Genomic DNA, 144,179 nt, shown 5'->3' on the forward strand with positions numbered 1-144,179 from the left:
ACTGGTCAAAAAAGTAAAAGCCAATGGAATCCAAGGGAAAGTGGCTAGTTGGATCCAAAATTGGCTCAGTGGAAGGAAGGAAAGGGTAATGGTCGACAGGTGTTTTTGTGACTGGAAGACTGTTTCCAATGGGGCTCCACAGGGTTCAGTACTAGGTCCCTTGCTTTTTGTGGTATATATTAATGATTTAGACTTAAATGTAGGGGGCATGATTAAGAAGTTTGCAGATGATACAAAAATTGGCTGTGTGGTTGATAGTGAGGAGGAAAGCTGTAGACTGCAGGAAGATATCAATGGATTGGTCAGGTGGGCAAAAAAGTGGCAAATGGAATTCAATCTGGAGAAGTGTGAGGTAATGCGTTTGGGGAGGTCAAACAAGGCAAGGGAATAAACAATAAATGGGAGGATACTGAGAGGTGTAGAGGAAGAAAGGGACCTTGGAGTGCATGTCCACAGATCCCTGAAGGTAGCAGGACAGGTAGACAAGGTGGTTAAGAAGGCATATGGGATACTTTCCTTTATTAGCTGAGGCACAGAATATAAGAGCAGGAAGGTTATGCTAGAACTGTATAAAACACGAGTTAGGCCACAGCTTGAGGACTGCATACAGTTCTGGTCACCACAATACAGGAAGATGTGATTGCACTAGAGAGGGTACAGAGGAGATTTACGAGGATGTTGCCACGTCTGGAGAAATTTAGCTATCATGATAGATCGGATAGGCTGGGGTTGTTTTCTTTGGAACAGAGGAGGCTGAGAGTGATTTAATTGAGGTGTATAAAATTATGAGGGGCCTAGATAGAGTGGATAGGAAGGACCTATTTCCCTTAGCAGGGAGGTCAATAACCAGGGGGCATAGTTTTAAAGTAATTAGTAGAAGGATTAGAAGGGAGCTGAGGAAAATTATTTTCTCCCAGACGGTGGTGGAGGGATCTGGAACTCACTGCCTGAAAGAGTGGTAGAAACCCTCATCGCATTTAAAAGGTACTTGAGGTGCCGCAACCTACAAGGCTACGGACCAAGTGCCGGGAAGTGGGATTAAGTTGGGTAGCTCTATTTTGAACGGCACAGAAAAGATTGGGCCGAATGGCCTCTTTCTGTGCCGTAAATGTTTTATGTTTCTAATATTCCCAATTTGAGCCTTTGAGGTTACTCATTTCACCAAGTAATTGGCCAACCAGCCTTAACCCTTCAATTACTTTAACTGTCTTGTATTTACCAACACTTTAGAAGGAAGGGTGCCTTTGTATGTGGGAGTTTGAAAATAGGCTTTGATTCCTGGAAGAGCTCAAAACGGGGCCAAGGGAAGTCTGCATGGCAGCTGGTACTATAAGTGATCCAAAATAAATCTTTACAATTACAGTTTTGCGATTTTGTTTTGTAAACTGACCTATTAGTTCAAACCATTATTTTTAAATGATGGCGCCAGTTACTGTCACAATATTGTGAGCTCCTCTCCAGACCAACGTGGTCTTACATTTCTTATTCTGGTTCTCTACCACCAAACAGCTCGAGTTCAGGTCCACCTCGAGGCCCGTGGACATGAAAAGGGCCTTGGCTTATTTTCATTTACATACAGCTATGGCAGGTTTAAGCAAGCCATAGAACATATGGTTTGGTAATCCCTAGGGGACATACATTATGCAAATATGGCTGTACTTTAGGAATGTGGACAATGCAAGGCGCTGTTTTAAATCCATTTATTTTTCATGTCCCTTGTTAGTATTGCATGCCATGTTTTGCCTCTCCTTTCTGGAATCCATGATGTGTTTTGTATTTCTCGCGTAGGAATCCAGATCGTGTTTTACATTTGTTGCTTCAGCTTGACTTATCTCAGTTGGGTGCATTTTTTTGTTTTGATCATTTCTAAACACCTGCACAACTTGAATGTTCAACTGCTTCCATAATTCCACATCACAGCCTGCCCAGCTGATGATTTGAGTGTGGCTAAATGTATTAACCGGGCAGAAACATAAAATGTTCTTGGAAAGAAACTAACTCAATTTAGTACTGATCCCTACAGAATTAGCCTTCAGCCTCATGATTTGAAGTGATGTCTTAGATCTCAGAGTTGACCATAATTTCTGCTTTTGTTTGGATTATGGATGGGGAGAAATCATGCTTTCTTTTGACTGTTTGGGAGAGGTCACTGAGGTCAAAGTGCCTTTTCTTCTACCTTGCTAGTGATGACAGGCAATTTGATTTAAAATGTGAAAAGTTCTGCCTGATTATACTTTCAAATGTTCGCTTATTTTTTTCTGAACCTTTAGCTCCTGTTTTCCCCAAAATCTTGAATAAATCTGGTTGAATCTCCTGTTTTTGTCACCGTGCCAGGTGTTTACAGAGACATACACAATGCGTGATAAGCTGGGGAAAGCAGATGTGTCCATTTGTTGATATCGTTATATCATGACACAAAATCCTGTCACATGTGGCATGAATAAAAAGTAAGGAGAGAGAGAGAAATATGCAAAAACAAAGCTCAAGTTCTTAGAATAAATAAATGGAATGCCTAACTGTTAACTAGCTATGTGAAGATACATAAAAATGTACTGACTCAACTTACACATTTCCCCTTGATTTTATTAAAAATGTGCTTGCTCGCCCTGAGACCAAATGAGCTTATTGGCAAATGGTAACAAAATGCTGATGCAAGAGAGGCAGAGAGAGAGAGTTGAGTGCTTCCAATTCAATTAATCTCTTGAACTGTGTCAAAAATTGGTCTCAACGCTTTATTTCTCTCTCTTTTTTCTTCTTCGCTTCACTGACTAATGGCTACATGCCACATTTGTACTAAATGTATGCTTTGTTTACCATCTGCGTTTGGTCTATGCAGCATTTCCACCGATTAGTGTCAGCTTAAAATTGATGCTCTCCCACAGTGAACAATTTGTTAAAAACCCCACTCTGTAGGGGAACTGGTGGTGCTGTGGGTTTGCTGCTTGCTTTTCAGTTTTTGGACTTGGATTCAAATTTAGCACAGACTGATGGCATGAAAGTCTCTTCTGTCTGCTGGCCTTAGGGTTTGTCAGAGTCAATGCAGTTCCTGGTGGCCATGGGCTAATGGCACAAAGCTGGTCCTAATTTAGCAAATTTAAAGGCCGCAGGATGGCTGGCATAGGAAATGGGAAAAATGTAACACAAGTAGGGGATGCTTTTCTGTGGCTGGAGTTGGGGTGCTGTGTTGGAGCAGAGTAAAGGAAGTTTGAATTACAAAGTGTTCCGTTCCCTGCCTCGGACATCCATCACCTTGATGATCACAAAAAAAATCTACTGACCATGTACTGAAACAACAAACATAACATTATCTAAAACTTTTTTTTTTGCCTCAAATTTTCTCCTCACCTCTCACGAAGGTACTCATACATGCTCGGGTAAGGGCTCAAAGGCACTGATACCTCTCCGATCTCTTGCTTAAAGGCTATTCTTTTCATACACGAGCTATTTGATTTTTCAGATCTAGCTGAACCCAATCCTATCTTTAAGGACTTGCACATGGACTTTCCATCAAGGGTCAATGGATAATAATGGGGAGTGGGAACCCTGGCTAATTTTTTGCTTCTGAATTTTTCCCTTCAGATTCCAAGGACACTGAAATCAATCACACTGCACCTCAACTACAAACTACAATCTGAGATCAGCTGGTCAACACAGACCATGGATGGAATGTGGGACTGTCCTGATTTGTATGCCTCATCTGTAGATTTACCCACTGAGCTAAGCGGGGAAGCCAGCTCACACTTCAAGTATGCAAGGTCTTCCTGCAGGCAGGATTAACACTACCATTAAATATTACAGGATAACAGGTGGCAAGCTAGTTAATCATAAGTAAGAACGACCACTGGCACTCCAGACTACTGAGAGTTCTAAAAGCTTTATCTTGCAAGTGAATCCCATTTCTCATTGTGTCAATTTGTGCGTGACTGATGTAAGAGATGAGAGAGTAAGACATTTTAATTACAGCGGACAAAGAATAGCTAGGTGAAGACTGTCTCTACTTGATCACAATGCTGCATGAACTGTACCAACTGCTGCTTTGACATTCCACCTGTGCATTCAGAAAGACTGAACTGATGCTTGAGTTTCACTCGGGTGACCATATTGATAATATTACACTCGTTCAAACACTTTATACTGTCTACACATATTGATATGGCACAAGACGGGTTCTTTGTGCATTGAGAAATAACCATCATCTCCAAGTTCTTCCTGCCCTCAGTATGGTTCTTTGTAATTATGTTTGGAATTCAGTTCGGAGCCCTAATATTTCCACATAATGTGAGGTTCCTTCTGAAAATTCTGGAAGGTCAGTATTTGGGTAGTCTGGGGATGCAATGCTTTTTTGACCCCATGGTGGCCAGTTGTCAGTGGAAAAAGCTCATTATGTACTATGGTTTTGATGCCTGCAGGTCTGGGTTATTTCCAGCAGTTGTTAAGTTCATTAGATCGACACTGAAAACAGAAGAACTCCTCAGATTATAGCATACATTACATAGCGTGCCAAACGCTCTAGGACAGGGCCATATTTGCAAAATCAAAGGGAGCCTGATAGATAATTGCTGTGCAACCATATGCAGGAGTTCTCATGCTTGTGCAAGTAAAATTGACTTCTCCCCAAATCATAGCTGAAAAAGCTGCTAAACACACGTTTATTCCTTGCAAGCATTCCCAATACTTGTCCTACTTTTGCCAATAGAAACCAACTAAGGAGCATTGAGAACCAAGTTTAGCTCACTTCAAAAATGTAAATGGGGCCTTAAATGATTACATTTAGACTCTTTGAAGGTGTTTGCAGTATTATAGATGCCGAAACTGGGGTCTGGAGACATCGTTGGGTTTGTGAGGGGATCAATGGAGTAGATGAGGTCATCAGATTTCAGTCTATCTGGAAATGGGCCTATTTCATGCCCCAAGCAGTGTCTCAACAATCCTGTACTCTTAATTTTTTCTCTACCTGCTGACTTACTGTTATTTCTGTTGCTATATACTAATAAACATTTTCTGTCATTATAAGCATTGTTTTCCTTGGGGTTATAACAGAGTTCGCGGGGTGAGGGCGAGGGGAGGGGTCAGTACTTGTAGTGGGTCCTCCATACATTTAAAGTTTGAAAACCACAGTTATAGTAAATGCATAAAAAAAACACTGTTGCAGTAAACTGTCTAAAATATTCCTGCTCATGAATTATTGGAACTTGCTCAGCCAAAGCATTTTATCAAATGGTTTTGCACACTAATATCCCCCCAATTGTTTGTGAGCACACCAGCTACCTTTAACATCTTGCAATAAGACTACCAATTTAGTGCCAATCTCAGTTAAATCCTGCACAGGTTTGCATGGTCTGCCCATGTCCACTACGTCCTGGATTGAGGCCAAATTCACTTGTCTTGGAGGCCACCTTTCTATTACTCTAAATGGAATTGATTCAGGAAGTGCTTCAGAAAAGCTGAGGTTCTTGTGGTAAAACCAGCGGTCATAAAGTGACTTCACCATGTAGCCAATCACATGTCACAATTAGTCTCCCCCTGCCTTTTAAGATACAATAAGAAAGCATTGTTTTGCTGCACATGTTGTAGCTGCACCAGCACGAATAAAGCCAAGAATAGGGCGCAGTAGCACAGTTCTCCAAATCTACCTCGTTCCAGCCACTGCTGGGGTGACAATGCAACTTTTAAGGAAATTCAGAACAAACAAGAGCTGTATATTTGATTTCATTATCACATTTTCTAGTAAAGAGATGATCCATAATTAGTACCATCATTCAATGCTGAGCCACCCCCTGGCTTAAGGACCTGTATCTACATCCTGGCCCATCAATTGGAGCACCCGCCTGATTGAAAGTCAATGCAGCACTGCAAAGTACAAAGAGTAACCCCTTCACTGCAGTAGTCAATACGACTTTGTGGAACTGATTCAGTTCATTTTCAAATTTGGAAAATTAAATGTTCACTAAAATCTTAATTGTTTTTTGCTCTCCTGATGACTGAGTTCATTCAGTGAGTAGCTGAGTCACACAGACCATGAGGGTTGCAGGTCCAATCCCTGGTCTGTATTGTGTTTGTTGATCGCAGCAGTTGGATGCTACAATTGGTTTAAGTACCCAGAATTAGAAAGGGGAAAATTGGTCTTGCCATCTTCTCCTAATGGTTATCCAGTGAATGTCAGAAGGCTATTTTGCTGTGGTATTACAGCTGAGCCTGATCCTTTTCTCATCTAACCCGCACACATGCACTTTCCAGCAGAAGTCACTGGATAGCGGCAATGAGCAGGAATCTCATTTATATTTCCCCTTTCGTTTCCATGGATCTTATAGTGTCCCAGCTGCCACTCTGGTGGAAATCGGCTAATTCAGCACAGACTGGGGAGTGAAGCCGGGGCCTTCCCGCTTTGTGAGGCTCAGCACCACATTAGTCAGCGAACTTAGCAACCGAGACGCTCCTTAAAGAATGTGGTTAAAGAAAATTTTCATCAAGCTCAGTTATTACACAAAATTGGAATGAGCTCAGCGAAGGGTTGGGACACAATCAAATCGGCTATCAACTCTACATTACACTGTATCTGATTGTCCCATAATATCCTGTTTCTCAAGAACTTGCTAATTGAGGATTGTTACAGTAAAACAAGACAAAAATGATGCCGACACACCTCTAGCGTGTGGTACATGTGTGAAATAGTTATTGATGGAACTGTAATGAGAAGAGCCGTGTCCTCCTCAATCTGACCCACTAAAAAAGGATCTCTTGTTAAACTGGGAGGCACTGTCTCTTGCCTACAGATTCAAAGGGTCGCCATTCCATTCTGCATTTCAGGGCTTCTAAATCAAAAAAAAAAGAGGGGGCCAGATTAGCCCAACTCAGTAATAATGGGATTTATGAAATAGGAGTCTTCCATTTTGAAATGGCTGCTCTGTGGCCTTCATGAGCTGGGATTGCATCCTGAGACCATGAAGTTGTCTCTTCAAGGCTGTGGTCCAAATATATAAAGGTGCTTCTATATAACTGCAATGCCATGGACTTCTGACACAGGACTCGTGCAGTCGATGTAATCCTAAGTGTAAATTACCCAACCTATCTTGTTACAGCAGCAGCAGAGACCCACTTTTTCATCGGTGTCCTGATCTGTTGGAATTCTGTTCTCTGTGCTTGGGGCACAAACACAATGATGCAGGAAAATAATTTTAGCCAGCTTCTATTTCTCTTTCTCTATCTGTCTCGTTTTCTTTCTCTCTCACTCTCTGTCGCTCCCAGAAGCTGATTACTACAATGTTAAAAGCGCCTTTTTGAACTTTCTTTACCCAATCACCTTTCCAACTTTGATCTATCAAATCAAATCATAAATGTGGTGCAGTGATCATCTTCTCTTCCTCTGAGCCTACCTGGCCCACACTTCTGTGCTCTTTGGCTTTGTGACCCCTCCTTGAGTCAATATTAAGTGCTTTGAAATTTTTCTTTTAAATTGAAACAAAACAGAAAAATTTTGAAAAGGAAAAACATCAAAAGTTCTGGTCTGTTACTAACAGGGGCTTCGGTACAGTAAATTGAAGTGTCAATTGACCCACATTCATGTATCTTGACCAGCACACTGGCACAGAAGTCATCTGTCCTCAAGGCAGGTCCATAGAGCAAGTTCTTTGACTCAGGACATGGATGACCCTTTTGACAAACTCTACAATTCTGTCAAGATATCTTTCAGCTTTCTCAAACAGGGGGAAAAAAAAACATTTTGTAGTTTTGTCTATTCTCAATAACTGGACATGACCATCACAAGTTGGCCTATTTCATTGTTAAAGAGCAAGCCTTATCATCAGTGATGATGTTATGTCATTCGGATATGGCTAAAACATGCTTTCTTCAGATGTTTGTGGATATTTTTCACAAGTGTTATTGAATCTGAACTAATGTACCTGCAGCTGAACTTACAGGAATGCTGGAACTCTTCCAGCTTAATGACCGTATCTCTGTTGATGATAATTTGGGTCCCTCACAGTTTGTTGGATTCAATAATTTCTCTCAGCCAGAACTCACAATAATGTCATCTGCATCTGTTTAAACAGATATATATATATATTATATTTAAAATTAATAAATAGAAAAAAAGGAGAATGCTCATAATTATACTTTTTTTTTCAAAAAGGTGTACTGGAGGAAGGTATTGCCTTGGTATTCTCGTCTCTTTGTCAGGAGGTTGTGGGCTCAAGGCTTACTCCTTGATTTGAGCACATAATTTAGATTGACACTCTAGTGCAGTACTGAGGGAGTGCTGCATTGTTAGAGGTACGTCCTTTGGATGAGACATTAAACTAAGGTCCTTTCTGTCTGTTCCAGTAGTTCAGTTGGATGAAGAAGAGCAGGGAGTCCTCCTGACAAATATTCCTCCCTCAACCAACATCATCAAAAAAACAGATTAACTAGTCATTCATCTTATTGATGTTTGTGGGATCTTGCTGTGTGAAAAACAGCTGCCTACATAAATATTTTTAAATTACTTAATTGCATCATGCGTATTAAGACATTTAGTGATCACGATAAGGCATTAAATAAATGCAAGTTTTTTTTAAACTGATAGTAAGGCTCCCTCTTTATCTGTAAACACAATTGGGGGAAAAAATTCAGGATACCTAATAATTGTGAGGGGGATGAGTGCTTTAAACACTTAGAATGTAAAACATATACAGACTTTTTTCGAAGCTCGTCTTTTTCTTCATTTTCAAAAGATGAAACAACTGCCTGGTCATCAAATGACGATGAATCAACTGTCCCTTCATCACCTGAAGATGAATCAACTGTCCCTTCATCATCTGAAGATGAATCAACTGTCCCTTCATCATCTGAAGATGAATCAACTGTCCCTTCATCATCTGAAGATGAATCAACTGTCCCTTCATCATCTGAAGATGAATCAACTGTCCCTTCATCATCTGAAGATGAATCAACTGTCCCTTCATCATCTGAAGATGAATCAACTGTCCCTTCATCATCTGAAGATGAATCAACTGTCCCTTCATCATCTGAAGATGAATCAACTGTCTCTTCATCATCTGAAGATGAATCAACTGTCCCGTCATCATCTGAAGATGAATCAACTGTCCCGTCATCATCTGAAGATGAATCAACTGTCCCTTCATCATCTGAAGATGAATCAACTGTTCCTTCATCATCTGAAGATGAATCAACTGTCCCTTCATCATCTGAAGATGAATCAACTGTCCCGTCATCATCTGAAGATGAATCAAATGTCCCTTCATCATCTGAAGATGAATCAACTGTTCCGTCATCATCTGAAGATGAATCAACTGTTCCGTCATCATCTGAAGATGAATCAACTGTTCCTTCATCATCTGAAGATGAATCAACTGTCCCTTTATCATCTGAAGATGAATCAACTGTTCCTTCATTAAATGAAGATGAATCAACTGTCCCTTCATCATCTGAAGATGAATCAACTGTCCCTTCATCATCTGAAGATGAATCAACTGTCCCTTCATCATCTGAAGATGAATCAACTGTCCCTTCATCATCTGAAGATGAATCAACTGTTCCGTCATCATCTGAAGATGAATCAACTGTCCCTTCATCATCTGAAGATGAATCAACTGTTCCTTCATCATCTGAAGATGAATCAACTGTCCCTTCATCATCTGAAGATGAATCAACTGTCCCTTCATCATCTGAAGATGAATCAACTGTTCCGTCATCATCTGAAGATGAATCAACTGTTCCGTCATCATCTGAAGATGAATCAACTGTTCCGTCATCATCTGAAGATGAACCAACTGTTCCTTCATCATCTGAAGATGAATCAACTGTCCCTTCATCATCTGAAGATGAATCAACTGTCCCTTCATCATCTGAAGATGAATCAACTGTTCCTTCATCATCTGAAGATGAATCAACTGTTCCTTCATTAAATGAAGATGAATCAACTGTTCCTTCATCATCTGAAGATGAATCAACTGTTCCTTCATCATCTGAAGATGAATCAACTGTTCCTTCATCATCTGAAGATGAATCAACTGTTCCTTCATCATCTGAAGATGAATCAACTGTCCCTTCATCATCTGAAGATGAATCAACTGTTCCTACATCATCTGAAGATGAATCAACTGTTCCTTCATCATCTGAAGATGAATCAACTGTTCCTTCATCAGCTGAAGATGAATCAACTGTTCCTTCATCATCTGAAGATGAATCAACTGTTCCTTCATCATCTGAAGATGAATCAACTGTTCCTTCATCATCTGAAGATGAATCAACTGTTCCTTCATCATCTGAAGATGAATCAACTGTTCCTTCATCATCTGAAGATGAATCAACTGTTCCTACATCATCTGAAGATGAATCAACTGTTCCTTCATCATCTGAAGATGAATCAACTGTTCCTTCATCATCTGAAGATGAATTAACTGTTCCTTCATCATCTGAAGATGAATCAACTGTTCCTTCATCATCTGAAGATGAATCAACTGTCCCTTCATCATCTGAAGATGAATCAACTGTTCCTTCATCATCTGAAGATGAATCAACTGTCCCTTCATCATCTGAAGATGAATCAACTGTCCCGTCATCATCTGAAGATGAATCAACTGTTCCTTCATCATCTGAAGATGAATCAACTGTTCCGTCATCATCTGAAGATGAATCAACTGTTCCTTCATCATCTGAAGATGAATCAACTGTCCCTTTATCATCTGAAGATGAATCAACTGTTCCTTCATTAAATGAAGATGAATCAACTGTCCCTTCATCATCTGAAGATGAATCAACTGTCCCTTCATCATCTGAAGATGAATCAACTGTCCCTTCATCATCTGAAGATGAATCAACTGTCCCTTCATCATCTGAAGATGAATCAACTGTTCCTTCATCATCTGAAGATGAATCAACTGTTCCTTCATCATCTGAAGATGAATCAACTGTTCCTTCATGATCTGAAGATGAATCAACTGTCCCTTCATCATCTGAAGATGAATCAACTGTCCCTTCATCATCTGAAGATGAATCAACTGTCCCTTCATCATCTGAAGATGAATCAACTGTTCCTTCATCATCTGAAGATGAATCAAATGTCCCTTCATCATCTGAAGATGATCAACTGTTCCTTCATCATCTGAAGATGAATCAACTGTTCCTTCATCATCTGAAGATGAATCAACTGTTCCTTCATTAAATGAAGATGAATCAACTGTCCCTTCATCATCTGAAGATGAAACAACTGTTCCTTCATCATCTGAAGATGAATCAACTGTCCCTTCATCATCTGAAGATGAATCAACTGTTCCTTCATTAAATGAAGATGAATCAACTGTTCCTTCATTAAATGAAGATGAATCAACTGTCCCTTCATCATCTGAAGATGAATCAATTGTTCCTTCATTAAATGAAGATGAATCAACTGTTCCTTCATTAAATGAAGATGAATCAACTGTTCCTTCATCATCTGAAGATGAATCAACTGTTCCTTCATCATCTGAAGATGAATCAACTGTTCCGTCATCATCTGAAGATGAAACAACTGTTCCTTCATCATCTGAAGATGAATCAACTGTTCCTTCATCATCTGAAGATGAATCAACTGTCCCTTCATCATCTGAAGATGAATCAACTGTCCCTTCATCATCTGAAGATGAATCAACTGTCCCTTCATCATCTGAAGATGAATCAACTGTCCCGTCATCATCTGAAGATGAATCAACTGTCCCGTCATCATCTGAAGATGAATCAACTGTTCCTTCATCATCTGAAGATGAATCAACTGTCCCTTCATCATCTGAAGATGAATCAACTGTCCTATCATCATCTGAAGATGAATCAACTGTCCCTTCATCATCTGAAGATGAATCAACTGTTCCTTCATTAAATGAAGATGAATCAACTGTTCCTTCATCATCTGAAGATGAATCAACTGTTCCTTCATTAAATGAAGATGAATCAACTGTCCCTTCATTAAATGAAGATGAATCAACTGTTCCTTCATCATCTGAAGATGAATCAACTGTCCCTTCATCATCTGAAGATGAATCAACTGTCCCGTCATCATCTGAAGATGAATCAACTGTTCCTTCATCATCTGAAGATGAATCAACTGTCCCGTCATCATCTGAAGATGAATCAACTGTTCCTTCATCATCTGAAGATGAATCAACTGTCCCGTCATCATCTGAAGATGAATCAACTGTTCCTTCATCACCTGAAGATGAATCAACTGTTCCTTCATCATCTGAAGATGAATCAACTGTTCCTTCATCATCTGAAGATGAATCAACTGTTCCTTCATCATCTGAAGATGAATCAACTGTTCCTTCATCATCTGAAGATGAATCAACTGTCCCGTCATCATCTGAAGATGAATCAACTGTTCCTTCATCATCTGAAGATGAATCAACTGTCCCGTCATCATCTGAAGATGAATCAACTGTTCCTTCATCACCTGAAGATGAATCAACTGTTCCTTCATCATCTGAAGATGAATCAACTGTTCCTTCATCATCTGAAGATGAATCAACTGTTCCTTCATCATCTGAAGATGAATCAACTGTTCCTTCATCATCTGAAGATGAATCAACTGTTCCTTCATCATCTGAAGATGAATCAACTGTTCCTTCATTAAATGAAGATGAATCAACTGTTCCTTCATCATCTGAAGATGAATCAACTGTCCCTTCATCATCTGAAGATGAATCAACTGTCCCGTCATCATCTGAAGATGAATCAACTGTTCCTTCATCATCTGAAGATGAATCAACTGTCCCGTCATCATCTGAAGATGAATCAACTGTTCCTTCATCATCTGAAGATGAATCAACTGTTCCTTCATCACCTGAAGATGAATCAACTGTTCCTTCATTAAATGAAGATGAATCAACTGTTCCTTCATTAAATGAACATGAATCAACTGTTCCTTCATCATCTGAAGATGAATCAACTGTTCCTTCATTAAATGAAGATGAACCAACTGTTCCTTCATCATCTGAAGATGAACCAACTGTTCCTTCATCATCTGAAGATGAACCAACTGTTCCTTCATCATCTGAAGATGAATCAACTGTCCCTTCATCATCTGAAGATGAATCAACTGTCCCTTCATCATCTGAAGATGAATCAACTGTTCCTTCATTAAATGAAGATGAATCAACTGTTCCTTCATCATCTGAAGATGAATCAACTGTTCCTTCATCATCTGAAGATGAATCAACTGTTCCTTCATCATCTGAAGATGAATCAACTGTCCCTTCATCATCTGAAGATGAATCAACTGTCCCTTCATCATCTGAAGATGAATCAACTGTCCCTTCATCATCTGAAGATGAATCAACTGTCCCTTCATCATCTGAAGATGAATCAACTGTCCCTTCATCATCTGAAGATGAATCAACTGTTCCTTCATCACCTGAAGATGAATCAACTGTCCCTTCATCATCTGAAGATGAATCAACTGTCCCTTCATCATCTGAAGATGAATCAACTGTTCCTTCATCATCTGAAGATGAATCAACTGTTCCTTCATCATCTGAAGATGAATCAACTGTCCCTTCATCATCTGAAGATGAATCAACTGTCCCTTCATCATCTGAAGATGAATCAACTGTCCCTTCATCATCTGAAGATGAATCAACTGTCCCTTCATCATCTGAAGATGAATCAACTGTCCCTTCATCATCTGAAGATGAATCAACTGTTCCTTCATCACCTGAAGATGAATCAACTGTCCCTTCATCATCTGAAGATGAATCAACTGTCCCTTCATCATCTGAAGATGAATCAACTGTTCCTTCATCACCTGAAGATGAATGAAATGCCCCTTTGTCATTTGAAGATCATCTCAGAATATTGGCCTGTTCACCGGTGTATATTTTGTTTGAAACATACCTATTTTCCCCCCTCGTAATTACTCCACAGTTAACCCTCAAAATGACTAACACTGGGATTACCAAGCTACTGGTCAACCAAATGCACCATCTACATTAACAGAGCAATGTATTGTATGAAGTATAAATGCTGCAATTCTCTTTTTTTTTGCTTTGGTATTTCCCTTTAAAAACGTATAGTCATTAAACTGATAAAAAGAAAATTTGCAAATGCTGGAAATTTGAAATTAGCAGAGAAAATGCTGGAAGTACCCAGCACGTGTGGTCAAGGGGCCCAACTAGGACGTTACCGTTTATCTTTCAGTTGTTCACTGTGTATTACCAGCATTTTCTGTTCTTATACCACATTCTTTTCACTGTTGCATGCAGTATATTGAAATAATGTTTGCACTGTTCACAACATAAACTTTTAAGAGCTGAATCCATTGTCCAATTGTTGGAAAATTGCAAAGTGCAGCATTACCAACACTAGCAATTTCAATAATGAGTTGTTCATTTTGCACTCTCACTTCCAATGTGCCTGTTAGAAGAGCTGGTAAATCACAGGCATTAAAACCACAGTTCATAGTCAATAACTTATTAATGAAGTTGTGAATGTTGGTTAACACTCAAAGTCTCACAGTCAGTGGGTATGTTAACATCCTACGGTCCCAAGATGTTCAAGGTCTGCTGTGTTAGAATGCATATCTATGTTTTCTGTGCTGCTGCTAATGGGCTCTATCGCTATGGAAACTAACGTTTATCGGTAAGATCTAAAAGTACCCATCTTTTTGTGGCAGCTTCTTCTATGCCAAAATATAGTACTTCCTTTCTCTCTCATTTCTCCAGCTTCCAAAAGCACATGTTTTTTTCTAATTGGTTAATGTCTCTACTAAAATAGCTGACAGAGGAAGTTAAGACAAGCGCATTAATTGTTTGTACACTATGGTGCAATCTCAGGCTTTTCAGTTTTGCAAACAATTTTTGTGCTCTTCTTCCACTTTGCTTTTGCCATTGCACTTAGTACACTCAATGCTTGTTTCACATCACATCTAATTCCACTTCAGTAAAAGTTATACAGTATTTTTTAATTTAAAGCACATTTATCAAAATTGACAATAATAGTAGATACTTATTTTCTCTCAATGTCTGTACAAGGTTTCTTTTTAAAATCTTAATATAATTCATGTGTATTATTTTAAACAAGACCTAGTTTAATGAGCAGCAACTCTCAACCTTCCCCTCCATCCCTAAAACCTTTAACGTGTAAAGGTTAAATGACAGTGCAAATATACAAGACTGCTCAAGTGTTTTGGATTCTGCCTACCAAACCAATTGTTTTAAGATAATCTCCCTCACCCAGTTTTCAATCAGGATATTTGGAGTTGACCATTTTGTGGGATTGTTGTGATGTCATTGCAAAAGCACCTTTCTCCCCATTCCTGAAGAGTGGTACACTCCACTTTAGTGCTTTTTCAGCAATTTTTTGTCAACAGTCATTAAAAATGAGACTTTTTAAATGTTTTACCTTCCTTAACAAGTGGCACAATTAAAAATGTCCTAACAAAGCTTGCTGGAAGTCTTGTAATGACATCACAGCCTGGGGCTTACTTCCAATCCATTTCCGGTTCCACAAAATGCTAAACTTCAAACGGTGTGCGGCACTGCGGTTCCTCAGCTGAGGAACCAGAGCTAGTGTTGTGCAGGCAAGCATCCAATCCAGGCAATAAGGTCGGTGGCGAAACAAATCCCACCAGTCAGCATTCCAACTGTCCCCTCACGATCCTGGAGTATCAGATCCCTTTACAGTGCTTCTTTCTCCTTCTGCGAGCATCTGCTGAGCTTCATCTCTGCCAGTTGGATGTACCTGATCACGTTTGTATCTGTATTTAAACAAGAGCAAAACAAGAGTAAAGGTGACCATTCTGCACTGCTCGCATGTATATCTAGACGCTGTTCCTAAGGTTCCCCCTCCTCTCCTGAAGGTGCTGACTATGCTGGGTTTGGATTCATGGGCACCAGCTGCCCCTGGGTATCACCCAAATGTCCAGTCTTCATGTGTGAACTTTGACAGGACATGCTAGCAAGCTAATCCACCACCTTGGCTTTGATAACACAGCATGGTGCTGCCCTCATCCAACCTCCACCCAAATGCAAATTCCAGTAGGGGGTTAATGGATAGAGATTTGCAGCGGGCATCCTGGCTGAATTTCCCTCCTCCCCTCTCAATTTCTGGGAGCGATTAGAGCACCCCAGTTGTCACCCTGACTGGGATCACCTACCACATTCACAGATCAGGGCTCAAACCTGAAGCCTTCCGAGTCTTAGACTTCGTATCACATGGGGTAATGCATTACACATAAGGTCATCACCGTGTCACCAGAATGACCTTTCACGACGTTGCTGGGGTGGGGATTCTACACATGCTGTCCCCTCCCAGTCTTCCTTTTAATCAGTGGTTTCAAAGCATTAAAACACAGGAACGAGGGAGGGTTAAAAGGCATAAATAAATCTAAAGAGCAATCTTCTTTAATAACGTTAGTGATTCTCCAGTGATGTTACAGACAATGAATTGCAGGTAAGATCAGCCTGCATTATACCTAGAAACAAAGAGAGATCAGAGGTAGCAAGCAGACCTCGGACTTGGAAAGAATTGAGGTGCCCAGAAACAGTGAAGTGTCAGCATTTTTGATTGGTCAATTTTTTTTGGATTTTTTTTTGTGCCCTGAGCATATTTAAAATGCAATGAATGCCATCAGCAAGATTGTATTGAACTGTGTACCCATGCAGGTAGATACTTCCCCCTTTAACAGCAGCTTTTTTAAAAAAAAAGATTAACCATCAGCTCACTTTGTTATACATGAGTTTCTCGAATGATAGATACCGTGGAATCAGGATAAAACATTCAGCCTGATCCCAACTGTAGTGAACCAAACAACTGCCGAAACACTGATAACCTATAAAGATATAACTTGCTCCCCCAATTATCCATTATGTAATGTTCAACGTGCCAAAAGTGGACACTACGCTGGTAGATTCCATTCAAATGCTGCAGTGTATTTTAGAAATCGAATCATCGCTTTGTTTTAAAATTGAAGCCCCAATGTCCTGAGACTCGTTGATAGCAGGCGGAGATCGGGGAGTTGACTGGCGACTTTCTGTTCAAACGAGGCAATGCTACCAGCATTCGCAAGCTTCATTTGCACTGAATTTTTATTTATATCAGTCCCTTCACCAGAATTCCCCACTGTGGGCAAGGGATCACCCACAGCGTGGAGCGTGCCGCTTGCCAGTTGAAATGGTCGCATCAGGAAATCCTGGGGTCTGACCTGCTCACATTGGCCTCTTAAAGGTAGGAATACATCAGGCCAGAAATTACTCCCGTCAGGCGCCCCATAATGGCGTCCTCTCTCTCCACCGGCGAATCGATGGAGTAAGTTCACGAATGCGCACTGAAACCCGGAAATCATGAACTTGCTCCCATTTGTTCGCCGGCAATTTCACAGCCGTGAATTAAAGGGGCATGCTACACTACAATCACTCAAATCAATGAACATTCATAAATTTACCCATCCGCCCAGCTGGAACGAAAATACTTACACCACCAAAAGGTACACCGAAAAATACCAGCTCTACACTACTTTTTAAAAGCGCGATGACTCCTAATGACTGCGAAAAATCTAAAAATTACATTTTAAAAATGTGGAATGTCATATTACTCTTATTTTAATATTTTTTGGTCATTAAAAAAAATGTAATTTTTTTTTACTTTTAACTTCTGTCTGTTTCATTAAATGAAATCATTCGCGTGGCTTTTTATAAGAAGATATGTTAAATTTTTACTTACGCTGACATTCAGAAGTTTACTTTAAATGAATGATTTCTACTTGCCTGTTTGTGGGCGTGACTTGTCTTCCTGACAGATTCTGTGGGCGGGGCTTCCATTCCCACAGTCTGTCCGACGCGAATGAGAACCTACGCTGATTTTAGAGCGCACAAGTTGAAAAGAATTCAAAATGGAGCAAGTGGACGTCGCGGGCCACGAAGTAAGTATTTTCGTACTTTTATCCGCAGGATGTGCGGAGAGCCTTGCCACGCCAGTCGGAGCGAGTTCTGGCCCATCGTGTTTGTCGGAAACCTTTTCTTTTTCGGTTGCGTTGTTTGCTGCCAGTGCTTTCTTTCAGTATTTTTAAACGGCACCGTTCAAAGTGGTGAGCATGGGTATTCCTGACCAGAAGCTCATGGTGCTAGGTGTTTCAATGAGGAAAAGGTGTCCATGAGGAGCCAACAAATGCAGGTACAACAATACCTGAGGTGTTGTCTCAATTGGCCAATATCCCGGGGACCCACATTTACAGACCCCCTCCACCTGCACCGCTTCAAAACAAAAACAAACACAAAAGCTAACATGCTGCGTATCCAGGCTGCCTGCAGGATCCAAAGATGAACCAGTTGAAGAGAGGGTGATGGGCAGGGCACAGATGGAATACTATGGAATACACATTCCTGTTTGCCAGTTTTAAGCTTCTCTTTAGATTGATGTGAAAAAGAATAGGATCCAAAGATGAACCAGTTGAAGAGAGGGTGATGGGTAGGACACAGATGGGCTGGCAGCTGGCAGCTCCTGCAGTACTGGTTTCACCAACAACAAGCCGTGTCTCTGGATTTGACTCTGAGCATAAATAGTGTATCAGATCTAGAGTTGCCAACTCTGGTTAGACCATATTCCGGGAGGTTTCATCACATGACACCCCTATTCTAACCACCCCACCCCCTCCCAAGTTTCTGCCATTGGTAGCCGATACATTAATCAGTCAATAATAGCAGCTACAGTACCCACAATCGTCTGTTCTCCGGAAACTGCTCTATCCATCACGTGGCTTTACTGGAACACGCATGTGCCAGGACCGCATTGCATTCTGGGTGCGCTGCGGCCCTGCTGTTTGTGGCGAGTCTGGAGGACCTAAGCAGGAGAAGAAAGTATCCCTATGATTTTTCTCCCGGATTGCTTGCAGGAGTGTCTGGGAGATTAATCTTTAATTCCGGGAGACTCCAGGGTAATTGGGGAGGGTTGGCAACCCTAACTCAGACCCTCAGCCTTCAACGTGCGTAAAGTATATGGGGGCAGGCAGCCTCTTCCCCTAGCCCAAGTTCCCAATACTTTTCAGTTTAATTCCACCCCAGCTCATTATATTTATTCATACAGATTTATAAGCCTTTTCAAGACAAGCGCTATTTGTATTGGATTGCTATGAAGTCACGACTCATGCTAGTGAAGGGATAATTCATGGCATCTGGATCCTCCTTTCTATACTTCTGTCGGACCTGGGAAAATTCTACATACGCGCTGTTATTGTAGCATACTGGTAACGGCCCAGTACTCTACCTACAATATCTTGTGACAGACTCATCTCAGGGGGCATTTCATTCGTCTCTGAAAAGTCTAATTTACCATATGTAAATTCGAGAGCAATGAGCCAGACTCTAGAACTGATCCACCAAGGGCTGATCTGGGTATCCACCAACATTGATTAATGGGCCTTTCTTCATTTTATAATTCATTAGTCTTACTTGGATCACGGTACAAGACAAAGAGAAGCTGGTAGAGTATTTGATATTAAATTGGGGGAAATGAAGGGTAATCACTGGTGCTGAATGCTAGTTCATTCGTTGTTCACACACATCAGTAGCAGTGCGACTACCCATGCCTGTGGGATACTATAGGGAGCCAAAGTGTTCAACCAAAACTTGTTTAAACAAAAACTTAATACTTAGGTGAACAGCTTCCTGCTGAATCTCTCAAATTTCAGACTGCAGCCTGTAAACCTTCACAAATTCAAACATTACAATTGCACATTAAGTCGTGGAAATTTGAGGAATTGTCAAGTTGTGAAAAAATTTATAAGGAGACAAATAGGTAGAAGTCTAATTTTATGCTTTTCCCGCAGATGCTGAGGACAGTAAACTCAAGTTAAAAATAAGATATGAAATGTAAACTTGACATTCTACTGAAAAATATATAGTTACTCAGCTGGTCGAGTGCCGATCAGCAGACTGCTGTTGTTGAATTTACCACAAGCTGATGGAATTGTTGCCTGACACAAGGCGAGCTTAAAATATTTTATTTGTATATCATTTTGCTGCAAAACTAGGTCTGACTACCCCAGATCATAAATACCTTGCAATTCCAATAAGCAGTCAGCACATCTCAACAGACTACCCAACTATATTTATATTGAGGCTGACATCCTAATTGCTACTGCATACTTCAGCAATTCACATCTCGAGTTACTTCAGCAATGATTCATTCTCAGGAGAATAAGCAAAATGGGTAAACCCTATAGAGAGTTTTAAGCAACTAACATCAATACAACGTCAGCTTGGATGAAGAAGACCCTTCTGTCTGTCTGATCTTCTCCTTCTAGAATACCAATCCGACTGTCTTCCGATCATGGCATCTGACTGTTTCTAAAATCAGTCTTGTGTCCTGTCCTCAGCTACTCTTCCTGGAGACCTGCTTCACCTGTTGATGATCATCCTCCTGAACCACGACAAGGCTAAATACCAATACTAATGGGGTACACAGCATGTGAGGGCAATGGTGGCATTAAAATAGAGGTCAATAAGCTCAGGGCAGGTGGCATTGAGTTTGGTTCTTGCTCAAGAATATGCGGATTATTTAAACTTGCTTTACAGAATAAAGAGAACGTGGGCCATAGTGAGGTCATAAAATAACCTGGATGAACATTTAGAACAGTGTTGTAATATCTCGGAATTATAGTATGACAGATACTTGCGGAAAAATTAGTTGGACAAGGAAGATAATGAATGAGAGGGCCCTTGAACTAACAGAATGAAAGAGAAATGATGAGGCTGATTATGATAGAAAAAAATGACATATTGTGTACATTATCCAGAAGATACAAGAGGTTGTTATTGCCTGGGATGGTAATAAATCAAGAGGCAGATGCGTAGGTGATGAGGAATGGATAGTAGATATAAAGAGAGAGAAATACTCCAGAAACTATTTTTAATCTAAAACTAGAAAATGCATGGGCTTATACCTCAGTTTCACCTATAGCCCAATAGAGCCAGTGGATTTGTGAGTCAGATGGCCCTCAGTCTTGAACTTGGTCACCAGGCAGGTGTGATACTAGTATCGCTTTCCCCATACAATCACTTGCACTTTTTCTCCCCTTTTCCACTGAAAGTGTTGACTCTTGCCTAGTACCTTGCCCAGGTGACCATTTTCTATGTGCAAGTCTGGATATTGAATGTTAACAGACGATTTTACCATAGAGACCATCCAACGACATCCAATCCTGTCCTTGCCCTATGACCACATGAATCAGAAGTGAGAACACTGAACAATTCTTTCCCCCCTTTGCTAATGCAGGGACACTAAAGCTAATTTGCAGCCCCTCCATCGCTGTTAAAAACCACTAACATAATGATGATGGCCCTGAAAATCCTCGGGCCACAGTCCTGGTAGCTGCTCTCCAGCACTGACCAGCTGGTATTCGTGGGGTCAGCAGTGAAGTAGTGCATGAATCAGGCGGGTGCAAATGCCACTTCGGGCATATCTCTGCCACCTGCCTGCTTAGAACTCCGGCACCAAAGGGGGAGGGGGTCTGGGGAAGAGTGGGGTTGCCCAAGCATCCCCAACTCCAGCAATATTCCAAGTGGTTCCCTGAACAAGGGGACTTATCTGAACTTTTGTGAAATACATTTCCAGGTTCCCTGGGTGGGGTGGGGGGGTGGGGGGGAGGGCAGGCTGTTTGCATGGGGACCATGCAGACCGTTGTGAGGCCTTGTAAGGGGCAGATGGAGGAGTTGTAACAGGAGACTGGCAGAATTGTAATGGAATTTGGGGGCAAGTGTATTTAAACCACTGAAATTTCCCCAAAACCTTCATAAAGTTGGGTGGGGACTATTGATACTGACCAGGAATTGAGAGAAGAAGGTTCGTGGAGGGGACCAATCAACACAGACAAAGGATTGAACCTGAAACCAAGCAATGCATTTATCTTCTGAGCCATTAGAACAGCACCATACCTGGTATATTAACCACCACATTATTATGACAAACTTACTTAGTCTTCCTCAAAAGCTCTGCCCACACAGAGGAATTGGACAAGGAGTAGAAAACAACTTAGAAAAACATAATGGTCCCTGAGCCAAGTCAAGAAATAATCATTTTACGACCGCTTGATTCATTAGAACCAAGAACACAGCTAAAATATTTGTCAGACTTTCAATGGTTTGACAACAGGCCCAAATTGTTGCCCTGATAGGTCACAATTGAACCAGTAACGTTCATTGTGCTCTTGTGTGGTGTGGATAGAAGTTGAATAATTTGGATGTGTATGGTAGTGAAGTGGTTATGTTACTAGACCTGTTCCTCCACTTGGAGGAAGCACTGAGGGTGGCAAGGGCACAGAATATACTCTGGGTGGGGGACTTCAATGTCCATCACCAAGAGTGGCGCCATAGCACCACTACTGACCGAGCTGGCCGAGTCCTGAAGGACATAGCTGCTAGACTGGGCCTGTGACAGGTGGTGAGCGAACCAACACGAAGGAAAAACCTACTTGACCTTGTCCTCACCAATCTGCCTGACGCAGATGCATCTGTCCATGACAGTATTGGTAGGAGTGACCACCGCACAGTCCTCGTGGAGATGAAATCCCGTCTTCGCACTGAGGACACCATCCAACGTGTTGTGTGGCACTATCACCGTGCTAAATGGGATAGATTCAGAACAGATCTAGCAGCTCAAAACTGGGCATCCATGAGGTGTTGTGGGCCATCAGCAGCAGCAGAATTGTATTCCAGCACAATCTGTAATCTCATGGTCCGGCATATTCCTCACTCTGCCATTACCAACAAGCCGGGGGATCAACCCTGGTTCAATGAGGAGTGCAGAAGAGCATGCCAGGAACAGTACCAGGCGTACCTAAAAATGAGGTGCCAACCTGGTGAAGCTACAACTCAGGACTACATGCATGCTAAACAGCAGAAGCAACATGCTATAGACAGAGCTAAGCAATTCCACAACCAATGGATCAGATCAAAGCTCTGCAGTATTGCCACATCCAGTCGTGAATGGTGGTGGACAATTAAACAACTAACGGGAGGAGGAGGCTCTGTAAACATCCCCATCCTCAATGATGGCGGAGTCCAGCACGTGAGTGCAAAAGACAAGGCAGAGCGTTTGCAACCATCTTCAGCGAGAAATACCAAGTGGATGATCCATCTCGGTCTCCTCCCGATATCCCCACCACCACAGAAGCCAGTCTTCAGCCAATTCGATTCACTCCATGTGATATCAAGAAACAGCTGAGTGTACTGGATACAGCAAAGGCTATGGGCCCTGACAACATCCCGGCTGTAGTGCTTAAGACTTGTGCTCCAGAGCTAGCAGCGCCTCTAGCCAAACTGTTCCAGTACAGCTACAACACTGGCATCTACCCGACAATGTGGAAAATTGCCCCGGTATGTACTGTCCACAAAAAGCTGGACAAATCCAATCCAGCCAATTACTGCCCCATCAGTCTACTCTCAATCAACAGCAAAGTGATGGAAGGTGACGTCGACAGTGCTATCAAGCGGCACTTACTCACCAATAACCGGCTCAATGATGCTCAGTTTGGGTTCCGCCAGGACCACTCTGCTCCAGACCTCATTAAAGCCTTGGTCCAAACATGGACAAAAGAGCTGATTTCCAGAGGTGAGGTGAGAGTGACTGCCCTTGACATCAAGGCAGCATTTGACCGAGTGTGGCACCAAGAAGCCCTAGTAAAATTGAAGTCAATGGGAATCAGGGGGAAAACTCTCCAGTGGCTGGAGTCATACCTAGCACAAAGGAAGATGGTAGTGGTTGTTGGAGGCCAATCATCTCAGCCCCAGGACATTGCTGCAGGAGTTCCTCAGGCAGTGTCCTAGGCCCAACCATCTTCAGCTGCTTCATCAATGACCTTCCCTCCATCATAAGGTCAGAAATGGGGATGTTCGCTGATGATTGCACAGTGTTCAGATCCATTCGCAACCCCTCAGATAATGAAGCAGTCCGTGCCCGCATGCAGCAAGTGGCAAGTAACATTCGCGCCAGACAAGTGCTAGGTAATGACCATCTCCAACAAAAGAGAGTGTCTGATCACCTCCCCTTGACATTCAACTGCATTACCATCGCTGAATCCCCCACCATCAACATCCTGGGGGTCACCATTGACCAGAAACTTAACTGGACCAGCCACATTGACCAGAAACTTAACTGGACCAGCCACATAAATACTGTGGCTACAAGAGCAGGTCAGAGGCTGGGTATTCTGCGGCGAGTGACTCACCTCATGACTCCTCAAAGCCTTTCTACCATCTACTCGGCAAAAGTCAGGAGCATGATGGAATACTCTCCACTTGCCTGCATGAGTGCAGCTCCAACAACACTCAAGAAGCTCGACACCATCCAGGACAATGCGGCTTGCTTGATTGGCACCCCATCCACCACCCTAAACATTCACTCCCTTCACCACCGGAGCACTGTGGCTGCAGTGTGTACCATCCACAGGATGCACTGCAGCAACTCGCCAAGGCTTCTTCAACAGCACCTCCCAAACCCACGACCTCTACCACCTGGAAGGACAAGGGCAGCAGGCGCATGGGAACAACACCACCTGCACGTTCCCCTCCAAGTCACACACCATCCCGACTTGGAAATATATCGCCGTTCCTTCATCGTCGCTGGGTCAAAATCCTGGAACTCCCTTCCTAACAGCACTGTGGGAGAACCTTCACCACAAGGACTGCAGCAGTTCAAGAAGGTGGCTCACCACCACCTTCTCAAGGGCAACTAGGGATGGGCAATAAATGCTGGCCTTGCCAGCGACGCCCACATCCCATGAACGAATAAAAAATAATCCAGAAGATTGCAAGTTCAAATCCCATCATGGCAGTTTGAGAATTTAAATTCAGAAAATAAAAAAGCTGCTATCAGTTAAAGTGACAGTGAAACGGTAGGACTGTTGTAAATACCCAACTGGTTCACTAATGCCTTTCAGGGAAAGAAACCTGCTGTCCCTACCCATTCTAGCCTATATGTGACTCCAGTCCCACACCAATGTGGTTGACTCTGAAGTGGTCTAGTAAGCTAAAATCAGGCCAATTAAGGACGGGCAATAAATGCCCACAGCCCAAGAATTATTATTCACAGTAATCAGCTTGGGCAAACCCTGGGCAGGCAGGTGATTATTCAGATCAAGGCAGATTTGTTCTCATTCAGCCTAAGTATGGAACAAGACCTGAACAGAGGTACAGGCTGCAACCCTCATTATGATCCTGCAGTGTAACAGTATCAAGGACATGGATTCGAGTGAAGACACCTCATTTGGTTTTCCTCAGGTTAATATAAAAAGAAAGTTTTTAGCAAAGGTCAGCCGGTCCTATGAGAGTGGCTGAGTAGTGAAGTCCTTTCCCTGTGTAGCACTGAAGGTCAAACATCACTGTGGTCTCATTATTTAAAGAAGCAGATCTCCTGCGATGGTTCCAGCGCAGCCAGCAAACACGTCAAAATACACTTACAGGATTTTATTTTTAATACCAATGACCAGAAAGACCTATTTTTTTAAGAAAACTGGGTATTTCTAAGTGCTGCAGGTTTAAGTGAACATAGAAACATAGAAAATTGGAGCAACAGTAGGCCATTCGGCCCTTCGGGCTTGTTCCGCCATTCAAAATGATCATGGCTGATCGTCTAACTCACTACCCTGTTCGCGCTTTTGCCCCGTATCCCTTGATCCCTTTAACATTAAGAAATATATCTATCTCCTTCTTGAATACATCTAATGACTTGGCCTCCACTGCCTTCTGTGGTAGAGAATTCCACAGGCTCACCACCCTCTGAGTGAAGAAATTTCTCCTCATCCCGGTTCTAAATGGCATACCCCGTATCCTGAGACTGTGACCCCTGGTTCTGGGCTCCCCATCCATTGGGAACATCCTCCCTGCATCTAGTCTGTCTAGTCCTGTTAGAATTTTATATGTTTCAATGAGATCACCTCTCATTCTTCTAAACTCTAGTGAATATAGGCCTAGTCGGCCCAATAATGTGGGGCCACCAAACACGCTGCTGCAGCTACAGAAAGCTTTGGTGATGATGCCATGGTGCAGTATCACTGAGAGGATAGTGGCTTGTGTGCATGATGATGTCATGATGTGCCATGACATCACCGCCAAAGCACAACACTGCCACCGCAGCAGTCATGATGTCACTACTCTGCACATACACACTGGCCAAAGTGTCACAGCCAGTGTGAGCATGCGTGGAATGACAGGCCCACTCGTACTTTCGCACAAATATTCCCCAACACTCTGTGGACTACAGCTAATGTTTCGCAATGGGGGGGAGCACAAGGATATGAAGCAAAAATGATGCTTCAGCTCTGAATAGCATCAGATCAAACTGTAAAACAGAACAGAGCTGGTGCTTACTGCTTACTACATCAGTACCATACACGTGAAGTCATAGTCCTGCACTAAGAAGCATGGAGAGGCACAGCTCACAATTTATCCTCCCTGCACATCAAGGGATCGCCTTGTGGAAAACACTGCAGAGATGTGCATGGGGGACTGGAGGAAATAATTGAAAAGGCATTCCCCAAACATGACACACTGTCTCCTACAAACTTTAAGCTGGTCTCATTAACATGACTTCACCTTACATTCTCTTTCACCTCTATTCCCTGGAGCTTCACAGCCCTGGGAAACGATATGACTGAAAAAGCTGTATGTTCTTTCTCGGCTACCTGAAATGATTCTGGACTTTTAGACTTTAAGAAGATAAGAAAGGTCATTTGGCCCACTGAAGCTGATCCCTATAGAGTCCAAGATCTTCCAGCCGTAGCATCCAATTACATTTTGAATACCCCTGATGTTTTTGTTACAGTAACTTTGCCTGTCTAGGATATTTCAAACATTTATCAACCTTTGAGTAAATATGTTCTTCCTAATATCTATTTTAAAATCCAACAGTCCATATTCTGGGGTATTCAGTATGGGTGCTACAAAAGCTGTGGAGGTACTCTGCTAAGTAACCTATCTCACCAGGCTGCCTCAGTGCGACCTTCCTAGAAATTTAGTTCCTTCTGCCTCTTCAGAGATCTATTACAGTGACCCATACTTTCCAGGTGAATTGTTAAGCATCCCAATTGGGCATCTAATCTTAATGTCTGGATATTCTTAATATGGATGATGACTTGATTTAGTTCATTTTCTGGTAGAGATGTCTGGTCATGGTAAAAGCTTGATATATAGCTGGATTATTTGGAGTAAAGTGTCCATATGGCCCAGTGGGAGTTCATGGATATTATTGACTGTTTTTGTTGATGGATCAGAATAAAAACCACTGGCTGGACATTCATTTGTTGCTACTTACTGCAGGTGCACCTTGAAGGTTGCAGTTATGATATATCATTTTCTTGTGAAGTTCAGGATGGACTAAGCCTAAAACTTGTGGTCACAGGAAGATTTTTTTTTTATTCGTTCATGGGATGTGGGCGTCGCTGGTGAGGTCAGCATTTATTGCCCATCCCTAATTGCCCTTGAGAAGGTGGTGGTGAGCCGCCTTCTTGAACTGCTGAAGTCCTTGTGGTGAAGGTTCTCCCACAGTGCTGTTAGGAAGGGAGTTCCAGGATTTTGACCCAGCGACGATGAAGGAACGGCGATATATTTCCAAGTCGGGATGGTGTGTGACTTGGAGGGGAATGTGCAGGTGGTGGTGTTCCCATGTGCCTGCTGCTCTTGTCCTTCCAGGTGGTAGAGGTCGCGGGTTTGGGAGGTGCTGTCGAAGAAGCCTTGGCGAGTTGCTGCAGTGCATCCTGTGGATGGTACACACTGCAGCCACTGTGCTCCGGTGGTGAAGGGAGTGAATGTTTAGGGTGGTGGATGGGGTGCCAATCAAGCGGGCTGCTTTATCCTGGATGGTGTCGAGCTTCTTGAGTGTTGTTGGAGCTGCACTCATCCAGGCAAGTGGAGAGTATTCCATCACACTCCTGACTTGTGCCTTGTAGATGGTGGAAAGGCTTTGGGGAATCAGGTGAGTCACTCGCTGCAGAATACCCAGCCTCTGACCTGCTCTTGTAGCCACAGTATTTATATGGCTGGTCCAGTTAAGTCCGCTGGACTTCTCCAACACGGATATCATATGTGTATAGGACTTCTGTACAAGAGACAGGAGATATACGCGTCACTCTTCTCCAAAGTGCTACTGCTCCTCTATCTGTGCAGTCTATCAAATCCAGTAACTACTGTGGTCCTGCCAGGCAAAGAATAGGAAGCTTACTGAGCAGAAGAGTTCTACTCCTGTAAGTTATCAAGGATCTGAGTTGGTTTGTCTGTTACTTTCCTTCTACAAGTTCCTAATATTAAATCAGTAGAATGTGATGATCTTTGCTATAGTTTTCAAGACCTACGCAATTAGACTGTTTGGTCTTTATGAGCTATTGGCCAGATCCTGACTTACCTATGAAGAATTTACCATCACCTCCACAACTGGCAGGGCATTTTAGTTCCATATTAAGACTTGGATTAGATAAGAGATGGCCTGAAAATATCTTTTGCAATCAAATTCATTTAATTCCATTGGCCCCAGAAATTTCTCCTGTAGTAACACAGGTGTGAAGCTTGTAATTAGTGTCAGGCTCAGTGGGTAGCACTCTTACTTCTGAGTCAGAAGGTTGTGGGTTCAAGTCTCACTCCAGTGACTTGAGCACATAATCTCGGCTGGCACTTCACTGCAGTACTGAGGGAGTGCTGCTCTGTCAGAGGTGCCGTCTTTCAGATGAGATGTTAAACCAATGTCCTGTTTGCACTCTCAGATGGACATAAAAGAACCCACATGCTATTCGAAGAAGAGCAGGGAAGTTCTCCCAGTGACCTGGCCAACACTTATCGTATATATAAAATAAGTTCTTTTGTTCTTTTTGGTTAGAAATCCAGGCGGGTGTTTCCTCTGGTACTACAGAATACCCTTCATTCCAAATTATGAGGAGCTTATGTGAGTTCAACAGCTGACTTCAAGTTTGGGACATCCGCACAGTGTTGTCTAAGACCGCTCAATGAGTTTTTAGCCCTTTGATAGTAACATGCTGAGTGACTTAAAGATCATTATCCTTAGGAACTGCCAGGTCAAAGTAAACCAGAATTGATAAATAGCTAAAGAAAGAAAGAAATCCCATTGATAAAGCGTCTTTCATGACCTCAGGATGTCTCAAAGCGCTACACAGCCAATGAAGCACTTTAGAAAAGTAGCCACTGTTGTAATGTAGGAAATGTGGCAGACAATTTGCGCACAGCAAGGTCCCACAAACAGCAATGAGATAATGACCAGATAATCTGATTTTCAGTGATGTTGGATAAATATTGGCCAGGACACCTGGTGAACCCCCCTGCTCTTCTTCAAATAGTGCCATGGAATCTTTTATGTCCACCTGAGATGGCAGATGGGGCCTTGGTTTAATGTCTCATCTAATATATGGCGCTTCCGACAGTGCAGCACTCCCTCTGTACTGCATGGAGGCCTAGATTATGGGCTCAAGTCTCTGAATTTGGATTTGAACCCATAACCTCCTGACATAGAGGTGGCTCCACTGAGCCAAGGCTGTCACCTATCTCTATTTTTCTGTAATGTAATGTCAGGTCAATATATCATCTAAGGTAGAAAGTCTCTTACTTTTTCCCACATTTTTAATCATTGCTGACTGTATCCACAACATTCCCTTCAGTTTTCCTACCTCAGGAAAACAGTTCAATTGTCAAAGGAAGCTTTCTACTGACTCAAAAGCCTTGGACGACAAAGCAAAGAAGTTTTGCCATTCCCAGTGAGACCTACACCTGGTTCCAACTCAATTCCTATGGGATCTCTCCACCCTTCTATAGTTATTAACAGTCCAGGATGCGCTGAGACTATTTTCCTCACATGGACATTTTTCATAGTTTAGTAAATATTGCTTTACATTGCTCTTTTTGTGGTCTTTGCCTCCCCTACACCAGTTATTTTCAAAGCTTATCTGCATGAAGGGATCGCCTGATAATGTTGAAACAGTTCAAGAGAACTCCTCAAACATCTTAAAGCCAATGTCAGCAACCCAAAGGAAAGTAAGACAATGTGGCTGTATTATTATAATATACAGCAACAAAATAACCTCCTAATAGTTCAGCAAATAAAGGAACAGAAATATGATGAGATGGGCAAAAATAAAAAGTCCTCTAGCATCTGGGGACCCCAGAGTGAAAATCCATGTCCTACATCTTTCACACACATTTTCTATCTCCTCTCCGTCAGGATGTCAATGCAGTAAGCAGATGGTGATGCCATCCTTTATTTGCTCCTTCATTTGTGGTTGTATATCTTACGCAGAAGTGCCCAGAGTTATTCTTTTATTTGCTGATGTATCTTTGCATTTCAGGAAAATGTTTTATAGAAGAATAAGATGATAGTAAACTCCCATTTGTTCCAAGAGCGATATAGGGATTTAGTTTCCTCTGGTAGTGCACTGCTTAATATGTGCAGATCAAATTTCTCTGTGTTGTCTAAACTCCATCACTGGTTAAGGGGCTGCATTATCTTATGTGGATACAGTAAACCATGTGCAGATTCTTGTTCATTCAGTACAACAAACATTAAGGGGCATATTTTCCCATCTTTCTGAATAAACGGTGAATTGTTTTCTACAAGTCTTATTTACTCACCTCTAGACTTTGTAAAAGTGAACTCATAGAGCAGCACTAGCCAAACTGTGGCCCTCGAGCCCTGGCATTCTAGCCCTCAAAATCCAGGCAACTCAGCCCTATTTGTGCTAGTGTTTTTCTTATTCCTTTGTGGGCCTGAAGGTTTGGAAAGGATGTTCTTAACACTGTTGCCTTACAGTGGATAAATTACAAATCAGAACACCAAGATCTGTTAATATCGGCAACTTGAGATATATGCAAATTAATGGGAACATGGATTGAAATTTTAATTATATGGCCCCCACAGCTCCCTGATACACCTACACAGCATAAGACAGAAGGCCTAAGCTACTGTTAAAAACTATACTAGGATTTAATATACACAATAATAGCTCAATAAGAATCTACATTATAACTACAGTATTGCAGATATTTTTTTATTTTTAAATTTGATTCCTTATTTTTATTATTCCATGCCAATTTTCTGCAGTCCTTTCCTTTCCACATTACTGGGAGAGGGGGGAAATAATAAATATTTATATAACAATTGTCCCAAATCGCTTCACACAGGTGTAATCAAAAAAAAAGGACGCTGAGCTAAAGAAGGAGATATTAGCAGGAGTCAAATACGTAGGATTTAAGTGGGGTCTTAAAGAAAGAGAGGGAGATGGAGAGGCAGAGAGTTAAGCGAGGGAATTCTAGAGCATAGGGTCTACATGGCTGAAGGACATCAATGGTGAGGTGAAGGGAGGGTGGATGCACAAGAGGTTAGAGTCAGAAGAGCCAAGAGTTTAGGGGGGGGGTAGGGAGGTCGTAGGGCTGGAGGAGGTTACAGAAATAGGGAGAAGTGAGGCCATGAAAGGATTTAAACACGAGGATGAGAATTTTAAATTGGTGGCGTTGGGGTGCTGAGAGCAAACGTAGGTCAGTGAGGACAGGAGTGATGGGTGAGTGGGGCTCGGTGCGGGATAGGAGTCAGGCAGCAAAGTTTTGAATGAGCTAAAGTTTAAGGTGGGTTCAGGATGGAAAGTGAGCCAGGAGAGTATTAGAATAGTTGAATCTAGAGGTGATGGATGTATAGATGAGGGTGTTACCAGAAGATGGCCTGTGGTAAAGGGAGGAGGCAGGCGATGTTACAGAGGTGGAAGTGGAAGTAGGTGAACTTTGTGACAGAGAGGATATGGGGTTGGAAGTTCTGTTTGGGGTCAAATAGGACACGGAGGTTGCAAACAGTTTGTCTGCCTGAGATAGTGGCTAGGAAGGGGGGTGGAGTTGGTGGCAAGGGTAAAGAGTTTGTGGCGGGGCGTTGCCAGATATGATGGTTTTGGACATAACATCGTTTAGCTGGAGGAACTTGCGGTTCATTCATGGATGCCAGCCAAACAGTCTGAGAACACAGAGGCAGTGGAGGGGTCGTGATAGGTGATGAAGAGGTACAGCTGGGTGTCGTCGGCGTACATGTGGAAGCTGACCCCATGTCTGCAGATGATATCGCCAAGGGGTAGCACATAGATGAGGAAGAGGAGGGGGCCCAAAATAAAATCCTTGGGGACTCCGGAGGTAATGGTGCGGTGGGCAGGAAGTGAATCCATTGCTGGAGATATTCTGGATAGATAAGATTCGATCCAAGAAAGGGTTGTTCCACCAAGCTGGTCAACAAAACAGAGGCATTGGAGGAGGATGGTGTGGTCGGCCATGATAAAGGCTGGAGAGAGGTCGAGGAGGTTAATGAGGGATAATGCACAACAGTGAGTCACAGAGATTGTCATGGGTCAAAATCCTGGAACTCCCTACCTAACAGCACTGTGGGAGAACCTTCACCACACGGACTGCAGCGGTTCAAGAAGGTGGCTCACCACCACCTTCTCAAGGGCAATTAGGGATGGGCAATAAATGCTAGCCTCGCCAGCGACGCCCACATCCCATGAACGAATAAAAATAAAATTGTGAATTGGTTTAGGACCGTTTTGGACTGGACTGATAAACTGATTGGAGAGATTCAAACAGAGTTGCGGGAGTGATAGTCTCGAATTTGGGAAACAACACATTCAAAGACCTGAGAGGAAAGTGAGGTTGGAGTTGAGGTTGGTAGTTTGCAAGGACAGAGGAATCAAGGATAGTTTTTTTGAGGAGGGGTGTGTGACGGTAGTTTTGAAAGGGAGGGGGAAAGTGCCTGAGGGGAAGCTACCATTTTCAATGTCAGCTAGCATGGGGGCCAGGAAAGGAATTTGGCTGATTAGCAGTTTAGTGGGAATGGGGTCAAGGGAGCAACACGTGGGTTGCATGGACGTGATGAGCTCAGAGGGGGTTTGGGGGAGATGGGTGAGAAACTAAGAGAGAGATGGGGGAAATCAGTGCTGGAGCGGGAGGAGGCTTGAAGGGAGGTTTGGCTTGGCGGGCAAAGAGAAGGGGGGAAGCAGCAGAGGCAACTGAATGGGCAGTCTCAATCTCGGTGACAAAGAAGCCCATCAACTCTTGGTTTTAGAGGCAAGTGTGGCAGGGGCAGGAGAGAGAGGTTTAAGGAGATAGTCGGTTACCTTTGATCTCCAGGATAGTACCAGAGCAGTGGGTGATTTTGGCAGAGGAGAGTGAGACCTGTTAGAGCTTGATGCGATTTAGCCAGATCTGGTGACAGATGGCTAAACTAGTTGTGCACTAGAGGCACAGGCATCCTTTGGGATCTACTCCAAATGGTTCTTATTCATGTGTGGGACTTAGCAGTACCAGGAAGCTTACCTTGCTCTTCTCTGTACCCCATAACCACATGCTTCTACCAATGTTTGAGTCGCAAGTGTACCCTGGCTGTTTTCTTCCTCCTTCCTTAGTAGGACCAGTTGTACTACCTCCAGTGCCATCTCAGCTGGGATCAGCTAACCGAACACAAGCAAGGTTTTGAACCTGGGATATTCCTGATCAGCATGGCTCTTGATAAACTCACTGAGCCAAGGGGACGAAGCCTTTGATTCCCTATGTGTGAGTAACTAGTTATCAATAGCATGTAAGCAGGGTTGGATCAGAGAGGTGAGTTGAATATATGAGGTACAGTACAGTTTGAGCCCTTCCTGCTGGGTTTGAATTGGCCGAGGGTAACTATCAACAGACATTGAAACGGAAAGGAGATATCGAAAAGCAAGGCTTGATTTTAATTTCATGCACTTATTTATTCTTTGCCATACATAGTGCTGGCCCTATTAAGCAAGATTTAGAATGTTGCTTTTCTGCAGTTAAAGTTATTTATGGCGTGTAGCCTTGGCTTAAACTCCACAGACAATTATATGAGTAACCAGAAGTCCTTAATTTAGCATCTGCAGTGCAAATGTTTAACTTCGAACAATGACTGTATTCCGAAACCCATCGATTATTCAATATTTTCCACTTCGGATTCAGTGCAATGTATGGTGCTGACTCAACCTCAGCAATATATATTTGCTCATGGCAAATTCAGAGATAATCATAGCAGGATGATGGAGTCCAAAATACATAGCAGTTACCTCAATGTTGTGTAAAATTGGTCAAAATGATCAAACATAACATATTTCCTTTGCACTTAAAAGAATTGATTTGAACTATTTCAATCTATTGCTGCTAGGTAAGTTTATTTACCCAGGGAAAGTATAATCTACTGAAGTGTCCCATTATCCTAAAGCTTAGAAAGGAAGATAACTGCACAATCGCTGTCTCAGTTACTCCTTGTTACCCTGCTTTATACCTAGAGGCAGCAAAGGAGCAGACATCTTGTGCAGTACTTGCTTCCCAGTGACATCATGAAGGAATAATGCTGCTGCCAATCTTCTCTCCCTATTCATGATGTCATAATGGTGTCATAACAAGGGGAGTTCTGTACAAATTGTCCCACAGAATCATAGAATCATAGAATGGTTAGAGCACGAAAGAAGACCATTCGGCCCATCGAGTCCGCGCCGGCTCTATGCAAGAGCAATCCAGCTAGTCCCACTCCCCGCCCTTTCCCCGTCACCCTGCAATTTTTTTCCTTTCAAGTATTTATCCAGTTCCCTTTTGAAGGCCATGATTGAATCTGCCTCCACCACTCCCTCAGGCAGTGCATGCCAGATCCTAACCACTCGCTTTTTAAAAAACAATCTTTCCTCATGTCACCTTTGGTTCTTTTGCCAATCACCTTAAATCTATGTCCTCTGGTTCTTGACCTTTCCGCCAATGGGAACAGTTTCTCTCTATCTACTCTGTCTAGACCCTTCATGATTTTGAATACCTCTATCAAATCTCCTCTCAACCGTCTCTGTTCCAAGGAGAATAACCCAGTCTATCCACGTAACTAAAGTCCCTCTTCCCTGGAATCATTCTAGTAAATCTCTTCTGTACCCTCTCTAAGGCCTTCACGTCTTTCCTGAACTGGACATAATACTCCAGTTGTGGCCGAACCAGTGTTTTATAAAGGTTCATCTTGACCTCCATACTTTTGTACTCTATGCCTCTACTTATAAAACCCAGGATCCCATATGCTTTTTTAAACCGCTTTCTCAACCTGCCCTGCCACCTTCAACGATTTGTGCACATATACCTCCAGATCTCTCTGTTCCTGTACCTCTTTTAGAGTTGTGCCCTCTAGTTTATATTGCCTCTCCCCATTCTTCCTACTGAAATGTATCACTTCGCATTTTTCTGCATTAAATTTCATCTGCCACGTGTCCGCCCATGCCACCAGCCTGTCTATATCCTTTTGAAGTCTATCACTACTCTTCCAAGTTTTGTGTCATCTGCAAATTTTGAAAATGTGCCCTGTATACCCAAGTCCAAGTCATTAATATATATCAAGAAAAGCAGTGGTCCCAGTACTGACCCCTGGAGAACACCACTGTACACCTCCCTCCAGTCCGAAAAACAACCGTTCACCACTACTCTCTGTTTCCTGTCACTTAGCCAATTCTGTATCCATATTGCTACTGCCCCCTTTATTCCATAGGCCGCAATCTTGATGATAAGCCTACCGTATGGCACTTTATCAAACGCATTTTGAAAGTCCATATATACTACATCAAATGCATTGCCTTTATCTATCCTCTCTGTTACCTAATCAAAAAACTCTATCAGGTTAGTTAAACACGATTTGCCTTTAACAAATCCGTGCTGGCTTTCCCTAATCAATCCACCCTCGTCCAAGTGACTGTTAATTCTGTCCTGGATTATCGTTTCTAAAAGTTTCCCCACCACTGGGGGTAAACTGACGAGCCAATAGTTGCTGGGTTTATCCTTACACCCTATTTTGAACAAGGGTGTAACATTTGCAATTCTCCAGTCCTCTGGCATCACCCCTGTATCTACGGATGTTTGGAAGATTATGGCCAGTACCTCTGCAATTTCCACCCTTACCTCCCTCAGCAACCTAGGATGCATCCCACCTGGACTGGGTGATTTATCTACTTTAAGTACAGCCAGCCTTTCTAGTACTTCATTCTTTATCAATTTTTAGCCCATCCAGAATTTCAACTATATCTTCATTTACTGAGACTCTGGCAGCATCATCTTCCTTGGTAAAGACAGATGCAAAGTACTCATTTAGTACCTCAGCCATCCCCTCTGCCTCCATGAGTAGATCTCCTTTATGGTCCCTAATCGGCCCCACCCCCTCCTCGTACTACTCGTTTACTGTCTACATGCCTGTAGAAGACTTTTGGATTCCCTTTTATGTTGGCTGCCAGTCTATTCTCATACTCTGACTTTGCCCCTCTTATTTCCTTTTTCACTTCCCCTCTGAACTTTCTATATTCTGCCTGGTTCTCACTTGTGTTATCAACCTGACATCTGTCATAAGCCCCTTTTTTCCGTTTCATCTTACTCACTATTTATTTTGACATCCAGGGAGCTCTGGCTTTAGTTGCCCTACGTTTCTGCTTCGTGGAAATGTGCCCAGACTGTACCCGAACCATCTCCTCCTTAAAGGCCGCCCACTGTTCAATTACAGTTTTGCCTGCCAATCTTTGATTCCAATTTACCCAGGCCAGATCTGTTCTCATCCCATTGAAATTAGCCCTCCTCCAATTGTGTATTTTTACCTTAGAGTGGTCCGTGTCCTTTTCCATAGCTATTCTAAACCTTATGATACTATGATCGCTGCTCCCTGAATGCTCTCCCACTGTCACTTGCTCCACTTGGTCCATCTCATTCCCTAGAACCAAGTCCAGCAATGCCTCCTTCCTCATTGGGCCGGAAATGTACTGGTCAAGAAAGTTATCCTGAACACATTTCAAAAATTCCTCCCCCTCTGTGCCCCTTATCTTATTATTGTTATCTCAGTCTACATTAGTTCCCAATTATCACTACTCTATGGCTTTTGCATCACTCTGTAATTTCCCTGCAAATCTGCTCCTCTATATCCTTCCCAATAGTTGGTGGCCTATTGAATACCCCCAGCAGTGTAATGGCACCACTTTTATTTCTTAACTCTAACCAAATAGATTGTGTCCTTGACCCCCCCAGGACATCCTCTCTCTCCAGTACTGCAATATTCTCCTAAATCAAAATTGACACCCCCCTCCTTTCTTCCCTTCCCTATTTTTCCTGAACACCTTGTATCCAGGAATAGTTAGTACCCAATCCTTCCCTCTTTTGAGCCAGGTCCCCTCCCAGTTTCCCTCTCACCACCTGTTCCAAAACTCAAACCATGTAACACGAAGTGACCGAAAGACACCTAGAAGTGGGGGATAAACCTTGGTATCGATCTAACTTAGCACAAACTGGCGATTGGACCAGGTATTTACCTAACTCAGCACAGACTGGGGATTGGACCAGGTGTCTAACTAACCCAGCACAGACTGGGGATTGGACCAGGTATCTAACTAACCCAGCACAGACTGGGGATTGGACCAGGTATCTAACTAACCCAGCACAGACTAGGGATTGGACCAGGTATCTAACTAACCCAGCACAGACTGGGGATTGGACCAGGTATCGAACTAATCCAGCACAGACTGGGGATTGGACCAGGTATCTAACTAACCCAGCACAGACTGGGGATTGGACCTGGTATCTAACTAACCCAGCACAGACTGGGGATTGGACCAGGTATCTAACTAACCCAGAACAGACTAGGGATTGGACCAGGTATCGAACTAACCCAGCACAGACTGGGGATTGGACCAGGTATCTAACTAACCCAGAACAGACTAGGGATTGGACCAGGTATCTAACTAACCCAGCACAGACTGGGGATTGGACCAGGTATCTAACTAACCCAGCACAGACTGGGGATTGGACCAGGTATCCAACTAACCCAGCACAGACTGGGGATTGGACCAGGTATCTAACTAACCCAGCACAGACTGGGGTTTGGACCAGGTATCTAACTAACTCAGCACAGACTGGGGATTGGACCAGGTATCTAACTAACCCAGCACAGACTGGGGATTGGACCAGGTATCTAACTAACCCAGAACAGACTAGGGATTGGACCAGGTATCTAACTAACCCAGCACAGACTGGGGATTGGACCAGGTGTCTAACTAACCCAGCACAGACTGGGGATTGGACCAGGTATCTAACTAACCCAGCACAGACTGGGGATTGGACCAGGTATCTAACTAACCCAGCACAGACTGGGGATTGGACCAGGTATCTAACTAACCCAGCACAGACTGGGGTTTGGACCAGGTATCTAACTAACTCAGCACAGACTGGGGATTGGACCAGGTATCTAACTAACCCAGCACAGACTGGGGATTGGACCAGGTATCTAACTAACCCAGAACAGACTAGGGATTGGACCAGGTATCTAACTAACCCAGCACAGACTGGGGATTGGACCAGGTGTCTAACTAACCCAGCACAGACTGGGGATTGGACCAGGTATCTAACTAACCCAGCACAGACTGGGGATTGGACCAGGTATCTAACTAACCCAGCACAGACTGGGGATTGGACCAGGTATCTAACTAACTCAGCACAGACTGGGGATTGGACCAGGTATCTAACTAACCCAGCACAGACTGGAGATTGGACCAGGTATCTAGCTAACCCAGCACAGACTGGGGATTGGACCAGGTATCTAACTAACCCAGCACAGACTGGGGATTGGACGAGGTGTCTAACTAACCCAGCACAGACTGGGGATTGGACCAGGAATCTAACTAACCCAGCACAGACTGGGGATTGGACCAGGTATCTAACTAACCCAGCACAGACTGGGGATTGGACCAGGTATCTAACTAACCCAGCACAGACTGGGGATTGGACCTGGTATCTAACTAACCCAGCACAGACTGGGGATTGGACCAGGTATCTAACTAACCCAGAACAGACTAGGGATTGGACCAGGTATCTAACTAACCCAGCACAGACTGGGGATTGGACCAGGTATCTAACTAACCCAGCACAGACTGGGGATTGGACCAGGTATCCAACTAACCCAGCACAGACTGGGGATTGGACCAGGTATCTAACTAACCCAGCACAGACTGGGGTTTGGACCAGGTATCTAACTAACTCAGCACAGACTGGGGATTGGACCAGGTATCTAACTAACCCAGCACAGACTGGGGATTGGACCAGGTATCTAACTAACTCAGCACAGACTGGGGATTGGACCAGGTATCTAACTAACCCAGCACAGACTGGAGATTGGACCAGGTATCTAACTAACTCAGTACAGACTAGGGATTGGACCTGGTCTCTAACTAACCCAGCACAGAGTGGAGATTGGACCAGGTATTTACCTAACTCAGCACAGACTGGGGATTGGACCAGGTGTCTAACTAACTCAGCACAAACTGGGGATTGGACCAGGTGTCTAACTAACCCAGCACAGACTGGGGATTGGACCAGGTATCTAGCTAACCCAGCACAGACTGGGGATTGGACCAGGTGTCTAACTAACCCAGCACAGACTGGGGATTGGACCTGGTATCTAACTAACCCAGCACAGACTGGGGATTGGACCAGGTATCTAGCTAACTCAGTACAGACTAGGGATTGGACCTGGTATCTAACTAACCCAGCACAGACTGGGGATTGGAACTGGTATCTAAGTAACCCAGCACAGACTGGGGATTGGACCAGGTATCTAACTAACCCAGCACAGACTGGGGATTGGACCTGGTATCTAGCTAACTCAGTACAGACTGGGGATTGGACCTGGTATCTAACTAACCCAGCACAGACTGGGGATTGGACCTGGTATCTAACTAACCCAGCACAGACTGGGGATTGGACCAGGTGTCTAACTAACCCAGCACAGACTGGGGATTGGACCAGGTATCTAACTAACCCAGCACAGACTTGGGATTGGACCAGGTAACTAACTAACCCAGCACAGACTGGGGATTGGACCAGGTATCTAACTAACCCAGCACAGACTGGGGATTGAAGCAGGTATCTAACTAACCCAGCACAGACTGGGGATTGGACCAGGTATCTAACTAACCCAGCACAGACTGGGGATTGGACCTGGTATCTAACTAACTCAAACATGGCATCTTCCTGATATACCTCCTTTAAAAACATTATGTCATCAACCTCTATGAAACAAAGTAAAAAATTGTACAAAGTGTGTCTGTAACTAGAACTGGGGGAATACAAGTTTCAGCTAACCTGTTGTACATTTACTCTGGTAAGTTTTTCTGTTATTTATTCCAGTGTGCTATCACTCACGAATAAAATGGAGGAACAAACTGATCTGGCCCGGTATATAGTATAATGTTGGTATTATCCCTCATATTGCTGCACAGTCTGTCATATTGGAAGGCAACATGCTGTGATTGGCAGCAGTGGAATAACAGAGTTAATAGTACAGGACTGAGGTAAAAGGATCCCAGTGGGAGAGGTACGGATGATAATATTGAAACATTGCCCTTGTTACACTGTCAGTGTGGTGGAACAGCGCTAGTGGTAAAAGGGGAGAATGGGTCTATTAGCAAAGATCCCTAAAACAATAATCATCAGTAATATTAATTTCACGAACTCTCTGTTAGATTACGTTGGCTTCGAATTTCCTAACCCTTTGCCCCGGCCCTGGATAAGCTCAGTACTCTCTTCCTGCTCTGGTTAATCTGTGACCCGGGAGCACTCTTGATGCAGGTGATGCATGGTGGGGCCTAGTGCCAGAAAACAGATGGGAAATTGAGTGCAGCTGCAGGCACGAGCGGCCATCAGTCTCAAGCCTTCTGGCTGCTGCTGGAGAGCAACAGCAGGAAGGCCCCAAGATCTGGTTGAAATAGTTGTCGAGCCCTTTCCAACGTACCTGTTTCAATTATCTTCAGCTTGCTGCTGGAACCACCTCCCCAGACCATGTGATCTGAGGAGAGCTCTGATGCAACTCATCACCAGCTTCCTGGAGCATCCCTGAATCTGGGCTGCCCCCCCCTCTCCCTGCCCCCCCCCAACCCCGCTATTAACTATTGCATGATGAAATAAAGTTGCGAACCCCGTCTCCTGCCTCACTACCGTAACAATTCTGGGCCTGCGCCTATTGCGGGCACGGGCCTGACTCCACCCTCTCAGTGACCGCCACGGAAATCCTTGGACAACTTTGGGGGGGGGGGGTGGGGCAGGAAACCAGCCCATTTTCCCTGACCTTTGCCCCTGGGAACAGGTCAGGGAAAACTGGTCCCAATGTGTCCTACAGCACCAAAGGTAATAACCACAACCTTGCTTGATCCATTTGGAAATGAGAATGTTTCAGTTTACTAAGTAATGTACAAGGAGATGTACCATTAGATAATATAACTCCATTCAGAGGCAACCCTCCTCCAGCGACAGGCAAAGTCATGCAGGTAGTGTGTTCAGAGCTTCCTGCCCTTGTGTAATATTACATTTTTAAATTAGAGTTTCATATTAAATGCTAGGGCACATATTTTCCTCTCTTTTTGGAAGAAAAGTGTTAATAACCCTGTGTTTTTTGTAGATTTTATGACTGTCAATCAAAATGGTGGCTATGTTTACCTGTGCATTTGTCTGTATGTACCTTAAATGTGCACCCTCCCCCATCTTTGTACAGAATAAAGTGGAAGATCTCTCACCTGTTGGCTCTCGGTTCCTTGCTTCCTTCAGGTAATGTAAAGCTTTGTCGTAATCCCCAAGGTGGTAGTAAGCCACACCAGAGCGATACAGGGCTTTGAAATTATCTCCTTCCTTTTTCAGGACTTTGAGACAATATTCCTTTACTCGTTCATAATTCACTAGTTCCGCTTGTAGCAAGCAAGCTTTTGAGAAAAATGAAGAAAAAAAAACAAGGGATTAGTTGTTATAGTTTTAAAACATACTGGAGCGCATTGACACAAAAATAAATCTCCAATGAGAAGTTGTGCATAACATGGGTTTTTTTGGCGCACTTGGGATTGTTTGGTCATGGGTTGGGGAGGTACGAAGAGACATTCTACCAATGGCAAAATTGAACAAACAACCGTCTGAGGTCATCCTCGTCATCCTGTGTAATTTATATATTTTTCTCAGAGAGTTTCATTGCAGTCCGCAGTCCTCTCAGCTTATTCACAGATGTCCTGCGCTAAACAAGAGGTTGGTGTGGTATGTGAGACTGCATGTCTGGTGGTGGATTTCTACAATTGTTCTCCCAATCAGTTAGGCTTGCCCAGCCTGATGTCATGTATTAACTGGGTGAATAAAGAAAAAAAATAAGCAGCTTCTATCTCACATTACAATGGTGACGACACTTCAAAAGTACTTCATTGGCTATAAAACAATTTGGGACGTCCTAAGGTTGTGAAAGGTGCTATATAAATGCAAGTCTTTTTTCCTTCTTTATTTCTATCTGTATAACTGGGTGCAGTCTCTCACACTGCTCTAAAAACAGTACTGATGTCAAACTGGCCCAGGTGCCAGTATAACAGCACTATTAATGTCTCTCTAAGAATCAACAACAAAGACAAACTATTTAAAAAAACATTTCTGTCAGAATTTTTTTCTGAGTCCCCGTCCTCTCGGGTGGTTTCTGTGCCGTTAGTCCCATCTTGGGGATTGAGAAAGTGAGTCAACGATTCTTCTGTCATTTCAGACACTAACTTCCTCCAGTTGCTTCTGACAGGGTTGGGAGGTGAGGGGGGAAAAAATCAGCCTTTCCCAGAAGTTAAACATTCTTTTCCTGTTTTGAAGATGCTTTTGTGAAATATTCAGTAAGATTGGCAATTCCTGTCACCCATACCAATTGTTGTAGCGGCCATTTTACTAAATTCCCTTTGTCTGTTATCTCAGAGGACAAGTTACCATGACAACAACACCCTTTTAAGAAAAAGCACTTTGCAGCAGACCCTTCAAAGCTTTCACTGTCAATGTAATATCATCATTGAATGAAGGGAGGGTTTAGGAGATTTTTTAAAAATTCAGAATGTTGTTCGAACATGGAATGCCATACCAGAAATAATGGAAGCAGAATCCATAATGCTAACTAAAAGGGTAGTAGATTAATATTTTAGAAAGAAAAATATAAAAGCATATGGGAAAAGGATAGGGGAGTGGGACTATGGGGTTAGCTCTTTCAGAGAGCTGGCAGATGGGCAGGACACCTCCTGCTATGCTAAATTCTGATTCTAAATGTGAGAGAGGGATGAATGATCTTGGTCTAAGGGACACCTGCACTCACAACCATCGCACCATTCTGCACAGAGTGTGACTATCAGGCCCAGCAGCTAAAACATAGTCATTTTCCTCATCAGAAGACATATTCAGCACAGAGGCTATGGACTTTTCCAGCACTGATCTAATCCATGGATAAATTTAATCCCCAAATTGGATTGTTCACTCACCTGTTACCCCAGGAGCTCCAGACAGCAGCAGCTCAGTCACCCCTTTAAACCCCACACTAGTACTGCCAGCAGTAGAGTATAAGCCCAACCTGTCCCACTTGTTTTATAGAATCATACAGCACAGAAGGAGGCCACACGGCCCATCGTGCCTGTGCTGGCTCTTTGAAAGAGCTCTCCAATTAGTACCACCCTCCCGCTCTTACCCCATAGCCCTGCAAATTTTTCCTATTCAAGTATATATCCAAGTCCCTTTTGAAAGTTGCTATTGAATCTGCTTCCACCACTCTTTCAGGCAGTGCATTCCAGTTCATAACAACTTGCTGAGTAGAATCATAGAAATTTATGGCACAGAAGGAGGTCATTCGGTAAAAAACTTCTTTTCATCTCCCCTCTGGTTCTTTTGACAATTATCTTAAATCTGTGTCCTCTGGTTACCCACTCACCTGCCAATGGAAACAGTTTCTCCTTATTTACACTATCAAAATCCCTCACCTCTATTTAGAACACCTCTATTAAATCTCCTCTTAACCTTCTCTGCTCTAAGGAGAACAATCCCAGCTTCTCTAGTCTCTCCACATAACTGAAGTCCCTCATCACATATTGCCTCTCTTCATTCTTTTTTCCAAAATGCATCACTTCACATTTCTCTGTATCTGTTTCTGTTGCTCTTATCTAATGGTGGATCTGCCCCTAACCTCAGTGCAGAGAATGATGTCTAATGGTATTCTTTAAATAGCTTTGGCAGTTTACTGAGTTTACTGACAGTTTAGGACTGAAGCTAGCAGATTTGACCTGGGCAGACAGCTTGTGAGTCTCAAGCCTGCCAGTATGCCACTGGGTTCTCCTGGCTGAGAGAGGAGAGCTTAATTTAAGGTAATTACATTCTATTTGTCTTACTATTGCTGTCTTTTTTCCGCTGATTCCCTCATTCCTTTTCACGTTACTAGGGATACATTTTATCCATGAACCCGAAGACAGAACTTAACAAGGCTGACCACTGCCAGACAAAACCACCTGGGAAATCAAATAACAGCTGGCCACTCGGACAGCTCACTACCTATTGGACAGTTCACTACCTACAGGACAGCTCACTACCTATCGGACAGCTCACTACCTACAGGACAGCTCACTACCTATCGGACAGCTCACTACCCATCGGACAGCTCACTACCCATCGGACAGCTCACTACCCATCGGACAGCTCACTACCCATCGGACAGTTCACTACCCATCGGACAGCTCACTACCTATCGGACAGCTCACTACCTATCGGACAGCTCACTACCCATCGGACAGCTCACTACCTACAGGACAGCTCACTACCCATCGGACAGCTCACTACCCATCGGACAGCTCACTACCCATCGGACAGCTCACTACCCATCGGACAGCTCACTACCTACAGGACAGCTCACTACCTATCGGACAGCTCACTACCTATAGGACAGCTCACTACCCATCGGACAGCTCACTACCCATCGGACAGCTCACTACCCATCGGACAGCTCACTACCTACAGGACAGCTCACTACCTATCGGACAGCTCACTACCTATAGGACAGCTCACTACCCATCGGACAGCTCACTACCTATAGGACAGCTCACTACCTATAGGACAGCTCACTACCTATAGGACAGCTCACTACCCATCAGACAGCTCACTACCTATCGGACAGCTCACTACCTACAGGACAGCTCACTACCTATCAGACAGCTCATTACCTAACGGTCAGCTCACTACCTATCGGACAGCTCACTACCTATCGGACAGCTCACTACCTATCGGTCAGCTCACTACCTATCGGACAGCTCACTACCTACAGGACAGCTCACTACCTATAGGACAGTTCACTACCAATCAGACAGCTCACTACCTATCGGTCAGCTCACTACCTATTGGACAGTTCACTACCTACAGGACAGCTCACTACCAATAGGACAGCTCACTACCCATCGGACAGCTCACTACCTATAGGACAGCTCACTACCCATCGGACAGCTCACTACCTATAGGACAGCTCACTACCCATCAGACAGCTCACTACCTATCGGACAGCTCACTACCTATCGGTCAGCTCACTACCTATCAGTCAGCTCACTACCTATTGGACAGTTCACTACCAATCAGACAGCTCACTACCTACAGGACAGCTCACTACCTACAGGACAGCTCACTACCTACAGGACAGCTCACTACCCATCGGACAGCTCACTACCTACAGGACAGCTCACTACCTATCGGACAGCTCACTACCTACAGGACAGCTCACTACCTATCGGACAGCTCACTACCCATCGGACAGCTCACTACCTACAGGACAGCTCACTACCTATCGGTCAGCTCACTACCCATCGGACAGCTCACTACCTATCGGACAGCTCACTACCTACAGGACAGCTCACTACCTATCGGACAGCTCACTACCCATCGGACAGCTCACTACCTATCGGACAGCTCACTACCTACAGGACAGCTCACTACCTATCGGACAGCTCACTACCCATCGGACAGCTCACTACCTACAGGACAGCTCACTACCTATCGGTCAGCTCACTACCCATCGGACAGCTCACTACCCATCGGACAGCTCACTACCTACCGGACAGCTCACTACCTACAGGACAGCTCACTACCTATCGGTCAGCTCACTACCTATCGGACAGCTCACTACCTATCGGACAGCTCATTACCTATCGGTCAGCTCACTACTTATCAGGTCAGCTCTCTACCCATCGGTCAGCTCACTACCCATCGGTCAGCTCACTATCTATCGGTCAGCTCATTACCTAACGGTCAGCTCACTACCTATCGGTCAGCTCACTATCTATCGGTCAGCTCACTACCTATCGGTCAGCTCACTATCTATCGGACAGCTCATTACCTAACGGTCAGCTCACTACCTATCGGTCAGCTCACTATCTATCGGACAGCTCATTACCTAACGGTCAGCTCACTACCTATCGGTCAGCTCACTATCTATCGGACAGCTCATTACCTAACGGTCAGCTCACTACCTATCGGACAGCTCACTACCTATCGGACAGCTCACTACCTATCACAGCTATTACAACAGCAAATAAAGTGGGTCCCAGTGATTTGCAGGGGTCAGTCAGCTCCAAAAAGTTCCTTTAATAATAGCGTGGCAGAAACAGTTTTTTTTTAAATGTTAGCTAATGTGGCAGAATGACACTAAATACTGCATTAAAGTGAGCGTACATGCCTCCAAATTTGATCCTGCTGGTTGCCAGAAGCACAGAAACACTTGATAAAATTTTGTACTGAGGTAGCGATGGTCAAAGCACAGATTCTTCATAGTCCAATGCATGCTTCAACAGTCAGGTGTTGATTAACTGTATTTGAACTCTTGTACAGAAGGGACAGAGTTGCAGGCAACAGTTTGGGAAGGAGTTCCACAGAGAGGAGATGTGGTTTGAGCGGCTTCACTGCCACACACTGTGCAGACTTTTTTTGATTGAATGTTGGAGTGCAGCTGTAGCATCTCCTGTACTCCTGGCATGACATTTTAGTGAAGTGTGCTGGTGGGTGTGTGAGGTTTTCATACTGAATCCATTTGAACTGTGGGATTGCCCTCAAAGTACAACCATAGAGTCTAACCGTCCAAACTCGAGTTGTGCATTTTGAACTATATTATCATGAGGGTGAGATGCTGTTGATTACAGGTCTGTCACGAATGGTGTGAGCAATCTGAGTTGATAAATTAAAAATATACTGGCTCATGTGATTTCCCCACCGCCCATAGTGTTTTGGTTTTTATTTATTCGTTCATGGGATGTGGGCGTCGCTGGCGAGGCCGGCATTTATTGCCCATCCCTAATTGCCCTTGAGAAGGTGGTGGTGAGCCGCCTTCTTGAACCGCTGCAGTCCGTGTGGTGACGGTTCTCCCACAGTGCTGTTAGGAAGGGAGTTCCAGGATTTTGACCCAGTGACGATGAAGGAACGGCGATATATTTCCAAGTCGGGATGGTGTGTGACTTGGAGGGGAACGTGCAGGTGGTGTTGTTCCCATGTACCTGCTCCTCTTGTCCTTCTAGGTGGTAGAGGCCGCGGGTTTGGGTACCCATAAATAAGCCTAGTCGCACCACTGCAAGGACACCTAAATTAAGTTGAAGCAACTCCTTGAACAATGTGGACTCTGGCATGATGTGGAGATGCCGGTGATGGACTGGGGTGGACAAATGTAAGGAGTCTTACAACACCAGGTTATAGTCCAACAGCTTTATTTGAAATCACAAGCTTTTGGAGGCTTCCACCTGACGAAATTTGACACCGAGCCACATTAGGACAGGTGGACAAAAACTTGATCAAAGAGGTAAGTTTTAAGGAGCGTCTTTAAAGGAAGAGAGAGAAATAGAGAGGCAGAGGCTTAGGGAGGGAATTCCAGAGCCTAGCGCCTAGGCAGCTGAAGGGACGGCCAATCTACTGATCTGCAAAGCATTGAATTGTACTGGGTTCAGAAGCAAGACATGGGTTTATTCTGTAACTTTCTAAACCAGACTTACTCCAACAATGGGCAGACTGAGGCTTTGAAAAGCACTGAAGTTGATGAGACTTGAGCTTCTTTGAGGAGTGCTACTCTTTCACCAACATTTCAAGCCATCTCTACCACTTGTTTGCTCCAGTGCAGCTTAGATGTGATTACCAAATCAGAGTGCTGTGCATTTGTTATACTATACAGCTTGGTGCCCTTACAAAGCAGAGGTGAATGCACAACATCATGATCAATCCTTCTTGTTGGGGTTATTGGTGAAGATAACAAACAATTTCTCTGCCCACTGTCTATCCCTGTCCATACCTGCCTAGTGATTGTCTATCAAATAGAGAGTTAAACAGTCAGCAGAGAATGGTGTCATTAGCAAAGAGGACAATATTTTTCTGTTTCGGTGACTGATGAGGATGAGAAACAAAATAGGGTCAAGCATGCTTTTCATCCAAAATGGTGCCATTTCCCTCTGAGATAGACACACACACAGGGTCTCAAATTAAACACTACAATAAAATAACTGTGAAGTAGATCAGTTTCCAACTGAACACTGTTCATTTTGAGGGAGCATCAAAAAAGTGGCAAAGAGCAAACTTGTTAAATACTGACAAAAATATTAACAGGCATTAGATTTAACAGCAACACTGGGTTGTGTCATCTCCCTTCCCCAAATGACCCACAGTGTCATCTCTCTTCCCCAAATGACCCACAGTGTCATCTCCCTTCCCCAAATGACCCACGGTGTCATCTCCTTTCCCCAAATGACCCACAGTGTCATCTCCCTTCCCCAAATGACCCCCAGTGTCATCTCCTTTCCCCAAATGACCCACAGTGTCATCTCCCTTCCCCAAATGACCCACAGTGTCATCTCTCTTCCCCAAATGACCCACAGTGTCATCTCCTTTCCCCAAATGACCCACAGTGTCATCTCCTTTCCCCAAATGACCCACAGTGTCATCTCCTTTCCCCAAATGACCCACAGTGTCATCTCCTTTCCCCAAATGACCCACAGTGTCATCTCCTTTCCCCAAATGACCCACGGTGTCATCTCTCTTCCCCAAATGACCCACAGTGTCATCTCCTTTCCCCAAATGACCCACAGTGTCATCTCTCTTCCCCAAATGACCCACAGTGTCATCTCTCTTCCCCAAATGACCCACAGTGTCATCTCTCTTCCCCAAATGACCCACAGTGTCATCTCCTTTCCCCAAATGACCCACAGTGTCATCTCCCTTCCCCAAATGACCCACAGTGTCATCTCTCTTCCCCAAATGACCCACAGTGTCATCTCTCTTCCCCAAATGACCCACAGTGTCATCTCCCTTCCCCAAATGACCCAGTGTCATCTCTCTTCCCCAAATGACCCACAGTGTCATCTCCCTTCCCCAAATGACCCACAGTGTCATCTCCCTTCCCCAAATGACCCACAGTGTCATCTCCTTTCCCCAAATGACCCACAGTGTCATCTCCCTTCCCCAAATGACCCACAGTGTCATCTCTCTTCCCCAAATGACCCACAGTGTCATCTCTCTTCCCCAAATGACCCACGGTGTCATCTCTCTTCCCCAAATGACCCACAGTGTCATCTCCTTTCCCCAAATGACCCACAGTGTCATCTCCTTTCCCCAAATGACCCACGGTGTCATCTCCTTTCCCCAAATGACCCACAGTGTCATCTCTCTTCCCCAAATGACCCACAGTGTCATCTCTCTTCCCCAAATGACCCACAGTGTCATCTCCTTTCCCCGAGATACAAGCCAGGTATTATCTCTACTTCCTCCTACAAAGTGCCACTTCTTCTTCTTCCCCTCCCCCAACTGAGAGATCTTGATAATATCACTTCTGGCCAAGAGACAACCTCAATAGTATTAAGTCATCCCAGGGGTCATTCTATATAGTGTCCATTCACTCCCCTTGCACTCTTATGGAGGTTTCCTATGTACACGACAGAATGGATGAATGAGTATAGGACAGAAAATTGTGTGTGGGTTGAGCGATACTGGCCACAGATTAGTAAAGAGGTTTAAAGTACTCCATATTTTGTATTCTGGCAAGTTAACATTTTAACTGTGATAGAAAGTACGGCAGCAGTGCTTAAAAGGTACAAAACGTTACACACATTTCCCAATCTGTTATGCAAACGAGGTCTTTATATAGCAGCACCAATTAAAGTTGATAACTACATTTTTCTCCCTCATTTCATGCCCTGACACTGTACTTGTTAACTCAGGACTCAGCCCCATGAAGTGCTGCGTTTCTTTTTCTGAACATGTGAATTTTTTAATTTAATTAATTCGTTAGACCTGATGTTAATTGGAGCAAAAGTCTGTGATAACAAAAATGTTGTTGATGTTTTGTACAAAATATAAAAATTGACAATTTACAAGCAAAATTAAAAATAAATGGACATGTATCATTAATGTGGACATTTACTAAAGAGGCTCTTAATTCCTTTATAAAATGTGCAATAGAACTCTTACAAGCCTATTATTCTGTACATTTTACATCAATGCAAAGCAGTTTTGGCAGTTTTGGCTTCATACTGATGCAAATTGCTTAGCGGAATTCGACTGCAAAGTTTCTAGTATTGAAGGATGTATGACCACTTCGGGGAGGTGGGCTCAAACCTCTTCAGCTTTGCAGAGGCTACAGTATGACTGCAACTAGTGCAAATTCCTGTTTAAAAGCTGTCCCGTCAGCCCTTTGTTGAAATTAAAATGTAACTGATATTTGGAGCTCCATTTTCTCTGGCCAGAATGCTGTGCGGAGCCGGCAGTATAAGATGGGTCTGTTAGTCTGCTTTAGGGTGAATTTACACTGCGCACAGTAAAATGAAAGTGAGTCTCCTGGAGGTTTCATTGTTGAGTTCCCAGTGCACTGGGGAGTCAGAGCACAGGTCTAGGTCTGTTCACACACTGACTTTAATGTCACCACAATGCTGCAGCTGGTGTCTAATTGCATCCTTAAAGTGGCACTAAACTTAAACTGCTGCCGAATGTATAATAACAGCCTTATTATAACCCTCTTTATGATTCACGTAATTACAATTCTGTAACCTCTCAAAGCCCTAAATTAATTTACTTCCATAATTACCATGGTTTTCATTTTATGGAGACTGCGGTATAATCTGTAGACGGTGGTTAGTGAGTAACGAGACTGCACTGTAACCTTGGGATTCAAATGGAACTCACAAACCACTCCTGCTTTACTCTTGTGGCTTATGATGTCACCTGAACTCCTGAAACAAGCCATTGGCTTAACATAATTTTCTAGAGCTGTTTCAAACCTACTAGTAGCTGCATCTCATCCTACAATTCTTTTATTTTTCTCCCCGGCTTTCTTGAGTCTTGTCTCTCATGCCCCCATCACAATTTAGAACACCCATTCATCTCTCAGCTGGTATTGTGGGCTGATCGTTGCCATAGACCTGTCTGGGTCTCTGCCAGGGGCTGAGATGGATCTGACAATTTTCTTTACACTCAAAATGCCGCCACTCAAGTTTTCTTACCCGACAACCAGGATGAGAAGTGATAAAAGTCACCTGACCCAGATACACAAATTCACGTGATAGACAAACCCAAGATTGAAGCTCACAATTTTCTGATTAAGGATTGGAATGCTTCAGCCACCGACCCTGCTCTACAGGATTCCCTGTGGTTTTCGTAAAATTAGAGGCGGCAATGAAATGATTTTCAATATTCAATTCAACTCATTCATAAGGGAAATCATTTACAGTGCCCACCCCTTCCTACTAAGAGATCTTCTGAACAGTTACTACTCCCTTCTCCGAGTCTTTCTAAAGTGTCTGAACTCCCTGTAGGATTCCATATACTTTACCAACTTTCTCTACATGACACCTTGGCAACAGCATCAAATGACAGTGGAAGGTAAACTACTTGTGTCAACCATGGCTCAGTGGTCTAGCACTCTTGTCTCTAAGCCTAAAAGTTGTGGGTTCAAGTCCCACTCCAGTGAGTTTGGTCATGACTGCCTCTATTTATATTTTCGCTATGTAGCTCAACATTCCAATGGCTTTGTTAATTGCTGCTCCACATTGGTTAGACATGTTTAATATGAAGTCTCCCAGGTCTCTTTCAAGTTCATCTTAACTTTTCTGTATTCAATTCCATCTCCTTTGTTCTGCCCATTTACATATTTTGTCCAGCTCATACTGTAATTTCTAAGCTGCCTCCTCCAATTCCACTGCCATTCCTGGTTTGGTATCATTTGCAAAGTTGACCAATTTGCATTGGGTTTCTGATGTAAATTAGAATCAGTAGCACTCCCAACTTCGATCTCTGGGGCAGTCCATTCAGTACTCCCCCTCCCCCACCCTGACATAACTCCTCTAACAAGAACTTGTTGTTTTCACTCTAGCCCATTCCTTATCCACACCTAAGATTTACCCTGAATTACCCTAGTAAGGGTTACCACAGTCCACCTGGGATGACATTTCTTCAAAGAAGTCAAAGAGGTTGGTCAGGCAGGATCTTCACCGTCTGGATCAATGCTGTCCAAGGTTCTTGCCCACGATTGAGAGGGATCGTCGATCCCACAGTCCCAGTTTCTGCTTGACTTTGGCTCCTCCCAGTTCTTGGTGCACGCCCTGGCCCCCTCGAACCAGATCCCCAGCACCTTCAGGTAATCCGACCTGACGGTGAAGGGGACAAAGGATCAGTCGGTCCAGTTCCCAAAGAACATGGCCTTGCTCTTGGTATGATTTACCCTGGCCCGCGAAGCCAGTTCGAACTGGTCGCAGATGCTCACCAATCCGCGGACCAACAGCTGATCCGAGCAAAAGACGGCGACGTCGTCCATGTACAGGGAGGCTTTGACCTGAGTGCCTCCGCTGCCTGGGATCGTCACCCCTCTTATGCCCGCATCCCTCCTGATGGACTCGGTAAAGGGTTCAATGCAACACACGAACAAGACGGAGGAGAGAGGACAGACCTGCCTGACTCCAGATTTGATCGGAAAGCTTTCTGATTCCCACCCGTTGATTGAAACTGCGCTACTGATGTTTGTGTAGAGCAGTTGGATCCAACTGCAGATTCCCTCCCCAAACCCTATTTTGGAGAGCACGTCCATCATGTACGTGTGGGATATTCTGTCAAAGGCTTTCTCCTGGTCCAGGCTGATCAGGCAGGTGTTGACCCCCCTGTCCTGTACGTAGGCGATCGTATCCCTGAGTAGTGCCAGGCTATCAGAGATCTTCCTGCCGGGTACGGCGCAGGTCTGATCGGGGTGGACCACCACCTCCAGGGCTGACTTGACCCGATTGGCAATGACCTTGGACAGAATTTTGTAGTCCACGTTAAGTAGTGAGATAGGTCGCCAATTTTTGATTTCATCCTTCTCCCCCTTCTGCTTGTAGATGAGGGTGATGATGCCTTTCCGCATGGAGTCTGACATGCTGCCTGCCAGAAGCATACCCCCGTACACTTCCAGCAGGTCTGGGCCTATCCAGTCCCACAGAGCCGAGTACAACTCCACCGGTAAGCCGTCGCTTCCGGGAGTCTTACTCTTCTCGAAGAAACGGACGGCCTTTGTCAGTTTGTCCAGAGTTAGCGGGTGATCCAGATTCTCCTGCTTGCTGTCGTCTACAACCTCTGTGATAGATGACAAGAAGGACTGGGAGGCTATGCTGTCTGTGGGCTTCGCATCGTACAGTCCGGCATAAAAGGATTTGCAGATCCTCAGTATGTCGGGCTGCGAGGACGTGACTGAGCCGTCCTCTTCCTTCAGGCTGCTGATCACAGAGCTCTCTCTGTGCACCTTTTGGAAGAAGAAACGCGACCAAGTCTCGTCCTGCTCCACGGAGCGGACTCTGGACCGGAAGATGATCTTGGAGGCCTCGGAGGCAAAGAGCAAGGCTTGCTGGTCCTTCACCTCTCTGAGTTCCTCCCCGACATCGATCCCCATCGACTGCAGCAGGAGAAGATTCTGCATGCTTTTCTGGAGTCGGGATGTTTCCCTCTGCCTCTCTCTCGCCTTCTGAACACCTTTGAGGATGAAGAACCTCTTGATGTTCGCCTTGATGGCTTCCCACCAGTGCACTGGGGAGTCAAAGAGGGGCTTTACGGTTCTCCAACCTTTGGAATCCCTCTTCAGTTCCTCAATATTTCCCGGGGTCAACAGTTTCACGTTCAGCTTCCATATCCCCCTGCTCACTCATCAGGTGCGAGGTGCTCTCGGTGTTGCTGTACATGGCGCAAGTCTGGCCCATACCTCGCTCCTGCGCCGTGACAGTCACCCGAGCCATCTTTCACTCTATCTGGAGATGAAGAATGGACCATGTCCGCAGGGACACGATGTACAAATCTCCAGAGAAAGGGGAGAAAGGCATGCCCAACGTAGCCCTCATCCTGTGCGGTTGTATCAAGCTGTGCGTAGACCCTCGGAACGCAAACACAAAGTGTCACTTCGTGCTGAGGTTCTACCTGTCCCCGGTGTTGAGAAGGATGGGCCTGGCCACGTTGCCACGGAACGCTCCATCCAGTTGGACCGTTCCGCCCCACCTGTCCTTCGTGGAAAAGTTTGTGCAGAAAAACACCTTTGACCACAAGGCGATCAGCAAGTGGTCCGCACGTAACGTCCTCGAGACCCTGTGGGAAAAGGAGATGGTGGATCCTATCGGTTGGTTCCCCGAGCAGACTGTCAATGTCATTTGGCAGAACGCCTCATCGCCAGAACTTTCAAACAAGCTGCTGGTGAGAAGGGCCCTTCCCGTCAGATCCTTCATGTACTCCCGGACTCTCAGCGCCACCGCGCGCTGTCCCCGAGGAGGCTGCGGTGGAGACGAGACCGTCAGCCATCTCCTTCTGGAATGTGCCTTTGCGAAGAAGGTCTGGAGAGAGATGCAGTGGTATCTGTCCAGGTTCGTCCCGAGCAGTTCCGTAACACAGGAATCTGTGCTCTGCGGGCTGTTCCCGGGGACGCACACCGAGACAGACATCAACTGCTGCTGGAAGACCATCAACTCGATGAAAGACACCCTTTGGTCTGCCCGAAACCTGCTGGTCTTCCAGTGCAAGGAGCTGTCCTCGACAGAGTGTTGCAGACTGGCACATTCCAAGGTCCAGGTCTACGTGCTCAGGGATGCACTGAGGATGGGTGCGGCCGCCGCAAAGGCTCTGTAGGGAAAGGCAACCGTTTAGAGCCTTCCCGCCATTGTATACCGAGGGGCTGCAATCAGGGAAAAAGCCCCTCGGGCAGAATGTAAAATTCAAATGGATGTAATATACCTGTAATGAATCTGTAATCAATGATCTGTATTGATTGTAATGCAATGAGGCACCCTAGAGTGTCATGAACTGTAATTATGTACAATGTGTTCATTGAACTGTACTTGATGCAACCTGCAAATTGTATAAACCGTATCGTGTACATTTGAAAAGTGATATGACAACTGTATTGTATGTATTGTTGCAAATTTTATGAATAAAGTATATTTTTGGAAAAAAAATCAATGCTGTCCAACACACCAAGAAGGCTGGGTCTGGCCACGCTGGCCGAGCAGATGGACTGTACCTCACCACCTGTCCCAGGTGGAGAAGTTCCTGAGGAGGAACCCCATTGACCACAAGGCCGTCAGACAGTGGTCATCACAGAACATTCTGAGAGTCCTTCAGGGAAAGGAGAGGGTGGATCCGATCGGGCAGTTCCCCGACCAGACGGTCGATGCCATTTGGCAGAACGTCTCATTGCCAGAACTGACCAACAGGCACCAGGATGTAGTCTGGATGGCGGTGAGAAGGCCCCTCCCAGTGCGGTCCTTCCAACACGCACGGAATCTCAGCGCCACCGTGAGCTGCCCTCGAGGCTGCGGTGGGGAGGAGACCGTCGTCCACCTCCTGATGGGCTGCCCCTTCACGCAGAGGGTGTGGAGAGAGGTGCGTTGGTATCTGTCCTGGTTCATCCCCAACAGTTCAGTAATACGGGACGCTGTGCTCTATGGGCTGTTCTCCGCGATGTACACTAAGACAGATATCAACTGCAGCTGGAAGACCATCAGCTCGGATAAGGAGGCCCTTTGGTCCACCCGAAACCTGCTGGTCTTCCAGTGCAAGGAGCCGTCCATAACCGAGTGTTGCTGACTGGCACATTCCAAAGTCCAGGAGCACGAGCTGCGGGATGCACTGAAGCGAAGTGCGACCTACACAAAGGCTCTATGGGGAAAGGCCATCGTGTAAGGCCACCCCACCCTGAATTGTACAGAATGTATTATAAGACATGAACCGTGTTTAAAATGTAATATTGGAATCATATTGTGTACGATCCGTGTTGTATTGTTTTGAATTGTATCGTCTTGGAATTGTGGTATCTACATTTTATGAAATAGATTATATTTTAAAATATTTTTAAAAATGTTGACTGCTGTTTACTAAGTTATTATTGTACAGATAATCTTCAAGTTTGCACCTGATAATCAAGTCCAATATTTTACACAGGATTGAAGTCTAATTGGTCTGCTGTTGCCTGTTTGTGATTTGTCGCCATTTTTGAATATAGGCACCACATTGGCCAGTTTTCAGTCGACTGGTGCTTCCCCAGTGTTCAGTGTTTGCCTCATAATGGTCGTCAATGTCTCAAAAATCTCGTTCTTGGTTTCCTTTAGCAGCCCAAGATAAACACGTTTATCCCTTTTTTAAGCCCTTTTAGCTTATCTAGGACTTTCATATCATTTCTACCAAAGTCATTAATTTTGTCCGGGTTAACTCTGTTTAGGGAGGACCTGTTGTTCAGGTCTACCCTTGTGAATAATTGGAGCAAGCAGTCATGCATAATGCTTACTATCCTATGCTTGTCCTGTTTTTGACATTGTTTGTATCTTTTATGGTTCTTACTCTAGTGCAGGATCCGTGGAGATAATTTTCCTCTAGTCTATAGCATACCTCTAATGTTGGCTTGGATTTTTTTCATATTAGAGATGAAGTTGTTCACTGTGTAGCCGACTACCACCCACATGAACAACTTCATTTACCTGCCGAGGGAAACACCATAACATCTATCCAGCCCTGTGCTATTTATTTTGACTAATTTGCTTTCCTAGGTATATTTCTATGGTTCCAGGTGCTCATAAACCACCAAGTTTCATACAGCGCATGATGATCCCTATTTGCACTAACACTCAATGCCATGTTTGAACCAGTATTTAATGGGCGCTTTTTACAGGTGTTGTGTGTGTTCACATACTTTATGTGGAAAATTTCCTTCTAATATCTACTCTTGCTTGACCTAATTGAAGTTTTCAGGATTAAGAATCATCCAACTAAATGAAGTATTGAATTGGTATTGATAAGGTAAAGAATCATCCAACCACATGAAGTATTAAATGGTATTGATAAGGTAAAGAATCATCCAACCACATGAAGTATTAAATGGTATTGATAAGGTAAAGAATCATCCAACCACATGAAGTATTAAATGGTATTGATGAGGTAATCCCAGAATACTTGTTGGAGGCACACCATGCCAGTAAGACCAGAGGACATAAATTTAAACGAGTGAAAAGTAAATCCAAAACAAACATTAGAAAAAAATAATTTACATGAAAGAGTAATGTTTATATGAAGGGGATTGACATAGTTCGCCCAGGCAAATTGTTCACCAGCGTGAAAGGGACACAGGTTGTTAGGAAGCTAGGATTAGAATGGAAGTCAGTCGGAATTTGTTTTACATAATGGATTTGTGGAATACGATACCAGGGAACGTCACTGAAATGAATAGTATAATTGGGTTCAGAGCTAACCAGATGTGTTTCTGGAGGGAGGGATCTAGGCATATGGTAAGAAGGTGGATAAGTGGGGCTAAAGTCAATCAAAAATGGATGGACTATTGGGCTATTGGGCTAACGGCCTTTACCCTGTTCCTAAAAAATCTTGCCTATGACACAGGCTTGGGTATCTACAATTATTGCACAGGATCTGCAAGCCATTTGTACAGGACATTTATGACATTTATACAGGAGTTGCAGCAATGTGAGATGCTAAACAAATCGTTAGCAACACAGCTTGCCCTACACTAAACCACTGTCTTCTTTGCTTTGGTGGACATGGATTTTGCACAATTTGTAGCTAGATACTGAGGCATACATGAGCCAGACAAGTATCGATTATGAGTGAATTGCCACCTAATTTATCCACTATACACCGCAGCATGATAAACAAATAACTCATTGTCCACAAAGTTTGATTCCCCTATTAGGGATTTATAAACACTTTGGGGGTTAATTTAGGTTGTGTGTTAGAGCTAGCACATACAAATTTGTGCATTAAGGAGTAATGGTTTAGTATTAATGGTACTGATTTGCTCATACCGCTAAAATTGCTTCCAGGAGTAAAAAGGTGTAACACATGTTAATACAATGACCCAGCTTTAGCAGCTATTTTTATTTGTTAAGAGATTTTTTGAAGGGTTTCTCCCCAACATTTTCAGGCTTGGCTTTTAAGAGAAAAGGTATTACTGATGCCTGTTCAGAGATAACATCACACAGGCGGCAGGGACGAGAAGGCACATAAGGTAATAGGAAACAGACAGAACTGGTCGTGGGACAGTGGAGAAATGGAACCAAATGCAGGGGTGGCAAAAAATCCTTATGGGAATGTGCTACAAACGCCATTAACCGCACTGATGTCAAGGCTATCAGTTATGTTGCTGTGATACATCATGTCTACACTCGAGAAGCCCAAGCTGAAAAGTAGCAGTCTAAAATTTTCTAAAAAAAATATGAATTTTACACTGTTATTACGAACTCAGGAACAATGTGTTACTACATAAAATAACCTAGAATTTACAGCACAGAAACAGGCCATTCGGCCCAACTGGTCTATGCAGTGTTTATGCTCCACACGAGCCTCCTCCCACCCTACTTCATCTAACCTTATCTATTCCTTGCTCCCTCTTGTACTTATCTAGCTTCCCCTTAAATGCATCTATGCTATTTGCCTCAAGTACTCCATGTGGTAGCAAGCTCTACATTCTAACCACTAATAGGACGATTGATATTTACTATACCTGCAATTAGTATATAGCATAATTGAATGCAAGTTTTGCATTTATACAGGCCTAAATTAGGCTTGTATATAAAAAGGATGCCTGAGCACCAGATTATTTATAGGTTGGAATGTTAACAAAATGCCTCTATATGAACTTAGCACTGGACTTGGATACTGCAACTGCCGGATCAGGAACACTTGCACACTTAGTCACTGTTCTAATACTTACAGAACAAAATAGTAACAAATTTATAAATACCATAAATATGTATTCAAACTTGTAAGACATCCTCAATATGACAGGCACTACATTAGAACATAAGAAATAGGAGCAGGAGTAGGCCATAGGGCCCCTCGAGCATGCTCTGCCATTCAATAAGAACATGGCTGATCTTCGACCTCAACTCCACTTTCCTGCTCAATCCCCATATCCTTTGATTCCCTTAGAATCCAAACATCTATCTATCTCAGCCTTGAAAATATTCAATGACTCAACAGCCTCAGCCCTCTGGGGTGGAGAATTCCAAAGATTCACAACACTCTGAGTGAAGAAATTCCTTCTCATCTCAGTCTTGAATGGCCGACCCCTTATCCTGAGACTATATCCCCTAGTTCTAGACTCTCCAGCCAGGAGAAACAACGTCTCAGCATCTACCCTGTCGAGCCCCCTCATAATCTTATATGTTTCAATGAGATCACCTCTCATTCTTCTAAACTCCAGAGAGTATAGGCCCATTCTACTCAATCTCTCTTGCTTAACTACATTGGAAGTAAGAGCAGAAAATGTTGGAAATACAAAGCAGGTACATCAACACCTGGAAGAGGAAAGATAGGTTCAGTTCTGTTCTGTTCCAGACTCTTTGTCACAACCAATAAAGGGTCTCCACCTGAAACATTAACCCATCTTTTTCCTTTACAGATGCTGACGGACCAGCCGTGAATTTCTAGCACTTTGTTTTTATTTGATGTTCAGCATTTGCTGCCTTCTTCCTTTAAAGCATTTTATTTTTCCTGTGTATGAGAGTGTAAATATTTTACTCCTTACATACACATCTTCTCGAGCGACTTTATAGGTCTTTATTCTCATCGTTTGAGTCATTGCTGACCTGCTCAATGACGTGCTTGTATGTGTATTTTTCAGCTGGTATAAACTGCATGAAAAGTGCTTCAAGGAGCAATCATGTGAATAATTATTTCCACACAGGCTTATTTTTAAAAACAGAATGGTTGTCTAACGCAGGGCCTCTGGCTATTTTGGGTTTCCGCATCTTTTATCTTGGCCTATGAACAAAAAGCACTGAAGGTACGCACAGTACACACAGAAGGCCTGAGCTCATTAATTGCATGGTGCAATTACTGCAGGTGCTTTGCTTTGGGTTAGTTGTAACACATCGAAGCCTCACAACATACCAAGAATAGTTCTGCGAACCCCCTGGAACACTTAAAAAACAGAGTAAAAATGAACACTTATTTAACATGCACTCAAGTTAACCCAGATAGGTATCTAATTCCCTCTATGTGTATTCCTAGTGCACTCCCGCTAACTTCTTGCCTCTGCTAATACAATCATTAATCCATTTAAAGTAAATTGGTTAACAACGGAGATAAAAACAACATAGAATGGAAATTAATACAAAGATGTTAACCAGTGAACTTATTCCCATGACATAAATATCCATTGATTTATCAGCTAATTTTTTGGATCTAGTGCTCTGGTGTCACACTGTGACACAGGAACATTAAGAGCTGGGATAGAACTTTACAAATATATCTCTTTGGTTGTTCTGTGAAAGACACCAGACAGACTAACATACATGTAGTTTGTGTGCTGCCCAAGTGATACAGGAAGATACCGCCAGTCAGGAATAGTTAAAGATGATAAATGTTAGTGTGAAAACTGACTTAACACCAAGGAGCAGCCTTCACTGGGCTGGGCCCAGTTATCTGGTATTTGCATAATACATACAATTTTCCACATCGTTCACCTGAGGAAGGAGGTAGCCTCCGAAAGCTTGTGAATTTAAAATAAAATTGCTGGACTATAACTTGGTGTTGTAAAATTGTTTACATACAACATTGCTTATGTTTGGAGTAACTTCCTTGGGTGGATTTCCCCTTCAGGATGATTTTACCTACAGTCCTCTGCACAGCAGTCACCATTAACACTACCTGCCAATCAGCTAACATGAGAGTGCACTTTGCAAATGCACTGGTTATAATTAGCCTACAATTTTTTTTTCAGCCACACCAGCCACAGTCCATGGAGAGGCTCAGCTGTAGAGTTGAAGAGTGGTTCCTGACGACTGACAGGTTCACGTCTCGAACAAGGCTATGAGTCAGACTTGGGCCCTACAGATCGGATTCCAGCACCACATTGCTGTAGGCACCAACACTCCCTCCTTACTCCCAGTGATTAAATTACCAACTAGAATGCCCTTTAGTGAGGTGACTATAATCAGCACAATAAAATCTGTATTAAAATAAAGTGGATTGTTTAAAACAAATAAGGGCTTTGGGAGCAAAGAATTGCTTTAACCATTGTGTGCAGCAACATTGGAAATGGATTGGAAAGTGTGTTTACCATGTTGTTGCATGTGGAGAGCACAGCAATGGTGAATTGTGCTCTCCACATTTCTATCTTTTCAGTGCAAAAATGTACTTTCCTCACTGGTTACATAGTGCAACTTGAACAATGCAGCGCTCCCTCAGCACATAGTGAGAAATAACAGTCGCACATCCTACAGTCAATGGGATTAGTATCAATCCCACGATACCATTGGCTCGCAACAAAAATGTAGTGAGAGCTGTTACTCATTCCCTGTGCTGTTCCCAAACCTCTGATAACTCAACAATTCAAACTGCTTGTCTAACATCAAGCCCTGAAGGGGATGACATTTTCTACAGCTCAATACTGGTAAAGGGATCTTGTTCAGCTCTCACCCACACCCCTGTGCCATTGGCTTTGACTCCCTGGCTGCCTGCTCAGGCTGAACCCAGTGGTTTTGTAATTTTGCTGTTCTATTCAATTTGAGTTGAGCTTTAAACCCTATAGCTGGACCTCCACCAAGACCACCTTATTCTACCTCTGAACATTGTCCGCTGTACTTTGGAATTGACTGTAGAATGTGAGACTGTTATTTCTCACTATGTGCTGAGGGAGTGCTGCATTGTTCAAGTTGCAACTCTACCTCAACATCACTACTGCAGAAACCTTTAGCTGCTCCTTTGTCAACTTGAGGATCAATTTCTCAAATTGTCTCCTCACTAGTCTCTCCACCTCCAGCACTTCTCAGCCACTATGGCCCTGCACTTTGGAATTTTCTTGCAAAAAGCCACTTTACTTTGTTACCTCTCTCTCTGCCACCAAAAGCCTCCTAAAAGGCCTACCTCTTTGACTAACCCTTCAGTCTCCCTGCCCTAAATTCCTCCCCCTCCTGCTCAGTGTCCACCTGTTAGTTTGGCTCGCTCAGTTGTAGCACTCTCACCTTTGAGTCAGGTCATGTGTTCAAGCCCCACTCTAGGACTTAAGCACATAATCTTGTCTGACACTTCAGTGCAGTACTGAGGGAGTGCTGAAATGTTCAAATTGCAGTCCTTAAAGATAAGACGTTAAATGGAAGTCCTGTCTGCCTGTTCAAGTAGGACATAAAAGATCCCATGGCAATCTGTGAGGAGCAGGGAGTTCTCCCCATGTCCTGACCAACATTCCTCTCTCAAACCAATAACACTGAAAAGAGATTAATTCATCTTATTGTTAATTGCAGAACGTCACTGTGTGCAATATAATTGTAGTCTTTGATTCATTGTATTTGAACACTTTGAGATATATCTGAGTGGCATGATAGGAAGCTATTTAAATGCAAGTCTTTCTTTCCTTGCGTTCTTCTATGTGAGGAACTCCATATAAATTGTTTAATATATGCACACAGTAACAGATGCAACGTGGGCATGTTAAAGGGAGTGTCTATTTTTGACACTTGGCATATAGTTTACCGAGAGTACAGGAGAGTTAAATTACTACTGAGAAATATGAGGATATTGAGAAAGATCCTGAGACCGTATATGAAAGATTCTTACAGTTGGGGCAGTACTCACTGGCGATGCCATGCCATGGAGCAGGTTCTGTTGAGGCACTATACACTGGAGGACCAAGGCCCAGGTTGACCTTCTATGCCTCATGGTATGAGGTAATTTTCAAATCAACTTGAAAGTTGAGGGCTCAAAGTGTGCTCCATGATTTGAGCAATGGACAAGAACAAAGGAAAGAAAGACTTGCATTTATATAGCGCCTTTCACAACCTCAGAACATCCCAAAGCGCCTTACAGCCAATGAAGTACTTTTCAAAGTGTAGTCACTGTTGTAAAGAAGGGAACGTGGCAGCCAATTTGTGCACAGCAAGGTCCCACAAACAGCAATGTGATGATGGCTAGATAATCTGTTTTAGTGATGCTGGTTGCAGAATAAATATTGGCCAAGACACCGGGGACAACTCCCCTGTTCTTCATCAAAATAGTGCCATGGGATCTTTTATGTCCACCTGAGAGGGCATACGGGGCCTCGGCTTAACGTCTCATCCAAATGACGGCACCTCCGACAGTGCAGAGCTCCCTCAGTACTGCGCTGGATTATGTGCTTAAGTCTCTGGAAGGGACTTGAACCCATGATCTTCTGACTAAGAGGCAAGAATACTTCCTCAGTACCTCCACCTCAAGAAAGCCATGGCTGACACCTTTAGTGAGGTACTGAGGAAGTGCTGCATTGTCAGAGGTGTCGTCTTTCAGACGAGATGTTAAATCGAAGCCCCATCTGCCTGTTCAGATGGATGTAAACGTTCTCATGACACCTTTTCAGAGAAGAGCAGGGAGTTGTCCCAGTGTCCTGGCCACTAGCCAACACCACCAAAAACAGATTAACATCTCATTGCTGTTTGTGGGGCCTTGCTGTGTGCAGATTGGCTGCTGTGTTTGCCGACACTTCAAAAGTACTTCAATGGCTGTGAATCACTTTGAGACATCCTGAGGATGCGAAAGGCGCTAGATAAACACAAGTTCTTAATTGTCTTTTGCCTAGTTCAAGATACTGGGTAGGATGCCTACCTGGCCGTGCAGAAAGACAGTCTATAATTAACAACCTGCTAATGAAATTGTCTTCTGAGCAATCACACGTTTCAAAGCCACGCATTTCACCATTTCATTAGCGGACAATTAACTACAAAGAAAAAACAAGCATTCTCCTGCTTTTCATTAAACAAGGATACTCTCACCCCTCTCCCCACCCCGCCAAGTGAGAATAAAGCAGGTGTCACCTTCTAATGTGACTCAGCAATTCCTACCTGCATGCTCAGTACAAATGTGAAATGTAGACTTGAAATGGTAGTAGTGTAAAAATGAATCAGAGTCAAGACATTCTTTCCCTGGCTTGCCTACAGTGCAAGTGATGTTGATACCGTGTTATTAAATGTTGCTGTTGAAAGTAGTGATTACTAGTATTAGATTAGCCGTCACCACCTCCTCCCTGGTCTTTTAATATCAACAAGGCTAATGGGTAGGAGAGATCCCCAGCAATCAACTTAACAAATCTCAGCAGTGCTGCCTTATAATTAAATGGGAACTCTGCATTATTTACAAAACAAGGTGGACATGTTCAAAGATCTTATTATTAAAATTAAGGCGCATTCAAGGAAATGCAACTTTCTAAAGCTCTCCTCCCCCCAGCCTCTCCTCCCCCCACCCTATCCCCCCCAACCCGTCCCCCAGTTTTCCATCTGATTTTCTTCTCCTAATGTCTTCTGAAAGCAATGACTCAAGTTGAGTTGCAGTTCCAGAACTAGGTGACTGTTCCCATGTGTCTGAGTCTGGGATGACTAGCTGACTATGGAAGGCTATTGCAGCTGATCCCATCCCTATCCGCACCTTGAATCCACACTTATAAAAGGATTCCAGGATAGCAACAAAAACAACTTGCATTTATGTAGTGCCTTTAACATAGTAAAACACCCCAAGGCGCTTCACAGGAGCGATCAAACAAAATTTGATACCGAGTCATGTGAAGGGACATTAGGAGAGGAAAAGAGGTAGGTTTTAAAGAGCTTCTTAAAGGAGGAGAGAGAGGTAGAGAGGCAGAGAGGTTTAGGGAGGGAATTCCAGAGCTTAGGGCCTAGGCAGCTGAAGGCACGGCCGCCAATGATGGGGTGAAGGAAGTGGTGGATGCAAAAGAGGCAATGTTGGGGCGATGGAAATCGGGATGTGCAAGAGGCCAGAAATGGAGGTGCGCAGAGATCTCAGAGGGTTGTAGGGCTGGAGGAGGTTATAGAGATAGGGAGGGGTGAGGCCATGGAGGGATCTGAACACTAGGATGAGAATTTTAAATTCGAGGCATTGCTGGACTGGGAGCCAATGTAGGTCAGCAAGCACAGGGGTGATGGGTGAGTGGAACTTGGTGCAAGTTAGGATACGGGCAGCAGAGTTTTGGATGAGCTGAAGTTTACAGAGTGTGGAAGGTGGGAGGCCGGCCAGGAGAGCATTGGAATAGTCGAGTCTGGAGGTAACAAAAGCAATGAGGTAACAATGAGGACTTCAGCAGCAGATGGGTTGAGGCAGGGGAAGAGACGGGTGATATTATGGAGGTGGAATCAGCGCAGGGGACCCAGGCCCCCCTTGCTTTTTTTAGTCCTCGGGATGCTGAGATCAAGGGTAGCAGCCCCACTGATGCAGTTTCAACCATTTTATGTATTTTCCTAGTTACCCTAAATATGTGGAGTTTAAAAATAGATGTAAAGGTGTGAACTATACATGGAAATGCACAGATCTATTGTAAAATAAACTTCAAACTTCAGCTCCCAGCATTCGTACCGGTTCAAACTGTAGATGAAATGCATTTTCCAATATCCTTTGGGACCAGCACAGGCTGTGAGAACCCCAGAGAGATTTGTTCACCAGTAAGGACAGTCTGCGAAAAACATAGCCAGAGTTGTAAGCAGGAGAAACTAAATTACAGAAATGTCCCCAAACAGGTAGGAACTAGCCTGCGAGGCTTTTCACAAGGCCTTTAAAAAAAATTCACATTATTCCTAAGAGACACAAAAACTGGAAATGACTATGGTTTACTGTGTTCAAAAGAAGTGCTAGGTCCCCAATTTAAAGCAGGTGTCAACCCATTTATTTGAAATATTACATGTTGTCAGCGTTAATCTCGAGGCTCATATTTCTCTTGGAGTTTAAAAGTAGCACATTTCTTGACTTTCACCACACACATGTTCATTAGACCAGATGAACATCAACCACCAAGTAGGAAACAAAACAGACCTTTTTACATTTGCAATTACAAGTTTTCTGCTTTTTAGGAAGATTAACAATCCTTGGCTTAGAGAGAATTAGTCTTGTAGATCATTTTCTTAAAGGGCCACCATGTTCCAGCAAAAGTACTGTACAAAGACAGTAGTTGCTTATGTAAATCTAGTTGAAACACACTACATTATCTGCACTTGTTGCCAAACATAATGGAAAGCCGGGTATATTGATGATCAGATTAAACTTTGGAAAGATTTGGTTAAGTATGTATTTTGCCTTGGAGCTCTGTTATTGTCTGTTTTCTCTCGCTTTTCATGTCATGCATAGTTTTCCTCATGCGTGTGTCCTGGAAAAACACATGTGCAAGAAGTGCCATCAACTGCTCGAGCTCGAGCTCAGAGTTTCTGAGCTTGAGGGGTGGCTGGTGTCACTACAGTGCAAACGGGAAACAGAGAGTTTCGTGGATAGCACGTTTCAAGAGGTGGTCACCTTGCAGCTACGGAGAGTTCAGGCAGAGAAGCAAGAAGGAACAGGCAGGCAGTGCAGCTGTCCCCTGGGAGTGTGGCACTCACAAACCGGTATTCATTGCTGAATATCAGTGAGAGTGTTGAGACCTTGGGGGTGTGCAGTCAGGAGAAAATCCACGATACCGTGGGAGACTCGGCTGCACAAAGGGACAAAAGAAATGCAATTGTTATAGGGGATTCCATAGTCAGGGGGATAGACAGGCATTTCTGCAGCTACCGATGTGAGTCCCACATGGTGCATTGCCTCCCTGGTGCCAAGGTAAAGGACATCACTGAGAGGGTGCAGAACATTTTGAGGGGGGAAGGGGAATAGCCAGAAGTCGAGGTCCATGCGGGAACCAATGACATAGGAAGGAAAAGGGTCGAGGTCCTGCAGTCAGAGTTCAGGAGCTAGGGAGGAAGTTAAAAAGCAGGACCTCAAAGGTAGTAATCTCTGGATTACTCCCAGTGCCACATGCTAGTGAGTATAGGAATAGTAGGATAAGATAGGTTAATGCGTGGCTGGAGAAATGGTGCAGGAGGGAGGGCTTCAGATTTCTGGGGCATTGGCACCAATTCTGGAGCAGGAGGGATCTGTTCAAGATGGACGGGTTGCACCTCAATAGAGCTGGGACCAATGTCCTTGTGGGGGAGGATGTGTTGTGGGGGACGGTTTAAACTAATTTGTCAGGGGGGTGGGCACCAGGATGAAACATTAGAGAGGAGAATCAAGGTTCACAGTGGACTGGGAGAGGCAAATAGCAGTAGAGAAATAGGAGGGATCAGGCAGGGGGCAAATGCGAGGCAGTCTAAGATGAGATTGGAGTGCATGTGCGTAAATGCAAGTAGTGTGATAAATAAGGTTGGTGAGCTGCAGCAGGCTCAATTCGTGACATGGGATTATGATATAGTGGCAATAATAGAGACCTGGCTCAAAGAAGGGGAACAGTGGGTATTTAATCTTCCTGGCTACAAGGTATTCAGGTAAGATAGGGAAGGAAAGGGGGCGGGTGGCAGTATTGATCAAAGAAACTATTATAGCACTGGAAAGGGATGATATAGTTGAAGACAGAATCTATTTGGTTAGAATTAAGGAACAATAGAGGAGCTATTATGCTACTGGGTGTATATTATAGGCCACCAAATAGTGGGAAGGAGATAGAGGATCAAATTTTCAGGCAAATTACAGAAAGATGCAAGAACTGTAGAGTAGTGATAATGGGGGACTTCAATTATCCCAATATAGACTGGGACAGTGACAATGTAAAGGGCAAAGAGGGGGAGAACTTTCTGGAACAGTGAGGGGGAGAGAGAGAAAAAAAAAAATCAGATAACGCCTATTATTGGGTGCGGGTAGCGTGATCCGCTATTAACCCGCGCCCATCGGCCCCTGCGCAGGCAGGATGAGACTTTCGTCCGGCCTGAGGACTTACCTTCAAGCTACGTTGGAAATCAACGTTGACACGAGAATTCAATGCAATTCGTACTTTCCACCAGCAGGGGGAGCCTCAATCTCTTAATGGGGGGATGGGGGGAAAAAAATTCGCTAAGACCTATTATTGGGCCTAGGTAGCGTGATCCGCTATTATCCCGCGTCCAATGGCCCCTGCGCAGGCAGGACGAGAACTTTGTGAGGCCTGAGGACTTACCTGCAAGCTGCATTGGAAATCAGCATTGACACGAAGATTCAATGCAATTCTCACTTTCCACCAGCAGAGGAGCCCCAATCGCTTAAAGGGAAGATGTCTCGTAAAATCCCATAAAGGTAGCCGATAGCTGTTATTTGCTAAAAATAACAGTCTGCTGTGTGCATGGAGTCTGAACGGAGATCAGATATCACACAGATGCGGGTCCTGTCCCTATGTTTACACACTGATGAGTTATGTTAACATTGAATAAAGGTTGCGCACTACTAAATCCCACATCCTCCAATCTGCATGCCAGACCTCACCAATCTGCCAATCTGAGTTGGCACAATGCCCGTGAGAGTGCATGCACCAAGGTTATCAGCTGATGCACTACAGGCCTTGGTGCAAGAGATGGACAGAAGGAGGGACATCCTATTTCCCGGGGGCGGGGTTTGTGGGGGCAAGGGGCGCCAGACATATGCCCAAAAGGCAGTGGGAGGCAGCGGGGGACGAAGTCAATGCCAGGCGCACAGCATCATGAACATGGATGCAGTGCAGGAAGAAGTTCAATGCTTTGACATGAGTGGTCAAGGTGAGTGAGGTCAACTGTCAAGTGGCGTCTCCTACCAACTGCACCACGCACTACACCCCCCCATCACCCACATACCAACAAACTCTTTCCATCAGTACTCAACTCTTCCAATCAGATGCTTCCTCTCACTGTCATACATTACCATTGCTGCAAGCTGACCACCCACAACTCACCGGCCACACACACTGGCAGCTATTCAACCATGACAGGCACATCACCCAGACACATGTCCCGCTTTCATGCAGGAAAAGCTGGCGCATATCAGGAGGCAGCAAGTGGCAGTGGCATTTAGCCCCTCGAGCCTGTTCCGCCATTCAATGAGATCATGGCAGACCTATGACCTAATTCCATATATCCCTTAATACCCTTAGTTCACAGAAATCTATCAATCTCAGATATGGAATTCACAATTGAGCTAGCATCAGCTGCTGTTTGCAGAAGAGCGTTCAAACTTCTCCCACCCTTTGCATGTAACAGCATTTCACTCCTGCACGTCCTGGCTCTAAATGTTAGGCTATGTCCCCGTGTCCTAGAATTCAAGTATAGGAGACCTCCAAAAACAATTACAAACGTATCGACAGCCAGAAGTAATAATCCAGCCACTAACCTGTAAATCCTGCATGGTCCCTTTAAACAGAACTGATGGAGGTCCTCCAGGCACTCTAAGACAAGTTCAGATGGTCATGGTTAAGACTGTGCGTTGAGCTGTGCGTTAAGTTCCAAAATGGTGTCTATCACTTTAAATCAGCATTGCACACTGGTTGTATCCATTTTCTCCTTACTTTACATGCAGCTGGTGTTCGTCATTTGCGCATGCGCTAATACCTATACCAAGATGGTGTCCGGTGCACGTCATGCTGGAAACGTGCGTGCGCAGCCAAGACGCCACCTTGGCACTTCGGGAGGCTGCACAGCGCCAAAACAACGGGCGCTACACGGCCCAACCAGGAACAAAACAGTGCTGGATCTAGTTCTGGGGAATGAAGTGGGGCAGATGGAGCATGTATCAGTGGGGGAGCATTTGGGGAACAGTGATCATAATATCATTAGGATTAGAATAGTTATGGAAAAGGACAAGGAACAATCAAATGTGAAAACTGGAGGAGGGCAAATTTCAGTGAGTTAAAAAGGGATCTTGTTCAAGTGAATTGGAATCAAAAATTGATGGGCAAAACAGTAATTGAACAATGGGAGGCCTTCAAGGAGGAGTTGGTTCAGGTACAGAGTAGACACATCCTTACGAGGGAAAAAGGAAGGGCATTCAAAGCTAGAGCTCCCTGGATGACTAAAGATATAGAGATTAAAATGAAACAGAAAAAGGAGGCTTATGATGAATGTAAGGTTCATAATACAGTAGAGAACGAGGCTGAATACAGAAAGTTCAGAGGAGATCTAAGCAGGGGAATAAGAGGGGTAAAGAGAGAGAATGAGAATAGATTAGCAGCAAATATAAAAGGAAACCCAAAAGTCTTTTCTAAACATAAAAATAGTAAAAGAGTAGTCAAAGAAAGCGTGCGACTGAGGTTAGGACAAAAATGGAGATCTTCTTGTGGAGGGAGGTGGCATGGCCGAGGTACTAAATGAATACTTCGCATCGGTCTTCACTAGAGAAGAGGATGCTGCCATTGTAGCAGTAAAGGAGGAGGTAGGAGCGATATTGAATAGGATAAAAATAGATAAAGAGGGGGTACTTAAAAGATTGGCCGTACTCAAAGTAGAAAAGTCACCCAGACCAGATGGGATGCATCCTAAGTTACTGAGGGAAGTAAATTGCAGAGGTTCAGGCCACAATCTTCCAATCCTCCTTAGATATGGGGGCAGTGCCGGAGGACTGCAATTGTTACACCCCTGTTCAAAAAAGGGGAGAGGGATAAACCCAACAAACCAATCAGCCTAACGTCGGTGGTGGAGAAACTTTTAGAGACAATAATCCAGGACAAAATTAATTGGCACTTGGAAAAGTGTGGGCTAATAAATGAAAGTCAGCACGGATTTGTTCAAGGAAAATCGTGTTTGACTAACTTGATTGAGTTCTTTGATGAAGTAACGGAAAGGGTTGATGAGGGTAGTGTGGTTGATGTTGTGTAAATGGACTTTCAAAAGGCATTTGATAAAGTACGACATAATAGACTTGTTGGCAAAATTAAAGCCCATGGGATTAAAGGGACAGTGGCAGCGTGGATACAAAATTGGCTAAGGGATAGAAAGCAGAGAGTAGTGGTGAATGTTTTTTTTTCAGACTAGAGGGAAGTCATAGAATCATAAAATGATTACAGCACTAGGCCCATCGAGCCCATCCTGGCTCTATGTTAGAGCAATCCAGTTAGTCCCATTCCCCCGCTCTTTCCCTGTAACCCTGCAAATTTTTTCCCATCAAGTATTTATCCAATTCCTTTTTGAAAGCCACGATTGAATCTGCTTCCACCACCCTTTCAGGCAGCACATTCCAGATCATAACAATTCGCTGCGTAAAAAATGTTTTCCTCATGTCGCCTTTGTTTCTTTTGCCAATCACCTTAAATCTGTGTCCTCTGGTTCTCGACCCTTCCACCAATAGGAGCAGTTTCTCTTTATTTGCTTTATCTAAACCCTTCACGATTTTGAACACCTGTATCAAATCTCCTCTCAACCTTCTCTGCTCTATGGAGAACAACCCCAGCTTCTCCAGTCCACAGAACAGAAAGCAGAGAGTAGTGGTGAACGGTCGTTTTTCAGACTGGAGGGAAGTATACAGTGGTGTTCCCCAGGGTCAGTATTAGGACCACCGCTCTTTTTGATATATATATTAATGACCGGGACTCCCGTATACAGGTGTAAGGAAAGGGGTTCAAACCCCATTTAAATGTTGTGCACAGAAGATCCAATGGACGACTCAAAGTAAAGGATTAACTAGTCCCTTTAAGGATTTGGACATTCACTTGGACAGTACATGTGAAAGCAAGAGTTAATGCACCCCTTGACATTACAATTGGACAGTATAAAGTCAAAACTGCAAAGACAGCAAAATGCAGTCAGTTAAAACTGGGCATTTGGACATCAGTTTAACGCTGCAAAAGCAACACAGTACAAAACATCAACAAGCTGTGCTTTTCATTAACAACTGATAAGCACGAAAGGCAAAAGGTTACGTCACCTACTGGGAGCTTCGAGAAACTTCGGGAGAATGTGAACCGATCTTCAGGTCACACAACAATGGCAGAGGACAAACAACTGATAAGACGACAGCTGTAGAGAACGGTACCAGGGATGAGGGACTTCAGTCATGTGGAGAGACTGGAGAAGCTGGGGTTGTTCTCCTTAGAACAGAGAAGGTTAATGGGAGATTTGATAGAGGTGTTCAAAATCATGAACGGTTTTGATCAAGTAAAAAAGGAGAAACTGTTTCCAGTGGCAGAAGGGCCGGTAACCAGAGGACACAGATTTAAAGTGATCAGCAAAAGAGCCAGAGGCGATATTAGGAAACATTTTTTTACGCTAGTTGTAATGATCTGGAATGCACTGGCTGAAAGGGTGATGGAAGCAGATTCAATAGTAACTTTCTAAAGGGAATTGGATAAATACTTGAAGGAAAAAAAATTACAAGGCTACGGGGAAAGAGCAGGAGAATGGGACTAATTGGATAGCTCTTTCAAAGAGCTGGCACAGGCATGATGGGATGAATGGCCTCCTCCTGTGCTGTACCTACTATAATACTATGATGAAACCAGCTGCAAAAATTTTTCATTTCGGGCGAATGAATTTGAAGAGAAAACGCTGAAGGAAAAAAGAGGAAACAGGTAGCTAGAGAGAAGAAACAAACAGAAACAGAAAGCCAGTGAAAAGAGTGACAGCGAGATACAAAGCGTAGAGACAAATAGACAGAAAGAGAGGTCTGAGAGAGTAGACAGACGGAAATGGGGTATTGCAGAAAGCAGATGGGAACACAGGGAACCCTAGGAACGTTCAGACAGAAAAAGTGAGTCAGAGAGAGGAGAGAGGCAGAAAGAAACAGAGTAGGGACAGATAGAAAGAGGCAGAATTGGATAATCTCGTGGCAGAAACTGTTAATCAGTGCATATTTTCACACTTGTCAAGCTGTTAACAAGCTGTTTAAACAGCATTTCTTTGGAATGGGTGGTAAGTATAGCTGTGCAGTGAGAAAACCAGAATGCACAAGCGATGGCTGTTCCCTGGTCCCTGTTTACTGTGAATTCACCGTCTTTCTTGAAAGCAAATAGCAATGATAACCCACTACCATCAGAATGATGAGCTCCACGAAAAGTACCTTTTCAAGACCACTAACCAGGTTGCCTGGTTGCGAATTGCCCAGTACATCGATGCTGGATTAGAAACCCAAAGTTTCTGAATGACTGTTAGGCAGAAGTATCACAACTTGAAGATGGCCAGCAAGGTACTGCAAAAATGGAACTGTAAATGTGGCATCCTTTCTACGGATTGTCTGCACTCGTTTGAATGTAACAGCTTAAGATATTGCAAACCTTGTCATCAGAAGTCCTAGACCTTTACTCACTGATATAAATATGGAGAGCTGTCCTTATGAAAGTGTTCTTTTTTAAAGTGGGCGTTTTATCCCACTTACCTTATGCATGGTGTGACAGCACAAGAAAACTAATGCATCATTACAGGAGCTTTGCTGAACTGATGTCTAACCACATCAATTTTACAGAAAAGGCAGTATTCAGTAACAGGATCTACAGGTGGGGGAAGGGGGAGAACATAGTGAATCCCCTGACATCTTTGAACAAAGGCTAATGGCTTCCATCAACATGGGGATGGTCAAAGGTGTGCTCCTCTTGAGGAGAAGGCATGCACCAAATGTCTACAAAATTCAGGCTTCTTTATCTGAGCATCATCCTCTTGTTTCCCTTTCTACCTGCTGCTTCTCATGCATCTCCAAGGTGAGGCCTCTGTTGATGGCCATGTTGTGCAACATTGCAACACACTGTAACAATTTTTCCACCTTTCAGAGGTGAATATGGCAAGGCCCCAACTGAAGCAATCCAAGTATTGGAAGCGTTTGAGCATCTTGACAGCTTGCTTGTTTATTACCCTTGTTCTGGAGTGGATTTCATTGTGTGCTGAACTTCAGAGGCATCCTCATCAGTGTTGAGGGAGTAGAAGCCAATCCTGCTCATGTATGACCCAGGATAATGAGCCAGCACATGAATTACTAAATACATACAGTTGATAATGCTGGTAGGTCCATGCATTATGAACTGAACGGCATACCAGTTCACACAGCGTGTGGGCCAACTGATCCATGTTCTATGCACTGGTGTGCCTTACAGTTGAGCTTATTAGCTGCTTTTATTTCAGCAATGTGCTGATGGAACTGTTTTGCATAGAAACAGTTGGCGCTTTCCACAAGGTAGAAACAATTTGAATAGGGTGATATTCCTCTCCAGTTAGATCTGCCCTGAGTTTTCAAAACAAAGCTGTTCCAAGTCTCAACAAAATATACCATCAAAGTAGAGTGCCTGCCCCCAGGCAGATACATAAATGGATCACTTCACTGACTTGCCTAGCTTCTAACATAAGCAACCCTCTATTTTCCCGCTCTGGCTCTTTTCTATCTTCACGCATTTTGCCAAGGTGCGACTGTATTTGTTATTCAGTAAGACGCTTCTGTTGCATTCTGAATGTGTTCTGTATCGCATCTGATTTTAGTCAAATCTCCTGTGGGTGCCTGGAAATAGCCAGTGAGATTGAAGTTTAAAGCAGTTGCTGCCTTGACTTCCACCAATAATGCTGTTGCTCCCACTGCTCTTTAGCTGCAGATCATCTCATGCCAAACAGCGTAACTTGGCAACAGCTTCATTGTTCAATGTGAGCCTCATCAGAAACTGTGCCTTAGTCAACTCCAGATAGCTGTGCCTCGCGTGGAAGCATTTTGGCCTGGGAATGTTGGTAGGCACAGTGGTGAACTCCCTCTGTCCTTAAGTGTCTCTCTCTGTAGCCCCGAGCATCTGGTCACAATGTCATAGTCTATAATTAGTGCTGCACTTAAACTGCCACTACTAAATATGCACAGGAAAACAAGAATGCCAGCATGGTATTGAATAATCAGTTTGACCTGCTAAATACTATTCCTTACAATCAGAAGTAGTACTCCGTATTGAGGTGCAGCTCCATTGGGCCAGGTTGGATTGGCATGCAATTGTCAAGACTGACAGCAACCATGTGTTAGTGTGGGATCATTGTCTACATCCCTTTGAGTGTGAACAGCCTACTTTGATGGTGTGTACCTCTGTGCTCACTGACCTACATTGGCTCCCGGTCCACCAATGCCTCGAACTTAAAATTCTCATCCTTGTGTTCAAATCCCTACATGGCCTCACCCCTCCCTATCTCTGTAACCTCCTCCAGCCCTACAACCCTCCAAGATCTCTGCGCTCCTCTAATTCTGGCCTCTTGCACGTGCCTGATTTTCTTCGCTCCACCATTGGTGGCTTTGCCTTCAGCTGTCTTGGCCTCAAGCTCTAGAATTCCCTCCCTAAATCTCTCTGCCACTCTCTCCTCCTTTAAGATGCTCCTTAAAACCTATTTCTTTGATCAAACTTTTGGTCACCTGCCTTAATATCTCCTCAGTGTCAAATTTTGTCTGATAATTCTCGTGTGAAGCGCCTTGGGACATTTTACTACTTTAAAGGCGCTATATAAATGCAAGTTTTTGTTGTTGTGGGTGATATTTTAAAACCAAAATGAGTTGACACGTACTTCAAATGAGTAAGAATTGATGGGGCTGTAGATGGTCAGACAGGTAGAGATACATACACGGACAGAAGCACACATAATCATAGAGAAACTGAGACATGCACAAACAGACAAAACTACAGAGCAATGGAAGCAAATATACATAGAAAGAGTGCAGGAGAGATGCACACAGTCAAAGAGGTAATGGATGAGGAGAGAAGGCACAAGACAGATACATAAATGGATCGCTTCACTGACTTGCCTAGCTTTTAAGATAAGCAACCCTCCATTTCACTGTTCAGGCTCTTTTCTACCTCCATGCATTTTGCCAAGTGACATAATACAGAGGTGAGACTGTATTTTTTAGATGACCCTTCACATGATAGGAACAGAAGCAAGACGGAGTTGAGACAGTTTTTTTTTAAACATCGCCTGTCAGCTGCCAGGAAAAGAATGGGAGACTGCCAAAAATATAACTGTGTTAAAACACTATTCATTATCTTGTGCTACGCTGTAATTTTTTTCAGTCATTTACAATTATGTACAATTGTCAAATTTTGTGCCTTAAATCACCCTCAGTTCTGAAGACAGCCTTGTTGGAAGCGACAATAAAACAAGGTAAGACTGGATTGCTGTTTCTCTCCTGTGTGATCTCCAACATGTCATCCGCTTGGCTTTACCCCCTCAACATTCCAAATGGAATAGATTCAGAACAGATCTGGCAGCTCAAAACTGGGCATCCATGAGGCGATGTGGGCCATCAGCAGCAGCAGAATTGAAATCCAGCACAATCTGTAACCTCATGGCCCGGCATATTCCTCACTCTACCATTACCAACAAGCCAGGGGATCAACCCTGGTTCAATGAGGAGTGTAGAAGAGCATGCCAGGAGCAGTACCAGGCGTACCTAAAAATGAGGTGCCAACCTGGTGAAGCTGCAACACAGGGCGACATGCATACTAAACAGCAGAAGCAACATGCTATAGACAGAGCTAAGTGATTTCACAACCAACGGATCAGATCAAAGCTCTGCAGTCCTGCCACATCCAGTCATGAATGGTGGTGGACAATTAAACATCTAATGGGAGGAGGAGGCTCCGTGAACATCCCCAACCTCAATGATGGTGGAGCCCAGCATGTGCGTGCAAAAGACAAGGCTGAAGCATTTGCAAACCATCTTCAGCCAGAAGTGCCAAGTGGATGATCCATCTCGGCCTCCTCCCGATATCCCCACCATCATAGAAGCCAGTCTTCAGTCAATTCGATTCACTCCACGTGATATCAAGAAACGGCTGAGTGCATTGGATACAGCAAAGGCTATGGGCCCCGACAACATCCCGGCTGTAGTGCTGAAATCTTGTGCTCCAGAACTAGCTGCGCCTCTAGCCAAGCTGTTCCAGTACAGCTACAACACTGGTATCTACCTGACAATGTCGAAAATTGCCCAGGTATGTCCTGTCCATAAAAAGCAGGACAATTCCAATCTGCCAATTACCGCCCCATCAGTCTACTCTCAATCATCAGCAAGTGGATGGAAGGTGTCGTCGACAGTGCTATCAAGAGGCACTTACTCACCAATAACCTGCTCACCCATGCTCGGTTTGGGTTCCGCCAGTACCACTTGGCTCCAGACCTCATTACAGCCTTGGTCCAAACATGGACAAAAGAGCTGAATTCCAGAGGTGATGTGAGAGTGACTGCCCTTGACACCAAGTCAGCATTTGACCAAGTGTGGCACCAAGGAGCCCGAGTAAAATTGAAGTCAATGGGAATCAGGGGGAAAACTCTCCAGTGGCTGGAGTCATACCTAGCACAAAGGAAGATGGTTGTGGTTGTTGGAGGCCAATCATCTCAGCCCCAGGACATTGTTGCAGGAGTTCCTTAGGGCAGTGTCCTAGGCCCAACCATCTTCAGCTGCTTCATCAATGACCTTCCCTCCATCATAAGGACAGAATTGGGGATGTTCACTGATGATTGCACAGTGCTCAGTTCCATTCGCAACCCCTCAGATAATGAAGCAGTCCATGCCCGCATGCAACAAGATCTGGACAACATCCAGGCTTGGGCTGATAAGTGGCAAGTAACATTTGTGCCAGACAAGTGCCAGGCAATGACTTTCTCCAACACGAGTCTAAACACGCCCCCTTGACATTCAACGGCATTACCATCGTCAAATCCCCCACCATCAACATCCTGGGGGTCACCATTGACCAGAAACTGGACCAGCCACATAAGTACTGTGGCTACGAGAACAGGTCAGAGGCTGGGTATTCTGCGGCGAGTGACTCACCTCCTGACTCCCCAAAACCTTTCCACCATCTACAAGGCACATCAGGAGTGTGATGGAATACTCTCCATTTGCCTGGATGAGTGCAGCTCCAACAATACTCAAGAAGCTCAATACCGTCCAGGACAAAGCAGCCCGTTTGATTGGCACCCCATCCACCACTCTAAACATTCACTCCCTCCACCACCAGCGCACAGTGGCTGCAGTGTATGCCATCTACAGGATGCATGGCAACAACTTGCCAAGGCTTCTTCGACAGCACTTTCCAAACCCGCAAACTCTACCACCTAGAAGGACAAGGGCAGCAGGCGCATGGGAACAACACCACCTGCACGTTCCCCTCCAAGTCACACACCATCCCGACTTGGAAATATATCGGCCGTACCTTCATTGTCGCAGGGTCAAAATCCTGGAACTCCCTTCCTAACAGCACTGTGGGAGAACCTTCACCACACTGACTGCAGCGGTTCAAGAAGGCGGCTCACCACCACCTTCTCAAGGGCAATTAGGGATGAGCAACAAATGCCGGCCTCGCCAGCGACGCCCACATCCCGTGAACGAATAAAAAAAAAATTCCACCTGCCTGTGCTGTTTCCCAGCTAGGACAGTGGGGTGGTCCATGGAATGAACATCTGCACAACCATCAACAATTCCGGACAACATATTGCGACCTTCATCTGACTGTGTACTGGGGAGGGATGCAGATAAAATTAGTTCCTCCGCTTCATGAGGTGAATTGACCATCTTTGAGATAGGCCTCAACGTGCCATCTACAGAGGGCGATGAGTTGAGTGATAAATGAGAAGCTCGGTTTTCTCTTTCATTCTGAACAGTTCCCTTCCCCACAACAGCTCATAAGGTTTGGTGTTGCACTGAGCAAAATTTCTCTTTCAGCTATTTTTACAAACTTTATTTGAAATGGGTTAATAACCAAGTGAGAACAGTATTCAGAGGAAATTCACTGAAACACGCCAATTAACAAGTTTTAACTCTGCAAAGTACAAGTCCAGTCAAAATTTGAACACCGCTCCCATAACTGGGGAGGCTCTTCTACCGTCTCTCTCACACTCGTGGACAAGAAACAAGAAAAAAACTTGATGTCTGATTGGCAATCCTTCTCTAACCTCAACATCTCTCTGCATTCGCTGTCTTTCTCATCTCTATTTTAATCAGACAAACAGCTGTATCACACAAACAGCAAAAGCTGATGTCTTATCCATCTTGCAGGTTGTCAGATGACGTCAGATACTGTCACGGGTTCAGCTCCTATAACACTAGCACGCATCGTGGGGCGGTTGCAGTGGGGGGGTGGGTAGATGCTGACCCCGGGACCCTCTGCATAGTCGTTCTTGCCCTGAACGCCTTGTCACCTAACAATATAGTCACTGGTCCTCTGAACCTTCCTCTCTTGCTCCTCTTAAGCTCCAAATATGTCGTTCTGCACACTCTTCCACCTCCCTGATTTTTCCCTCAGTCGATCCTCATCACAGTCTTCCGTTTGATCACATTGTTCCTCAGGACTTCAAACATCTGGAATTCCTTACCTACCTCAGTTTTCTTTTGCTTTACAATCTAGAGGCTTTTGAAAACCCAACCTTGGAATCACCTAACCATGTATTCTCATCTTCTCTTCTGATTGCTCCTGTAATCTCTCCGATATCTGTCATTCTACACATACACAACTTGTGAAGTCTTAGAAGGTAAAGTTATTAAGTCACATACAATGCAGAGATAATATTCATTTAAAATATCATAGAATCAATGGCTTTTAATGTGTAAGCATTTCCGTGCTGTGCAAAATGATTAAGTCTGATATAAACAGCAAATGTAATGGGTAGAATTATGAGATCACGCAATGAAAACAGATCCACAGCTGATGAGGTGCCCCTGGTGTCGGCACTGGAAATGAACAAGGATCTATCAGGTGGAAATTGGTGTATTTAGCCCCTGATAATTCTGTATACAGTCCGTGCTAGTCCATCTGATCTCAGCTGGCACAGGGGTGAGATGCTACGATTGGCTTCAGTGCCTTGGATCATGGAAGAATAAAGAAATCTGCCAGGGTTCTGCCTTTGATTATTACTATCCGTGTGGATGTCAGGGAAGGACAGAATTGAACATGGCTGTGATGTCTCCTCATGTTTGAATGGCCTACCGATGTTTGAAGTCAAAGCTCACATTTGGAGAATGGCCACTTGGGTGGACTCAGGGATACATATGAGCATGTTAAGTGCTCATGAATTAGGCTTGAATTTCCTGGATTGCACTTACACTGAAATTATCCCGAAATTTACACCTGTTTTTACACCAATCTTGCCAACGGATATAATGGGGCAGAAATCGCTCGCGAAATAACGGAGAGCTCAACTGCGCTCACCGTTGTTAGTGGCGAAATGGAGGAGCGAGTTCCCATGTTCGCACATGCGCAATGAAACGTGGAAATCCGGAACTTGCTCTTACTGGTTCGCTGGCGATATGACAGCTTCAAATTAAAGGGACATCGCCAGCTGGAATCAGAGAAATCAATGAAAAAGTGCAAACTTGCTTATGTGCCCAGCTGGAAAGCAACTAATTAAGCCACCAAACAGGTACACTTAAAAATACAGGTCTAAACTAAGTTTTAACAGTGTGTTAAGTCATAATGACTGCCGAACAACTAAAAATTAACTTTTAAAATGTGGAATCTCATTACTCCTTATTTTAATCGTTTTTGGTCATTAAAATTTTTTAAAATTACTTTTCACTTTTCTCTCTTTTATTTAATTCAATTATTTCTTACCCACTCTTTTTTTTCACCATCTATAACTGTTTTTACATCAATTTTAATGTTGTCCTTTTCATTTCCTGGTTTAAGACTCCAAGCCTGCAGAGACAGTGAACGCAGCGTGTCAAAAATGCTGCAATCTGATTAGTCGAGGGGAGAGATCGATACTCTCACTTCTCCTGGGGTCCTAGTTTTGCTTGAACTGACGCTGGGCTCTTCTCCGCTTCCTATTCCAGGAAGTGCTCGAAGATAAGTAAGTTAGTGGGCTAGTATAAATCTATGGAGCGGCAAGCAGTGTTGGTTTGCTGCTCTGGGCAATTTCTGCCCCATTGGTCTTGGAGGGGGTGCAGTGCAGATTCACCAGAATTATACCAGGGCTAAAAGTGTTAAATTATGAGGACAGATTGCACAGACTAGGCTTGTATTCCCCCGATTATAGAAGGTTAAGAGGTGATCTAATAGAGGTGTTTAAGATGATTAAAGGAGTTGATAGGGTGGATAGAGAGAAACTATTTCCTCTGGTGGGGGAATGCAGAACAAGAGGGTACAACCTTAAAATTCGAGCCAGGCCGTTCAGGGATGATGTCAGGAAGCACTTCTTCACACAAAGGGTAGTGGAAATCTGGAACTCTCTCCCGCAAAAAACTCTTGATGCTATGACAATTGAAAATTTCAAAACTGAGATTGATAGATTTTTGTTAGGCAAGGGTATGAAGGTTTTTTTTTATTCGTTCATGGGATGTGGGCATCGCTGGCGAGGCCAGCATTTATTGCCCATCCCTAATTGCCCTTGAGAAGGTGGTGGTGAGCCACCTTCTTGAACCGCTGCAGTCTGTGTGGTGAAGGTTCTCCCACAGTGCTGTTAGGAAGGGAGTTCCTGGATTTTGACCCAGCGACAATGAAGGAACGGCAATATATTTCCAAGTCGGGATGGTGTGTGACTTGGAGGGGAACGTGCAGGTGGTGTTGTTCCCATGTGCCTGCTGCCCTTGTCCTTCTAGATGGTAAAGGTCGCGGGTTTGGGAGGTGCTGTTGAAGAAGCCTTGGCGAGTTGCTGCAGTGCATCCTGTGGATGGTACACGCTGCAGCCACAATGCGCTGGTGGTGAAGGGAGTGAATGTTTAGGGTGGTGGATGGGGTGCCAATCAAGCGGGCTGCTTTGTCCTGGATGGTGTCGAGCTTCTTGAGTGTTGTTGGAGCTGCACTCATCCAGGCAAGTGGAGTGCATTCCATCACACTCCTGCCGTGTGCCTTGTAGATGGTAGAAAGGCTTTGGGGAGTCAGGAGGTGAGTCACTCACCGCAGAATACCCAGTCTCTGACCTGCTCTTGTAGCCACAGTATTTATATGGCTGGTCCAGTTAAGTTTCTGGTCAATGGTGTCCCCCAGGATGTTGATGGTGGGGCATTCGGCGATGGTAATACCATTGGATGCCAAGGGGAGGTGGTTAGATTCTCTCTTGTTGGAGATGGTTATGGAACCAAGGAGGGTAGATGGAGTTAATATACAGATCAGCCATGATCTAATTGAATGGCGGAACAGGCTCGAGGGTCTAAGTGACCTTCTCCTCTTCCTATGTTCCTATGATGGCAACTTATGCCGAAATTTCCTGAGAATCTTATTAGCACATAAAAACCGGAATAACACAAGCGTAAATTAGTGCGAACAATTGCGGTCGGTGCAAAGCATGGTAAACACCCCAGCTTCCTTCTTTAAGTCCCTCTTTATCTTATTGATATGAAAATTAAAGTTTGAAGCTCTCAGACCATCATTTATGCACATTAAGCACAGCATGTTTAAGAAAATGCAATTGTGGAAGCTTTTCTTTCTGTAACACATTCCGATGCCATAAAAAGTATTCAAAGAAATAGAAAATATAATGCAGGTCTCAGTAAGGGGAAATAATAAAATTGCTTAAAAAATAACTTCAGGTCCTGCTGCACCTAACATTTTGGTGCAACTTTTACGCCAAAACTTTCCAGGAAATTCTGGGCCAGTATCACACAGCAAAATTTCACACCATATGTGTGAGTGCTGATGGTGTCGTTGGAGAGAGCAACTGTGTTGTGGGAGTTACTGGCCCCAGAATTGGCAGGGGACTGAGTTTATAGCGACAGAAGTACAATCTTTAACATGGGGTTTTTCAGTCACTCTGTATCCTTTCATCCGTGTATTACTCTATCTTCTTTGCATTACTGAGCACGGCAACTCCTCCTGGCCAGTTGATCATTTCAGCAAGACTCTCTGTTGAAGCCAACAACAAAATAAATCAACGGGATTAGAAAGAAAAGATACTGAAGTGAAACAATACATTGTTAAAACTTGATTTATAAATGGGAGTGCTGAAGGTGCGATTTGCCCTTTTACAAAGTGCGTTTCTGAAGACTGTTTTGTGCACTGTACCGTTGTTGCACTGCATTACACACAGCGGCTTTGTCCCTGTGATTCCCCACATGGGTGAATTCCTGGGTCACAATCTCCCTGTGGGCAGGGACCCAGTGGAGGTTCAGCACTTTCACATATGGAATGCAAACCGGAGTTCAAAACAAGTCGCCTGGGGCTCTCGTGCACTCCTGCGAGATGTTTACATCACGATATATGAGCAGGCGATCCACTCACCCTCTCAGGTGGCATGGCACGTGGCATGGGGGAATTTGTGTATTTTTTTCTAAAAAAGCATCACTTTACAATTCACTGCAACCAGCTCTCTGTAAAACGACTGTACTTATAGCAAACGCAGGGCAACTCATATAGAAAGGCATCTGTGTATATAGATAGACAGCTGTCTGCTGAAAAGAACTAAACATGTCCTTTAGACATTCACAGAGCTTCTTTAACATGACCAGTACTTCAGACACCTGAACTAAATGCTTCAGTTCCTCAACTGCAGACTCCTGGGAGTTGTCCCAATAACAAGGCACTTGTGCATTACCAGCTGGCCAACTGACATTCGTATTAGATTTTAAAAAGGTTGCCACGGGTAAGTCATACAGAAAGGCAGGCCTCGGACTTGAACCCTATCCTGGGCTGCAGTAGGAGTGCTACACCTGGGCTCGCTATTACTAGGCTTGGGGAGGTTGGGGGGAAAGGCAGCTTGGTTCCCACTCCTGACTGTAACTGGAGATCCCTGTTTAAACATGTGCATTAGTGAATATCAGATGGGGACATATCGGGCTCAGCACTGATGCACCCCTCTTTCACAGCTAAGCAGCCACTGATTACACTCCCAGCCAGCTGGGTGAGGTATTGGAGGTCTGTCCACGTACCCCACCAAACAGCAGCCACTACCTTCAGGACAGGAGGGAGGGAAAAAGGATTTTAATAATTGGATCCATGCCATGTGAGGGAGTGAGTAGACTGCCTGCTCATATACTGCTATATAATCATCCACTAACAGGTGAACATGAGAATCCAGGCGATTTGCATTCTATGGGTACTTGCCCACAGAGAGATTGTGAACCAGGAATTCTCTATGTGAGGAATCATGGGCATGTCACCTCTTTATGTAGAATCTGTCTAAAATGGGCTCCCTCAGAATAACGTCCCCGCTGATCACTGCTAAGTGAGAGACTGGGGAGAAACAACTTCTATCAGGAGATACGCCAGATGCATTAATGTATTCAGGACAGTTAATTTTTGCATTCACTATTAGAGAAATGCCACAATACTGATTTGCCGGCACTGGCCTGAATCAATTAGGTGTCAGCTGTGGCTCAGTGGTAATACTCTCGCCTCTGAGTCACGAAGGTTGTGGGTTCAGGTCTCACTCCAGAAACTTGAGCACAAAATCTAAATTGACACTTCAGTATAGCACTAAGGGAGCACTATGCTGTCAGGGGTACTGTCTCTTGGCTGAGATGTTAAAACTGAGGACCCATCTGCCCTCTCAGGTGAATGTTAAAGATCCCAAGACACTATTTCAAAGAGCAGGGGGAGGGTGTCCTGGTGAACATTTATCCTTCAACCAACACCACTAAAAACAGATTATCTGGTCATCATCACAATGCTGTTTGTGGGATCTTGCTGTGTGCAAATTGGCTGTTGCATTTTCTACATTACAACAGTGACTACACTTCAAAAGTACTTCATTGGCTGTAAAATGCTTTGGGGCATCCTGAGGCCATGAAAGACGCTATAGAAATCCAAGTCTTTCATTCTTTCCTTCTTACTGACGGCCCCCATGGCAAGCCGACCACAGCACACAGGGATCACCAGCACCCTGATTTAAATTGGTGAAATGGACACACTTGGGGCTATCTAGCTTTATGTAATAGCACCATTACCAAATGATTTCAGACTAATGGCAGCAGGGCCCTTTAAAGATGACAAAATACTTAGCTGTCAATGTGGGAAAGAAACTGAGGAGCATCAAAGATCACATCAGCCTGACAGGTGAGTATATTCCTGTTCAGATCTCATCTGTATGGCTCTCCAGTTCCTCTTGTCTGCTGAACACTTTTTATCAAAGCTTTTTAATGAGTTTATTTCTTTCCTGTGTTTTAACCAAGATATCAATCAATAGGGCGAGTGATTTGTCACGGTGCGACATCCAGTCACAAATTTGCAAATAACTCCACTTAATTCACATGCTGCTGCTTGAGAATATGCCTGAAGATTGTGCTTAAAACATCCTGGGGGATTATGCTTAAAAAAATCCTAGCGGCAGGCAGTGAGTGAGTGTAGTGTCAGGGGCTGAGTGGGTACAATGAACAGGAACAAGGAGGAGATTGAGGGGAGGAAACTCTGACACAACACCCCGCCTGAGAGACATTCTACAATTTTTGCCATTTTCTACCGAAACAAATCAGTACCCCACCAATAATTTATGGTCCCCTTTATATATCACCATTTCCAACAAGAGAGTCTAACCACCTCCCCTTGACATTCAACGGCATTACCATCGCCGAATCCCCCACCATCAACATCCTGGGGGGGGTCACCATTGACCAGAAACATAACTGGACCAGTCACATAAATACTGTGGCTACAAGAGCAGGTCAGAGGCTGGGTATTCTACAACGAGTGACTCACCTCCTGACTCCCCAAAGCCTTTCCACCATCTACAAGGCACAAGTCAGGAGTGTGATGGAATACTCTCCACTTGCCTGCATGAGTGCAGCTCCAACAACACTCAAGATACTCGACACCATCCAGGACAAAGCAGCCCGCTTGATTGGCATCCCATCCACCACCCTAAACATTCACTCCCTTCACCACTGGTGCACCATGGCTGCAGTGTGTACCATCCACAGGATGCACTGCAGTAACTTGCCAAGGCTTCTTCGACAGCACCTCCCAATCCCACGACCTCTACCACCTAGAAGGACAAGGGCAGCAGGCACATGGGAACAACACCACCTGCACGTTCCCCTCCAAGTCACACAACATCCCGACTTGCAAATATATCGCCGTTGCTTCATCGTCGCTGGGTCAAAATCCTGGAACTCCCTTCCTAACAGCACTGTGGGAGAACCTTCACCACACGGACTGCAGCGGTTCAAGAAGGTGGCTCACCACCACCTTCTCAAGGGCAATTAGGGATAGGCAATAAATCCTGGCCTCGCCAGCGACGCCCACATCCCATGAACGAATGAAAAAAAATAGCAGCAAGACCTTCCGCAGAGTTCAGAGCCTGACCTCCATGGGCCAGGAGCCACATCAAGAGCTTTATAAGACAGTGCACCTTCACACACTATCTCCCTTAGTTCCTCATTTCATCCCCCTGCCCCACCTTTCTCCTTTTTAAAATTTTTTACTGTATTTGTTCCATATCTCCTTTTTCTTTTGTTTCTTCCACTTTTTCCAACAAGGTTGATAGGCCTACGAATGAATTGTGGAACTGCATTTCTTTTCTTACTTGACAATAGCCTAAAATAAATGGAGTGTGTGTGAACACATGAGTATCTGTCGCCTCTTTCTGCAACCCCCCACCCCGGCTCCCTCATTACAACCAGTAGTGAGGCTTCATACAGGCAGTGCCAGTCCTCCTGTACCTTGCCCAAGGGCCCATTCTTCAGGTGTGAGCCTAGACAGCGAGTCGTAGCCCCTGGAAAGAGTGATCCCAACTCTAGTGTCTACATGCACCCTTCCAACCAGAATTAGTGCATAGCGATCAGGAGCAGGTACCCCAGCAAAGATTTCCCTCCCCAATTCTGAGGCAAACTATAATGTCTACACTACCGTCCCTGCTGAGACCATCTAACTCAGTACATCGACTAGGGAATAAAACCTGGGATCTTCCTGGCTTGTATGGCTTGGGGTTGCCAACTCTGCTTGAACGTATTCCTGGAGGTTTCATCACAAGACCTCCCGCCTCCAACCGCCCCACCAGTCAAATAGCCTTTATTCCCGTCTCCAATATTTTTATAACTAATAAACAGAAGCCTTCAAAGAAAATGAAAAAAAACACAATTCTTTTTAATGCCCAATGATTTTTTTCCTGTGTTACTTGCAGCAGGGACCCGGAGATTTACCTTTAATTCCTGGACACTCCAGGACAATCCTGGAGGGTTGGCAACCCTAGAATGGCTCAGTTCCACACAGTGCCTTGATAAATGACTTTTTGAAAAAAAAATTCCAATATAATTAATTATTGATGGGGGGGGGGGGCATAATTGAAGGAAAACTCAAATGTTTGATCAGGATGTTTCCTTTATGGTAGTACAAAAGTTTAGACCATCTGAAGGAGGGAGAGATGTAAAGATCAAGTCCAAGGCACCCTTTATATTACAGACTGTTTTAAGAAGAAGCTTTTCTGTAATACCCAAGACTCCAGTCCACCCCCTTTATAGTGCGGAGTGCACTCCACAGCACTAGAACAACAGATTGCACATACTCAAAAAAAACCTCATCTCCGGCCCATGTGGATGAAGTGAAGACTCAACCATGAGCAACAAGGAAAATGGTGGTTTCAGCCTCTAGGGGCAGCACTTCGATTTGCTGCCAGAACACCACAGACCCTGGAGAGGGCCGGCGAAAGCCCCTTCCTTCAGGTGCCCCCATTTACTCTACAGCGCTGTCAGTAGAGTCAGAGTTGGTGTTTGCAACAACTAGCAGTTATAGCAGCTCTCTAAATGGGGCTATTAAAGTGACAATAAGATATAGCGTTTAGTGTGCTTAAACAGACACCATTTGAAGAATGATGAATAGAGGAATTTTCTACAGGTAACAATGGAGGCTTTCAATATTGCCACATTGGTTCAATGCACTACAAATGGTTCACACTTAAACAGGAACATTACCCACTTAACAAAATCTGCCTTCCGCCGAAATTAATGAGACGTGCGCTGAACAGATGCCCACTTAAGTGGAATAGGCTGCATCCCAAGAAATGACAAGCAATTCAGTATTGAAACTAATACTACAAGGAGTTGTCTACAATCCAACAAAAGGCCCTGCAGTTGCTATTAAAGTGTGAATGGAAGAAAGTAACTTGAGGCTGGAAACTATACCCACAAACACTTACCTCTTCATTGACTGGAGTGCAGTATTTTAAATAGACTCAAGACTTGGCTGAGATCTTAGGCAGGTGCCGTGGGCTTAATCGCTGATTCTAAACCATTACTGCTGTTGCAACTATTTTGCACTGATTGCAGCAATCTTGTTATTCAAATTTGTTATATGAAATACGTTATTTCTAATCTTTGGCGATATTCAGCCATTTCATTGTTTGAAATCGAGGATACAGTCAAGAGAAAGAAGAGGGAAGGAATGTATGGCTTGGTACCTCTCTCTCTCTCTCTCTCTATTTCTTTCTCTATCTTTCTCTCTCTGTGTACCCTCTCCACTCCAGTGACCAGCACAATCCATACTGTCCACCTTTGCATTGATTGTTACACCTGCCAATTCCATCAAGTAACCTAACCGTGTTTTTCATTGCCTGCCTATTCACATGTTATCAAGGTATTTATGGATGAAAGGTGCTGTTCGGACCATCTAAACTCATTAATCTAGAAAGATCCTAAAGTCTCCTTATTTCAGCATCCAATTGTTTCTTAAATCCTTCCAGAATTTTCTCCTCCTCTACTCTATCTGGAAGTCTATACCACATGTTGATTATTTTTGCGTGAAAAGAATTTCCTGATATTGGTCCTAAATTTATCTTCATGATTAAATTTAAAATAAGATTCCGATTTACCTCTTCAGTTCCCACAAGTACCTAATATAACTCGTGGGACGCCTCTTTTCCAGGTTGAAAAGCCGAAGTCTCTCCAGTCCTTCCTAGTAACTCAGACCCCTGACACTGGGGATCAGCCTTGTGGCTCTTGTCTGTCTCCAAAGCTTGAATGGCCCTCTTGTGTCTTGACAACCAGAATTGGACGCAGTGTTCAAGGTGTGGCCTGAACAGTTTGCTCACATCTTTTTCTGACTTATAGTCTACTATTTTGGCTGTGTAATTCAACATTTTTGGGCTTTATTGATTGCTGCTCTACATTGGTTGAGCATGTGTAACGTCATTTACAAAGACTCTTTCAACTTCATCCTTAGCTAGTTCAACACTATTCTTGGAATACATCGCTTATTCTTCCTTATATGCAGTTCTTTACGTTTGTCTGTGGTAAATTTTATCTGCCACTGTTCTGTGCATTTGCATAATTTGTCCAGTTCTTACTGTAATTTCTGAGCTTCTTCCTCCAATTCCACTGCCCCTCCCAGTCTGGCATCCTCTGGAGGTTTGACCACATTTCATTGAGCTTCTGAATCCAGGTCATTTGCGCAGATTAGAAACAGAAGTGGTTCCAGCACTGAGCCTTTGGGACACCCCACTCAATACTTCACCCCACTCCCACCCCCCCAACCAACATAATTCCTCTAACATAATTCCTTGTTGTTTTCTTTTCCCTAAGTTTACCTGAATCCTCACAGCATTGAGTTGATCCCAGGCAGTAACAAACCCTGGCGACTCCAAAATACTTTGCCACGATGTGTAATTTTTCTCATCATAATCAGCCTCATCACTTCTCTCCTTTCTTCTGCTCGTTCAATGACTCTGTCACTAGTCAATCTTTCAAATATATCTCAATATATATCTCAAGCACAATACATTACAGAGTGAATTCACCCATTAGGTCATCAGGGGAACCCATTAAAGCCTAGAAATGATTCTTGCCAGTAACAGCAGGTGAATGGTAAACGCACTTGTGTGATATTCCTCTGTCCGCTATTTTAGTGGCAACGTTAACCTATTTAATGGAATCTGTCCCATTTACATTTTGGGCTGCTCCATAGCACCGTGTGCTTTAAAACAGCAACAGAGGAATGTCATCTCAACTTGTTAAGCATTCGGCCGCTGATCTAACAGTAATTTCTATGCCTAACTGTTGGATCTACTTATTTCACTTGGACACAAGAGTAAAATCACATTAAAAAAAAAATCCATGGTTGATGACTCAGGCTGTTGATGTTTAAATACTGACTCAATTATCTAACCCGCCCTGCTAATTGGGCTTCCTACTGACTGTGATAGACCAGCACTAGCTATGGTGGAGGCAGCTGTGGAGAAGTGTATAGCTAAAGACTGTCCCTCCTTCCTCTCCAGGTTGGGGGTCCCAAAGAAGGAAGAGGTGGGTAGGATTACAACTATATCATCGGTCAAGGCTTAAAAGCACAAAACATTTGTCTGTAGCATTTTAACCCTGAACCCTCAGGATTGTCTGTTGAGGCTGTCTCTCTTTCCCTCGAAAGGGGTCTCATCCGTATGGAAATCTGCTCTTTGTGCTCAGTTCGCTAATGCTGCAGCTTCTATTAATCAAAGCTTGCAATGCATATGCAAATATTTAAATAAATGTGACTGCAGTTTAACTCACTAAATAAAAAGCAAAAGCACTATTAAGGTCCCATGTGCATATTTTATAAATGTATCTTGTCGGGGTGCCTTCTAATTGGCTGCTCACAATTTCCATGGCGACAACTAGGATAAGTAGCAAAGCTTCAGAGCCTCAATACTTTAGTCAGTTTTTAAAGCAGTGATGCTCACGTTCTAGGTTCATGGCCCACTGTAGCTAGATTCCCATTAACTGCTATCTAGATCTGACAGCTCTGAGAATTCCACCTTCCACTGGCCAGAATTAATTGGAAACCTTCAAACTTCCAATGATAAGAACCTGCAAAAAAAGCAGAAGGAGTTTTGTTACAGCTTTGACTGATGACCAATCACAGCCAGGCAGTCGCCATGACAACAGTACCACGCCAAATGGAAAGGGATCCAACCTCTCCCTCACTCTTTCCCTCACCCACTCTACACACACTCACTCCACACACACACACACACTCACTCACACACACACACTCACTCACTCCACACACACACACACACTCACTCACACACACACACTCACTCACTCACTCCACACACACACACTCACTCATATACACACACACACTCACTCCACACACACACACACACTCACTCACACACACACACTCACTCACACACTCACACTCACACACTCACATATACACACACTCACACACTCACTCACTCCACACACACACTCACTCACTCCACACACACACTCACTCACTCACACTCACTCTCACACACACTTCACACATACACACACTCACTCACACACACACACTCACTCACTCCACACACACACTCACTCCACACACACACTCACTCATATACACACACACACTCACTCCACACACACACTCACTCCACACACACACTCACTCATATACACACACACACTCACTCCACACACACACTCACTCCACACACACACTCACTCATATACACACACACACTCACTCCACACACACACTCACTCCACACACACACTCACTCCACACACACACTCACACACACACACTCACTTCACACACACACTCACTCTCACACACACTCACACATACACACACTCACTCACACACACACACTCACTCACTCCACACACGCACTCACTCACTCCACACACACACACTCACTCATATACACACACACACTCACTCCACACACACACACTCACTCATATACACACACACACTCACTCCACACACACACACTCACTCCACACACACACTCACACACACACACACACACACTCACTCCACACACACACACTCACTCCACACACACACTCACACACACACACTCACTTCACACACACACACTCACTCCACACACACACACACACTCACTTCACACACACACACTCACTCCACACACACTTCACACACTCACACATACACACACTCACTCACACACACACACACTCACTCACTCCACACACACACACTCACTCATATACACACACACACTCACTCCACACACACACTCACACACACACACACTCACTTCACACACACTCACTCCACACACACACTCACACACTCACTTCACACACTCACACATACACACACTCACTCACACACACACACACACACGCACACTCACACACACAAACACACACTCACTCACAATCAATTAGACAACTTGCCGTACAAAAACACAAGCAAGCAGCTTTTTGAAATGGATGTATTTCCCACTGAGGTTGATGGGAAAGTGTGGCATTCTCACTTACGGTAGTAGGGCATCAGTTTGACCACCTTTCAGGAAGTGAGAATTCTTTCTGGATTAACTGCTGTCTTTCATGACCAGCGGGAATTTGTCTTTTAAACTGCACCGGGCACTATCTTTGAGTTATCTTAAGGTCTGCCTCCCTCCTCCTAGTGAGATAGTTCAAGGTAATGGCAAAAGTGCCTATTGGCAAGGGTACAGTGTCCTGGTTTGATTACCCTCTGGGTCTAAATACCACCAATTATTTTTGCCACGGTGATAACTATGGTGAGAGCGTGCAGTATTGCCGAGGATTTGTAACACGGTGTGGAGGGGAACTTTCTGACACAGGAGCGCCATCTAGTGAACTGCTTCCATCCTGCAGACTTCATCAACACAAGTGCCTCTGTTACAGCATTTGCAAACCCTCTGCTGCATTTTATCTCTGTATTCCCCCCCCCCACCTCCCCACACACACACAGACAGGTTCATATATCCTGTGGGGATTTCAAACCATTGGCACTCCTAGCCTGCTTGAGCCTGCACTCAGGCAAACAAATGGTGTCGTCATTCAGGACCCAACAGAAGCAGTTTTACTGATAATGCACACATGCTAATCTAAACAGAGCATCTTATTCACTAACTGCTCTATCACAATCTAAGGTTAGGACCATGATGCATATTCAGGGTGCAATGCAATTGATCTTAGAATTTGTGAATTAAGTTACAATGAAGAAAATCAGATAGGTGTGCTGAAGTAGGAATAAGGGAAAATGGAAATCAGGCCACAGCCGATGAAAATGCAACTATAAGCAAATGAAATGGAAGCAAGAGATCTGAAGGTGATAGTCTTATACAGGAGGACGTCAACACTGGAGGAATAATGATCTTGCACCAATGTAATGTCATTCTATTCATCCCAGTTCCAATCTGAGAAAAGTACCTCAGCTCAGTTTGTATGACCTAGTTTTAAAGCAGATATATTGTTAATTGTATGCATATTAAGTCTGTCTTTAAAGAAGTTAGAATGTTGGTATGTGCAAAACGAATTGGGAGCTTCTTGGCACATAGCAGGTGCAAGACCTAATAGTCAGTGCATTTAGTTTGGAGTCTTCGCCTGCACTATTTCCAATAAGCCGGTCACAGATATTTATTTACATATTCAGATTCCAGCTCCCCTAATGGCTCAGTTGATAAATTTGTTGCCTCGAGTGGAACTGAGGCATACAGAATAGGAAAAGACGCTGGTTTGATCCTAGGTCTGTGCTATGTTAACCCACCTCAGTTGGAGTGGCAGTCAAAGCACTATTAATTTTTTCCTCAATTGGCCTTAGGGAGGGGAAATATTCAGCCAGGGTGTCTGCTCCTGACCTCTGCTGGAAAGTGCAGGTGAGTGAATATCAAGTGAGGGTAGGATGTGATTCCCCTATGGTTAACTTTCCTGCCAACACTCACTGGGGGTAATTTTAACTTTTGGCGATAGTATAAAAGGGAGATATCGGATCAGCCGTCCGTTATATGCCTCTCTCGATTTTCATTTCCATTGACTTCACAGGCCTGGGTTCTTCTGACTTGCAGCCTGAAATTTACAAGGATCTACTCTAAGTGACCTCAAGAATTTCCAAGTATCTACATTACCTGTATTTCTCTATTCACACCACTTCCCCACAGAGAGTACATGAGTCAGCTAAACATTGCAACCAAGCTCCAGAGTACAGTGCATCTGTATGCAGCACACCGGAAGATCCTCTAGTGTTATATAAATTCCACTGATGTTCTATCATTGCTATTAGATTTTCTTTTAATATTTAAAACTTATATTTTCTACTGCAGTCTATGATTTTTCTGACGTCACAGCTGCAGTTTTAGTCCTGAACGATATTCGGAGGCAGAGTGAAGCCATGCACTTATGTATTTTACAATGGTCCTAGGTCAATTGAAGCCCTTCATTATCACTACCTTTGATTGTAGATTCATAGGATCATTTTATTTCATATAGAAATGTAGAGTGATTTTGCAGTTCTCCAGCAGGTTAACTGCTCATGATGACTGCTGGAGCAGACTGTTGCTGCGATGTGATCTTTACAATTTAGTGTCACTTCAACTTTAAATATTTGTAGCAAACAGGTGTGAGTTGATGACATTACCATTTCACCAATCAGGCCATCACGCACCCCTCTGTTTACAGACTTGGCAAAGTTTAGACTTGCTTCAACTCTTTATCAGAAGACCGAACCAGATAAAGCAGCTGCACATTTTGCATAATGTTGGACATCAACGAGGCTTATCTTCAGATTGTACATTGGTGGGGAATGACCTAAACTTTACATCAAATGTGTACTAGTGACATCTATTCATACAAAATCTGTACTGCAGCAGCTTTAAAAAATCACTTATATCCACAAGCTGGCTTGGAAGCTGCTTGCAGTACCTAATTGACAGGTCAACCACCTCTTGGACAGTTGGATGGAGGATTAGATATAACTCTGGCTGGCATCTAAAAATTAGCTTTAACTTCCTTGACAGTCTAGTGCCTAGCTGTTATTACTGCTGTAGTAAATTGAACCAAATCTTCCCAGTTCCCAATCGGAGTTGCTTGTGATCACATTGAAGTTTCTCTGCACCATGTGTCAATTTATTTATTTTGAATACAAACGGTCACACTGATTAATGCGTGATCTCTGCTTGACATAATATGAGTTTGCATGCAAGCACTAACTGCCTGCTTTATGTGTTGCTATTGATTTATAAGCACAAAATCCAAACCGTTTAACTCTACAAGCTATCAGCATTTTGATCCAGTGTATGCTTGGAAGTTTTCTACTTACCCAAAGACCATTAGGCCTTTTGCTAATATATTCTTTTGAAATATTCATAACACAGAACATACAGATTGTACCCAGTGAATAACAATGGCTCAGAGTTAAAGCCTGGTACAAATCCTACATCAATACTGCAGCAGACCTTGCCTGTACCTACTGGACATGTAGCGACAATATGGGTGGGTGGGCACAGGCATGGGGCTGCTTTAAGCATAGTGCAGCAATGGCAGAAAGATTGTTGCATCCATTGTTTTATATTTCATGCTTGGGTAGTCTATCTTGCATTACTTGTGCGTGTTATAAACTGCTTTTTGCGCCACTTTGGAAATTGTGCCAAATCACTGGTCGGTACTAATAGCAGATGAAACCAGCACCCTTGAAATACATGATCTATATTGAAATGGTATAATTATAGTTTTCAACCAAGCCTGAATAAACTCAAACTTGTACTTGATCCAAAATAAAACTGTAATATTCTATTGGTTCTCAAAGTACAGAATTTCTGTTTCCAAGGGCATGAACTTATTTATCTGGATTTGATAATCACATACATGGGGTAAGGAATAGCCTGGTATTTCACTGAATAATATCCTTGTGAATCACTTCTACAGATATCATGATCTCGAAAGGTGCACTTGGTCTCACGACACTGGATGTAATCTACACTTAGTGGAGTCACCCTCTCATGATACCCCAGCAAATCATATTGGCAAATATCAACACCCAATACAGTATGGGTTATCAAACCATATTGGCAAATATCAACATCCAATACAGTATGGATTATCAAGCAATATTGGCAAATATCAACACCCAATACAGTATGGGTTATCAAACCATATTGGCAAATATCAACATCCAATACAGTATGGGTTATCAAACCATATTGGCAAATATCAACATCCAATACAGTATGGGTTATCAAACCATATTGGCAAATATCAACACCCAATACAGTATGGGTTATCAAACCATATTGGCAAATATCAACATCCAATACAGTATGGGTTATCAAACCATATTGGCAAATATCAACATCCAATACAGTATGGGTTATCAAACCATATTGGCAAATATCAACATCCAATACAGTATGGGTTATCAAACCATATTGGCAAATATCAACACCCAATACAGTATGGGTTATCAAATGAAAAGGAACGGGTAGCAGGGAGTTATCGAGATTCGCACAATCTTAGGTTTTACAGGATGTGTAAACCACTTCAGCTTCAATCTCAGGGTTTGTGTTCCTCAAACTACCTTCAATTATGTTATTGCCCTGTTCATTGCCTCCAGGGGACCCTTTCTGCTACCTGGATTATACGGGCAGCTCAAAATAATCCTGCTGAAGGGTCAATTAATGGAGGTAACCCACCTCCTCCCTCCTTAATCAAGGGTGAACACTCTTGTCAAAACATGGCAATAAACTGTGACATGAACCATCACCTCCGGGCTTTGGACGCAGCCAAGCCTCGGGAGAGACTCACCTGCCAGGCTGTTGTAACACTCGATCTCGCTGTTCTCCACCACCTTCCTCTCTTCCTCGGTCAATCTTACTGACGATTTCCCCGTGGCAGGGTGCACTTGAACGGCAGAGGAAGAAGACTCGGGGTCGGTGACCGCCAAGAACCCCTTCATCTCCAGCAAAGCCCTGTGATACTTGCCGATGGCTTCCCGGAATTTCTTCTCCTTGTAGCACTGGTTCCCCTGGCTCTTGAAGTCCAGCGCTCTCTGGATGGTATCCTGCGGGTCGGACTGGCTGTGATCGCCCTTGTTCACACTCAGATCGCACCTGGACACACTCAGAGTTGCTCCTCCACCTCCCCCTGGTCTGCCAACATCTCCTGGTCGCCCAGGGTTGGAGATGTGCCTGACGCCAGGTGGGTTTTTATCCTCCATCTCTTAGCTGCTGCTGCCGCCGATCTGTTTCATGGTGCTGAGAGCAGCGAGGAAACAGACCGTCTGATCAGTTCCCGGGTGGGTGGGTGTTTGGTTCGCTCTGCTCACTCGAATTGTCCACCGCTGGCTCCGATCTGCCGTGTTGTGCTGTGTGTGTGTGTGTGTTTTATTTTTTTTTGGGGGGGGAGATGCCTGGGTCTGTATTGCTGACCCGGAAGAGCTGGAGCAATCCACACGTAATCCCAACCTGATGCAGTGTCTAATTAAAGCGATAAGCGTCTAGAAAATTCACAGATCAAAGAAAGAGTAACAGGCAGGGGCAGCCAAGGCAAATAAATCTAATCTCACCATTACAGCGAGTTCATCGAGCCCACACTCTCCACACACCGACATTTCAGCCGGGATTGGCTCTACTTCCATGGAATGATTGGCCCACCTTACTATTTATTTAATAAATCTCACAGTCACTTTTTTAAATCAATAGTTTTGAGACAAGCTTTAGGAGTGGCCCCATCCTTAGACTTCTTCATGTTCCCCCTTGCTGCACTTCTGAAGGTGTTTTGTGCTGGGGGGATGGCTCTGCACCGTGTTGCCCAGGTGGCTGGTTTTTTTTTCCCAATGTGTGGACGGACTTGGACAAAGACTTGTCAATGGGCGATGTGCCCCGCGGGAGCCCTCTCAGCCGAGCCTAGCTCTGCCCTCAACCTGTGCTCCCCCCCCAAAAAAAACCGTGCCATCTCCACCGAGGGTAGTTGGGCAATGATCAGGAGTGGGAGCACCGGCCAACTATCCCTACTCCTTCTCTCGGTGAAGTCAAAGCCAGTTCGGCACCTTCACTCCCAATCCAACTGAGCCAGATCGGTACCAATCAGCCATCGTGGGATCTCCCAGGTTTGTATGATTCACCGGTGCGTCTGCCTGCGGACACTTTTAAATAGATATTAATTTCAAACAATTCAACTGTCTCACGGCAATCTTTACTTTTTGGCAAGTTTTTTTTTGTTTTTAGCAAGCTGGAAAATAATGCAAATATCAAGCTCACAGTTAACACCCGTCTGTTTGTATCTCCCCCTCTATTTCTTTCCTTTATGCTTTCTTGCTGCATGCATCTCACTCCCTCTGGTCTGTTGCACCTTTTGTATTCGCTAAAGCCTACCATTGTATTTCATTTTATGATTGATTCCTGTAGTTAAAGTGACAGGACTTGGACGTGAAATTTAATTTAATTAATTACAACACAGCACCAAGGTAACTCGACTTGCAAGATATTTCATGATATTTTATCAATAGATGATGCCACGCAATAAGCCTTGAAGTGACACTGTCTGATATTAGTATACAAACGCTTAGTTTATTCATATGAGACCTTTTATTTTGAAAATAAAAAAATTACTTGGGTTATCACCCGTTAAAATGCCAGACGAGATAGCTTCATGCGAACGTGTCAATCGTTGCTCTGCTCAAACCGCATCCTGTGCTTTCTAGTCTTGTGTCATTTTTAGGTCTAAACTTCAGAAAATGAGATAGCTTTCAGATTTCCAAGTCTAATTTTCAGGATTCCAACAGTGCTTTTCAAGGAGGTAAACTGCAGGAAATGCGGATGTAGTAATGATCTCCCTCTAAAAGTCTTTGGAAATAGGATCTGATTCAGCGTTTTCTAAATGTAGTAGTGATACGGGTACCAGACTGTAAGTGCTGTAACAACAGCAACCTGCATTTATATAGCATCTTTAACCAAGTTAAACCTCCCAAGGCGCTTCACAGAAGGGTAATCAAACAAAATTTGACACCAGCCACATAAGGAGATGTTAGGACTGGTGAGGTAGATTTTAAGGAGTCTTAAAGGAGGAGAGAGGTAGACAGGTTTAGGGAGGGAATTCCAGAGCTTAGAGCCCAGGCACCTGAAGACAAGATCACCAATTTCAGAGCGATTAAAATCAGGGATGCGCAAGAGGCCAGAATTGGAGGAGCGCAGAGATCTCGGAGGGTTGTTGGGCTGGAGGAGGTTACAGAAATAGAGAGGGGCGAGTCCATGGAGGGATTTGAAAACAAGGATGAGAATTTTAAAATTGAGGCGTTCCTGGACCGGGAGCCAATGTAGGTCAGCGAACACAGGGGTGATGGGTGATTGGGACTTGGTGCAAGTTACGAAACGGGCAGCAGAGTTTTGGATGAGTTCAAGTTTATGGAGGGTGGAAAATGGGAGGCCGGCCAGGAGTAGTCGAGTCTAGAGGTAACAAAGGCATGGATGATGGTTTCAGCAGCAGATGAGCTCAGGCAGGGATGGAGAAGGGCAATGTTACAGAGGTGGAAGTAGGTGGTCTTGGTGATGGAGTGGGTATGTGGTCGGAAGCTCATCTCAGGGTCAAATAGGACGCCAAGGAACCGAACAGTCTGGTTCAGCCTCGGACAGTGGCCAGGGAGAGGGATGGAGTGGGTAGCTAGGGAACTGAGTTTGTGGCGGGAACCGAAGACAATGGCTTTAGTCTTCCCAATATTTAGTTGGAGGGAATGTTTGCTCATCCAGTACTGGATGTCGGACAACCAGTGTGACAAATGAGAGAGAGTGGAGCGGTCGAGAGAGGAGGTGGTGAGGCAGAGCTGGGTATCGGCAGCGTACATGTGGAACCTGACGTGTTTGCGGATGATGTCGCCGAGGTGTAGATGAGAAATAGGAGGGGGTCAAAGATCGATCCTTGGGGGATTCCAGAGGTAACGGTGCAGGTGTGGGAAGAGAAGCCATTGCAGGTTATTCTCTGGCTGTGACTGGATAGATAAGAATGGAACCAGACGAACCAGGCGAGTAACACATTTATATATTTCAATTGTTTTAATAGACTGTCAGATAAAAACAAAAGAAACGGAAAGTTAATCATTGTTAACAGTTAACTTTTAAAAGGCCACCCAGATAGTGAGATCCTTTAAACATAATTTACTAGCCGTTGGTGTTGATCTACTTTGATGTTCTTGTGTATCTCTCTTTACTGGTTTGCTGTTTCTCAAGCTGTTTAATTTAGATAGTAAATGATGTGAAAAAGGATAAATCTGAAACATTCTTCATGTTAAGCCTTGACAGTAGGACTAGGGGCACAGGTTCAATCTGGTAAAAGGCATGTTTAGGAGTGATATCCGGGAAATGTTTTACACAAAGTGTGAAAGACATGAAATGGATTTTCAGGATCGGGTAGTGAGGGCAAGAATCGAGGAATCATTTTCAGAAATGGCTAAATGATCTTATGGGGGCCTGTAAGTTTTTGTACATGGGGGAGATGGTATATAGGCTGAACCCTCATCTGTGTCCAGGTCTGTCTGGTAATTTACTAAATCCAAACTCCTGTGGTTGTAGGGGAAAAAAATTGCTGTAATGTAGCATCTTACCAGGTCTGTCAGAAATGTCCCAATCTGCTTCATGTGTAATTAATTGCTCTGAAGTGCAGTCACTGTTGATATGCAGAAGACCACGGCAGCTATCTTGTGCACAGCAATGTCCCACAAATAGCAATGGGATGAATATTTTAACCTGTCCTTGGTGGTGACAGTTGGGGGAAATGATGCACACCATACTGTGCCAAATGCACAATGCTTAGCATTAAATCTTGTTGACAATAATGTGATTTGACCTGAGATTTTAAAAATAGTCTGAAAATAGACTGAGATGTATAACATAAGAAATAGGAGCAGGAGAAGGCCATAGGGCCCCTCGAGCCTGCTCCACCATTCAATAAGATCATGGCTGATCTTCAAACTCAACTCCACTTTCCCACCCTATCCCCATATCCCTTGACTCCTGTAGTGTCCAAAAATCTATCAACCCCAGTCTTGAATACACTCAATGACTGAGCTTCCACAGCCCTAATGTGCTTTTCTGTGAAGATCACGCCTTTTGATGGCAGTGTCTTTATGTTACAGCTTACAATTTATATTTCCCTTGGCCATGTATCTTACTGTACTTTGAACTGGTCACTGATTGTGTTTCTGGCTGAAAAACCAGCATTTTCTAATAGTGCAGTCCCTTTGAATGGTGCAGATGAATGTAGTTCAGTTGGAATCTAATTTAAAATTTCACCTATCAGACTGCATATCTGATTGGTGAATCTAAACCTAATGCCAGCTTGTATGCCCTACATTGCATTGTATTAGTGGTGTGCACCATGATTTCCTTGCCTAGGTATTAAATGGAGCAGATCATCCTTAATTAGGATCAACATAATCCATAATCCTTGTGATCCATGATGTAAGCTGTTGTATATGACATGAACTGTGAAGCCTCACATTATACTTGATTAAGGAATGCTGGCTGATGTCTCTGCATACCTCAATAGGAGTTCTCCATTTCTCATGTGAGTTAACTGAGAACCTGTGTACTGTACACTGGACGTGGTATACAACTCCACCTCTACATATTATAGAGTGGAGGAGAGGCAGAGCAGCTTAGTTTACTTACAGTCAGAAAAAAATGTTGCTAATATAAAGAACAAAGGGATAAATTGGAAGAATTTTTTGAAGAGCGTTATTATAACACGGAATGCTTCACCGCGAGAGGGTACTGAGGTGGAGACTGCAACATTATTTAATGTGAAACTAGATAATTGTTTGAAAAGGAAGAATATAAAGGGATGAGAGATTAGAGTAGATAATTAGGTGAATAGCTAGCACCGACATAGACACAGCGGGCGGAATGACCTCCTTCTGTGCTATAATTTCCATGATTGTGACATGGAGGAGGTTAAATTGGATAACCCCCAAAACCGGGTGTGGGTATCGCGGTGCGTGATTAACCCGTGCCCGGTGCTTCCTGCGCAGGCATTCGTCCTGTCTGTGGATTTACCTTCAAGCAGCGTTGAAAACCAGGCCTTACACGATGATTCAATTAAAGGCGCACTTTCCACCAGCAGGGGGAGCCCCAATCTCTTAAAGGGGGAATGTCTTTTAAAATCTCTTAAAGGTAGCTGGTACCTGTAATTTGCGAAAAATAACAGTCTGTTGTCTGCGTGGCGTCTGAACGGAGATCAGACTTCACACACATAAAACACAGCTGCAGGTCCTGTCCCTAGGTTTACAAACTGATGAGAGTTTTTAAGGAGTGTCTTAATGGAGGAGGGAGAGGTAGAAAGGCAAAGAGGTTTAGAGAGGGAATTGCAGAGCTTAGAGCCTAGGCAGCTGAAGGCAAGGCCACCAATGGTGGAGCAATTAAAATCGGGGATGGGCAGCAGACCAGAATTGGAGGAGTGCAGAGATCTCGAAGGTTGGTAGGGCTGGAGGAGGTAACAGAGATAGGGAAGGGTGAGTCCATGGAGGGATTTGAAAACAAGGATGAGAATTTTAAAACTGAGGCGTTCCCAGACTGAGAGCCAGTGTAGGTCAGCGAGTACAGGGCTGATGGGTGAACGGGACTTGGTGCAAGTTAGGAAACGAGTAGCAGATTTTTTTTTATTTGCTCATGGCATGTGGGCATCGCTGACAAGGCCAGCATTTATTGCCCATCTGTAATTGCCCTTGAGAAGGTGGTGGTGAGCCGTCTTCTTGAACTGCTACAGTCCGTGTGGTGAAGGTTCTCCCACAGTGCTGTCATGGAAGGCAGTTCCAGGATTTTGACCCAGCGGTGATGAAGGAAGGGCGATATATTTCCAAGTCGGGATGGTGTGTGACTTGGAGGGAAACACGCAGGTGGTGGTGTTCCCATGTACCTGCTGTCCTTGTCCTTCTAGGTGGTAGAGGTTGCGGGTTTGGGAGGTGCTGTCGTAGAAGCCTTGGCGAGTTGCTGCAGTGCATCCTGTGGATGGTACACACTGCAGCCACTGTGCGCCGGTGGTGAAGAGAGTGAATGTTTAGGGTGGTGGATGGGGTGCCAATCAAGCGGGCTGCTTTGACCTGGATGGTGTCGAGCTTCTTGAGTGTTGTTGGAGCTGCACTCATCCAGGCAAGTAGAAAGTATTCCATTACACTCCTGACTTGTGCCTTGTAGATGGTGGAAAGGCTTTGGGGAGTCAGGAGGTGAGTCACTCGCCACAGAATAACCAGCCTCTGGCCTGCTCTTGCAGCCACAGTATTTATGTGGCTGGTCCAGTTAATTTTCTGGTCAATGGTGACCCCCAGGATGTTGATGGTGGGGGATTCGGTGATGGTAACGCCGTTGAATGTCAAGGGGACGTGTTGAGACTCTCTCTTGTTGGAGATGGTCATTGCCTGTCACTTGTCTGGCGCAAATGTTACTTGCCATTTATGAGCCCAAGCCTGGATGTTGTCCAGGTCTTGCTGCATGTGGGCACGGACTGCTTCATTATCTGAGGGGTTGCGAATGAAACTGAACACTGTGCAATCATCGGCGAATATCCCCATTTCTGACCTTATGATGGAGGGAAGGTCATTGATGAAGCAGCTGAAGATGGTTGGGCCTAGGACACCGCCCCGAGGAACTCCTGCAGCAATGTCCTGGGGCTGAGATGATTGACCTCCAACAACCATTACCATCTTCTTTTGTGCTAGGTATGACTCCAGCCACTGGAGAGTTTTCCCCCTGATTCCCATTGACTTCAATTTTACTTCAATTTTTGGATGAGCTTAAGTTTATGGAGGGTGGAAGATGGGAGGCCGGCCAGGGGAGCTTTGGAGTAGTCAAGTCTAGAGGTAACAAAGGCATGGATGAGGGTTTCAGCAGCAGATGAGCTGAGGCAGGGATGGAGACAGGCAATGTTATGGAGGTGGAAGTAGGCGGTCTTGGTGATGGAGCAGATATGTGACCGGAAGCTCATCTCAGGGTTAAATAGGTTGCGATCGGTCTGGTTCAGCCTCAGTCAGCCAGGGAGAGGGATGGAGTGGGTAGCTAGGGAACGGAGTTTGTGGTGGGAACTGAAGACGATGGCTTTGGTCTTCCCAATATTTAGTTGGAGGGAATGTTTGCTCATCCAGTACTGGATGTCGGACAACCAGTGTGACAAATGAGAGAGAGTGGAGCGGTCGAGAGAGGAGGTGGTGAGGCAGAGCTGGGTATCGGCAGCGTACATGTGGAACCTGACGTGTTTGCGGATGATGTCGCCGAGGTGTAGATGAGAAATAGGAGGGGGTCAAAGATCGATCCTTGGGGGATTCCAGAGGTAATGGTGCAGGAGTGGGAAGAGAAGCCATTGCAGGTTATTCTCTGGCTGTGACTGGATAGATAAGAATGGAACCAGGCGAACCAGGCGAGTAACACATTTATATATTTCAATTGTTTTAATAGACTGTCAGATAAAAACAAAAGAAAGAGAAAGTTAATCATTGTTAACAGTTAACTTTTAAAAGGCCACCCAGATAGTGAGATCCTTTAAACATAATTTACTAGCCGTTGGTGTTGATCTACTTTGATGTTCTTGTGTATCTCTCTTTACTGGTCTGCTGTTTCTCAAGCTGTTTAATTTAGATAGTAAATGATGTGAAAAAGGATAAATCTGAAACATTCTTCATGTTAAGCCTTGACAGTAGGACTAGGGGCACAGGTTCAATCTGGTAAAAGGCATGTTTAGGAGTGATATCCGGGAAATGTTTTACACAAAGTGTGAAAGACATGAAATGGATTTTCAGGATCGGGTAGTGAGGGCAAGAATCGAGGAATCATTTTCAGAAATGGCTAAATGATCTTATGGGGGCCTGTAAGTTTTTGTACATGGAGGAGATGGTATATAGGCTGAACCCTCATCTGTGTCCAGGTCTGTCTGGTAATTTACTAAATCTAAACTCCTGTGGTTGTAGGGGGAAGAAATTGCTGTAATCATAGAAGTTACAACATGGAAACAGGCCCTTCGGCCCAACATGTCCATGTCGCCCAGTTTATACCACTAAGCTAGTCCCAATTGCCTGCACTTGGCCCATATCCCTCTATACCCATAATGTAGCATCTTATCACGTCTGTCAGAAATGTCCCAATCTGCTTCATGTGTAATTAATTGCTCTGAAGTGCAGTCACTGTTGATATGCAGAGGACCACGGCAGCTATCTTGTGCACAGCAATGTCCCACATATAGCAATGGGATGAATATTTTAACCTGTCCTTGGTGGTGACAGTTGGGGGAAATGATGCACACCATACTGTGCCAAATGCACAATGCTTAGCATTAAATCTTGTTGACAATAATGTGATTTGACCTGAGATTTTAAAAATAGTCTGAAAATAGATTGAGATGTATAACATAAGAACATAAGAAATAGGAGCAGGAGAAGGCCATAGGGCCCCTCGAGCCTGCTCCACCATTCAATAAGATCATGGCTGATCTTCGAACTCAACTCCACTTTCCCACCCTATCCCCATATCCCTTGACTCCTGTAGTGTCCAAAAAACTGGTCACTGATTATATACTGGACTTTCTGGCTGATAAACCAGCATTTTCTAATAGTGCAGTCCCTTTGAATGGTGCAGATGAATGTAGTTCAGTTGGAATCTAATTTAAAATTTCACCTATCAGACTGCATATCTGATTGGTGAATCTAAACCTAATGCCAGCTTGTATGCCCTACATTGCATTGTATTAGTGGTGTGCACCATGATTTCCTTGCCTAGGTATTAAATGGAGCAGATCATCCTTAATTAGGATCAACATAATCCATAATCCTTGTGATCCATGATGTAAGCTGTTGTATGACATGAACTGTGAAGCCTCATATTATACTTGATTAAGGAATGCTGGCTGATGTCTCTGCATACCTCAATAGGAGTTCTCCATTTCTAATGTGAGTTAACTGAGAACCTGTGTACTCTACACTGGACGTGGTATACAACTCCACCTCTACATATTATAGAATGGAGGAGAGGCAGAGCAGCTTAGTTTACTTACAGTCAGAAAAAAATGTTGCTAATATAAAGAACGAAGGGGGAAATTGGAAGATTTTTTGCAAAGCATTATTATTTTTTAAAAATTCGTTCATGTGATCTGGGCGTCACGGATGAGGCCAGCATTTATTGCCCATCCCTAATTGCCCTTGAGAAGGTGGTGGTGAGCCGCCTTCTTGAACCACTGCAGTCCTGTTAGGTCTGCTGTTAGGTCGAGAGTTCCAGGATTTTGACCCAGTGACGATGAAGGAACGGTGATATATTTCCAAGTCGGGATGGTGTGTGACTTGGAGGGGCATGTGTTGTTCCCATGTGCCTGCTGCTCTTGTCCTTCTAGGTGGTAGAGGTCGCGGGTTTGGGAGGTGCTGTCGAAGAAGCCTTGGAGAGTTGCTGCAGTGCATCCTGTGGATGGTACACACTGCAGCGACTGTGCGCCGGTGGTGAAGGGAGTGAATGTTTAAGGTGGTGGATGGGGTGCCAATCAAGCGGGCCGCTTTGTCCTGGATGGTGTCGAGCTTCTTGAGTGTTGTTGGAGCTGCACTCATCCAGGCAAGCGGAGAGTATTCCATCACACTCCTGACTTGTGCCTTGTAGATGGTGGAAAGGCTTTGGGGAGTCACGAGATGAGTCACTCGCCGCAGAATACCCAGCCTCTAACCTGCTCTTGTAGCCACAGTATTTATGTGGCAGTTCCAGTTAAGTTTCTGGTCAATGGTGACCCCCAGGATGTTGATGGTGGGGGATTCGGCGATGGTAATGCTGTTGAATGTCCAGGGGAGGTGGTTAGATTCTCTCTTGTTGGAGATGGTCATTGCCTGGCACTTGTGTGGCATGAATGGAACTGAACACTGTGCAATCATCAGCGAACATCCCCATTTCTGACCTTATGATAGAGGGAAGGTCATTGATGAAGCAGCTGAAGATGGTTGGGCCTAGGTCACTGTCCTATAACACGGAATGCTTCACCGCAAGAGGGTACTGAGGTGGAGACTGCAACATTATTTAATGTGAATCTAGATAATTATTTGAAAAGGAAGAATATAAAAGGATGAGAGATTAGAGTAGATAATTAGGTGAATAGCTAGCACCGGCATAGACACAGCGGGCAGAATGATGAAGATCAGACATCGCACACGTAAAACACAGATGCAGTCATTCCTTTTAAATTGCGGGTAAAGTATCTTTAGCAAAGGCTTCTCTTTCCACCCCCACACTATTACCTCTGGAATTCTCCCGAGGATCTTTCCTTGACCCCCTCCTCTTCCACATCTACATGCTTCTCCTGAACCTCTGATGATCCCTCCGCTGTCTCTGTGCTATCAGACTGTTTGTTCAATATCCAGTCTATGATTAACTGTAATTTCCTATAGTTAAACATTGGAAAGACTGAAGCCATCATCTTCTTTCTCCACCATAAACTCCATATGACTTGCCACTGACTCCATCCCCATCCTTGGCCACTGTCTCCTACTGAACCAGACTGTTTCCAACATTGGCATTCTATTCAACCCCAAGCTGAGTTTCTGACCCCATATCCTTTCCTTCACAAAGGCCAACCATTTCCACCTTCATAACTTCTGTCTCTACTTCAGCCCATCTGCCTCATTTGTAATCTCCAGACTTGAGTATTGCAATGCCCTACTGGTCAGTCTCCCATCCTCCACCCTCCATAAACTTCAGCTCATCCAAAACTCTGCTCCATTATCCAATGCTGCACCAAGTTGCATTTTCTCATCACTTCTATCCTTATTGATCTACATTGGCTCCCAGTCCCCCAATGCCTCAAAATTCTCATCCTTATGTTTAAATCTCTCCATGGCCTCACTTATCCCTATCTCTGAAACCTCCTCAAACCCTACAACCCTCACAGAACTCTCAATTCCCCCTCTCTTGTGCATCCTCCCATCCTGCTAAGAATCTTGAAACCTCAGCTAGCTAGGTCCCTTGCTCAGATTCCCTTCCCAAACCTCTCCACCTCGCCACATCACTTTCCTCCGAAAAGACTCTCCTTAAAACCCACATCTTTGACCAAGGTTTTGATCACCCCTCCTAATTTCTCCTCCTTTGGCTCAGCATCCGTCTTCCTTATGTCTCTGTGAAGCACCTTGGGACGTTTTTCTATGTTAAAGGTGCTATATAAATGCAAGATTTGTTGTTGTTTTAGAAAAAAACATCATTATAAGCACTTCAGACTCTGTGGAGTACTGCTACATGGGGCTAAATGGTAGAATCAAGTAAATGGCAGCAATTGCCACCAGCTGTCATATTTATTTCTAACCTGCGCTGCCTCTGTAGATAGAATTGTTCATCAAAAATCAGAACAATCACACAATGCGAAGATTATGGCTTGCACCCCATGTTGATTGGCAGTAACACTCGGTGTCTGTTTTAACCAGGAGATGCTAATTGCGACACAGTGTCCTCCCAGCTAGCTTTTGAAAAACAAAAACTTATTTTGTTGACGGTTTCACTATTAGGAATAACAACGGTGCCTCCACTGGCAGTGGCAACCTTACATATATTAACATATCAAACAAACCTAACGTACCAAAACTGGCCAATCAATCTGAATGTGTATATATGTATGAGGAACGTTTGTATATTCGGTGGTCCTGTAGGTAACACCTCTCTGTCTGAACACTTTGATTGCCTTGACAACGGGCAGTTGGAAAGATTATCTGTAATCACCAGGTATTGTTCTCTGAATATAAATGCGAAACGTTCAAGGATTCCCACATTCACCTGACGAAGGAGAAAGCCTCCGAAAGCTTGTGATTTTCAAATAAAATTGTTGGACTATAACCTGGTGTTGTAAGATTCTTTACATCTGAATGTGATGAGGGGCTGTTTACAGACAATAGCATAAAAAAGAGCAGACCCACTTCAGTGTAAAACCCAGACAGTTTGTGTATTCTCTCCTTCACAAAGAATTACATAGAAATGATAACACGGAAACAGGCTGTTCGGGCCAATAAATCGGTGTTGGCGTTTATCCTCCGCATGAGCAGTGATCCCAATCCCAGGTGCTCGCTCTGTTCCCACATCCCTTTAACCCCCTTTCCTTCAACCACCTATCTTAACCCATTCTTAAATTTGACAATCACTAGTACATTGTAGGGTACAGAGTGTCGTGATTATGTTACCGGACTAGTAATCCAGAGGCCTGGATTAATAATCCAGAGGATGTGAGTTGAAATCCCACCGTGGCAATTTGAGAATTTGAATTCAGTTTTAAAAATCTGGAAATAAAAAGCTAGTATCAGTAAAAGTGTCCATGAAGCTGTCCGATTGTCGTAAAAACCCAACTGGTTCACTAGTGTCCTTTTGGGAAGGAAACCTGTCGTCCTTACCTGGTCTGGCCACTATGTGAATCCAGTCCCACACTAATGCGGTTGACTCTTAACTGCCCTCTGAAGTGGCCTAACAAGTCACTCCGTTGTATCAAACTACTACCTTCAAGAAGAAGGCCCACCACCACCTTTTTAGGGCAACCAGGGATGGGCAATAAAAGCCGGCCTTGCTGGTGATTCCCACATCCCTGAATGAATTATAAAATGAAATTCCACGGCCTCACAACCCTCTGTGTAAAAAGGAGTCCCTTCTAATCTCTGCCCTAAATCTCTTACATTTAATCTTATATCTATGTCTTCTCATTCTAGACCCCTGGATCACTGGAAACAGTTCCTATCTACTCTAACCCACTCCTTCCTAATTTTAAACACCTCTATCAAATTCTAATGAAAACAGCCCCCGTAGAAATCCCAGGAAGTAGTCGCAGGAGCCATTTCTATATTGTTACAATACAAGGCATAGCTACAAATTCCTACATCATAATAAATAGTATAGAAACTCTTGTGATCTGAAACAGAACAGATTCGCAGGCCTGTCACAAGCAGTACATACTTGGGACAGAAGTCCTAATGAAAGGTCCCACCTGAAGTGTTAACATGCTTGAGGTGCTAACTGACCAGTTGTGCATTTTCCATGTTTATTTCAGATGTCCAGCATTTGGATTTTTTCCCCTTTCTTTCTTATGACATTTTCTATCCTCAGCGAATATTAAACAATAACACTTCTTGATCTGCATCACATCATTGCAAGTCCACTCATGATGTTCCATGCTCTGACGGAGGGTCCACACCTGAAACATTAACCTGTCTTTTCATAAGTGCTAATAGAACCTACTGCCTATTTCCAATATTTTCTAGTTTTATTTGAGAGAAGTACCCGGTGAAGCTCTGAAATCCATTTAAAACATAGGGGGAGCGAAGTGATTTTTTTAAAGAATGAATTGCATCTCATTTTCTCACCCTCTTCAAACCGAAATGAATGCGGCTCATTCCAAATGAGGAAAATTGGCAGGTCTGAAATTTGATTTAGCTGCCGTGGTTCTCTCTAAAATAGCTGCAAGGATAATAAGCTTCCTCAAAGCCATAACCTAGTGTCAGAGCCCGTCATCTCCCTCCCACCAAGACAAAAAAAACACTAATTTAAAAATAGAAACATTTCAGTCAGCAAGTGTCATTCCAAACTGCTTGCTGGATGCAGAGTAATTGGATTCAATTATTTAAAGCAGTGGTTTGATATTTTCCTGCCTCTCACCAGAAGAGGCCTGCATTCTCATTCATGTGCTACACAGTACACAAGAATAACACACATCAGTTATATTTTAGTTCTCAATGACAGGTCTTCTGCTTCAACATTAGCATTGGATCCCATCAAACTATACCTCAGCTTTAATTTTTTATTACCTTCGAGGTTCTGCTTTTTAATCTAACACTTTAACTCCAAAAATTCCTTTTGCAAGTCTGAGATTGATAGATTTTTGTTTGGCAAGGATATTAAGGGTTACGGAACCAAGATGGGTAAATGGAGTTAAGATACAGATCAGCCATGATCTAATTGAATGGCGGAACAGGCTAGAGGGGCTGAATGGCCTACTCCTGTTCTCATGATTCTATTTACCTAAGACATCTATCCTGTTTTTTCCTATGTCATTGCTCTCAATGTGAGTCACCACTTCAGATTGCTCAATCTTCCTTTCCAGAATCTTCTCCACTCTGTCCGTTACCCTGGGACAGGAACGCCACAGAATGAGCTATCTATCTCCTCTACTACTACTACAAATTGCATTTAGGGAGCACATTTAATGTAGAAAAATGTCCCAAGGTGCTTCACAGCAACATGATGAAAAAAAATGGATGCTGAGCCACAGAAAGGGATGTTACAAGAGGTGACCAAAGGCTTGGTCAAAAAGGCAGGTTTTAAAGAGGGTCTTGAAGGAGAGGAGGGAGGTAGAGAGGCAGAGGGGAGTGGGGAGGAGATTCCAGAGAGTGGGACCTAGGCAACTGAAGGCATAGCACAAAGGCTGAAATCACAGCAACAGAGAGCAGAGGAGAGGTTGTAGGGTTGGAGGAACTGTTGTAGAGAATGGCAAGGCCATTTAAAGACATGGAAAAGAATTTTAAATTTGAGACTGATGGACTGTGAGCCAGTATAGTTCATCAAGGACAGGGGTGATGGGTAAGCAGGATGTTGCAGGATTGAATACGAGGAGCAGAATTCTAGATGAGCTGGAGTTTGTGAAGGGAGCAGGATGGGAGGCCAGGAAGGAGAACGTTTGAGTAGACAAGTCTGGAGGTGAAAAAGGCACAAATAAGGGTTTCAGCTGTGGGTGGACTGAGGTAGGGGCGGAGGCCGGAAATCTTATGAAGGGGAAGTAGGAGGTCTTTAGGATGGAGAGGATATGGGGATGGGAACTCAGCTACTGAACAGCCTGATTTAGTCTGTAATAGTGGTTGGGAAGGTTGATTTAGTCAGTAACAAGGGAGCAGAGTCTGTGGTAGGGGCCAAAGTCCTTCCTAAAATTTACATAGAGGAAATTAAGGCTCACCCAAGGCTGGAAGTCAGCTAAGCAGTCTGACAGAACAGAGGCAAGTGAGGTGGTGGAGGTAGAGCTTGGTATCATTTGGGAACAGACTTGTTATAAGCAGATAATATCACCAAAGGTAGCATATAGTCAAGGTAATGGTGTGAGACTAGGAAGTTGTTGATAGAAATGATTGACAGGCCATGGGAAATGGTGAGATTAAAGGCACGGCTATAAATATGTGAGAGGTTTAGATAATTCAGAGGCGAGGAGAGAGGGCAAGGGGAATTGAGGTGAAGATTGAAATTGCTGGAGAGTCCGCTAGCCATCAAATTGCCGAGGAGTTGGAGATACTCAGAACAGAGGTATATGGAAGAGAGAAGGGAGAATATTTTGTGGAGGAACTTGAGATGGTGATGGGGGGGGGGGGGTGGTGTGCGGGGGGCAATAGACAACAAAAAACTTAATAGGAAAGGGGAAAGAGGGGAGCAAAGAGCAAGCAGAGCCAGAGAACAAGAATAGTAGTGGAGGGGTTGGGTCTGGAGCAGTAGCCAAATTTTGCATGCAAAAATGGACACGTCACTCGTGATAAAATTCCCTATAACTACCACTTGCTTTTCCTTAACACTATAAACTTCTTCCCCCTCTTCTTCCTCTTCCCCCCCCCACCCCCGCACTTGCCATGGCATTGGTTGTGATTTCTCTCATCGAGTCACCGTTACTTGATGCAGAGAAAATCATGCACGGCACACCCTCAATTTCCCATAATGTGTGGCGGGTGGGCAGGACTCAGGACTCCCTGCCAGTAGCACGCTATCATAAAATCAGACAGCTACAGTCTCGAATACGACATGAAATTAATGAACATTTAGAAAACCAAAGCATCAGGAACAGTCAGCATAGATTTGTGAAGGGCAGGTCATGCTTGACTAATTTAAGGACATTTTTTTTGAGACTATCTAGGTGAAAGGAATGTAAAGGATGTTGTACATATGAATTTTCACAAGGCATTTGATAAGGTGCCACATAAGAGATTCCTTATGAAAATAAAGGCACACAACTTTAAAAAGAATGCAGCCTAATGGACAGAGGAATGGCTAGTGAACAGAAAGCAAAAAGGTGTGAATGCATAATAAACACATTCCTATGAGGGGGAATGGAAGGGCATCCAAAGCTAGAGCTCCCTGGATGACTAAAGGTATAGAGATTAAAATGAAACAGACAAAGGAGGCTTATAACGAATGTAAGGTTCATTATACAGTAGAGAATCAGGCTGAATGCAGAAAGTACAGAGGAGATCAAAGAAAGGGAATAAGAGGGGCAAAGAGAGAATATGAGAATAGATTTGTGACTAACAAAAAAGGGAACCCAAAAGTCTTTTCTAAATATATAAATAGTAAAAGGGTAGTCAAAGGAAGGGTGGGACTGACTGGGGGCAAAAAAAGATCGTCTTGTGGAGGCAGAGGGCATGGCTGAGGCACTAAATGAATACTTTGCATCGCTTTTCACTAGAGAAGAGGATGCTGCCATTATAGCAGTAAAGGAGGAGGTAGTAGCGATATTGGATAGGATAAAAATAAAAAAAGAGCAGGTACTTGAAAGATTGGCAGTACTCAAAGTAGAAAAGTCACCCAGTCCAGATGGGATGCATCCTAGGTTACTGAGGGATGAAAGGTGGAAATTGTGGAGGCTCTGGCCACAATCTTCCAATCCTCCTTAAATATGGGGACGGTGTTGGAGGACTGGAGGATTGCAAATGTCACACCCCTGTTCAAAAAGGGGGAGAGGGATAAACCCAGTAATTACAGGCCAGTCAGCCGAACGTCGGTGGTGGGGAAACTTTTGGAGACAATAATCCGGGACAAAATTAATTGGCACTTGGAAAAGTATGAGCTCATAAATGAAAGTCAGCACGGATTTGTTACAGAAAAATCGTGTTTGATTAACTTGATTGAGTTCTTTGATGAAGTAACGGAGAGGTTTGGTGAGGGTAGTACGGTTGATGTTGTGTATATGGGCTTTCAAAAGCCATTTGATAAAGTACCGCATAATAGACTTGTTGGCAAAATTAAAGCCGATGGGATTAAAGGGACAGCGGCAGCATGGATACAAAATTGGCTAAGGGACAGAAAGCAGAGAGTAGTGGTGAACGGTTGTTTTTCAGACTGGAGGGAAGTTTACAGTGGTGTTCCCCAGGGGTCAGTATTGGGACCACTGCTCTTTTTGATATATATTAATGACCTGGACTAGGGTATAGAGGGTATAATTTCAAAGTTTTCAGATGAAACAAAACTCGGAAATGTAATAAACAATGTGGAGGATAGTAACAGACTTCAGGAGGACATGGACAGACTGATGAAATGGGCAGGCACATGGAAGATGAAAATTTAAGCAGGGAAGTGTGAAGTGATACATTTTGGTAAGAAGAATGAGGAGAGGCAATATAAAATAAATGGTACAATTTTTAAGGAGGTGCAGGAACAGAGGGACTGGGGCTGTATGCACATATATCTTTGAAGGTGGCAGGACAAGTTCAGAAGGCTGTTAAAAAGCATGTGGGATCCTGGGCTTTATTAATAGAGGCATAGAGTACAAAAGCAAGGAAGTTATGCTAAACCTTTATAAAACACTGGTTAGGCCTCAGCTGGAGTATTGTGTTCAAATCTGAGTGCCACACTTTAGGAAGGATGCCAAGGCCTTAGAGAGGGTGCAGAAGAGATTTACTAGAATGGTGCCAGGGATGAGGGATTTCAGTTATATGGAGAGACTGGAGAAGCTGGGGTTGTTCTCTTTAGAACAGAGAAGGCTAAGGGGAGATTTGATAGAAGTGTTCAAAATCATGAAGGATTTAGATAAAGTAAATAAAGAAAAACCGTTCCTGTTGGTGGAAGGGTTGAGAACCAGAGGACATAAATTTGAGCTGATCGGCAAAAGAGACAGAGGTGACATGAGGAAACATTTTTTTACACAGCGAGTTGTAATGATCTAGAATGCACTGCCTGAAAGGGTGGTGGAAGCAGATTCAACAGTAACTTTCAAAAGGGAATTGGATAAATACTTGAAGGAAAAATATTTACAGGGCTATGGGGAAAGAGCAGGGGACTGGGACTAATTGGATAGCTCTTTCAAAGAGCCGGCACAGGCAGGATGGGCGGAATGGCCTCCACCTGTGCTGTACCTACCATGGTACTATGATACTATGACAGTGGGTAGTGGTGTGGCCCAGGATCTGTGCTGGAACCTCCTTTGTTTTCTATTTATATAAATAATTTCTGATAGTGCCACACATCCAGATATTACCCTGACATTGCCACATACCGAGAAATTGCCCTATTTTAGTGATGTTGGTTGAGAGATAAATATTGGCCAGGATAACTGGCAGAACGCCCCTGTTCCTCTTCAAAATAGGAGGATCAGATCATCTGTTTTAATGATGTCGGTTGAGGGACAAATTTTGGCTAGGGCGCCAGGGAGAACTCTGCTGCTCTTCTTCGAATAGTGTCATGGGATATTTTACATCCACCTGATAGAGCAGATGGGCCCTCGGTTTAACGTCTCATCCAAAAGATGGTGCTTCTGACAGTGCAGCATGCCATCAGCACTGTACTGGGGTTTCAGCCTAGATTGTGTGCTTAAGGCTATGGAGTGGGACTTGAACCCACAACCTTTATGACTTTCAAGGTAAGAGTACTACCAACTGAGCCATGGCTAACAATACCACACACCCAGATATTGCTCTGAGCACACCATGTATCCAGTCTTTGTTCAGGTCATCTCACATACTCAGACATCCAGGCATCGCCCTAAAAATACCATATTCCCAGACATCGCCCTGACAATGTAACACTATCGCAAAGTTCAGTAAAACAACTCAACAGAAAATAGAAAGGATTGGAAAATGCAGGTTGATGTGCATACAGGGGACGGTGAGTGACTCACACCATGTGTAGTGGTGAACACTTTATAGTCTGATGCTGGTTCACTATTTACTCTTTCATGCAAAATGATTGAAGTGTTTGAAATATTGCAAATCCTTTTTAAACAAGAGATAGAAAGTAGGGAATTTATGTTAGTAGAGTATTTAAAACTATTAGTTGTATGTAATTTTTCTTCATTTTTGAAACCAAGAATATCCTGCTGATTAAAATATTTTGACCTATTATTAGTGATTAATGAGAGACCCTGACATCTGCTGGTCAGACACCATTGAAATGGGTGTTATTTTCCTGTACTATAATGTACACAAAGGAGAGAGACTGAAGAAGGGAAAGGTCAGCAAACCTGTGATTTGCCTCTTCCTTCCTACTCTCCTGCCGCCTAAAACTTCCCTCTGTGCCTCTCTTGGCATCCTCCAAAGGGCCCATAAGACCATAAGAGATAGGAGCAGGAGTAGGCCATTCGGCCCTTCGAGCCTGCTCCGCCATTCAATGAGATCGTGGCTGATCTGATTTTTACCTCAACTCCACTTTCCTGCCTTTTCCCCCCATCCTTTGACTCCCTTGCTGATCAAAAATGTGTCTAATCGAGGCACTCATCGCTGCCCCCTACGAGCAGCAACCCCAACTGCCCCATCCTACTCTCTCACTGACTTTCCCTCCCAGCGCTGACCCTGTGGACTCTGCCAGCGGATCAGCTATCACCCCCTGTCTCCACATCCAGAATATCCGTTCACTTGTGAACAAGGGCCTTGCCATCCATGAGCTTATTGTGGATGATTACATCGACATCATGGCCTTGACTGAAACCTGGCTGATGGGTGATGACATCTTCCCCCTTAATGAAGCCTCTCTGCCTGGCTGTATCTTCCACCACTTGCCCCACCCAGACCGTGGCGGTGGTGGTGGTGTGGCCCTTATCACCAAATCACACCTTGGTCTATCCCCCTATTCCTGTGGCACCTTCTCTGCCTTTGAGCATCTCACCTTGTTCCACCCCTCTTGCCGCTCCTTTAAAATTCTTGTTCTCTACCGTTCACCCAAGGACCAAGTCAAGTTTCTCATTGAAATATCTTCACTGCTTTCCTCCCTCAGCCTCTGCACTGACCGACTTCTCATCCTCTCAATCTCCATCTTGACTCATCATGCTCCCTCTCCTCTGAGTTCACTGCCCTCCTGGCCTCCCTTAATCTCTCCCTCCATATAAATTCTCCTAAGCATATTCACGGCCACCTCCTCGACCTTGCCATCTCACGCGGCCTCTCTACTCCTATCATGTCAATCATGGATAAGGCCACCTCTGATCACTTCCTGGTATCCCTCTGCACCCACGTTCTTCTTCCCCCTCCCAATTCCTTCTGTGTCCGCCTTTGGAAAAAACTCTCCCCCAAGTCACTTACAACGGCACTTTCAAGTTCCCAACTGTCTAGCCTTTGACCCTCCATTCACCACGACATTTCTGCAGTTACTGATCTGCTCAATCACACCCTCACCTCCACTTTTGATGCTCTTGTCCCCATTAAAACCATTACTCTCTCTTGCCCTGGTCGTTCCCCTGGTATGGCCCTCTTCTCCACTCGCTTAGGTCCAAGGACTGCAAACTTGAACGTTTATGGTGGACAACTGGTTTAGCCATTCATCGGCAGACCTGGCTGGACCACATAAAGCACTATCAGGTCCTGCTCTCCTATGCGAAAACTGCTTACTATTCCAGGATCATCCTGGAATGCAAAGATAACCCCTGGCTTCTCGTCTCCACTACAAACCGACTTCTTAAACCCCTCTCCCCTGCCTCCTCCTCTCTCACCTCCAACAAGTGCGAGGAGCTCATGGACTTCTTTGTCACTAAGATTGAGACCATCCGTTTAGCTGCCTCTTTCGCTTCCCTCTATTCCCCCAGCCCACCAAGCCAAACTTCCCATTTGGTTCCCCCCTGCCCTAGCCCTGAACTCGTACCTTTCTCCCATCAAACCCTCTCCAAGCTCACCTTGACCATGAGACTCACCTCCTGCTCCCTCGACCCTATTCCCATCAAGCTGCAGACACTCAACTTCCCTTCCTAGCCCCCCATGTTGATGTGGTTAATGGTTAACGGTTCCCCCCCTCAAAAAACCCACCCATGACCCCTCTGTCCTTGCAAACTACCGCCCCATCTCCAACATCCCTTTCTGCTCCAAAGTCCTTGAACATGTCGTCGCCTCCAAAATCCATGCCCATCTTTCCCGCAGCTCCATGTTTGAATCTTTCCAGTCAGGTTTCCGCCCCTGCCACAGTACTGAAATGGCCCTTATCAAAGTCACAAATGACATCCTATGTGACTGTGACCGTGGTAAACTACCCCTCCTCATCTTTCTCGACCTGTCTGCAGCCTTTGACATGGTTGACCACACCATCCTCCTCCAACGTCTCTCCTCTGTCATGCAGCTGGGTAGGACTGTGCTCGCCCGGTTCCATTCTTATTTATCCAGTTGTAGCCAGAGAATCACCTGCAATGGCTTCTCTTCCTGCTCCTGCACCATTACCTCTGGAGTCCCCCAAAAGATCTATCCTCGGCCCCCTCCTATTTCTCATCTACATGCTGCCCCTCAGCGACATCACCCGAAAACACAACATCAGATTCAGCATGTACACTGACGACACCCAGCTCTGCCTCACCACCACCTCTCTCGAACCCTTCACTGTCTCTGATTTGTCACACTGCTTGTCCGACAGCAAAAATCTCCTCCAATTAAATATTGGGAAGACCGAAGCCACAAACTCCGTTCCCTAGCCACAGACTCCATCCCTCTCCCTGGCCACTGTCTGAGGCTGAACCAGACCGTTTGCAACCTTGACGTCCTATTTGACCCTGAGCAGAGCTGCTGACCACATATCCGCTCCATCACCAAGACTGCCTATTTCCACCTCCGTAACATCACCTGTCTCCGCCCCTGCCTCAACTCATCTGCCATTGAAACCCTCATCCATGCCTTTGTTACCTCTGGACTTGACTATTCCAATGGTCTCTTGGTCGGCCTCCCATCTTCCACCCTGCATAAACTTGAGCTCATCCAAAATCTCTGGTGCCTATATCCTAACTCGCACCAAATCCCGTTTACCCATCACCCCTGTGCTCACTGACCTGCATTATCTCGCGGTCCAGGAGTGCCTCGATTTTAAAATTCTCATCCTTGTTTTCAAATCCCTCCGTGGCCTCGCCCCTCCCTATCTCTGTAAACTCCTCCAATTCTGGCCTCTTGCGCATCCCTGATTTTAATCGCTTCACCATTGGCGGCCGTGCCTTCAGCTGCCTAGGCCCAAAAGTCCTGGAATTCCCTCCCTAAACCTCTCCGCCTCTCTACCTCTCTCTCTTCCTTTAAGTCGCTCCTTAAGACGTAGCTCCTTGACCAAACTTCTGATCAGCTGTCCTAATATCTCCTCATGTGGCTCGGCGTCAAATTTTGTTTCATAACACTCCTGTGAAGCGCCGTGGGAAAATTTAGTGCCTTAAAGGCGCTATATAAATGCAAGTTGTTGTTGTTGTTGTTGAGCTCAAGAGAGCTGGCTTTGGGGGATGGGAGATATCCATCTGCCCTGCAGTGGAAGATAGTGGAAAGCACTATGACTGATTGTACAATTATAAGTGCTACAGTCATCACTGCTTACAGTATTGGAGTATTTGCCTTCAGACAGAGAAGAAAACTCTACACACAGTACTCTGAAAAAAAAATGTAATTGTGCTCCCGTGTTTTTTTTTTGTCTGTTTCCTGATTGGTGAATTGTGAGAGACCGTGCAACAAAACAATCAAACCTGAAGGAGATTACCGCAATAAAACTAAAGTGACTGGAGACTTGCGAATAATCCTTTCTTCATCAATGTAGTTTTCCCAGTTGGAGAAACGGCAAGTGCCTGACAGTTTAAGCATGCCATCCGGCCGGGGCTGTGTCTGCACATTCGCTGCAGTAATGATCGCAGCCGACCATGCATGTTGCAACTATTTTTCTCCCCCTGCCTGTGTGCCGTAATGTTGGTATTTAGATATTCCACAGGAATTTCAATCTAATAAATGGTGTCTCTTAAATGAGAACACAAAAAGAAATTGTTGTTGTTCTGTTTAGTGCTATCAAGTATGTGGTAGCTTTTATGCACCAGGTCTATGATGCCTACAGTAAATCCCTCGATATTCTCTCTAACCTGGGCTATTTGTGTTATTCCCCCACAACAAAACAAAACATAACCTTATTACCTATCATTTACTCCTGTTATTGTTCAGGTCAGAGGTCAACACCAGCTGCTGGACCCTTATGAAATTAGGCCATGAAATTACGCCATGGGATACTAGCAGACTAGTAACAGATGTAATCAAATCTCACCTTGATTCAACAAACTACTGAACCTGCCTCGAGAACAAGAAAAGATCATAAAAATAAAGTACGCTATCCCTATTAGGTAGCTTTCTTAATAATTCCTGGTCACCCGTCTGTTTCCAATTATCTCTGGGCTTCAGATGAGTGAGTTTCCCCTCTCTGCTATTTTAGTCATAATTAACCTGTTTAAAATAAACGTATTAATGTCTCAGCTAAAATAGAGAAGAATTTCATTTACAAATTACAAATGCATTCAGCGTTTATATGCCAGTGTTCTATGGTATGATTTCAAGGAAGATGGTATTTCTGTACTCTTGTTGCAAATTTAAGGTCTCGCCTTAGATATTCTCTCAGCTACAATGGTGCTGGTCACTCTCAAAAGTGGTGAAGGTCTTACATTAAGGAATGTGTCCATATTGCTCACTATCTAATTGTATGATAGTGTATCCCAGGGATGTAACAATAGGAATCCCTTGTGACCTGAACTGGGTATCATCTGTTTCACATGTGACCTCCTCACATGGGCTTCTCCAATCATTCCAAAGGCATTTTAATGAGATGAGGCCAGATACAGATTGTTATCCAATCCAGCGAATTATCGCCCCATCAGTCTACTCTCAATCATCAGCAAAGTGATGGAAGGTGTCGTCGACAGTGCTATCAAGCGGCACTTACTCACCAATAACCTGCTCACCGATGCTCAGTTTGGGTTCTGCCAGGACCACTCGGCTCCAGACCTCATTACACCAATGGTCCAAACATAGACAAAAGAGCTGAATTCCAGAGGTGAGGTGAGAGTGACTGCCCTTGACATCAGGGCAACATTTGACCGAGTGTGGCACCAAGGCGCCCTAGTAAAATTGAAGTCAATGGGAATCAGGGGGAGAACTCTCCAGTGGCTGGGGTCATACCTAGCACAAAGGAAGATGATACTGGTTGTTGGAGGCCAATTATCTCAGCCCAAGGACATTGCAATAGGAGTTCCTCAGGACCGTGTCCTAGGCCCAACCATCTTCAGCTGCTTCATCAATGACCTTCCCTCCTTCATAAGGTCAGAAATGGGGATATTCGCTGATGATTGCACAGTGTTCAGTTCCATTCGCCATCCTTCAGATAATGAAGCAGTCCGTGTCCGCATGCAGCAAGACCTGGACAACATCCAGGCTTGGGCTGATAAGTGGCAAGTAACAATTGCACCAGACAAGTGCCAGAAAATCACCATCTCCAACAAGAGAGAGACTAACCAATTCCCCTTGACATTCAACAGCATTACCATCACCGAATCCCCCACCATCAACATCCTGGGGGGTCACCATTGACCAGAAAATTAACTGGACCAGCCACATAAATACTGTGGCTACAAGAGCAGGTCAGAGGCTGGGTATTCTGCGGCGAGTGACTCAACTCCTGACTCCCTAAAGCCTTTCCACCATCTACAAGGCACAAGTCAGGAGTGTGATGGAATACTCTCCACTTGCCTGGATGAGTGCAGCTCCAACAACACTTAAGAAGCTCGACACCATCCAAGACAAAGTAGCCTCCTTGATTGGCACCCCATCCACCACCCTAAACATTCACTCCCTTCACCACCGGCGCACAGTGGCTGCAGTGTGTACCATCCACAACCTCTACCACCTAGAAGGACAAGGGCACAGGGGAACTACACCACCTGCACGTTCCCCTCCAAGTCACACACCATCCCAACTTGGAAATATATCACCGTTGCTTCATCGTGGCTGGGTCAAAATCCTAGAACTCCCTTCCTAACAGCAATGCGGGAGAACCTTCACCACATGGACTGCAGCGGTTCAAGAAGGCGGCTCACCACCGCCTTCTCAAGGGCAATTAGGGATGGGCAATAAATGCTGGCCTCGCCAGCGACGCCCACATCCCAGGAACGAAAAAAAAAGCTGCTTTATTTTAAATACAGCAAGAGATGGTACAGAGTAACAGTTGTAATCAAATCTCAATCCTCCTCGAGAACAAGAAAAATAATAAAAATATGCCACACTATCCTTATTAGTGGACTCGCTTATCGTTTCCTGGTCAACCTTGTTCCTGATTGACTCTGGGCTTAAGATGACCAGGTGTCCCTCGCTAGGCCAGGCTTCCTGCCCAGACCTAGTTGGCTGACCCACTGCTCCATCTTCCTTTGCCCTTTTCTCTATTTGTTCCCGGCCGGTCGGAAGGCTGTCCCTCTGATTTCACTCCCGTTCAGTGATTTATTAGTAGGCCTTTCAATAAAACTGACTAATTCTCCTCACCCCTTGGGATGTAACTTTAAAAAATAAAGTGCCAGCTTGGCTTAAAGGAGTTGGGATGAGACAAGTGACCCTCATTGTATCAGTTTAAAATAGACTCACACTCCACAAGCTGGCTCGTCCGGCTTTAATATACATTTTCAATGCATGACTGACTAACAAATAAATCCTTTGACTCAGTAGCTTCAACCTGAGGCTTTTTAAATCCATGTAAAATCACCTTGTTTTAAAACACAACATTTAAACATAACGTATGTCCAAATCTCCTCTGTGAAAATCCAAAGATGTGACAACTATGCATAACTCTTTTAGGGCACCAGGTCGAAGATGTCTATAGTATGAAATAAATTAACTGTAAACTGCCTGAGGAGGCAGATATTGGTGTGGTAAAGTGGATATCAGGTTATATGGCCATATTTATACACAGAGAACATGATATGTTACAATGTTTAATGTAATTATGTAAGGTGTCCCCGAATTTGTCTGCCATTCATTCTTTCTTTTCTCCCCTTGCTCCCTGATGACTGTGGGTAGAACTTTCTGAGGCTGTACGTCGTAGGCCATGTCTCATTCTCAGTGGGCGGCTTATCAGAAAATCCCGTTCAGTAAGTTGCACCCAGTGACTTTTGTTGGGGTACAGTTCCATGGACAACCGCATCACCCTAGCACCTCACCCAAAGTGACCACTCTTAAAGCATGAGCCTATCAGCAGGTATTTGGACTACGGAGTATATTACAATCAAGCCTGATCCTGCCTTTAACCCAACGTCAACACACACAGACATACTTTTCACTAGTGGTCAGTGGATAACGATCAGGAGAGGGACCTTTCCCTGTCCCAGCTCAAGGGTGCTGAACTCAGTTACAACAGCTAACTCAGCATGGATTGGGAAGTGAACCTTGGAAATTACTAGTTTGTGTGGCTTATTGTCACGCTGGCAGTGCATTTACACACTGAGCCATCAGTCTTTATTTTTGGTATAATTTACGTGAGGTGAAGTCCTAGACATTGGTTTACGGCGGCCTATCGGCGAGTACTGAGCGAGGGCCTGTCAATATTGGACCTTGGACCTCATTTACATCAGACCAGCGAGCTGCAGATTCCTGCCGGGTGTTCCCAGGCTACTCGCTGGCAAAGATAACTAGAACTCCTCCCTTACCCGATCGCTGCCTCACCCCCCCCCTCACAGCCGCCTCCCTCCTTTCTGATCACTTACCCCGGTCTTCCAAGACCTAGGTAAATGGAAGTCTTCAGTAAGTGATCAGAAAGGAGGGAGGCGGCCGTGAGAGGGGGTGAGGCAGTGATCGGGAAAGGGAGGAGGCAGCAACCAGGAGAGGGACTGAAGCAGCGATTGGGGGGTGGGGGAGGGAGACAGCGATTGTGGGGGAGACAACGACTGGGAGGGGGAGGAAAGCAGCGATCGGGAGGGTCGGGGGTGGGAGGGGGACGGTGGGAGGCGAGCGGTGGCCGGCAGCCAGGAGGAGCAGTCCCTTTAAGGACCACTGGTTAGGCCACATGCAGGCATGGTTTTCCTGAATGCAGCAGGCCTGGCGCCTGTAGAACGAGTGCAGCGTCATTGAATTTCTAGGCTGAAGACTGCATTGCAAAAGTTCAGACCTCAGCAGATAAAGCATGGCCTGCACTGTCAGCTTTTCCCTGGCATCGTTTGTACTGGAATTTGGAGAAGCCTGCTCTTGTTTGTTCAGGGAACTGAATTTGGCCAAACCCAATCCAGTGACAATGCTCCTTTAGTGTTCATGTTCTACATACTCACCCAAACATTTTCCTCCTCACTCCTTGCACAACCTGTCCTACTCTTCCCATTCAGTCTCCTGAGTAAGGCAGCCAATCAATGACAGATAAAACTACAAGAAGATAAAGCTTTGTCAAATGTCTCCCTGCTGCTCACCTTCAGAGATAATCATGCAACTTCTAAAATATTAATCCAATATCCAAGTCCTGACCAGTTGCATTCCTGGTGACTCATTTTGGTCCTAAAAGCACAGGAACTTTCATGTACCAGATAGTGTTTTGCCATCTGTGCCATTAACTTCATTTCAATGATTAATTTTCATTAAAGGGCTTAGGTCTCGTACCTTATCACAGCCCATTTATATACGTAATTTTCAGTGTGATAACTAATGGCAACTAATATTAGTATCAATAGATTATAGGCCCTATTTACACAAAGGTGTGAAATACCAGCTAACCTACTTGTACCCAGGTTGCTGCTTGCCTTTCGTATAATAATAAAAAAAACTTGCTTTTATAGAGTGACTTTCACATCTTCAGGACGTCCTAAAGTGCTGTACAGCCAAGGAAATATTTTTGAGGTGCAGTCACCGTTGTATTGTCGGCAAACGCAGGAGACAATTTGCAGACAGCAAGGTCCCACAAACAGCCATGAGGTAAATGACCAGATAATCTGTTTTAGTGATATTGTTTGAGAGCTAAATGTTGGCCAGGACACTGGGAGAAGTCCCTGCTCTTCTTCAAATAGTGCCGTGGAATTTTTTACATCCATCTGCAGTGGTTCAACACCAAACAGTGCCTCTGTTTGGTGTTGAACCTTTGACTCCCTGGCTCAGAGGTGAGAGCATTACCACTAAGCCAAGGCTGAAATTTGATGACACATTTTAGTGCAATATTGCAAGCAGGATTATTGTTCCAACCAGCAATATTATTTGAGAATAAGGCTGAGCTGTGGCACACCATATAAAACAAAGAGCTAAAATAAATGTTCGGGTTTGTCGCTGTGATGATCAAATGGATGGTGAAACAGATTGGAGGGGCTTCTGTTCCTAAGTAAAAGAGACATGTACTTCCTGTATGGAACTGGCTAAGATGTCTTCTTTCAGAGGATTAAAATTAACTGCCAGTTTGAAGTCACAGCCAAATGATAACTGGAAGTTTGCTCCCAACAATATTGCTGCCTCTGATCAGGCACTCACCACTGTGGGAGTCTTGGGAATTGATGTGCTGCTCTAGGATTTAAAGCTCGCGTATAAAGGGCCAGGCATCATCAAGACAAGTTTTGTTTGGTAGCAAGCAGCATTGGAAATCCACCAAATATGGCTGAGAAGTCTGCTGCAGGACGCAGAGCCCCGCAGACTTTCAGGGTCCTCTATTAAAGTGTAGATCCTGGATATCAGCTCATTTGCTGCCTGGGGAGACTTTCGTGCCTTTGCAGCTTTTTTCAGCAGCAGTGTTTAATGTCAGGCCATGGAATTAAAAAGGGATAGTGGTGAGGCATGGCCCTGATAGTTATTTTGCTTTTATTGACAGTGTGAAATACATCTAATTCAGGAGTGTCCAAACTCCAGACCAGAGGGCACATGCGGCCTTGAGCTCAGGCCTCCAAGCCCAGGCTACTGACTCCTATTTTGCTGGTTCGTCCTCTTTGAATTTCGTGTGCCTGGAGGTTGCCAGGGCCATTCTTATTGTTGTTGTGTCATCAGTGGATAAATCAGAGTACCAAGGTCTATTAGTATCATCAACTAGTGATACGTGCAAATTGATAGAGACATGGATTTAAACTTTATAGAGAAAATTTGGTGTGTCACTGCCTCCAGCATAGAGCCTCATTAATGGGAGCACAGCTTGGAGATAGGGCTGTAAAACTAAGGGCTGATTTTTGAATCCAGACTCCCATCTTGCGATACTCCAACTCAGAAGTTGCAATATTATCCATTATAAATGGCTCCGAGGCTCCATAATATAAATCCATGTGGCCCACGAAGCTTGGAAACCCCAAACTACATTGAGAAAATTAGATTACTCTCAGGTACCAATGCTCAGCCGTTATTATGACTTTATCTGAGCAATTTAATGTATACAAGCTCAATTCCTTGTATTGACATTTCAGATAACGTACAACCTCGGGAGAGTACATCATGGACTACCAGCAGGGTTACCAACCCTCCAGGATTGTCTTGCAGTCTCCAGGAACAACAGCAACAACAACTTAGCGTCTTTAACGTAGTAAAAACTTCCCATGGTGCTTCACAGCAGCGATTATCAAACAACATTTGACACTGAGCCACATGAGGAGATAGTAGGACAGGTGACCAAAACCTTGGCTAAAGAGGTAGGTTTTAAGGAGCATCTTAAAGGAGAAGAGAGAGGTAGAGAGGCGGAGAAGCTTAGGGTGGGAATTCCAGAGCTTAGGATCTAGGTAGCTGAAGACACGGCCACCAATGGTGGGGTGATTAAAATCCGGGATGCGCAAGAGGCCAGAATTATAGGAGTGCAGAGATCTCGGGGGGTTGTAGGGCTGGAGGAGGTTACAGAGATAGGGAGGAGGTTACAGATATAGGGAGGGGGCAAGGCCATGAGGGGTTTGAAAGCAAGGATGAGAATTTTAAAATCGAGGCGTTCTCAGACTGTTAGCCAATGTAGGGGGTGATGAGTGAACGGGACTTGGTGCGAGTTAGGATACGGGCAGCAGAGTTTTTGGATGAGCTCAGGTTTACGGAGGGTGGAAGATGGGAGGACGGCCAGGAGAGGTTTGGAATAGTCAAGTCTAGAGGTAAAAAAGGCATGGATGAGAGTTTCAGTAGCAGTTGAGTTGAGGCAGGGGCGGAGATGGGCGATGTTATGGAGGTGGAAGTAGGCGGTCTTGGTGATGGAGTGGATCTGGGGCCGGAAGCTCATTTCAGAGTCAAATATGACACCAAGATTGTGAACGGTCTGGTTCAGCCTCAGACAGTGGCCAGGGAGAGGGATGGAGTCGGTCGCTAGGGAACGAAGATTAACATCCAGGACATTGCTACGAGCAACCCGGGAGAAAAAAATGGTGAGTGATTTTTTTCATTTTCTTTGGACACTTTCATTTATTAGTGATAAAAATAATGGAGACGGGATAAAAATCTGTTTGACTGACAGTCAAGCATAATGCAATCGTGTAATTGAGAGCCTGTTTGCCCTCTAATTGATGTGGGAAGGTGGTGCACTGTAATGATTGACGTGTCAGGCAACCAATGGCGGTAGCGTAGGGGCGGGGCAGTTGGATGCAGGAGGTCATGTGATTAAACCTCCAGCAATACGTCCAACCAGAGTTGGCAACCGTAACTACCAATGGAATCAAATAACAATCAGGACGATAAGCAACAATTCTGTTAGTCAAATAAAAACAGGCAAAACTCAGCAAGTCCATCAGCATCTGAAACTCTCACCCATCTTTTCTCTTTACATTTTGTAACTGAGATCGAGGAAAGTGCTTAATAAGTACTTTGCTTCAGAGGAAGGAAAGAGACAGGACTGCAGCAGTACCTCAGGAGAATGTGGAAGAGTCACTACTAAAGATAAACAAAAGGAAACTATTAAAAGGTGGGACTCAATGTCAATAGGCCCAGAAGGTATGGATCCCAGAATACTGAAGGAGCTTGAGAAAGGGAGAATGGAAGCACTAACCACAATTTTCCATAAAATCTTTGGAAATGCAAATTGTGTCAAAGGACTGGAGCATGCCAAACGTCACAGCCTTGTTCAAGGGAAAGCATTGAGCCAGAAAATTACAGGCCAATTAGTCTCACCTTGGTTATGGGTAAACTTCCAATATTTGATGAAGTTAGTGAACTCTTAGAAAGACATCAGGCTGGATTTTGCTGTAGAAATAACGATGAGGCTATCAGCGCTCACTGTTATTCATGTGCAAATCGGAAAACAACTTCTGGCGACCGCACAGGCGCAGTTCAATGTGGAAATCTGGAATTTGCTGTCCGAGATGCGATGCTCCTCCAAAAGCTGCACACAAACAGCATCTCACTGTCTGGCTCCCCGTTCAAATGTATTGAACGGTGTGAAGTTCCTGTACTTACCTGATAGATACAAACCAATCTCGCCAATAAAAGTCAAGTCAAGTCATTTCAAGTCTAACTACCATTTTAATGGTATGGTAAGTCTTAATTACTGCCAACCAACCTATTTGGCACTGAAAATTATTTTTTACAAGCGTTGAGTCTCATTGCTTCAGATTTTAATTATTGTTGGGCATTAAAGTAAAATTTAAATAATTTTTTTAAACTTTTTCTTTCTGTCTCTTTTATCTCTCACATAATTCAATCTTTCTTTCCCTCTCTTTATTTCACTTTCTATATCTGATTTGAAATTGAATTCATTATTCTAACTTACACTTGCTGGTTCAGTCTCTGCGTTGTTATTAATGATTCTTCAATCTGGTTGGTTAAGGAGATACACAGCTGCATGCCCTGTTCACACAGGTCCCAGATGCCCTGTAGAGGGCGAATCACTTTTTGGATCTGTAATTTTCAGGAAGTTGCCGTGCCAAAGCACACAGAAAATGTCAGGGCAAGTGCAAGTCTGATGAAAGGCTGGCGCTGTTCATTTGCTGCTCACAGCACAATCCGGCCCAATGTCTAATCAAGGACAGTTAACATGGGCTTGTGAAAAGCAGGTTGTACTTGAATAATTTAAATGAATTTTCCAAGGAACTCAGAGCAAAGTGAATGCAGTGAAAGTTGCGGATATGGATTTTCAGATGCAGTTGTGTTAAGGTGCCTCGTAAGAGGTTTGTTGCAAAAAGGCATGTCGTTTTTAAAGGGAATATAATCACGTGGATTGAGAGATGGCAAGGGGGCAGAAAGCAAAGAGTTGGAGTAAATGGAAAGTTTTTGGATTAGTGGGATGGGGATCTGTGCTGGGATCTTTTATTTTTATTCATTGATATAAATGGTTTGTATATAGACACAAGAGGAATAATATTTAAGTTCGCTGATGATACCAAACATTATTCAAATACAGAAAAAGAGTAAGGTTTAAAATCTATGTTGAAAGAAAGTTTCCTGTAATATCTCTTGTGCATCTATCAGACATTTTTCAACACATAAACGTCTTGGGAAGGGTATCTTTCAGATTACAGCTAAAGGAAAGGACTTACAGTAAAAATTGGTCAGCTCACACATGTTGGAGCATTAGTGCATGGTGTCATTGCAGTGGAGGACTGAGGGGCCCATCTACCTCACCATTGAGCTAAGTAAAGGCTAGGGGGGGTTAAATTGGTGCTGCCTGCTGTTTACATGATTGCTGCGTGCAACCAGGCCTACCTGTGCTGTTACGTGGCTGCTCACCAGCAGGGGGCCCAGATATCGTGAGTGGCTAGCACCACTTAAAGGCAGCCTGCACCTCTTAAAGGGGAGGTGCAGTGTGGCTGCAGGAAGTGGTGGAAGTCAACGGTGAAGTGAATCTGTGCTGCAATATAGTGCAGCATGGTGATGATGGGAACTCTGGAATTTTTAATGAGCAACAATTTGGCTCCTCAAAGTTTGTGGGACTCTTATATTTTCAAAATATAAGATACGGGTCTGAACAGAGTCTGAATGGAGATCAGAAATCGCACACATAAAACACAGAAGCAGGTACAGTCCTTATGTTTACAAACTGTTGAGTTCTTTCAAAACATTGAATAAAAGTTGCTCACAACTACATCCCACATCCTCCAACCTGCATGCCAGTCCCCGCCAATCTGCCAATCTGAGATTGTGCTGGGCCTTTGAGACAGTGTGCACCAAGGTTCTCTGGTGATGCACTAGAGGCCTTGGCACAAGAAGTGGACAGAAGAAGGGGCATCCTATATCCGCAGGGGGGCAGGAGGCCCTCAAGACATATGCTCCCCAGGCAGTGGGAGGCAGTAGGGAACGAGGTCAATGCCAGGAGCGTAGCACCACGAATATGGCTGCAGTGCAGGAAGAAGTGCAATGATTTGACATGAGTGGTCAAGGTGCATGAGTTCAACTGTCAAGTGGCATCTCCTGCCAACTGCACCACTAGCTACATCCACTGCTCCACTCATCACCCACATACCAACAAACTCTTTCAATCAGTACTCAACTCTTCCAATCAGATGCTTCCTCTCACCCTTACACATTACCACTGTTGCAAGCTGTACACCCACAACTCACAGGTCACACACACTGGCAGCTATTCAACCATGACAGCCACATCACCCAAACATCTTGTAAGACACTCACCGACACACATCCCACTTTCTTGCAGGAGAAGGTGGCGCATTACAGGAGGCAGCAAGTCACAGTGGCTCCATGGAACATGAACCTGCTGTCCTCTCTCAGGATGACAGTATTCCTGTCCCACCCCTGCCACTCCGCCAGTGCCCTTGTTGTTGTCTGTCAGCTAACCAGCCCACTCCCTGCAGAGTATTGAAACTTTATCATAGGAACATAGGAAGATAGGAAAAGGAACAGGCCATTTAGCCCCTCGAGCCTGTTCTGCCATTCAATCAGATCATGGTTGATCTGTGACCTAACTCCATATACTCGCCTTAGCCCCATATCCCTTAATACCTTTGGTTGACAAAAATCTATCAATCTCAGATTTAAAATGAACAATTGAACTAGCATCGATTGCCGTTTGTGGGAGAGAGTTCCAAACTTCTACCACCCTTTGCATGTAGAAGCATTTCCTAACTTCACTCCTGAAAGTCCTGGCTCTAATTTTTAGGCTAAGTCCCCTAGTCCTAGTATTCAAGTACAGGAGATCTCAAAAACAGGGACAAATGCATCAGCAAAAAGTAATGATCCAGCAATGAACCTGTAACTCCTGCATGATCCCTTTAAATAGCGCTGGTCAGTGGGGGGGGGGGTCCTACATGCCGTTTAAGACCTGTTCAACTGTGCGAGGTTAAGACAGTGCATTGGCTGGAGCATGGAGTCCCAAAATCACTTCTGTCCCTTTAAATCAGCGTTTCACACTGATCTACCGCATAATCTCCCTACTTTACACGGTGCTGGCGTTCATTAAGTGTGTGTGTGAAAACACCTTTACCAATATGGTGTCCTGCGCACGTCACGCCAGAAGTGTGCATCGCGGACGCCGTTTTCGGTGCTTAAGAGTCCATGTAGCACCTATACAACGGGCACCATGCGGCCTAATTCAGCCTCTTAGATGTCTACCTAATGGGGAAAGGGAGATAGGCGGGAGAATTGTTAATTGTTATCAGCTATTGTGTGCCTTCTAGCAGCTATCTGAGATTGGTATTGAGAGAGGCTGAGAGCATGTTACCCATATCTCCCAGATAGCCCATAGCTCTGGGGGGAGAGAGAAGAAAATAAAGAGATTCGTAATCTTAGAATCATAGAATCAAAGAAGTTTACAACATGGAAACAGGCCCTTCGGCCCAACATGTCCATGTCGCCCAGTTTATACCACTAAGCTAGTCCCAATTGCCTGCACTTGGCCCATATCCCTCTATACCCATCTTACCCATGTAACTGTCCAAATGCTTTTTAAAAGACAAAATTGTACCTGCCTCTACTCCTGCCTCTGGCAGCTCGTTCTAGACACTCACCACCCTTTGAGTGAAAAAATTGCCCCTCTGGGATCAAAAGATTTTGTAAAAAGGCACAGAATTTGGAAAAATAAAGAAAAACAGAAGATAATTTTTGTTTACTTCTCTCATTACTTAAAGCCGGTATCTATCTTTGCTTAAGTAAAATACAAAAAGACTGATCTGCAGTTAAATGAGATCAAATGTAATTTATTTCCCTGAAGGGGCTAAAAAAAACTTAGACAAAATATAAATAGAGTTTGATTTTTAAAAAAATTCTAATAACTATATAACCTGTAACTCTCTCCCTAAACCCCTCAGCCCTGCTACATCTTTTCCTATCTTCAAAAGTATCCTCGAAATTTACTTCCTTAAAACCTAAGCCTTTGACCAAGCTTTTAGTCACCCCTTCTAATATCTCCTTTTTTGATTCGGTGTCAATTTTTGTCTGATTATGCTTTTGTGAAGCGCCTTGGGCCGCTTTCAACATGAAAGGAGTTATATAAATTCAAGTTGTTGTTTTCGATTCTGTCTTTGGTCATCTCCTATAATCCTTTTCCTTTCTCTCCTTGGCATCTATGCGCTGTGAAGCACATTGGGATGTTAATTATGGCGCTATACAAATGCAACTTATTGAAATGCCGAAGCGACCATTACAATCACAGACTGATTTAAAACTTGTGTAAGTACATTGAAAAAACTCTAAGCATTTAAAGTTGTAAATTAAATTTTAACTAAAGTGAAGCCCTGAACAAACTGGGACTCAATTTATGAGCAAGCCACGTCAAAGGTATCAGCTGCTCAGGCCTACTCAATTAAATTTTGTTCACAAGAAACCCCACGGTATTATTGTGTCTACAAAACCAACACACAACCTTACAGCTAAAACCTTCAAATAATTGCCTTAAAAAAATCATGTGAATCATTCAATAGGTAAGATTTGTTTTTCACTAGCTACTGTGCTTCAATTTACAGGCCTGAACTGCGGATACATCATTTCAATAAATTGGAACAAGCAATCTTACTGAATTCAATGGAGTCACTCAAAGGAGGAGTAATTTACGACTGGCTTGAACAGTTGTCTCATTTTAATGCTGTTGAGGCAAGTCCATCAGGAATGATGTGAATGTACACTTATTTGTACTCAGGAGGAACTTCCTGAATCAGGTTACCTCATGGATTAAACTTTAAGATCTGATAACGAGACTGGAAAGGTCTAACAATGAGTAATGTTGATTCTGAGTGTTCCTTGAGAGAAAATCCTAATTGTTCCCAAGAGGCGTTGACTGTAACTGAAAACATTTCTGTTGATTTTACAACAGTGAATCTAAACTGATGACTCAATCTTTTTCACCGAACCAGAAATAGGGAGTAAACTTTAATCTTAAATACCACAGATGATGCTGAATTGATTGAAACTATTGGTATATCCATTAAGTTACCTGAGCTAGTGCCGTAGAAGTGGCTTTTTAAATGTAATATATGGCAGGAATAAGAAACTGCTCAAAATATTAAACTTATACATCTGAATACAATTGGCAGGAAATCTGTGCCCTTGTTGGAGATGAATTAGTCAGCTATTGTTACTGTAATAGCAGCAAGTGGAAGGAAGAAAGCTTCCCTCCATTGTAACGGGAGGGTCTGATACAATTCCAATGCTCAGCTTACTGGACTGGTGGTAACTATGGAAACATGGGTCCAACAGTCAGATAGTTTATCAGCAGTTGGAAATGAAATCTCCACTCTGGCAACTTCAAATTACATGCTATTCAGCAGAGGAGAAATGATTTCTGCTTTCATGCAAAGCAAATATTTAAATGCCTCTCTCTCTATCTATATATATATATATATATTTATATATCTCTGTCCTTGCATCTTGTCTGTTGGAATCTCTTTTTCTTTTTTATCAGTACAAAAAGTAATAATCAAGCTTTAGAGAATGAGAATTGGTATCCTGTCCAACTATTTATCATATTGTATTTCAAGTAAACTGCAACCTTGTGGGCCTAGAAATTCGATCGCGCCGCCCTGTTTTTAATGTGTTGAACAGGCGCATAAGCGTCTAATATGGTGAGCAGGAAGCGTGCGCTCATTATGAGCTGGAAGTTCGCCATCCGCCATATTGGATCGTGCTGCTCTATAGGCGTCCAATGCGCATGCCAGAACTATTTAAAGCAATGAATAAAATATTCAAATAAGGGCCCTATGCATGTTGGAGGACCCATTTTTTGGTATCAAGCTGCCCCTGCACCTGATTTGCCACATGATAAATTCGTCCAGCAACTCGTTGCGTGAGCAGGCAAAATCATCCTTTTAAGTAGCAGAGGGAGGAGTGGCTCTTTTCTGACTCTGGAAAGTTAATTTTGACTGCTGAGAAGAATATTTTGTTGGTGTTGCACTGTTTTTGGCTGCCTTCTAAACAGCTGTACTGCAGTGATGGGTGGTTTGGAGAGCTGCCTTTAAGGCTGGAGGATGAGGGGGAGCAGCAAAGAAGACAGCAGAGAGCAGGAGCAGCTGTGACAAGAGGGAGGAGGAGGAGGAGGGCATTGCGCAGGAGGCCGTACCCACAACGGGTCTTCAAGGAGCACATCTCCTATATGAATTTCACTGAGGAGCAGTATCTGAGGCGCCTTCGCTTCACCAAGGAGGCTGTCATCGAGCTATGTCACTCTACAGCCACAACTTGAGCCTTGAACCAGGGCATGGACAGCACTGTCCGTGGCTGTTGAGGTCACCACAGCCCTTAACTTTTACGCCAAGGGCTCCATTCAGGCCTCAGCAGGTGACATCAGCAACATCTTATAGTTTGCTGTCCACCACCGTATCAGGGAGGTGACTGAGGCTCTCTACCCAAGGAGGAACATGTACATCTCTTTCCCCACGGACAGAGCGAAGACGGGTGAGACAGCACTCGGCTTCTCCCACATGGCAGGCCACCACAGGGTGCAAGGTGACGTAGACTGCACCCACATGGCGTTGTGTGCTCACCATCACCAGCCTGGCATCTTTATCAATAGAAAAGGATTCAACTCCCTCAATGTACAGCTTGTTTGTGACCACAAGCAGCGCACCATGTAGGTCTGTGCCCGGCAGCAGTCATCTGTGCTGTCTTTATTCCAACCTGGCTGTCAAGTTACAGGCTGGCTATTGGGTGATAAGGCTTATCTCCTCCACACTTGGCTCATGACTCCTGTCAGGAACCCAGGCACAGCTGCAGAGGTGGCCGACAACGAGAGTCATGCAGTCACTAAAAATGTCACCGAGCAGACAGTCGGCATGCTTAAGCAATACTTCCGCTGCCTGGACCATTCGGAAGGAGCTTTGCAGTGCAGCCTTGGACGGATATCCGGATTTGTGGTCGTCTGCTGCATGCTGCATAACTTCACCATCATGAGGGAGACCGGCCCTTATCCCCACCTGGGCAATGACAAGTGTAACAGGAGGTGGAGGATCATGAAGAGGAGGAAGAACTTCGACCACCAATGCCCCACCTGCCAGAGCTCTGAGAGCAGCTCATTGAAAAGCACTTCACATGAAGGCCCGTCCTCCAGCCTGGCCTCTAAAGTATGGGTGATGCCAGTATCTGAACTGGTGCTTGTGAGGGTGAGATCGAGTGGCACTGCATCATTAGAAGGTTTGACCTCCTCTTCCTGAAGTGGCAGAGATGTCTCCACATCTTCAGCACCTGAGGTGCAAGAGAGGGACAAGGGTTAGCTTTTACTATGAAGGGAGAGCAGAGAGAGATGAGTGGCTGGTGAAAGCATTTGCAGTTTGTCATGAAAAGTGTGGGCTGAGATAGAAATAATAAGGGAAAAAGGAGCTAGTGTGAAGAAACCTGACGTCTCCTCCAGCGTTGCTAGTTGCCATGGCCATGACTCTGCCCCTGCCCGCAATGGCCAGCACACTTTCTTCAAGGGGGGGAGAGGCTGTGCTGGTGGGCTCGGCCTCTTCCGCCTGCTGCAAGAAAGAAGGGGCTGTGTTAGTGACAGTCTTGTGAGGTGTTTAGAGAATGTGCCCGTATTGTCGAATAGCTGGTATGCAGTGTGTCAGATGTGAGGTGTGGGGAAGTGAGGGTGGCAAAAGTGGTGAGTGTGTGATTATGATGAGAAGGCGTAGTGAAGTGTGGTTCAGCAATTGTAGGAGAGTGAAGGGAAGCGGGGGAGGGAAGTATTGTGAGCAGCGAGACTGGAGGTGGTGGAGGTGTGAGCAGAGAGTAAGAGAGCAGTACTCTTATCTTGACAACTCTGGTGAGGTCATTGAACTTCTTTCGGTATTGTAGCCAATCTCCTGGCATTGACCACCTCAGAGACCTCGTCTCACTGGTGGCGGAGTTGTTGCCTGGAGGGCTTTCTGCCCCCTGGAGGGAACAGGATCTCCCTTCCCCTGCCCACCGCCTGGACCAGGGCCTCCAAAGTAGCATCCGAGACCCTAAGGAACCGATGTGCAGGTCCAGCAGCTATTTCTCTCCTCACAAGTGTTTCCTTCTATCTGCAGCTAGAGAGCACCTCCCCTTTAAGAGATGCTGGCTGCCTTTAAGTGGCGTCAGAGATGTCCAATATCCGCTCCAATATCCAAACAGATCCAAAGCCAATGAATAGCGCAGGTAGCATGCGCCTGACTCATGATAATGAGCTTGCAGCAGGAATATTAGGTGCTGCCTGGGACAACACTATCAGGTGTGTGCATTGCGTCCCCTGAGCACGCGTTTACCAATGCATCGAATTTCTAGGCCATGATGTGTTGTGTAATAAAAATGAATTACCTGCCTCAGCTCATCTGCTGCTGAAACCCTCATCCATGCCTTTGTTACCGCCAGACTGGACTATTCCATTGCTCTCTTGGCCGGCCTCCCACCATCCACCTTCCGTAAACTTGAGCTCATCCAAAACTCTGCTGCCCATATCCTAACTCGCATCAAGTCCTGTTTACTCGTGCTCACTGGCCTATGTTGGTTCCCGGTCCGGCAATGCCTCAATTTTAAAATTCTCATCCTCATGTTCTAATCCCTCCATGGCCTCACCCCACCCTATCTCTGTAACCTCCTCCAACCCTACAATCCTCCGCGATCTCTACGCTCCTCCAATTCAGCCCTCTTGCACATCCCCGATTTTCATCGCTCCACCATTGGTGCCTTCAGCTGCCTAGGCCCTAAGTTCTGGAATTCCCTCCCTAAATCTCCCCATCTCTCTACCTCTATCTCCTCCTTCAAGTCACTCAAAACCTATCTCTTTGACCTAGCTTTTGGTCACTGTCCTAATATCTCTTTATTTGGCTCGATGTGAAATTATGTCTGATAATGCTTCTGTGAAGCGCCTTGGGATGTTTTTACAATGTTGAAGGCGCTATATAAATGCAAGAAGTTGTTGTTCGGCTATGTTCTTTGGTCCATACCATTGTGTGCGGCACTGCATTCCAAGCCAGAGAGAATATGTAACTAAAAAAATAAACATCTAACATAAGCCCCAGGGTCTCCTGGAACACCATGGAATGACATTTACAATAAAGTGCATCAACTGCTATCCATTCTGCACAGGCCCATCCTCTTGTTCCCCAGAACTACACAGTCTTGTCTGTCACCTCCATCCTCTCCAAAGTTAGGGTCTTGGTTGTCATATCCATCCTCTTTCTCCCGGCAACTACACAGTCTCACTCTCCCACCTCCATCCTCAAAGATGAAATATTGATGTACAATGTTATGAAAACAGTGATGGGGGAGAAATCGAACCTTTAAGGGGCATCCGTAATTGTTACCATTTTTATACAAGTGCAAAGAGTACTTGGACTGAGGGGGAACGGGATGGATTGATATTCCACATAAATGCGATTGGTTTTCTTATTGCTTTCGGTATGTTTTTGAGAAGTGGACGTAGGCTTTTGACTTTTGGGTAAAGGATGACATTTGAGGATGGCTATTTATTGTTATTCTTCTGGGACTGACCAAAAGGAGAAAATGGCTCTAAAATATTCAAGGAGATTGAAAGGTAACCAGAGGACACAGAAATAAAGTAATTAGCAAAAGAACCAGAAGGGGAGATGAGGAGAATTTTCTTTACGCAACGAGTTGTTGTGATCTGGAAGGCACTGCCTGAAAGGGTATGGAAGCAGATTCAATAGTAACTTTCAAAAAGGAATACTTGTAGGGGAGAAAATTACAGGGCTATGGGGAAAGAGTAGGGGAGTGGGACTAATTGGATAGATCTTTCAAAGAGCCAGCACAGGCAAGATGGGCTGAATGGCCTACTTCTCTGCTATGATTTGGCTCCATCCACCTTTTTACTTCTCAAATTTGAACCCAGAACAATATTTACTGAAAGCTTTGAAAACAAGTTGCCTATCTGTTTATGCTAACCTAGCAGTTAAAGAACTAACAACTTCCTTTGTGCTATATTCTATAAGACCGTTGAAAAACTTGAAAAAGAAGTACTGAACCAAAAAGATGAACAAGTGAGAAGGGAGAAAGGAATATTTTTTGTAAAATAGTAATTTGGTCAATTTTTCTTCACATTTCATGACCTGTGAAAATGCTCCTTTAGTTTCCTATTGCTCATTCAGTTATTTGAACAGAGTACTTCAAAATACAGTGCAATCAAAGACTTCTTTCACAGAGTTCATTATACGTGAGCCTGCAAACATCTCTGACTTAATGTGGCAAGGCAAATAGGTTAACACTTCAAGAAACAGCCACGCAATGCTAACCAGCTAAGAGAATTGAATTACATTGGACATATGAGTGTAGAAATTACTGTTGCTGATAGTAGGCCTGAATGTTTATCATGTTTGTATAACATTCCTCTGTTCCCTCTTTCAACGTAGATTTTAACCTTTTTATATAAAATGGTTTAATGTCTCCACTAAAATAGTGGACAAAGGAATATTATACAAACACACAAAGTGTTCATTTATTAATATCACCAATTGTAATTTCAGGCTATGGAGATGGTAAGAAAAAAGGTGGGTGCTCCTGAAGTATTGGATTCATCATATCTTTTGGTGTTGTGTGAATAGCCCTGTTGGGTTCATGGTAATCAACTGGTCACCTGGATTCATCCGCTACAAGTCAGAATCCTTCGAGGGCTACGCTGGTGTTCTGACCGATTCTCATTAGTTCCATATGCTCCTTTAATCCAATTTTACTTTACTTAGTGATATCAGTTCATTTCATGTTAAATGGATGCCTGTAGATCTGACAAAACTGTGACAGATGGCAAATTCACGGAAAGTCATTCAAAGGAGCCTCACCATCACTTCCCCTTTTACTATTAAGAGCTATCATTATTTTTAACATGTTTTTCTCTCCATTTCTTTTTTGTTGTTAAATATTTTTGGTTTAACTTACAGACCTCCCGTGGCATTGCTCCGGGTGAGCTGGAAGACCCGCTGGCCTAGAATTTACTGTCAAAATAACAGTGAGGCTAATGGCGCAAATGCTACAGCAACTTCAGGCGAGGGCAGGGGCGTGGTTAAATGCGGAAATCGAAAAGTTGCAGTCCGAGATGCGCCACTCTGCCGTTAGCTTCGTGAAAACGGCATCTCGCTGTCTGCCTCACCATTGAAATGCATTGAACGGCATGAAGTTTCTGTTTCTGCGCGGTAGATATGAACTAAACTCACCGCAGAAAGTTAAATCGGCTCATTTCAAGTCTAAGTACCCATTTAATGACTTGATAAGTGTTAATTACTGCCAGTCAACCTCTCTGACACTGAAAATTAACTATTACAAGTATGGATTCTCATTCCTTCAGGTTTTAATAGTTGTTAGAGATTTTTTTTAAATTTAAGATTAATTTTTAAACATGTTTTCTTTCTGCCACCCTTTTTCTCTCTCTCTTAATCCAATCTTTCTTTCCCTCTCTTTATTTCTCTTTCTGTACCTGATTTGACATTGAATTCACTATTCTAACATACACTTCCTTCTCAGTCCTTGCACTGTCAATTTCACAATCCTTCAATCTGATTGGTTAAAGAGATGCACAGTTGCTTGCCCTGTTCACTCAGGTCCCAGATGCCCTGTAGAGGGCGTCACGCCGTTTCCATCTCATACTTCCAGCACCTTGCACTGCGAAATATCGTCGACATTGAACGGGAAAGTCTAACTAACAGTGGGCGCCGATCGTTGCCCCACCGCAGTGTGCTCAACAAACGTGAGATGCAAATGTGACGCAGGAGGTGCATGTTAAACACAAAAGATTATAGATGCTGAGTGTTGCTGCCACCATCAGCAAACTTGCTTGCAGATGTTACTGGTGCTGACGGTCTGAAAAACTGGACTGAAGATCAGTAGATATGGTCATTAACCCAGGATGCTCCAGCAATCATATAATTTCAACCAAGTGCACTACTTAATACATTTGCATACAAATACTTTCTGTGGTATTTTAAGGTATCATAGTATCATAGTATGGTACAGCATAGGAGGAGGCCATTTGGCCCATCGTACCTGTGCTCTTTGAAAGAGCTATCCAGTTAGTCCCGCTCCCCTGCTCATTGTCCATAGCCCAGTAAATTCTTTTCCCTCCAAGTATTTATCCAATTCCCTTTTGAAAGTTACTATTGAATCTGCTTCCGCCACCCTTTCAGGCAGTGCATTCCAGATCTTAACTTGCTGCGTAAAAAAATGTTTCCTCATGTCGCCTATCCATTGCCAATCATCTTAAATCTGTGTCCTCCAGTTACAAAAGCTACTGCCACTGGAAACAGTTTCTCTTTATTTACTCTATCAAAACTATTCATGATTTTGAACTCCTCTATCAAATCTCCCCTTAACCTTCCCTGTTCTAAGGAGAATAATCCCGCTTCTCCAGTCTCTCCATATAACTGAAGTCCTTCATCCCTGGAACCATTCTTGTAAATCTCTTCTGCACCCTCTCTAAGGCCTTGACATCCTTCCTAAAGTGTGGTGCTCAGAATTGAACACAATATTCGAGCTGAGGCCTAACCAGTGATTTATAAAGGTTTAGCATAACTCCCTTGCATTTGTACTCGGTGCCTCTATTAATGAAGCCCAGGATCCCATATGCTTTGTTAACAGCCTTCTCAACTTGCCCTGCCACCTTCAAAGATTTGTGTACATATATCCCCAGGTCTCTCTATTCCTGTACTCCCTTTAAAATTGTAACATTTAGTTTGGATTGCCCCGTCTCATTCTTCCCACCAAAATACATCACTTCACACTTCTCTATGTTAAATTTCATCTGCCATGTCTCTGCCCATTTCACCAGTCTGCCTATGTCCTCCTGAAGTCTGTTACTCCTCCACATTGTTTATTACATTTCCAAGTCTCATGTCATCTGCAAACTTTCAAATTATACTGTGTGTAGGGAAATTTGGGTCTTCCCCAGAGATTTGTGGACCTGGACGATAGTTCAGATAAAGAAAGACGCCCCTACGCGATAGTTTTGTTAATCAAAGTGAATATTTAATGATTTAAAAAGGAATATATAAGCACTAAGTAACTCAATCAATATGTGGATTATTCTACCCAACTCCTACAAGCAGTCATGAAAGCAAAGCAAGGAAGTAAGACATACAACCTTTATAAAACATCAAGGCAGCAATCTAGGTCTATAAGTAAGCTGTTGATTGCTGCATCGAATGATGCGTCGAGTGATGCGTTGAGTTTCGTTGTCTTCTCATCAAGGTTTGTCTCTTCGTCATAGTTCAGAAGCAAAGTATTGAAGTGCTCATTGTTGGAGAAGCTCATACCGCAGCCGTTGACTCTTGAAGTTTCTTCCAGCTTCTCCGATGTTGTCTGTCTAGACTGCTATGATGTCCTATCTTTATCTGGTTCTGAGCAGATAGGGTGTGATCCAACTTACGAGAAGGCTCGTTTTGGCCACTCATCCATCAATGCATTAATGATGGATGGTTGATTGGACCACTCAAGAACTGTATGAAGTCATTGTATTTTTCTGTATGAATCCAGATGCCTTTTAACGAGCTCTTTTGTTATGAGAACCAGGTTACACTGAAGCAGTGTCCTGAAATAACCCTATTCGATCCTTCTCGAAGCTTCTCTATAGCTGTCGTCTTATCAGTTGTTTGTCCTCGTTTGTCTTTTGCAATTGTTGTGTGACCTGAAGATCGGTTCACATTCTCCCGAAGTTTCTCGAAGCTCCCAGTAGGTGACGTAACCTTTTGTCTTTCGTGCTTATCAGTTGTTAATGAAAAGCGCAGCTGGTTGAAGTTTTGTACTGTGTTGCTTTTGCAGCTTTAAACTGATGTCCAAATGCCCAGGGACTAGTTAACCCTTTTCTTTGAGTCGTCCATTGAATCTTCTGTGCACAACATTTAAATGGGGTTTGAACCCCTTTCCTTACACCTGTATACCCAAGTCCAGGTCATTAATATATATATCAAAAAGGTCCTAATACTGACCCCTGGGGAACACCACTGTATACTTCCCTCCAGTCTGAAAAACAACCATTCACCATTACTCTCTGCTTTCTGTCCCTTAGCCAACTTTGTATCCATTCTGTCAATGTCCCTTTAATCCCATGGTCTTTAATTTTGCTAACAAGTCTATTATGATTTATCAAATGCCTTTTGAAAGTCCATCTACACAACATCAACCACACTACCCTCATCAACCCTCTCTGTTACTTCATCAACGGACTCAATCAAGTTAATCAAACACCATTTGCCTTTAAACAAATCCGTGCTGAATTTCATTTATTAGCCCATACTTTTCCAAGTGCCAATTAATTTTGTCCCGGATTAGTGTCTCTAAAAGTTTCCCCACCATCGACGTTAGGCTGACTGGCCTGTAATTGTCGGGTTTATCCCCTCCCCTTTTCTGAAGAGGGGTGTAACATTTGCAATCCTCCAGTTCTCTGGCACTGCCCTATATCGAAGGAGGATTGGAAAATTGTGGCCAGAGCTTCTGCAATTTCCACCCATACTTTCCTCAGTAACCTAGGACGCATCCCATTTGGGCTAGGTGTCTTTTCTACTTTGAGTACTGCCAACCTTTTAAGTACTTCCTCTTTATCTATTTTTATCCTATCCAATATCACTACTACCTCCTCCTTTACTGCTACAATGGCAGCATCCTCTTCTCTAGTGAAGACGAATGTGAAGTATTCATTTAGTACCTCAGCCGTACCCTCTGCCTCCACAAGACGATCTTTTTTTGTCCCTAATTAGTCCCACCCTTCCTTTGACTACCCTTTTACTATTTATATGTTTATAAAAGACTTTTGGGTTCCCTTTTATGTTAGCCGCTAATCTATTCTCATTCTCTCTTTGCCCCTCTTATTTCCTTTTCTCAATCTCCTCTATACTTTCTGAATTCAGCCTGGTTCTCTACAGTATTATGAACCTTACATTCGTCATGAGCCTCCTTTTTCTGTTTCATTTTTATCCCTATATCTTTAGTCATCCAGGGAACTCTAGCCTTGGATGCCCTTCCTTTCCCCCTTGTGGGAATGTGTCTACTCTGTACCTGAACCAACTCCTCCTTGAAGACCTCCCATTATTCATTTACTGTTTTGCCTACCAATTTCTGATTCCAAACCACCTGGGAAAGATCCCTTTTTAACGCACTGAAATTAGCCCTCCTCCAGTTAAGTATTTTTATGCTTGATTGTTCCTTGTCCTTTTCCATAACTATTCTAAACCTGATGATATTATGATCACTGTTCCCCAAATGCTCCCCCACTGAAACATGCTCCACTTGCCCCACTTCATTTCCCAGAACTAGATCCAGCACTGCTTCCTTCCTCATTGGGCTGGAAACACACTGATCAAGAAAGTTCTCTTGTATACATTTCAGGAATTCCTCCCCCTCTTTGCCCTTTTACTATCCCAGTCTATATTGGGATAATTGAAGACCCCCATTATCATTATTCTGTAGTTCTTGCATCTTTCAGTCATTTGCCTGCAAATTTGCTCCTCTATCTCCTTCCCACTATAGGTGGCCTATATTATACACCCAGTAGTGTAATAGCTCCTCTATTGTTCCTTAATTCTGACCATATTGATTCTGTCTTTGACCCCTCAATTACATCATCCCTTTCCAGTGCTATAATAGTACAATATGTAGTCATTAACATTTAAATACAACCGCCTTAAAACAGTACAAAGAAGAATATTCTATGAAGATATTAACTAGTGCACTACAGGGAAAATTTACGTCCACCTGAGAGGGCAGATGGGGCCTTGGTTTAAAAGACCCCACTGCACTATTTGAAGAAGAACAGGTGAGTTCTCTCCGGTGTCCAGGCCAATATTTATCCCTCAACCGATATCACTAAAACAGATTATCTGGTCATTATCTCAATGCTGTTTGTGAGACCTTGCTGTATGCATTTTGGCTGCTGCATTTCCTACATTGCAACAGTGACGACACTTCAAAAGTACTTAATTGGCTGTAAAGCATTTTGGGACGTCCTGAAGTCGTGAAAGGCGCTATATAAATGCAAGTCTTTCATTCTTTTCTTTCAAAGTGAGGGTACAAGAATGAGGAAGAACATATGATTTGGCACCTTTAGGGCTTAGGAGGAATAGGAGAGGAACATTCAGAGGACTAATGACCAATGCATTGATAAAATAGGGAAAGACATGAAAGCCCACAGGAGTGACCAAGAGGTTGGAACTAGTTGTGAGAGGGTCACCTAGCAGATGACCTGCTTTCTTTGTATCCTGTCCAGGAATACCAGAAAGGTGGTAGGAGTCTCCCAGATAGGGGAGTGGTATTGAAATCCTGGATGCACTGGGGTTTTCTAGCCTGTCCTTTATCTAGGTTTCCTCAGTTAAAAAAAGAAAAAAAGTGTTGTTGCAGTAAGTCATATGTAATCTGAAAAATCAGCCAAATAAAATTAAGAAAATGTTACTGTGAAGAATTTTGTGGAGCCAATATCGCTTTCATACCCGTGGAATACCGTAGGTGTA

The 144,179-nt window shown here is 44.1% G+C and overlaps 2 protein-coding genes across 2 annotated transcripts in view; one reads left to right on the top strand and one right to left on the bottom strand.

Annotated features, from left to right (window-relative positions):
• LOC137326769 (putative golgin subfamily A member 6-like protein 19) overlaps positions 1-3,777 on the top strand; it is a 12,418-nt gene extending 8,641 nt beyond the window's left edge. The window contains exon 3 of the mRNA XM_067992163.1: positions 3,580-3,777. Coding sequence (XP_067848264.1) covers positions 3,580-3,777 — 198 coding nt within the window. The remainder of the gene's footprint in view (positions 1-3,579) is intronic.
• Positions 3,778-14,805: 11,028 nt separating this feature from the next.
• Positions 14,806-96,981, bottom strand: LOC137326307 (tetratricopeptide repeat protein 9A). The gene is made up of 3 exons (XM_067991273.1): positions 96,363-96,981; positions 41,552-41,734; positions 14,806-15,724 (listed from the first exon to the last, which is right to left on the bottom strand). The coding sequence occupies exons 1-3, from the start codon at positions 96,772-96,774 to the stop codon at positions 15,645-15,647; spliced, it is 675 nt and encodes a 224-aa protein (XP_067847374.1). The 5' UTR covers positions 96,775-96,981; the 3' UTR covers positions 14,806-15,644.
• Between the last annotated feature and the right edge of the window lie 47,198 nt (positions 96,982-144,179).

The sequence above is a fragment of the Heptranchias perlo genome, chromosome 10, assembly GCF_035084215.1.
Source record: "Heptranchias perlo isolate sHepPer1 chromosome 10, sHepPer1.hap1, whole genome shotgun sequence".
NCBI lineage: Eukaryota > Metazoa > Chordata > Chondrichthyes > Hexanchiformes > Hexanchidae > Heptranchias > Heptranchias perlo.

Excerpts from the sequence above, each read along its gene's own strand:
- LOC137326307 (XM_067991273.1), bottom strand. The coding sequence starts at position 96,774 with ATGGAGGATAAAAACCCACCTGGCGTCAGGCACATCTCCAACCCTGGG. Across the intron at positions 41,735-96,362 it reads GTGTTACAACAGCCTGGCAG|CTTGCTTGCTACAAGCGGAA; the intron begins GTGAGTCTCTCC and ends TTTTCTCAAAAG. Across the intron at positions 15,725-41,551 it reads AAGGAACCGAGAGCCAACAG|ATACAAACGTGATCAGGTAC; the intron begins GTGAGAGATCTT and ends GTTTAAATACAG.